General features: G+C 41.8%; 4 protein-coding genes across 5 annotated transcripts; 2 read left to right on the top strand and 2 right to left on the bottom strand.

Annotated features, from left to right (window-relative positions):
- Positions 1–22,384: 22,384 nt before the first annotated feature.
- ITPRIP (inositol 1,4,5-trisphosphate receptor interacting protein) lies at positions 22,385–24,034 on the top strand (the record flags this gene model as incomplete). Its single annotated transcript, XM_082001897.1, has 1 exon — positions 22,385–24,034. One exon carries the CDS (start codon positions 22,385–22,387, stop codon positions 24,032–24,034), a length of 1,650 nt encoding a protein of 549 aa, XP_081858023.1.
- A 14,960-nt stretch (positions 24,035–38,994) lies between these two features.
- Positions 38,995–47,929, bottom strand: LOC309407095 (glutathione S-transferase omega-1-like; the record flags this gene model as incomplete). 2 transcript variants are annotated; one of them, XM_082002534.1, is made up of 6 exons in its annotated part: positions 38,995–39,148; positions 41,291–41,397; positions 43,671–43,772; positions 45,752–45,974; positions 47,639–47,743; positions 47,892–47,929. In XM_082002534.1, 6 exons carry the CDS (start codon positions 47,927–47,929, stop codon positions 38,995–38,997), a joined length of 729 nt encoding a protein of 242 aa, XP_081858660.1. The 2 variants fall into 2 exon arrangements, with proteins under 2 accessions (XP_081858660.1, XP_081858661.1); XM_082002535.1 differs by lacking the exon at positions 43,671–43,772.
- Positions 47,930–50,643: 2,714 nt separating this feature from the next.
- On the top strand, positions 50,644–101,712 carry CFAP43 (cilia and flagella associated protein 43; the record flags this gene model as incomplete). The annotated part of the gene is made up of 39 exons (XM_082002197.1): positions 50,644–50,762; positions 53,898–54,151; positions 54,940–55,036; positions 57,832–57,999; positions 59,404–59,554; positions 64,206–64,356; positions 66,356–66,418; positions 67,541–67,620; positions 68,357–68,488; positions 69,599–69,715; positions 70,840–70,920; positions 71,734–71,882; positions 72,921–73,024; positions 74,073–74,213; positions 76,329–76,498; positions 77,265–77,417; positions 77,855–77,985; positions 78,724–78,889; positions 79,468–79,581; positions 81,174–81,251; positions 82,557–82,682; positions 83,129–83,233; positions 83,980–84,096; positions 84,901–85,101; positions 86,338–86,544; positions 87,321–87,410; positions 88,177–88,254; positions 89,050–89,175; positions 89,694–89,813; positions 89,895–90,002; positions 92,471–92,557; positions 92,857–92,945; positions 93,343–93,550; positions 94,341–94,453; positions 95,258–95,414; positions 96,129–96,293; positions 99,509–99,589; positions 100,668–100,821; positions 101,481–101,712. 39 exons carry the CDS (start codon positions 50,644–50,646, stop codon positions 101,636–101,638), a joined length of 5,109 nt encoding a protein of 1,702 aa, XP_081858323.1. The 3' UTR covers positions 101,639–101,712.
- Positions 101,713–103,800: 2,088 nt separating this feature from the next.
- On the bottom strand, positions 103,801–105,857 carry SFR1 (SWI5 dependent homologous recombination repair protein 1; the record flags this gene model as incomplete). The annotated part of the gene is made up of 3 exons (XM_082002128.1): positions 103,801–103,992; positions 104,222–104,608; positions 105,762–105,857. 3 exons carry the CDS (start codon positions 105,855–105,857, stop codon positions 103,801–103,803), a joined length of 675 nt encoding a protein of 224 aa, XP_081858254.1.
- Between the last annotated feature and the right edge of the window lie 21,579 nt (positions 105,858–127,436).

Below are 127,436 nucleotides of genomic sequence, written 5' to 3'. Positions count from 1 at the left end.
TCTGTGTGGTCCAGGTTGGCAACCGTCTCCTGTGTTCCTTGTGAAGGTGACAGCTAGAAGCTGTGCTAAAACCTGTTTCACTTTTGCCTGCCCATGTCCACTCTATCATTCCCTATTCTCTCTTTGTAGATCTTGCAAGATTTTTTTTTTAATTTTTTATTTACTGCTTGTAATAGCTTAAGGAAATATTGCTAGTTTTGTAATGGATTAGAAATACTAGTGGGAAGAATAAAATAATTCCTCAGTCTTCCAAGATGTCTGAAAGCAGCTGAGAAAGGTACCTATAATTTAACTCTCAGCCCACATCTCGCTCTTGTCCTGCTCCTGCTGATGGGATCTTAGAGTCCATTTTAAAAATAATATGATTACATCTAATTTCTGCTGCAGCAGCAGCCACATGACAGAGCCACAGGCTATGTCCCAGTGTGTGGGGAACTGTAATACTGTTACTCCACTGTTGACAGCTCCAGGTCCTGCCCAACATCTGAGAGAGTTTAGCGGAGCTTGGCTCATTATCAAATAAATTACTACCTTTAGCAAGATAATGATCTTAAGCCTTCTGCAGTGCAGCAATACTCAAACAATGAATCACGTACTGGAGCTGTCAGGATATGTGCTTCTAGCTTTCCCTCCTCTTTCAAACGGCTGAACTGCATCAAAAAAACTAATACAGATCAAATCAATGTGTCTTGGTTTGACTTTTCCATTTACATGTATTGTTATCATAATTTTTATACAATTTTAGGTGGCACAGAAAGTGGATCCTGAATGGGATGGTGGATATGTAATATAATCCGCCGGGCTGTGAGTCTTCCTTTGAAAAATGTTCAGGCCTTTTACCTGTTCATCTCCCTGTATCCCAGAGAGATTTTGCGGATGAATGTAAATCACAGTCACTGTAATCTATAGTGATTCATATTGTCCGTGTGTGTATGTGTGTATATATATATGTACACAGTCAGAATCAGTAATTGCTACCTTGTCAGGCTTTATGCAGACATTTTCCTTTGGCTTAGGAATATCTGTGATCTTGGAGAAGGATCTGTTTTCTCTCCCCCTGCTGCTGTGAAGTTCCCAGGGGAAATAAATAATGCACCAAGGCAGGCTGAGTCCTGCAGCGCAGAAGCTGGGAGATTCCAGTACTGCTCTTGCTGGAGATGATTTCCATAGATTATGGCATAATTAGAAAGGAATGTACTAACAGCACCCAGGTTGCCAATAAACCTGAATAAACTTGATTCAGACACTAAGGAAACAATACCCATACCCACACATTTACGAATGCAAACCCTTTGAATGATACTAAAAGTGTTACTTAATTCAATAAGCACTTCAGGAAATTCAGAGAATGGGCTAACAGTCCCAGTTACCACTTACAAGCTGGACGGCGCCAATGCAAAGCTGCGCCACCACATTTGCCTGGTCCACTCTTGATATCACAAAATTTTAACACAACGTAACATGCAGATTGTCTCCCACCGCAGCACATGTCCACCACCTGAGCTTTAAAAAAAAAAAAAAAAATCAAAGCAGCAGCTGTGGAGAACGTGCAACATGCCATACCAGTGTTAATATAAGACAGTTGTCACAATGCTGTGGAAAGAGGAAGGGTGCAATAAAGGGATCTATAGTTCCCCTAAATCGGATAGATGTTACTATGCTGTTGCTCAAACCTGATGCTCTTAAGCTTCTTTGTGGAAGTGATAGTTGTTGAGCAAACTTATTTCTCTGCTAGATCCATAAGAAGATGCCCTTTAACTGTAGAACGAGGGCAGTGTTGAAAAACATTTTTAAAATCGCTTACAGTGGCCTTTATCACTGGTTAAATTAATCCTGCTGTGCCCCAGCTCCCCCACCCCTACAAGGAAACTAGTGCCACGTCTCTGCCTCGAGAGGACGTTGGGCAGATTCACAAGTTTCTGCTTGTGCCAGCTTTGAGCAGGAAAACGGTTCAGCATCCCTGGGATCCACTTCTTTGCTTTGATAAGACCTACAAGCGAGGTTACGTGTTTCGGCTGCTTTCCTGACTCTCCGGCACGACCACCAGGAGGTCGGCATACATCCGAGAAGCAAAATGAGCGCATTTCCTCCCCGTCCCCGGTGCCCTCAGTACAAAACCATCCGGGAAGCTAATGGGGGAGCCGGGGGCCCGCGCCGAGAGCAAACTGCAGCCCGCCGGGGGACGGCTCGGCTCCTAGGGCTGGCGGGGCTGCTTTGGAGGAGGAGAGAAACAAAGCAAACAAATAAACAAAAAAAAAAACCACCCACCCCAGCCCAAAGAGGAAAGGAAACCCGCTCCGGCCGGGCTGGGCGGACTCGCCCGCACTTCGCCGAGCGGAGCCGCCGGTCTGCGCGGATCTCCCGCGGGGAGCGGCCCCCCCCCTCCGCCCCCCCCGTCCGGTAAGTCTCGTCCGGGAGCTGTGGGCACCCTGAGCGCACGGGGCGGGGGGGCTCGGGGCGTCCCGCTGTCCCGCGCTGCCGCCGTGGGAAGGACTTTGCCGCGGCGGCTTTGGAGAGCGGAGCCGCGGGGCTGGGCGCGGCGGGGCTGGTGCCGGTGCCTGCCCGCAACAGGTCGCGTTGGTGTGGCTTCCCCCGGTTTCTCTTCACGGGGTAAATGTGGCGTTTTGCGCGCTCTCCGTGCGTCAGTGGCTCGTCTCGGTGGGTATTCGGGCATGGGGCCGGATCAGGTCCCTGAGGCAGATTGCTGCGCCCACCAAAGTTTCTACAGATCTTTCGGCTTTCCTCTCCCAGCAGCCCAGGCAGGAGCCAAGCACAAGGAGCAGAAGGCAACCTGCTTTCAGGGGCCCCGGGAGCTGCAGGAGGACTGGCTGCAGCCCCCGTCACTGGAGCGCGTGGGGAACCTCTGTGGGATTGAGTCGTGCTGAATCGAGGCCTTGCAGCCACCTCTTTTTGCTGGTGCTGGCAGCACAGGGGGGTCCTTACACCACTGGTGATCCCAGGCATGTACAGTGCATGCAAAATGCATCATTGAGCTCTGCTGCATGTTCAGTGTTACGCAGCTTGGGCTTAGCTTTTTATAAAACGAAAGTGATGAAGCACTGGCCCAGGTTGCCTAGAGAGGTGGTAGATGCCCCATCCCTGGAAACGTTCAAGGTCAGGTTCGACAGGGCTCTGAGCAACCTGCTCTAGTTGAAGATGTCCCTGCTCATTGCAGGGCGGGTTGGACTAGATGACCTTTAAAAGTCCCTTCCAACCCAAACTATTCTATGATTCTGTGAAAATTTTTTTGCCTTTCTTCTGAGATACAGTATGTCTCTCTAATGAGTGCAGAGAGGAGTGAAGTTTGAAGTTTTTAGTAGAGCTGCTGTTCATGTGTGTGGGCATCCTTTTGAAGATGGCCAGTAGGTATCTGTAGCTCAGATCAGAGTGAGTCAGGACTGGGATACTGGAAGCCATGGGCCGTAAAACTGACATGCAGAACCAGAGCCTTAGTGGCCTTTGCATCTTCAACTTGGAGCAAGGGGAGCAATCTCCCACTGAAGCAGTTCTCTTGTGAACTGCCGTATTAAAATTCTTCGGGAAAACAGGACATGTTGATATTGTTGTTTGTTATATAGTCAGGCAAGGTGAGCACCAGCAGTGTCGCTAAGCTAACACTAGCATTAACATGATTTTAGTAAGTGCTATAGGCCTAAACCATATCCAGCGCATGTCCCTCAAGCATGAGTGTTTGGCCTGAGCTGCCAGGCAAGCAGCACTTGGACAGGACAGCAGCTGTAGTGTAGCATGGTTTGTTTTGTGAGGTTTTTGAGTTTGGTTTGGTGATGATGATAATGCTCTTCTGCAGCTCTGACTGAAGTGATTCTGTCAACCTTCATAGACATTTGCTTTTAAAACCCACTGGTTGCAGTTTTCAGTAATATAAGTGAAAGTCCTTGAAGAAAATCAGAGCACAGAAATTAGGAATGGAAACTTAAAGCCTTCTCTTCAACCTTGTTTCCAGCACAACAGATGCCTCACACTGCTCCCATGTGGGAAATGCCCATAGTAAGTGTGATTGCCACAGATATGGGGAGAGGTGAATTGATTTGCCGAAGGTCAGCGAACCAATGTCAGTGCTGGGATGAGCCCTGAGCGCTGCTTGGCTCCCAGCTGGCAGATGACACTTTTTTTCTTGCATGACTCAGGTGTGCAGAACACAGTGATCTGTGTTTGCACCAGTGATGTCCGCAAGAGAGAAGTAACCTCTTGTACCTCTATCAAGAGCTCAGGCAGTGACCCTTCCCCACCTAACTGTCTTCCTCTTTTTGTTGCTTGGAGCATTACAATATATTAAGAACAGCCTTTTTTTTTTCTTTTTTTCTCTCCACCCCCCCCAGTCAGTCTAAATAGCCCTGGTCAAGGACTGGGGGACTTTGCTTTTCCCGAGTGATTGTTTCTGGCTGTGTGACGACTACGGCCACCAAAGCTGTATGCCCTGCTCCCCTTTTGCTTTTTGTTGGGTCTTTCCATGGCCTTAAGGGCTCCCGTGTGCCTCTGCTGTACAGTGGTTGCAGAGGGATGCCTGTGTGTGATTGTCCTTACGTGCTAATGAGTAGCAGGGAAGGGAATCTGACTCACAGAAACCTAACACTGGTGTTCCACCAGCTGATCTAACTGATTTCTGAGTTTGTTTTTTAAGCAAAAACTGTATGGAGCTTCCCTGCAAATAAATTAATGCAGATGCTGTGATATCAGGAAATGCACTTAGTGGATTGTATTGTGGCATACTTTTTTTTTTTTTGGCGATTAGCTTAAATCAGTTCCCCAAGTGCAATGGGTACACAGCAAAAGGGGTGGTTTATTTTTCTAGTTGTATTGCTTTCTCCTGCCACAACGGCATCCCCTCTAAAACAACTGAAAACAACTGTCTTGGCAAAATTTAACTTGAATTCAGCCTCTGTCAACAAGGTGAACACTAAGAAGAAGTTGTGTTGTGAAGCACTCGTAAAGTACATGAACTCCATGAAGAGTCTGCACGAGTCTCCCTGCTGCTCTGTACTGTCCTGTCCCACATGCTCTGCTCCGCAGAACTGCAATTGCAATCCATAGCAATGGTGCAATGGAGAAGGGAGCTGGAAAAAAAGCTCCTGTCTTGTTCCCCCAGATCCACTTTAAAATGGGCTGTGGAGTGGGCCGGCCTTTCACTCCCAAGTGTTATTATAATCCATTTACACTGGGAAAAAGCAGGTTTGCTGCCAGGCAGCATACTTTCCATCAGCACATGTAATTGCTGGGTGGTGGAGAGAGGTAGAGACTCTGGTTTTCAGGCTGGCGGGAAGAAGCGTGACCACGGTGTGTGCTGGGCAGCATTGTCATGTGCCCAACCATGAATTCCAGGTTTTGCAGGAATGTGGGCTCAGCTGTGTAAGCAAAACCTTCTGCCCATTCACCCCTCAGTGTGGGCAATAGGAAGGGACGTGGGTAGCCAAGCTTGAAGCAGCTCAAGAGACAGAGAGCTGGCCCAGAGGTGCAGCTGCAACAGGGCTCTTTTTTTAGCTTGTTTTGATTTCCACACATACGTGGGCCATGTGAAGTTGGCTGAGCCAACCTTGACCAGAGGTTCAGTAAAAAGCAGGTTTTACTGCCATGACCTGAAGGCCAGACTAGCTGCTGAACTTCACTGGAGTAGGGACGGGTTTGATTTCTGGCATGGAGATGAGGTTCTTGTATAGGGCTGACCCACAACAAACACTGCTGTGCTGCTCGGACTGCCTCCGAGGGAGCGAGAGGAGGTTTGTGCTAGCATGTGAGGATGCAGCGCAGACATATCCACTGCTGAGAGGGACCTTCTTGTAGTGACCTTAGACCATCCCCTGGAAACATTCAAGGTCGGGTTGGACGGGGCTCTGAGCAACCTGATCTAGTTGAAAAAGTCCCTGCTCATTGCATCTTACCATCAGGTTCAGTCAAGGTCTTTCCAACATCTATACACGTATTGTAGAGGGAGACTCTGACTTAAACTCTCTTTTGAGATTTAAAAATTTATTTTAACAAGCGAGAGCGTGTAAGTCTCGTAGCAGCAGTTCTTGCACGGCACTTCATAGCTCCTTTCCTCCAAGCAGAAGCGCCTGCTCTACCTAACTGGCCCTGAGCCACCATGAGACCAGACGTTGCAGGCCCTGAGGGCTAACAAACATCCACTGCGATATTACAGGGCAGATCCAGCCCTTTTGGGATTGGGGTGTCTTGCTCCTGTGCTCAGCAGTCTGTGCTGGTGCTGGTAGTGCTGTGGTGCTGGCTGAGCAGAGGCTCTGGGAGGGCCCCAATTTGGCCTCGCAGCTGAAGACGGAAACGGAGAAGTGAAACTGTACACACGGTCTGGTTGGAGCAGGTACGTGGGAGGACGAGGGAGGGTTGAGCCATCCCCTCCCCAACGGCTGCCAAAGTGAAGGGGTTCAGGAGGGCAAGGACACGTCAACCTAATACCAAGCTCTTAAAGGACCCAGCTCCAAAGCCCAGCTCAGCCCACACTGTTCATGATTTCACCAGGCTTTGGCTCAAGACAGTTGGAGGGTTTGAAGTGATGATCAGGTAACGACGGTGGTGGATTCCTGTTCCCTGGCCCACTTGGGCGCAGCTGGGTAACATCTCCCTTGTCTGCCTGCACCCAGCTTGTCGAGCCCATCCTCTCCTCCTTCTGGCTGGAGGACTTTGCTTTGTTTCCTGTTTCATCTAAAATTTCTTAACTTCTGTCTCCTAAATTATGGTAGTTTATCTTTTGTGGTTCTGTGTTTCACATCTTCCTGTATGCTCTTAGACTTATTTCCTGCCTCTTCTCCTGCATTTTCTGTTTCTCACATGAGCTCACTAAACCCAGCTCCCCGAGCAAGTATTTCTACCTTGCAAGCTGCTTACAGCAGCTAGATGCATTTTCTGAGACAAACCAATCCCAGACAAAACTGTCCCAGCCCTTGCACTTACACAGCTGCTAATTTGGCACTAATCCATTTTAAAAGGAGAGGGCTGGTGGGTGAGGATGGAGTCAGAGGAGGTAGGTCCTCGCTTGCCGGTACGTCTGTAACACCGGCAGACCTGCTGTGTGATTTGCACGCTTTCCCACAGGAGAAGCAGCATTTTAACTCATCTCTGATCACTTCAAAGTTGATTATTTCTGGTCTCTTGAGCTTTTATGATCATTTTATTAGGTAAGGGAGTAAGTTAATCTCTCTTTTAATCAATCCCTGATTTAGATAACTGCATTATGTACCCATCTTCTGCCTGAACTTCCTCATTCGCTCTCTTTGTGTTTTGCAGACTTCCTGGCTGTGCTTCGGTGGTGGGAGACTGAATATAGTCTTCTCTGCATCACGGTGATAGTAGTAATGTGAAGTTTAAAGAGCACCTGCAAAGTCGTGTAGCAGGTAAGTGCTCCGGGGCTCATTCTTCCTTCCAGATTTGATGTGATTTAAATCTGGAGGGAAAAGCTTGAAGGGCTCAAAAACTTCTTGATGGGCTCTCACTATGGGATATTGAGCCTTGCAGCAGAAATGTCGGAAGGAAAGTGGTGTGGCTCGTATTTTAGTAAATGTTCCCAACAGCAAGGGTCAGGCAACACTTGCAAAGCAAAAGTAGCAATATTGTGAAGGTTTAATTTGGAAATGGCTTCACTTTAGAAGATGAATGTTAAAAGCCTCTCTCTTTTGGCATTCAGTATAAAATTACTTTTGTCTGACTGCTTGGTGCAGTTGGGGTCTAGTCAAAGAGTGATGGCAGAAAAGAACCAAAAAGTCCAAGCTTTGCAGACAGCAGCTACTGCTGCATTTGCTGCTATGCAGCACAACTTGCCAGAGGTACCTCACCCAGATTGGGAAAACACTAGATCTCTGCTCTTCCAGGTGTTAGAGAGAGAGCAGAGGCCTGGAAGTGCCTGGACAACCCTCTGATGATCAGGGGTGACAGCAGAGGCAGCTGGATTGAAGTGAAATAGTGGCTTTTACAAGCCAGCAATGTGTAGAGTTTTCACAGTTGTACAAAAAACCCTGAAAAAGCTTCTGAAAGCAGAGCTGATGGGTGAAATCGAGACATCTAGCAGTGCTGCTCTGCGAGTGTGTGACAGGAGACTCTGCAGGTAGCCGTGGTGGGAAGAGAAGAACTGGAGCTTATGGCAGAGGGAGCCACCAGAGCAGCAGTCCTGGTTGCCACAATGTCCTGCTACAGCTCTGAGTACCTGTTACTTCATGTACTCCACGTGATTTTTTTTTTTCCTTTTTTCTTATTTATTCTGGATCTGCATCTGCGTTGGGTGGTGCCTGTCCTGTTCTTCCCATCCCAGTCAATTCAAACGGCTGTTCTGCTCTAGCAAAGCTCAGCTCACAGCATTCCCTGGCATGCACCTCCAGCCAGCCCCGATTAAAGCTGTGAGAGCTGGCTCATTGCCACTCTCCTGTGTAAATGAAGCTCGCTCTTTTTCCTTTTCCCCCACCGTCTTTCATTATTAGCCCTCTTCCAGAGGCAGGTTTTTCTGGCTGATCTAGCACATTGTTTATATCAGTGATATTTGCCTCAAGGCAGAGATGCTTTTTCAGCATTTACAGGGAAAACCTCTGATATACCCCACTGCCATGCATGTGGCTTGGAAAAACCAAGCATGGTGTTGGCAAGGATGAGGACCATTGAAGTCAACTGTTGCAGAATTTAAGCCCTGTTAGGCACAGTCTCAGATTCATATGGTTATTTCAGTTCCCTGGCAAAGGAAAACGTACTGTTCCTTCACTTTCAAAACCAGAGGGAAGAGCACACAGAGAAGGTTTTTGCACCCAAGCAGAAAAGTGACATTAACTATAAGACACCAGCTGAGCCACCTGTGTAACCAACTGCATCTTTCTCTGGGTTGCCTCAAGGGATGGTGCACGGCGTCAATTGAAAAGGTAGAGTTTGTGGCCAAACCCAAATGAAAACAATTAAAATCAGCTTCAGAGTGCCTTGCTTTCAGCTCTTCCAAACTGTAGAGGATTTGATGATGCTTGGTGAGCACCTGAGAAGAAGTGGGAGCAAATAGTTCCCACGCTGCCCACAGGGAGGGAAGTAGCTCCCTAAGACAAGATATCACCTGTATGTGCCAGAATCTCAGCAGGTCTTACAGCCTGCTTTGGAGAAAGCACATGCAGTGATAAGAAGACTTCCCTACAGGTAGAGGTAGTTAAGCAGTAGTCTAGACTGCCTTGGGAGGCAGAGATGGAGATTTGCTGGAAGCTTTTCAGAGTAAAGTAGACAAAGACTTGCCAGAAACCATCCAGGAGCAGTGTAGGCAGAGCCGGGAGACTATTGCTTTTTCAGACTTTTCCTAATTTTTTAAGCTCTTGTAGAATATTAATACATACCAGAGATGGAACTAAGGGACATTCTCAAGCTTAAACTGTGACATTTGACACTCACGGTATAGTGCTTCCCAGGGGAGCTTGTGTGTGTATCTATCTGCTCCCAAAACGATTACATCCTAAGCTAGTTCCTCCTGAATGTTCAGGTACCTGACCACCACTGGTTTCAGATGACAGTTTGATTTCTGAAGACCTCTGGAGTTTTAGCAACCAAATGCCTTGGGACTGTTGGAAATGTGAGAGAAAACACTTGGATTTTGTGCAGCACAGTCATTTCTGCACTGAAGATTGCAACCCTGTCATGATAAATGAAGAAGACCCTTATCTGTTCCTCCAAGGCTAGTAGAAGCAAGGATGAGATGGGTGTCTGTATTTTGGGTAGCTGGAATCCATCGGCTGACCCTCCCCTACTGTGACACACAGGGACATAAGTTACCTGGCACACTAGGTGACTTAAGGACATAGAACTCTACTGCAGTCCTACCTAGCGGTCTGGCTATGCTCAGTCCAAGTATCATGGCCACACTCTTCTGCAGCCAAAGTCAAAAGACGATCTGAAGGTGCTTGGCCGATGTCCATCCCACCTCCCTGTTGAGCCATAGCTGCTTCATGCTTTTGGAACGAGTGCAAGGTTATGATCTCAAGCTCTGAAGGAGTTACAGGAAGAAACGTTGACTGAAAGGGGCATGTTTGTGTTGTAAGTCATCCACAATACGTGCTCTCAGCTCAGCCTTGTATTTGCAGCTAATCTTGGACACTTTCGGTCTCTCATGCGGCACTGGAAGCTGTCTTTGCGCCTTGCTAAGCTAAGCTCCTTGCCTGCTGCAGCAGAGGGGATTTTTTGTGCCTATGAGCCGGGGGCCCCACAGCTATGACTCACAGTTCCCATTACGTTGTAACTTAGCCTTTAAGTGTGCGGAGAGGCTGTCCCTTGGCTTTCAAACAAAGCCTTCCTTTGTTGTGCTTGTGTTATAAAGGAAGCAAGCGTATGTGTTCACCCCGCAGATCCCAAATGAAAACCACGTGGCTTCACAGCCTTAACATGTGCATTTGGTACTTTTGCTACAGCAGGGCATGTTACATCACTCTTATCCCATTGAGCCTTTTCAGAGTTTTTCTTCCCAACATTCAGTTTACACACTCTTCAGGGAAAGGAAGAGCTTAAAGATGTTTTCTTTTGTTGGTAAGCAGAGGGGACTGAGCAAAGAGCCCGTGAAAATGGTTAAATGTGGGTGCATGTGGCAATAGGTTGGTCTCTGAGTCATTCCCTTGGGTGAAAATAGCTCTGAGTTGGTGGCCACGGGTGCTGAAATGACGACCTTCATGTAGATATTGTACAGAAGTAGGGCCGTTTATGTTCTTTTATGTCTTTGCTTTTTTCTTCTGACTTTTATTTATTCAAACTCATTTTGAAAAACAGGGTTATCCAGCAGTACTCTGCAGCCAACATATTTGAGTGCGTGCGTGTCTCTTGGCAGTTTTTAGGTTTATGACTAGCGAGCCAAGACTGGGCTTACTGCTTCCCAAACTTCCCAATTTGTGTTGTTTCTCCTGTTCTTTTCTAGAGCCACCAGGTAATGAAGTAAGAGGGACTGATTCTTCCTGCAGATGCTGGCATGCAATGCAGAGTGCCCCCGCTTAGATCAGGGAGTCATCCTAGTGACAGTCAAGGAAACCAGGCATTGCAGTAAAAGTGCTCTTTCGTGCTCTCCTCCTTCCACACCCTCTACCCATCCCTGCAGGCGTTTTCACGGTCTGGTTTTGGTTGTTGGCTTTTTTTTTTTTTTTTGTTACTTTATTTAAGGAGCTATATTGTGTTTTATAAAAAAGCTGGAATTTCAGGCAATGGAATAAAGCATTGCTTTTCATTTCTGTGGCGACATTTTGGCTACAATAGCCAGCTGTTAAACACTGTTCCTCCACAACTGTTTGAATACAAACAGATGGAACTAATTAGCAAAACAATAGTCCAATATCACACAAACCTCCAATCCCATCCAGTGTTTCTGAGTCCTGTTTAAGCAAATACTTGGGCCTGAAGGTCTCCTGACATAGGAGTGTGACTTTGTCACTGGGTCAAGACTGTGATGGAGTAGAAGATCTCAGAGCAACCAAATTCACAGCCTGTGATGACAATTTCTTTTTGCTGTGTTTTTGTTCAGCGGCTCAGTGTGGAAGTGTCTGGCAACTACTGTGCTTTCTGCTGTCTGTAATATGTAAGTGCTCATTGTTACATGACTGAAATGGGACTTTATAGTTTCACATGTAAAACATAATCATTCTGAGAGTCATGTCTGAGCTGTGCCAATATCCACATGTGCTCCTCTTAGATGTGTTGGAGTGGTGTATCCCTGCTGGGAAATCAACTTTCTAATAATGTTTCCACCAACACTTTTAATACTGAAGCATTTGTTTCAATGGATGTACAATATAGAGTTAAGTTGGATGTGTAGCCATGTAGGGCACATGCTTACCTTAGGGTGAGGAGAGTCAGAGTAACCACTGCCTGATTTAACAACATTGGTGTGATTTTTCTCCACCTTGTTCAGAATTAAGTGGGGAAAAGGAAGGCAGATTTAAACAAACATTTTGGCAGTTGAACTATTTTTGTATTCTTGCCACCTTTCCCTGAGGTGATCCCATTGATAGATCAATAAGGCATGGCTGCCTGAACGTGCAAGGGGAGGTCATGTGGCTGAGAGGGTGACAGGCAGAGTGGGTCCCAGTGTGGGCACCGGCTGGAGGCCAGAGAGCATCTGTGCAGTGACACTGCTCCACACATTGTGGTTGACACTATCAGGCTTTTGGTAAAGCAGCAGGGGCGTTGTGTCTGTCTGTGCTGATGAAAGATTGTGCAAGGGAATGACTAGCTGTTGCCCAGGCTCCCATCACATTGGGCTTGGTAAGCCAATCTTCTTTTTTTTATTTCTTGGTGTGTGTCTTTTTTTTTTTTTCTCCTCCTAAAAAAACACAAACAAACAAACAAAAAAACACCAAAAACCAACACAAAAAGTTCAGTCTACACCAATTGTTTTCTTCACAATTAACAGACAAAATTTATTTGGCTTAAAAAGCCAAGCTGTTCCTGGACAGGATCCTACCACAACAGTTCAGTACGTGGGTGGGAGCCACATGCAGACTTCCTACCTTTTCCCCTCCTGCCTCCCTCACAGCCAGCACTATGTTCCAATTTGTAAAACCCCTTCTAGGCCATAGCAGGGGGAACGCAAGGCACTGCACAGACTGCCCACATGCTGCTTGCTGACAAGAGCTGAGCTGGCTTACATAGTCAAAAAGCAAAAAAACACATTCAGGCAACAGGCAAGATGCTGAGTAACACACTCCTCAATGCTGTTAGCTTTGTCTTCTGGTCTCCATGGGCACCCCCTCTTGGGTCCAGCCTTACAGTGAGTAAACAGTGAGTGCTTTGGGGGCATGACATGGCTCTGCATTTATTTAGCAGCTATTACAGCTGTCCTTGAGAGTGGCTGCTGGCTTCTGGGGCAGGAAGAGGGGGCCAGCATCACGTTCTGGTTAGTGGTGTGGTACCTGTATGCACTGAGAAACAGTGACTTAGAAATAGCCAGATAAATCCCCCACTTGCTGATGCAACTGAAAATCTAACAGGTACCACATCTCTCTGGGTTTTGAGAAAGAGCCCTGGAAGGCAAATAACTCCTTTTGAGCCAGAAAAAAAACTTTGTACTATCTAGACTTTGGGGGAAGGGGGGCATGGGATTTTATGGCAACATCTTACAAATGCATCTGTGTGCAGAGAAAGCTGAGGCAGGAGGGGAAGACCTCTGAACATCTTGAGTGCTACTGCAAGAAAAGAAACAATCTGTCCTACTTTTACCCACAGTGGTCACTGAAAATTTAGGGGTTCAAACTGCAGCAAGGGGCCATTAATAAGGCATGAGAGAAAGCTTCCTGATGGCAAAGGTAGTGAATGACTGGACGACTTGAGAGATACTCCCTGTCCTTCCCAGGGCAAGGCGAGCACTCCTCTGCTTGGAGAGATGCTGACAAAATGACTCCTCGCTTGGACCTGGGGCTGCACGGTAGCGTCTGCCTCCAGAGCGGTGTCAGTGCTGCTCACATGCTTATCCACCCCGAATCTGCCTGTCCGTGGGAAGGGAGGGCTACCTAGTCCTGTACACAGGATGAGCATCAGCATTTCCTTGGAAATACCTGATCTGGTGACCCCAGGAGGAAAATATTGCTTCCGAAAGTCCACAGCAGACCTGTTGGGCAGGATGTCCGACTCAGGCTGTGCGAATGACCCCGTTGGCACTGCAGCAGGCTTGGGACAGGATGTCCACGGATGTTACGAAAGACTAACGTGTTCTCAATCAAACAGCAAAACAATAGTTATCAAGCAAGTGACCTTGTCCAACTGCTGTCCTATGGCCAAGCAGCTCATCTAGGGTGGGGCTTGTTTTGGAGGGCAGTTGTTCTGCCATACTTGTCTTGTGTAGTCCTGAGCACGTCAGCTGGCTTGGTCTGGTTTTAAACATGCTTATGGTACCAGCCTCAACATCCAGACCTCTGTACCTCATGTTGGTGCATTTGATCCTTTCCACTCATGGCTTTGGTAGAGAACCAAAGACAGAGCCTGATTCCACTAGTAGGTGCTGAACCAGCTGTGACTGTGCTGGCAACTGGAATTTGGTACTTTGTCAGTAGCACTAATTTAATGCTCAAGAAGACAAGTCAGAGCATGAATTATAGTTGCCGTGGCTGGAACTGTCCTGTCTTTGTTGGTAGCTCATCACACCAATGTTCTGCACGCAAACTTAATTCATAAGAGGTGAAAGAACAGCACAAGTTGGTGCCACTCAGACTCTGTATTGTGTTTTTGTGGCTCCCAATTTTCCTGGCTAGGCTGTGTGTGCTGCAGCTGACTGCGTGTTCAAGAGATGGGAGAGCAGGAGCCTCTCCTGACTGCCCCGTGCTGCGTGATCTCTGAGTGGTGCTGTCAAAGCTGATGGTTGGGTGGGAAGTGGGGGGATCTTTGTGGCTCTGTGGCCTAGGGACATGCTCTCACTCAGCAGTGGGGGCTTTGTCCTGGAGGGTGGAAACCAGCTGAGGAGCCTTATCTGAGCCTCTGTGGTCTTGCTGCCTGTGCCGGGTGGAAGCCAGGCAGGATCACATGTACTAATGCGTATGCAGTGGGGTGGGAAGTGTAGACTGGTGCAATAAACCCTTAGTCACATTGGGGTGTGTTTCAGTACGTGGGCTCGGAGCGTTTGCCTCGGCTATAAGGGCCCTCCAGCCCCCCTGAGGGTGTAATGCCTCACCAGCCCCAACTGATGCCACAGCCCTACCTTGCTGACTCAAGTGAACATGGAAACTCTTGTTTTGAGATACAGTGCTTTGGCATAATGTCTCCTAGGACGCTGGCTTAGCTGACAGCAGCCATCACACTGGGGTGCTGGATAACCTGCAGGCCCCAACAAATGTGGTGCTGATCTGGGAGGAAACCTCACTCGCTTCTGGTCTGAAATTGTTCACCAAAACATGACTCGTCCCCTGCCCACTCCAGAAAATACTTCTTCGGTAAAAATGGTCTCAAGGACAAGACAGGTTTGGGTGAAGTCCTGCCAAAACCAATTTCTCAAGTCCTGTGAAAACCCAGGTCAAACCTGCAGAGCACACCGTTGACCTGAAAGCAGGGAAGTGATGCGGGCAGGGGCCAGGAAGGAGACCAAAGCTTAGATTACTGTTACTCCCTCCAGAATTTGGAGGAGAGCCTTCAACAGAAGTTTCTGTCATCCCAAGTAAGTTACCAGACTATAAGGACATAGATGCATGCTCTGTTTTTTAAATATGTGCATATAAAAATAAAACTTGAAAATTTTCTCACTCTTTTCAGTGGAAAAGAGGCAAAATTTGAACAACAAATTCCCAGGAACTAATGGCAGAGACCAGTCTAGTATCTTCACCACGGTATTGCTCTCTCAAGTGGTACCTTTGTCTTTTTTCCATGAACATCCATCTGGCATATGTCTACTCCTGAGGTTTCACATGTAGCAGCTGGAAGGAAAAATGCCCTCACCATATGTCCTGAGCCAGCAAAGGCCTTTTGACTGCTCTATAAATGTTGATGGGGAGATGGTGGAAAAACAGCATCACGGTGTGAGATGACTGACTAAATAAACTGCATCCTTCCAAGTTTTTGGCAGGAACAATAATACTGACATGCATCTCTGCAATTCCCATTTCTCTTTCATTGTGCACGTTTCTTAAAATTCAGAGCTTGTAGTCCCCAGTAAGAAGAAATGTGATTTCCTTCTGCTGCAGCGGGTCATACCTCTGAATACCTGCAGAGGTGGCAACGGTATTTGCAAATTGGAGAAGGACATAGTGCGTTACAAAGGGCTTTCAACAAAATTTTTGTGTTGACTGATTCTTCATAAATGCAGAAGAAGCATTTTCAGACTATAGACTCAAAGGCCAGAAGGCAATTTGTTTTCTGTTACAGGAAGGGGAGGAATCATGGAGCTCCCAGAAGCTCAGCTATGAAGGAGTATAGCTCAGGTCCGAAACCCCCGGGCTTGAGATTCACATCTTCCCAGTAAGAAAGTCCCAAGTGCAGGTTAGTGGCTGTTCTGGGCTATTAATCTCTCCAGTCAAAACAAGCAGTGGAGTCCTCCCCAGACCTCAAGGACCTTCCCAAAAAGTCTCAGAAATTTTATTTGTTCCCATGAAAGTTCTGGTTTCAAAAACTTGGCGGCTTTCAATGAAAAAATATCCCAATCAATCAGTTGTAGTTTCTATCATCTCTTCAAATCGCCTCTTTTCTTGCAGCCTACCAAAGCAAAACACAATGTGGCAGCCACCTATTCACTGCCTTTTGTGTCAGCCAAATCACAGGAAGCAATCAAATGTGTCAAAAATGGCGTCTTGGCGTATTCTAGTGCATTACTGAACAGCATTCAGTGGCTTGACTTGGCTTTTTCTAATTTAAGAATCAAAGCTTCAGCTCACTCCTATCTGGTTTATTGCTGAATACCAGCCAGAGCATGTTTTGCTTTTCATGACTCAAAATTTAAGGGAATAAAAAGGTGGAAAAATTAATAGCTGTATATAACTGTATTTATAACTCTTGAGGAAAGAAAGGGACCGTTAATGAAAGAGAAATATTCTCCTGTGTCTTCAGAGAAGATGGAAGGTTATCTGGGCTCAGACCACATGAGCAGCCTATAGAGGCAAGTTGGAAGCTGCTGTTTAAATCTCTTTTCCCTTGCCAGACTGAGCAGGAGGCAAAAGGGTCTGAAGCTGCTGTGGAAAAGGGTGTGAGGAAGTCTTGGGGACATCAGAAGTTGAACACATTTTAGCTGGAAGGGACAGGACATTGATATGGCTTTGAGCATCATCTCTATGAAGGATATTACTGAACATGCACGGAAATCCCCTGTGGCAGGGCGGCTGGTGGGAAGAGGGAGAGCACACACTGCCACAGGGCAGTGGCTGTCCCAGTCAGCCCACACAAACACCAGATGAGCTCTGTGATGCTCCCAGGTGAGGAGGAGGTCTTCAAGGCAGAAGCTGAAGGTAGAACCAAGCTCTGGCCCCATGCCACATAAAACACCACTAAGCAAAACTGCTTGCACTAGCATGCACTGCAAGCGCTATTCATCTTCAGGGGTGACTACAGTCAGGAAACAGTGGCTATTTTTATATTGTCTTGCAATAGTCTCTGCAGATGATTTTCCTTCAAGGCTACTCGAGACCCAGGTAGCACAGGTGATGCAGAGACAGTTATGGCAGAGATGCAGGCACAGCATGTGCTGGTTTGCAGAGCTCAGCACCAGTTTTTCAGCTTATGGGGCTACATTTGTGCTGGTGAGGAGCTGCAGCTCTGCCTTTGCTCCAATGCCAAGGGGCTGAGCATGGCTGGCGAATCAGGTCTCATGTGAGGGACCATTTTCAGAGTCCCAGCCCATTTCCTCTCCAGCCTTTGGCATGGCTGGCACTGCCCAAATGTTGCAGAGAGTCTTCTCCAGTGTCAGTTTTGGGGCAAGCACCTCTGGGCATACTCACCCCTAGGTTTTTATGATGTGTATGCAAGAGGATTTCAGCCAGCTCTCAAAGTCCCCATGCAGATGGTGCTCTCCAGCCATCACTTGACCTTAGGCAAGCTTTACATGCCTGTGAGCTTCATGTGCTGCTTCCCTTTCCTTGCAACACGCTGCCTGTAATTGCACTCCAGGCGAGCGGGTGAACCAAACATTACTGAATTGCGCAGCAAGGGCTTTCAGATCAACTTAACGTGAGCCCTGGCCTCCTGCTGCATGTCGCTTCATGGCACTAACCTGAACTGCATGATAGCAGTGTCATCTTTCCCCTTCCCCTCTTTTGGCTCCCAGCGTTGTCCAGGACCTGTGGTGGGGCTGATCAGGATCCTCCAGCTGGGGAGGCTGCTCCAGGCTTGAAAGGATGAAGCCTAACTCGCCCAGAAGCTGAGGGTGGAGGGCTGCAGGTGCTCTTGGTGAAGCCTTTGAACATACCAAGTGCTGCAGCAGGCAGCTGGCTGGTGTTTCTATTTGTGCAGCAGAGCTACCAGCTGCTTTTATCTCTCAGACCTTGTTCCCCAGCTGGAGAGTGGGACAGTGCCTGCCCCCTCACTTCCCAGCGTTGTTCATCGCTGTAAAATCGGTGAAGCAGCCCGTCACTGAAGCAGTGAGTGCCACAGAAAAGCCCAGAAGGAAACAAATTCTGGTGCCAGAGGCAGGTTTGAACAAGCAGCATCATGTACTGGCCAGTGAGCAGAGATGGAGCTTTGCATGGAGACATTGGGGCTCCGTGTGCCTTCTTGCTCCCGGCCCTCCTCCCTTCCCTGAGAGGCCTTCCTCGGCCCCACTGCTCCTTTCCCCGCTTTGTGCCCGTGGGAGCACAAGACGTGGGGTCCCCGCCCTCTCACCCCAGAGTGCCCAGGCCGGGGAGCAGGGTGCGGGCAGGCTCGGCTGCTCACGGACATGGCCGGCCTGCGACGTGGCGAGGACCGCAGTGCCAGCCCTCAGGGGGGTCTTTGGAGCCCTCAGACGGCTGCCAGAGAAGGTAGTTAGATGTAAGCCTGCTACCAACCCTGGACATTGTGTTTTAAATGGGAAAAAAATGGCAGGGCCAGAAATTTGGAAAAGGTTGAAGATCACTTTGGGAACTTGCTGTTTAAAAACTCATTAATTTTTTTTTCCTTCATGCTTGAAATTTTGCTAAATTGGGTGCATAGATGAAACAATGATGTTTCTCTTTCTTAGTCTTCAGCTTGGAAACATTTGGACTCTCTCTCTCTTCCCCACACAAAAGCTGTCTCAGCCAGAGCAGGCATAAATATTTTTATCAGACTTAAATTGCTTGGGCTGAAGTTAAAAGCAAGGGAAAAGAGTGGCCTTTGTTTTATGGGGAAGGCTGGACCGCCCTAGCAGGCAGTGCTGCTGGTTTCACCTGTATTATTTAGCCTTTCCATATTAGCCAGGAAAGCTGTGTTTGATGAGATGTGGGAATGCTCTGCTACTTCCCCTGCTGCCGTCAAGGCCAGGCTCCACTGACCTTGGTCACTGAGCACGATTAACCTTAAGCCTTAATTGGGGTTAATGTTTGGCTTCATTTTCTGGTGTGAATAGCTACAGTAGCAAAAGGGCAGTTTTGACCAGGAAAACTTCCTCTGTTCAGGCTGAAAACAGACATGCCTCCTGCAAATTCGTGTCACCTGAAGGTGTTGTCGCTTCCAGTTTTCATCCTGACTCTCTTCCAGAGGTTGATGCCTGTAGAGTTTGCTGGGGGAAAATGCTGTGCTTCCTAACCTACTCCTGCAAAATCAGCTGGGGTAGCCTAGACCGTCTGTGTGACAAAATGAATTCAGCTCAGTTGGCCAGTGATGGATTTGGGGATGTCTGGCCTAACCCCTTCTGCTAGCAGAGCTTTGGGGTGGGTAACCTCTGGAAGTGGTGTGCCCATGGGCAGCTGGGCATGGAATAGTCTTGAAGAGTACAAGAAGATCTTAAGGAAGCTGACTTCTTTCAGCCTTATGCATCTAAGAAGTAATCCAGTAACACTAAAACATCCCATCCACAGGGACAGAGGTCTAGCGGAACACAGCAGCAACGTCATGCTGGTCAAGACTGCAATGGAGGCACCTGGCCCTTGGCCATGTTATTTTTAAGCTTGGAAAGCACACGTGGTCCGCAAGAGCGTAGCACTAAGGAAAGGAAATCGCCAACACTTCCTGCCCTGCCCCAGCAAACTGATAAAGCCCTTTGCAATACAGGGCGACCCCAGTTTATTTTTAAAATGTGGCCAGGCATGGAGCTTACAGAATAACTGGAACACCCAGCTTTGGGCATTAATTCAGCTTTAATTCATTGCCTGATGAATTAAAGAGTTAATGTAAATGTGAAAAGGACGAGAAAGGCCAGCAAACTATCATCTCCAGAGCAATGTCTGTGTAAGGGCATGCATCTATGCATATACATGGGATGTAAAAAAAGGGTAGTTAGTAAATGCTATGCAGGGAGGGGTTCTTAGTGTTATCCTGAGTACCGTGTGAATTTTCTTGTTGCTTGGACAATGCATCTCAATCCTGTTCCCTTCCCTTGTTATTCCGGTCCCAGCCCTCTTGTAAGCAAAGATAATTGCATGCCGAAAGATACCATTCCCATGTACAGTAAGTGCTCACATCGGGGAAATCTAGGTTCCTGCAACCAAAAGCCAACAGTTTGTTGTGTAGTAATGATAACATGGCCCACTGGGATGCATCTCTCTTTATTGCATGCCCTGTGGAGGCATAAATGAGATGATTGCCAGAGATGTTCTCCATCTTGCCCCGAGGCTGGGACAGCAGGGTTACTGTGATGCCAAAACATGGTGTGTTCAGGCCAGGAAGGAGCTATTGCAGGGGGAAAAACTTACAGCCCTCAGCTCCCGGTCCACACACAGCGCCTCACCGTCTCTTGGATCTCTGTGACTTATTCCCACAGCAGGATGAATTGGCTTGTTAGGAATAAGATTACTCTTTCTGGTTCAATTGATTAGGTATTTTATGGATAGATATCTTGGTTTAGCTCACCACCAGCCTAAATGCTAGCAGCTGCTCTATCACCCGAAAACCCCCTCCCAGCTGAGAAAGGGAAATTGGGGAAGGAGAGGAAACTTGTGGGTTGAAATAGGTTGAGATAGAAACAGATTTAATAAAACAATAAAACTAATTTTAATACTAAAGCAATATAAAGTACATAGTTATACTCAGCCCATATAGTGGTCATGAGCTGCGTGCTCCCAGCAGCAAATGTTGGTTGGCAAACCCTGCGAGCAGCACAGCTCCAGTGAAGGGATGGTGGGCATCAGAAGCCAGGTGACAGGTGAGACCCTCCAGGGGTGGCAGCCATTGAGAGAGAGAGCTGTTCCCAGCAGAATTCCCAGTTTATGGGACAAAGTGTCTTACCAACTTCGTTCTCAAGTTATCAACCAGTAATGGGTGCTGCAGTCATCTTAGAAATGCAGCTTTCCTGAACAGAAAACTGATTTTATGATTCTGTCCCAGCAAAACCAGGACAATAGACTTTATTTCTGCAACAGAACCCTTTTTCTCTCAAACACACTTTTGAGGTAGTACAGGGCCTGCGTTAAAATGTCCCAGCTGGAAGAATAAAGACCCATGCTTGTCCATCTTGTCCTTCTGATCTGCCTGTGCTAGGACTGAGGGGTAATGTTGCTAGAAAGAGGGACGGGTGAGCTTGCCATGTCTCAGCAGTGGGTGACAACCTCAAATTGTCCTGCCCTGAGCAGGCACTTGGGATCTTGATAGCGATGCTAGCCCTCCAGAAACAGAAATGCCACCTGGGAGGACACAGCCCAGGTTTTAGCCTGAGCACTCTCTGGCCCGGACCTCTGGGAGGCCTCTTCAGGGCCAGGCGGATGTCCCAGCAATAGGACCGTGTCCCAGAAAGCTGGGAATTAAATTATTTCATCACGTGCCCAATGGCATGGAAAGCTTTATGAGGTGTGAGGTCCGAGCAGCAGAGGCAGTAACCACACGAAGCAACTCCAGAACACCATGGCAGTGTTGCTGGCACACGGCTGCCTGCGCCAAGCACAGTGACCGCAAGGCCCGGTGTGTGTTCTCGCAGCCACGCTGAGGTCACTTCAAGCAGGGGTGAGCTGGCTGCAAGCCCAGCTGTTAAGGGGGTGCTTGGGGAAGATGGCTTACATCAAAGCCATGGTGTTTACCATGTTACTTAGTGTCTTCCACAGATTAACAGTGAAGTAAGCACCAAAAATAAACAAGCCGGTGCTTTTGAAACCACTGCGTTGAAGGAAACTCTTTCCAGTTTAGCAATCTTTCTGCCCCTGCCCTTTTTCCAGGGCCCATCGTCATGAGGCGTCCTGGGGGCCGGGAGGGTTTGCCACAGCCTGATCCTGATGGTGCTGAAAGGCAGGAAGAGCTCCGCCCGTAGTGCCTGCTTAGAAGCACAAAACCATGCAGGCTTGCTCCCACCCAGGTGCACATAACCAGCACCAGCAGCGAAGATTGCCCGGATCCAAGCAGGCTGCGTGGGTCCCCAGACGAGCTTAACATGGAAAGTGGCCAGGACAGCTCTGCCTATGCCATCCCCATGTCTGCAACATTAGCCTCATGTTGAGGGAAAGCAGTGGGCATCTCTAGCCCTGCTTTTTTACATCCAGGGAGGTCCTGCCTCCTTCTTTCCCTTTCTGTCCTGAGAATTTTAAAGGAGGGAGGAAGGACATGCCCTCCCACGCTGCCCCAACAGCATCGCAGTAGGTTGACAGAGCAAGCGCCTTCACAGTTCTGTTCAAAGTTAATTTGATAAGAGGACACTTTCATCCTCACTATCTGCTGATAAAACTCTCTGGGAAGCTTGGTTGATAACTTGCAGAAACAGGCATGTGCTTAGGGGCTTCCAGACTCAGTTTTTTCAGGACTAGAGAGGATGCCAAAGCTTTATTCAACTGGGGAGTTTCTTTCCTTTTTCTTCTTGAGGGAATATACTCTGAATTGTGGGTCATTCTGCCTTTCTTTCTCTTCCAAGGAAGGAACTGCCATGCCCGTGGGAATCTTCCGCGTGTGCCTAGTGGTGATTACAGCTATTGTCAACCACCCGCTCCTCTTCCCTAAAGAGAATGGCACTGTCCCTGAGAATGCAGAAGAAATCATCCAGAAGATGAAGGAGCGGGAGGAGAGCCTTCGGCTGGAGCAGTTGCGCTTGGAACAGGAAATTGCAGACCAGGAAGCCACACAGAAGGCTCTGGAAAAGCCTGCAGAGGTAGTGGAGGAAAGCAAAGAGGAAAAGGTCCGATGGGATATGTGGACTGCTCTTTCCATGGTCATCTTCCTGCTGATCGAGCTCTGGAGGCAGGATTTCCAGGAAGGGAATTGGCAGGACACAGGAGGAGAAGAGGATGACATGGCTGTCCTGGGGAAAGCATTTAAAGGAGTGGCCTTCCCTGACAAGGCTGTCTTGGCCAGCTTCTATGAGAAACGCATCCTGGGTACCACCGGAGACATGGCCAGGATGCGCGAGATGGTGGAAGGCTTTGCAGATGACCTGCTGGAGGCCTTGAGGAGTGTTTGTAACCGGGATGCTGACATGGAAGTGGAGGACTGCATGGGTGTGGGGAGCATGTATGAGAATTGGAGAGTGCGTAAACCTTTTGTTTGTGATCTGATAGTGCCTTTTGCCCCTCCAGAGCCATACTGTTTTCGGTCCCAGACCTGGTGTTCTGGCGACTCTTTTCCCCCAGATGAACAAGGTTATGGCACTATCAAGGTATGCAGGGCAGATGAGGATGTGACAGGTTGCATCTGTGACAAGACTAAACTAGGGGAAGATATGCTGTGTCTCCTCCATAGCCAAGACAATACTACCAAGCCCAGCAGTGAGATGGAAGACCTCCTGTGCTTCAAAAATACTCAATATCTGGATGCCGACCAAGTCATGAAGTGGTTCCAGATTGCCGTCACCAAGGCGTGGAACAGAATCTCCCACAAGTACGAATTTGACCTTTCCTTCAGCCTCCTGGACTCACCAGGAGCCCTGAAGATAAAATTTAGGTCAGGGAAATCTATTGCCTTCAACCTCACCCCTGTGGTGCAGTACGAGAACTCTGATGTTTATTTCATCTCTCATTTCCCTCGGAGTGGTCTTGCAGCAGACCTCCCCTCCAGCACTCACTGGTTTCTTACCTTCGCAGTATATGAGAGGAGGTTCATCCAGCTGGTCTCCAAAATGATGCCTGCTAACGCCTGCCATGTCAGCTGCCTTCAGATCCTCTCCTTCCTCCATGGGAAGCAGTGCAGCCTCTCAGGTCCAAGTGGGCTCACCAACTACCACCTGAAGACAGTGATGCTGCATCTCCTGCAGGCACGTCCTAGTCATGACTGGGCCCCAGAGAAGTTGGAGGCCCGTCTACAGGACATGCTGAAATTCCTGGAGAAATGTTTGCATGAGAAGAAGCTCTACCACTTCTTTATTGGCAATGGGAAGGTACCAGCAGAGCTGGGCTTCCCCACCATATTCCAGAGGGCTGAGCCCCTCAATCTTTTCCGTCCCTTTGTGCTACACAGGGACGTTTACAAGAAGACAGTGGACACATTCCATGAGATGCTCAGGAACATGTCTGCACTGATAAATGAGTACACAGTGCACATTCCCCTTGCACACAGCAATGGGATCCATAAGGAATCCCTTTAACCAAAGCCAGCAGGAAAACACTTGTTCCTCTAAGCACAAGTCCAGAGGGCAGCTTTCCGAAGCCTCCTGGAGACAACTGACTTTTTGCCAGTACAGCTTCTTGTCTGCAGCTGAACCAGTCCTGGGCCACGGTTCTGCAGTAAGGGAGAGGGGATAGTGGGAAGATAGGGAGAAACTGGAAGTCGTGGTATAAAAATAAGTTTTACTCCACTGGTGTGCTGGCTGGGTTTTATGCAGCTAAGAATATATTTTTCTATTGTGCCTCAGTCACGCTACAGTGGTGGTGAGCAACAAATATGACTAATTTATTCAGATGCCTGCAATGCAAACAGCGGTGGTGGCCAAATACTTCATTTCCTTTGGAAGGGGGTAATAAGAGAAGGGGGGAGGAATCAGAGAGAGGATTTTGGGATCGCAGGAGCCTGCCTGCTTGCAGACAGCAGGAGCTTTGTGACCGATGGGAAGCACAGCATAAGACTTGGTGCTGATGTGGGGAGGAAGGTCACGCACAAGATCTGGGCTGGATGGAGATCCTTAAATCAACCACAGCTCTTAAATCCAAAGGTAACTGTAGTTATTAAAAAAGCCTTCTTGATAGGACATGCAGCAGTAGTTTAAATGGCTTGTGCTGTCCTTCAAAAACACTCCTGCACCCTGCACATTTCTTCTCCCCGGGGAGGATGTAGCAGAGCAGGCAGCAGGGTCTGTGTCTTCAGACCATTTCATTCAAGTCTCTCATTTTCTTCATGGTAACATGGCTAGTGGGTTATATTCCTGGCTATTTTCCATGGATAAATGGGAAAGGGAAGGCATTTTTCTACTTTAGGTAAAAGAGAGAAACACCGTTATTGGGTTCTGGTGTTTTGGTTTGTTTGTTTATTTTCCTTTCCTCGGGGCAGCAAGGCTGAGAACAGCCAAGAGAGAAAGGACTGCTACAGGTTATGCTTTCATAAAAGAAGCAGTTCTCCAAAATTATCCTGTAATGAAACCAATCTCAGCAGTCTGATAGCAGGAAGGAACGATCACCCTCCAAATGAGAGTGTGACTCTCCCAGCATGGTTTTAATGAGGCCAAGGCCAGCAGGATGGCTCTGAGTTAGGAGGAGTGGATGAGAGGTGCACATGTAGCAGAGCTTGGCAGCACTGTCTCTGCAGCTGCCCTGTGGTCTGTGTCTGCTCCCAGATACCCAGCCAAAAGCTACCTGTTTGCCTCCATATAGAGTCTCCTCAATCCTTTTAAAGACCGCTGCTCTGATGAGCTGCTGCTAAGAGACCATAATTTGCTGAGCTGGGAGTGTGATGGGGAAATGACAGCTTCTGCAGGCTTTCAAGCTAGGGCAGAATCTTGAGGCATGCGCTAAAAAACCCAACGCAGCAGTGGAGGTGCCTGAACTCCCTTGGGGAGCAGCATGTTAGTGCTGTGCCAGTGGGCTGCCCAGCCCCGGCGAGGTGGCTTTGCTGGAGGAGAGAGCTCAGTAGCTACTCAGCCTCCTTCGTGTGCTTTGTGCAGGGTCCCAGCCAGGGCCTTAGTGCAGATCTGCTTTGTGCTGGTCCCGGAGGCCCAGCCTCCAGCACCAAGGGGCCTTTCCTACCATTTTCTTACACTGGGATTTCCTGCAATGTTTTACACTAGGGCTTCTCTGAATCCTGTTTACAAGACGGTAGTCGTTCTGGGTGGTAAGACCCATCAGGTATGATATTACCATGACCCCACAGGTCCCTTTTTATCAATCCTCTCTATTGCATGTATCAGAGAGAAGATTCAATCCTGTATCACTACGAGGGACAGCATACAGCACAAGGCTTATTATCCAGCCTGTTGATAAGCAAACTTTCCATAGAAGTGTTCTCTGCTCCCTTTTCCTGGTAAAAAAACATTTCACCAGCTCTGTGATGTCTGCTCTTGTCTGTGCCTCCACCAGTGAGGGATATTTCATGCACAAAGGCAGAGAAAGCTGTAACTCCCATTTCCACACCTGGTTTATAAGAAAGCACAGGTGGGGTCAGGGAACTCTTTGCTGAAATTGCTGCTCCCCTTGGCTTTTATCATCATGGCTATGGCGTGGTTAAGTAATATTTCTGAGCAGAAAGTAAGGAGTAGAAAGTAAAATGTGAGAGAAGAGGCTGGGGAGTAATGCCGGTAGGAAAAATTCTTGGATCATCTGCGCTTGCTTCAGCACCCTTGGCGATGAGTGCCTGGGAGACTGCCAGGGCTGGCAGAGCAACAGGGCAGGACTAATTACTAACGCTAACGAGTGCTGTAAGCCCCTGGCTTTCATTAGTACAACCAAGCAAGCTTTCCCCAGTAGGAAAGAAGGCAGGAGCAATTTCAGGGGACATGACAAGCAGGTAGTGACAAGCAGAGGTACAGGGAGCGCAGGTGAATACTGGAGCCTGGAGGCTACGTTGGAAGCAGTGTAAGTTGTTTGCAAACCCAAGCAATTTGCCATTTTTACCTGCCCAGGTTTACTGCAAAATGCCTGTAGCAGATCTGGCTTTGCATGGGCTGCTGGCAGGCAGGTCATGCTGAAGCCGTTGTGGTTGGTGTTTCTTCTAAATGTGTTCCCAGCCCAGCCAGAGAGAAATAAAAATTTCTCTGCCATTTCCTGTCAGGAGTCTAAATTTAAACTGTCCAAAGAACAGAAACAAATTTGTGACCCAGGTCTTTCAGGAAATGACATTCAGGGTTGAAAAATAACTTTTATATAAGGTTGAGCAGCAGGAGGATGAGAAGAAAAGGCTGTTGAACAGAATAAGGTAACTCCCCTGTTAAAATGTCAGAACAAAACTTTGTAATGTCAGTCCTAAGGGCTTGTAAACATGCCTAAACTCATCTTTACACAGCTGTGAACACTGCTGCTGAGACTCAAAGGAACCTAAACTGATAAGTGGATTGAATCTTTTGTTCTTCATTTTCTGTATTTGTGTGCCTGTTCTCTCTTAAGCCCAAACTGACCCTGAAGTGTTCCCCTGGGGTTTAGTTAAATGCAAGCTGGAGCTGAACCAAGGAATTTATTAATTTGATTCCCTGAAAGCAAATTGCTTGGCTTAATTTTCCTACATGCAATATGCTCATTTTGCCCTGAGCATCCTTTAAGAGGTCTATCTGTGCATTTAGGCTGTGAGGTAACCCACTCATACCTGTCCAGGGGGAGAAGTGCTCTGTGATTATAAGTTGTGCTCCCATAAGCCTCAGGGCAGACATCTTATTTGTAAGCCATATACCAGAGGTATATACGTGTCCCATCAGAGATGTGGGTACACAGTGTTTCTGTGGATCAGACCTCTGCAGTGGTACAAGGAGGCCATGATGTGAAGCACATCACCCCTTGGACTGCCTTGTGTCTCCTGTATTAAATCTTTGCCCACCAAGCAGGAACCTATCAGTAAAAGGCCAGACTCACATTTCATAAAAAAGGTTTATAAGACAGTTCAGCTCCATCAGTTGTCAGGCAGTAAAAATGTCCTAAGACTTTTTAATGCCACCCACGTTTAGTTCTGCTGGGCATTTACAGGAAGCAGCCTTAAAGGGTGGGGTAGAAGTGGAGTTCTGTGGTTTAAAGTGAATAACGTTCTTTTAAAACCAAACAGCATGTGACACGTGAGTAACAAATACACAACACCTCTTTGGTAATGCCTGTATCTCCATGAGAGATCCTAAGGAAGGGTAAACTGCCTGTCCCAGGCACTTTCCTTGTGTCTCAGTGCTGTTCTTGCTATTTGTTAACCGGGTGAATTTAACAGATGAACTTCAATTGCCTTCTGCTGATTTCCAACCACTCCCTCCAACCTCAAATTGTGGTTTTAATATTTTATTACAGGCTCTGTCAAGGCAATGGAATTAGTGCTGGCTTGATAGCAGCCACTGATCTACAGCATAGCCTCAGGAGCCATTTGCCTTTAGGAAATGTCTTGGTCTAAGGTTATTATTGTTGTTCAGGAGCTGAATGTCTTCTAAGGGGAGCTGTTGGTAGTTCACTCTTTAGTATGTGGCAACCACAGAATATAGCTTCTCTCTCTTTCTGGGTTGCTCTGTATACAGGTCTTATGGGGGTATAAAGGTGTATTTCAGCAGAGATACAAAACTTTATCCAGTATTCAAGCAGCAGGATTTGGTGCTTGTTCACCAGATGTTTTTAATGCGAAGTCTTTGCAATGTTTTCTCCACGGTGAAGAAATGAGACTTACCCACCTGTAACAGCTTAGCTGCTGGTCATTGAGGGGTTAGTTCTCATGGGATCCTAAACAGTAAATAGTTTTATTTATTACTTGGGGTTTTTTTTTTTTTAGGATTGGGGGTGTGTGTGTAATATGTTAGCTCAGAAACAAAACTGTAGTATGAAGATCAATCTTGGCAATACAGCTGAGATGGGCAATAACACCAAAACTCTCCAAACTAAGGTCTTCCTTGATTGACAATGCTGTATTCAAACCACTGCTTTTATAGCAGGTCACTGTTGATTTTGTATAGATCTTCTCATGCAGCTTTATTTATAATAAAGGAAGTCTTGTACAAAATCTAAAGAAGTGTGAAGTCTGTTTTGTTTCTAGTTCCCCCAAAAGTGTTCCTGAGAGAGCAGAAGGATGAAGTGGGGATGTGCCCAGTGCGATCCTAGCACAGGGAGCCCAATAGCAAGAATCCCTGTGATTTCTGACTGCTTGTAGAAATTGTTCCAGAATAAGATGCAACGTGAACATAAAGTGGAATAGCTATTCCCAAATAATGCCAGGGATGTCAGACTTCCTGAGAATATGAATCCACAAGAATTGAAAATAATTACTCTGGATATCAAAAAACACCCTTTTGTGGCAAGCCCTAAATATTGCTGGTAGATGTTGCCCTTATTGGCTGAACCAGAAACCTCCTGAATTTCCAGTTCAGCTAGAGGAATCCTCTTTACCTGCTTGTTTTACAGGTATCCACAGCCAAATTGCAGCAACCACCCATCACCACTTAGCCTCCTGCTTCACCCCTGTCCCTGGTTTAAGGGAATGGCACCTCCTTGTTAATATTCTAATATTCCAATGCTCTGGCTCTGGAAGGAAATCCAAAGCTAGTTATGAATTCATATAATAAAACCACCACTGTTTCCTTGGCGACATGACTTCCAGCCCCACAGAACGCTCTGCACACCTTTAATTAATGACTCTGCCTTCCAGTGATCACTGAATCAGCATTGAAAAGGTCTGAGAAGCAGCTGGATTAAGGGTTGCAGCTCAAGTCTACCTAGCCAGGAGTTAAAATTTCCCAAGGCCAACCACACACTGCAGTAAATGGAGCTTGTGTGTGCTGTGGCCCAGGATCATCAGCAGTCCTCGTTGTTTTCGTGCATCTTTGTTATTTAAAATTAATAAAACCCACAAAATAAACCCATCATGCTTTAAAGTTCAGTCTGACAAGCTCAGCAACAGTTGCTCGATTGCTCTGTTGATTTCCTGGAGCATTTTTTTTTTTCTTTTCCTCATTTACTGCTTCTGTGTTGCTATGTAACAGAAGGGGAAACATCAATACAAAATCTTTTTTCAGAAGGGCATTTTTGGTCTATGGCAAGGTCTAAGGTCTATTGTCTAAGGGCAAATTTTTGGTCTATGCTTTGGCCATTATTACAGTATTATCTGCTATAGAGTAGGCAAATGCAGAGACAGAGAGACCAACCCCAGCCACTAGAGATTGTTTCTGGCCTCCTCTTCTAGTAGTAAAACAGTTTTCCTCTAGGCTCTGATCTGGGTTATTTCTTCAGAGATTCAAATTCTCGTGTTTTCCTTATTTCCAGAGTTTCTTAAGGCCCTGATTCCAGTGTGCTGGCTTTCATCAGAAGTCTAGCAGCCTAGAGTTTCAGCATGCAATTATGGCTACACCGCAGTCCAAAAATGTGCTTCCTGCACCTGTCGACAATATTGCTAGAGATGGACAGAAGCTTCTGAAATAATAACCACCTTGCATGGCTGCCTGTTTATGCTTGGTTGCTGTGTAAAGTCACTGTCCTGGAAAGTCCTTCACTGTTTGAGCAAAGGGACAGATCATACCAAGCTTGGATAATGAGTGAACTTGGACCTCTTGGTTTTGTCCTCTCAGTCTCATCAATATGCAATTGCCTTTCACTTGCAACTGTATTTATAAAAAAAGGAGCTTCCTTTTATTAATGATTGTACCCCACCGGCACAGTACAGGGTTTGTGCACTGAAAGTCCTCTGTCGTGGACCTGGAAATGGTGTGCATACCAGCCATTCCCTCCCACTGCTGCATGGTTAATTGCTCTATGTCATGTTACAGGTCTCTCTCTCCTTCAACATTCAATGTCTTCTAAAATAAAAACTCCCAACAGAAACGTCACAATAAAAAGGATGATTTTTACTTAGGTTTAGAAAGCAGCCCTCCCTATTTCTGCTAGAGGCATCTCTAATCTCGGTTTTTATTACCACTTTAAAATAACCCCTCAGAAGAGAGATGAGTTTGTGGTGGTGTACTTTCACATTTTTTCAGCACATTGAGAATAAAGAGCTGAATATAGGGAAGTTACACAAAGCAAATCAAATCTGTCACATACCAGAAAACTTCCACTAGCTCTTGGCTTCTGATGCTGTCAGGCCTATATGGGAGGGCGAGTGCAAGATTAAAACAACCAGCACATAGCAGAGTGAGTATCTATCTCTGCTGCCCTAGTTTAGTAGATGATCAGACCTTAAAGACCTGGGCATTTTTGCTTTCAATACCTGTATGTTGCTTAAATGTTTTAGATTGCAGAAGCTGACTCAATAATTATGGGGAGAGGTCTTAGGCATTTACAATTTCCCTTTTGGGGCAAGAATACAAGTAATATTTACCTCTTTTTCCTTTATTGTCCAGTAAAACTCATCTTTTCGTCATTAAAATCTTCCTATAAAGTCTCCTTGTAACACTTAAAGACTTTGCTGGTTTACGTCTGTGTCTCTAAGCCATAAACTGAGAAGTCACAGTAACTGCCTATTATTCTGTTTTAGGGCCTCTAGTCTGGCCCCATAAAGCTGCTGTCACATTGGGCATTGACAGCCACTTCATTTGAAAACCGCAAAACAGCATTTTAAATCATGGAAATTTGGAAATAGATCAAACAAAAGAACACAAGAACAGCAAGTACAATGTTAACTGTGAAACTTTTCATTTTAATGAAGGTTTTCAAACCAAGTTCAGCGTTCTTTCAGTTTCCCAAAATTCCCAAAACATCTGAGTTCACTGAAGTCCATCATTAAAAACCCTCTCCAAACCCACTGAAGGGTACACACCTCTCTCAGACAAGTTCCTTCAGACTGGGGTTGTTTCAGCTGCTTAATCTCTGCTAGGAGGTCTCTCAGGTAGACTGTCCTGCCAATAAGCCCACGCTGAGTCACGTCAGTCATGAGCACAGATGTCTGTAGCACATCTCTCCAGCATGATGAGCTGCTGTACTTTCTACAGCCTGGTCCTCCTCTTTCTACACAAGTTTCCCCATGACATGTAAGATTGAAATGTTACCCCTTAAGTGTGGTATCTGACTTTTGGGAGAACTCAGAAAGGTCATGAAAAGCTCATTAATGCAGGTCCAGACTGCATCCCTGGTCCTCTAGCACCCTGACAGACTTCACTGGACAGGTAGTGTTTGCAAATGCAGCAAGCAGCTTTTTCCACAAGCATAAGAAAAAGATCTGCTTTTATGCAGTGCCTGGATATATATCGGGCTGTTCTTATGGATTTGACATGAACCCCCCCTGTATCTCACACCCTTCGTGGTGATCAGATACACGAGCTCCCCATTCTGACGTGTGGCTAATACTAAAGATCTGCAGACCTTAGAAAAATTGTTTATTCCACACAGGAATGCATTTCTGTTTCCCAACTCCGCACAATGTTGTTTTGCCACTATGCAAATCATGGTGATGTTTGTGTTGATACAAATTAGCACCTTTCAAGCATTAAGTCATCCAGAGAGGCAAGCAGGACAGTAAGGCCAGGAGAATAATTCGCAGCTAATAGTTTATCTAATGACTTTTTACGACCCATGGAATATCCACAAACAAGGACAGAATCTCCTTTATTTCAAGTTGACAGAAATGTCTGTGCTATAAAAAAGCAAGAGCAACCTCAGAGGATATGGAGACCTACAGGCATGCTAACATTAATTTGGTCAGGTACCACTAGCAGTAAAGCTGGGAGTGCTGGTCTCAGCACAGGATACTGCTCAGGAGTTGCCCACTTCTTGAGCAGGTTTCATCCTCTCTACTTGATTCTGTGTAAGTGTTCTTTGCTTGCAGGTCTAAATGCTAACTCAGGTCTGTCCCCAGGTGCTGGCACAGTATCAGGTATAAGTCTTGTATTTATCTGGATTGTGTTTGTTTGGAAAGAGGATTTCTCAAGGTGTTGGTTCAGTGGCTCCAACCAAACACGTGAGCCGTTTCACACCTTCCAAATACAATTCCAGGCAGTCCTGCCTTTTTCTAAAATGATGAATTCATTATGGCTACATAAACTAGCTTATTTTTAGCCAGTTTCATATGCAGTCAGTGTGTACATGCATGGAGGGAGGGAGACCTGGGGGGGAAGGACATCTATCCCATCATCTCCTAGCAAGTAACTTTTGAATCCATCAAACAACTTTAACTAAATTTGACAGATCTGTAGAGAGCTCAGAAATATTCAGCTCCAATAAATTTTAGGCAAGCGGGCAGATGGGTAGAGGACAGAGACTCTCATAATGCTGAGAAAGCACACAAGAGATCTTTCAAACGTCCCCAGTGCAGTAAAAGGCTGTTGGTACTCATGCCTTCCCAGACCTGACGAAATAAGCTGTGACAAAGCAGGGTTGTGTTACTTCTGCTACTCTCCGAATGGTCTGCGCAACTTTGTAGCAGAGCCTTGAGAGATGAGGAAGGAGGCAAACAAACAGGTATTACTATCCCATCTATCATTTTGAGATCTATCATCTATCATTTGGGACAAGTTTGGTCCCAAAACAGAAATCTGAATAAGCCCATACTGTGGATCAATTAATGTTACAGTGTTCTTCAAAAGAAACTTCACTTTCTAGTTATGTTACATTCAGGAGTGTTATCTTGGACTCCTCGGCTGCTAAAAGCAAAATCTCTGGCTGTAGAGGCTTGCGGGGCTCTACAGAGCAAAGCTTTTCAGCCATTGTTTGCAGAGGTGCTGCCTTTTAATAAAGGCACCAAGTCTTCAACTACTTATGAATCTGTCTAGCTAAAACCAGAGCTTATCTAAAGTGTTAGAAGAGAGAAAAAAACCAAAAAAGGATCAGCAATTTCTGTCTTAAAGGTGGGTATCTTAGCTTTATTGATCTGCTCTGAGGTGGAAACGCAGGAGGTGCTGAGGTGAAACATTTAAATACAACCCTCACTGTTCAGGCATCTGAGTGCTTGTAAAATGTCTGACTGTGGCACCGTTTTAAAAATTGTGCACCAGAATGAAGATTAAAACCCCAATGAAGTTCTTAAAAGTGTCTTAGGTGCTCTGCAGGCAAACGAGTTGATTTTGGAGGCAAAACAATCTTCAAATCTACCAACAGACCCACAGCCATTAACAGTCTCAACTCAGCAAGGACCAAATCTTCTGTACGGAGCCAAGATTAAATCTCCGTCTGTATTATGCTGCTTTCTAGAAGTGCCACAACACTTATGTCACTGGAAATCCAGTTAGGCACCTTTCTGCAGACAATCTAACATTCAGGATCCCACACAGTGCAATACAGGCCCAGCGGGCAGAGCTAGGCAGAACTGGGATCAGTAAATCACATTGCTCACAGCCTGACTCATCAGTCACTTCACCTTCCCAGGTGCATCAAGGCAGAAATTCATTATATTGCTCCTAACCTTCAGTCGTACTCTCTAGCCCTCTGCTGAGAATCAAACAGCACAGAGGGATTTCTCAAATCCACAGGGAAATAGTACTCAGCTTGCTAACATGTTCCAGGTCTCAACCCTGACAGTTTGCACGAGGCAGGGCAGGGCAGCTCAGGATGGTTCTTGTGCCTGTAAGCCCAAGCGACGCATAGCGGCTCTGCCTGGCCTCCGTCACACAGGTGTTCCCACGGGACAGAGGCGTTCTGCACTGTCAGCACAATATTCCTGCCAGGTCAGTTCACCTTCAGGGTTATCACGTGTCAGTATTATGAAGCTCCTGTGTGCAAAACTAGAGAAAAGCAAGGCTTGTCCACATGCAGGTTTCTACCAACGGCCTCACACTGACTCTCTCCTGCCAGAGCCATACCTGGCACAGCTTTGGAGGTGAAAAGTTTGATCCAGAGCAGATATACACCAGCACAACACAGCCAAGCTATGTGAAAAGGAACTGAGAGGCTCCAAGCCTGTGGGTTTGAAGGCATGGGTTATATCAGAGCTGTCTTCCCACAAGGAGGAACAGTTGATTCATCACCCTGCCTTAGCTATTACAAGTCAGAGGAGACAGACTCTGCTTCCAAGCCTAAACAGGCACAGAGAAGAGCTGTGTCATGAATGTAGAAGGAAAAAAACAGCCACACTCTGACTTGTGGACTGGGCCAGAGTGCATTCCTGTTGAGAGCTCCCTTCTGAGGACGGTTTGCATGACAGGAGGAAAGGCACAAAAGCGTCCTTTGAGGAAATGGGAATGTATGCAGAGAGCTGCGGGAAGGACGGTATTAAGCCATAGAGTCTCACTGTTGGTCCTCATTGATTGTTCAGGTGGTCTGAAGTGGACAGCTTTTTTTCTCCTTTTCCCCTAGCCCTCCTATGTCTTTGCTGTGCAGTCGTGTAGGTGACTCACGCAAGTGGTTTGCAGCTTCCAGGAAACGCTGTCTGCTCCTACTGAGCTTGCGGCTGCTCAGTGCCCCTTTTCTTGACTCTCCCCTAGAGACATGGCTTCTTCCATCATCTTTGCCAAGAGTGGTGGTTCTAAGACGCAAACCTGCAGCACATGCTGTAATTCTCCTGTGCATCAGAAGATGGCTGTGAACAGCACAGAACAGGCTCAGTATATTGGTGCCTTGATGTGAGCTGCATTCTAACTTCCCCATGGACTCAGATACAGCATTACTGCACACTGCTAAACAGCTAACACACTCCATCCCAGACACAGCTGCATCTCACTGACAAGTTTTAAAATTCCCGTTCTAGCAAATTGGCAAAGAGTTTTAGGAGGGAAAAATCCTAACATCACGTGGCATTACTAATTTACTTAGTGAAATCAGCAACTGCCATCCCTGTTGGCTTTGGACCAGCAGTAGAGAAGACTGCTTCCATCTTATAGAAATGGTTTAATAAAATTGCATCTGATCTCATGACTGTAAAGAGACTGCATTTTCATCAGCCATTCCCAAGTGAAACCAATGTCCAAGGAACAGAATGGTGAGATAATTGGGCTACTAGCAGAGGAAGGAGACAGGGTAAGAAACACCCAGTTCTCAAACCTTGATAATGCAGGGGAACATTACAGATGCTATGACAGTGGAAAACTGGGGAGAGCATGCCCAGGAGATGTAACACCGTACCAACATCACATGCCTAGCACATGCACTCACACACAGCCAGGCACCTCTGATGAGCAGGACTGACAGCTGTTAAATGAAACACAGCAAGAAGCCAAGACTAAATGAAACATGGCAAGAAGTTGAGATTTCCTCTTCTCTTCTTTTTTAGTTAATTAGAAAAAGCAACAAAGCCACAGGCATCTGTCTGGAGTTCACACAAGTGTTTCAGGTGTCCCTAGGATGTGGTATTTGAGACTTTTCAAATCAGTATCTTCAGTTACTACCACTTCCAGCACAAGAACCACAGAGCCTTCTAACACCTCCCTGCACAGACTCTTCTCAACAATGTCACCAAGCAAGGATCTTCTACCATAGGCACAGTCCCACCCAATCCATCTTACCCGAAACTCAGCAAAGTTTCCCAGATCTGATAGCCTGGGATCCCCATCCCTCCCTCCATCTTGGTTCCCTTCTACCTTGCTCTTAGCTTCAATATAAAGGATCCTAAAACGATAATGAAGAACAAGAGGCTGGACCATGTCTTACACTATGGTACCAACCACCATCTCAAGGACATCAGTAAAAATATAGGGACATGCTACAAATATAGGATAGAATGAGGCCCAATGCCTTGCTAATCTAAAGTATCCATCATGTTCCTAAACTCATTATTGTTACAAGACATCCTCTGCCCTTTTTTGTCTGACATTGAACCTTTTTTTTTTAACCTGTGCTGAGAGCAGTTATATTTGGTGGCAGGGAACAAAGAAAAAAAAATTCACCGTTGTCTTTGAAAGCAACAGCACCAACAACTTTCAAGGGCAAAACATGGATTAGAAGGTGAGTAAATACAGCACTTGCTGTAAAATCTGGTCTATAGAAGATTTTAAGGAGAGCTCTGGGCGAAGGATAGAGCTGTTTATCTGCTTGATCCTTCTATAATTAATTCACAGCTTTTTCCTCTGTTGACCAAAACCAAGATACGTGTTTTCTTTTCTTGGCCTCTTTAAACTAATACTAACCCTTTACTAACCATGAAAGGAAAGAGCCAATACATTCCACATGACTTTTGCTTTCCTTTGAAGACTAGGCCAAAGTCTTGCATATTCATTACCACATCAAGAATACTTTGCCCGAGGCCTGCATTTCTTGGTGTGCTGTAATGAGTTCAGGACCCCAGCTGTCTGCCTAGGGATTTAGAACACTTATATTTAATACTAAACTATAAGGCAGAATATTTCATTCCACATTTTTTTTTTTGCTGAAGTAGCATATTTATAATGGTACACTCTACAGCCACTAAATAAAGATGGGGAGAGTGCATCTTTCTCTCCGGACAACACAGTCTCCAGGTTACCATGGCCTGGCCCTAGCCAGTTCAGTTTTTGGATGTCAGTCTCTGCTTTTTAACCCATTATTGGATCTCCCCAATGTCACATCTCCCACTAGCATCCAATAATACACTGGAGCAAACTGCAATATATTCCTAGCATGTTTACAGAAGCCAGTGCAGAGCCTACTATACTAACAGCTCTAACAAGCCCTACAAAAAGCAGAGTAGCTAATAAACCTAAAATGTTCTGCAGTTAATCCTTGGAAGTTTGCCACTGAGATGCCACAAACACCATGTCAGGGATAGTGGCTTCATCAGGCTTAAACCCTGCTTTCATCTAACGAAACAGCCTAGATCCACATTCTGACAACACACCTCACAGCTTTATGCTTCCTCTGGGTTCTCTAGTGACAATCTGTGAAACATGTATAGCATCAGATCTGGACTGGGAAATTTTTTAAAGAACATCAGCATTCTGGAAGGAACGGCAGAATAATTAGTATTTCTCTAAGTAGTGCCAGATGTGTTTAAAAGTCACAAAGATAAGGAGGAAGGGAAACCTGCATAGTTTGAATTAAAGCTAGTAAGAGCATGAACAATGCCCTCCAACACCTGCAAGCTGACAGCAAGTTCTTTTTCCTTATCAAATCTGTCTTTCATATCTGCTTTTCTACCTGAAGTTACAAAAGCACGCACCTCCTCAGAGTTATTGTGCTGGAGTAGAGCATGTTAAAGATAAAAAAGGTCAGTCCAGTTTTCCTCCAGAAAACCCCCAAGACACTCAGTGCCTCAGTTACCAGGAAAACCATGAACCACCACCTTCTGTTATGCTACCTTACCTCATTGCAATGTGAGACTGATAGGAAGACTCTTGTGTATATGTCAACCACATTAGCACCACAGGAACCACAGCCCTGTCCTTGAACATACTGTTTTGCTGTATTTCTTTCTGCGTGCTTTTTTCCTGAAAGTATGGCCAGTTTTGGTTGTTCCTGGTCCATCAGAGAAAGACATACACAGCTGAGCAACATCAAAATGGGTCATAGTTCTTTTAGTCCCCTATGTGGGGCTTAAAGGAAAAAGTCTTTCCTGTGACTGTTTTTGATTCACATAATCTTGTCCCCACTTTGCTATATTAGCATATAGGATAGCTTCAAAAGCTATCCTTCAAAAGATATCAAAAGATATCCAACTGCAAAGCTCTGTTCCAGCACACAAAATGGCAGGATCAGAACATACTCATTCCATCACCAGCAGCAAGACACCACCAGTACATAATGCTCTGACCGAACTCCTCCTACTTCAGTTCTCTGATTTCACCTACACCTTGACATGCATAGCAATGCTGTGAGTTCCAGAGCAGAACAGAAAATAAATGTCCTTCTGCTCAGGTTATGGCTTCTGTTGGCTCTATATTCCTTACTCCAGCCTTTAGGATAACTGAGGTTAGGACCTAGAATAAACACAAACCTACTTCAGAAAGGCAGAGGAGGCTTATAACCACATACTCCCCTAGGAAATCTAACCCCAATTGGAAGTCATTACTACATGGTCCCTGCAAATGTGACTTCAGCAGAGATAAGTGGGTAAGGTTGCAAGTTCAGTGGTTTGGCAGTAGTGTGTCTAAAGAGGACAGTTTGTACTAGATAACTGCATCTTAACTCCAGAGACCACACTATGTGTTTTAGCCATTACAGTGCCGTGCTCTGCTCTGCACAACCAGTCCAGTGACTAATAGCTGTCTGGAAAGAGGAAGAAAAAAACCTGTGTTTAAAGACAACTTTGTCTGCTTTTTATTTATTTTCAAGACACCAGTACTACAATTTTAAACCAAGTAACAGGTTCAGTTCAGGGACTCCCCACCAGCAATGTCTGCAAAGAGGCCAGAGATAACAGAACATGACCTCTGAGGAAAGCCAACATTCTCCTTCATGCAATATATATGGCATTCCATCTCCTGCCTGAAGCCAGCACCTTCTACTCCTGACAGGAAGGAGTGGAGTTCAGAGAAGGTTTCTCAGCCTTTTCAGTACAGATTTATTCCCCATTATGAAATGCAGGCCCAGAAGAGTCCACACCAAATTACACTAGATCCCCACAGCACCCACTGAAAAGAAGCACTGACACTTCAGCAAGCATGTGCCTACTGGCACCTCAAAGCCCATAATCACATGCCTCAGGGCTGTTCTTCAAATAGAGCTGGAGGTAATCTTTGAATGTCTGTGGGTCAGTCATTGTAGCCTTGACAGCAGGGTCCTCCTTCATGGCCTCCATCCAGCGTTGGAGCTTTGGGGTGTGACTCAAAGACCTATGGGGAAGGAAAGAGACTGAGTAACACAAATGGAAAACTGGGAGGGCATCAAGGAAGCAAAACAGCTTGAGAGGTTCTGGTTTACTGCTTGTTTTGCTTTTTCTCTCCCAGTATAATGTTCAGCTCAGAGCAGGTGACAGAAATACATATCAGATCATAGAAGACAAACTAGCATTTGGAAAGTGAAAAAGTTCTTATAGTATACAAACACTCTGCAAAGCTGAGCAAAAATACAAATGAGCACTTACTGTGCAAAATATGAGCATGGGTTTTTTTCCTACATTATCCCCGCTGCAAAAGACACAGCTCTTGTTTATCATCTAAACCAAGCTCAGGGCAGAAGCTTGTCCACCACTGCCTCCCTCTGGAATGCTTTGTTTATAATGATTCTTGAAGCAAATGCTGTGTGCCATGGTAGAGTCCTCCTCCAAAACTCATGAACCTCTTTCTCTTCCTCTCTTTTGCATACCAAGACAATCTGTGCAGTTTGTACTACCCTGCAACCCAGCAGCTCAAAACACAGATACAGTCTATTGAGGAAACTGAGGATTCAGCCCAACAAACTAAATCTGTAAATCCACTCAGACACATTTGAAAAACACACCTGTGTAGCAAATTGAAAGCTTAACAGTGCAAAATGTTACTCTCATTCTTTTCTGTCAGATTGACCCAAGTACTTTGCATTACAATTTGAAACTCCCAAGTTTAGTTGATGCATAACTTCTCCAGGTGGCATCTTTTCTTAACATACAATGGCTCAGATCCTCAATAATTCAAATACCTTCATGACTCTAGACCTATGCTCCCATAGTTTGTAATATTTCCCCTTCCAAACAAGGGCCACACAGGAGGCAAAGTAGGTCAGCAACCCATCAGTAAAGCCCTCATTTGACAGTGCCAGAAGCTTCAATGCTAAGGATTCCCTCCATTTTTCTTTTTCAAAAATGCTTCAGGCACCAGGGTGAGTCTAACTGTTCTACGCTCATCTTCCACTTTTATCACCCACTTCCTCATACAGGCTCTTTAGTCTGTTTTAAGCCAGATATAAAATAGTTTTCCTTTGATACCATTTCCCTATATATTAATGCAATACCATGGTAACTGAAGCTCTTTAAGGATGTTAAGCTGCATCCAGCTCTGGAGCCCTCAGCACAAGACAGACATGGACCTGTTGGAGTGGGTCCAGAGGAGGCCACAAAAATGACCAGAGGGGTGGAACACCTCTCCTATGAAGAAAGGCTCCGAGAGTTGGGGTTGTTCAGCCTGGAGAAGAGAAGGCGCCAGGGAGACTTTATTGCAGCCTTCCAGGACTGAAAGGGGGCTTACAAGAAAGATCGGGACAGACTGTTTAGCAGGGCCTGTTGCACTAGGACAAGAAGTAATGATTTTAACCTAAAAGAGGGCAGATTTAGACTAAATATAAGGAAGAAATTTTTCACAATGGGGGTGGTGAAACCCTGGCACAGGTTGCCCAGAGAGGTGGTAGGTGCCCCATGCGCGGAAACATTCAAGGTCAGATTGGACGGGGCTCTGAGCAACCTGATCTAGATGAAGATGTCCCTGCTCATTGCAGGGGTGTTGGACTAAGTGACCTTTAAAGGTCCCTTCCAACCCAAACTATTCTATGAGTCTATGTCACAGACCAAGATATTTATTTACATATGAACAAATGCTATTACAACAGGGGCAAGATCTATTAGCTACAGCAAGGTAGGATACAGTTTACCCATCTCAAAATAAAATCATCCTCCTTTGTCAACCTAGAATTTCCAAAGAAGAACAGAAGACTGCATTTCAAGTCTGAGATTTTGGACCAAGAAATTTGAACCTAGGCCTCCATACCTCTATCCCCTTCAAATGACTGTTTTCATCTATGATGTTAGGGATGGAGAAAAAGTCCTGTACTTTGACCACTTCTTCCGAATCTGTCAGAATTTGGTAGGAAAACAGACCTGGTAAAAGACAGCTTGTTTACAGAAGATCCCTGAACAGCTCATGTCTCTTGAGAAGATGCTTCGCCCAAACTGTAACACAACACAAACTTTCTTCAGCGACTCCCAAGAGTGCTGCAGAGTGTATGCAAAGGATATTTATGCTGAGGCACTTCAGTACACACTAGAAGCTAGGCAAAGTACTCACTCCTTCAGCTGGAATGGTTCTAGACGTTCAAACCACGGCCAGATCATGTAGTCAACCATGGAGATCGAGTCCCCACCATAAAACACAGTGTTACGCTTGGACAGAATCTGTGAGGGGCAAGAGATGACAGCTGCCCTCAGAAGGAAAATTACCACAGCAGGGCATGACAGTAACAAAACATTCCCACCTCACAGTGGAATGTAAGCATACTGAAAGGATCAGACAGCAAATAATGAAACTATAGTACATTTTTCCTGTGCATGCAATATCTGGGGTGTCAGAGCTAGTCAGTAAAGCAGCTGTAGTACCAAGCTTAACTATTTCATACACTGTCACTCCAGCTCTTCTCCTGTGGTTCAAAAACTGTCACAAAATATTAATCACTTGCAAGCTGCAGCTTGTGCACAACCAAAAAGAAAATTAACTCTCAGAATCTGTCAGTTTGTGATTTCTTATTTACCAAAAAGCATTAATGGCACTGACTAATCAAACATACTAATGCACATGCATTTCTTGAGCAATAAGTTTAATAAATTTATAATAAATATGATATAATATGTAATATATAATACAATTTATAACAATATAATATATAATAATATACAATAATAAATACATTTAACAACCAGGTAAACTACAACACCACTTTAGCAGGGACTCTTTTCCCATGGCACTTGAGGCCAAATGGTGTCAGGAAAGCATTTCCAAAACTACATCCAGAACTGGATTTGATTACAGGTGCAAAGGGAACAGGCAGGAAATATAACATACACATACACCAGAAAGAGATCGCCACAGCTCAGCACGGAAAGCAAGGATGCAAAGAATACAGCAAGTTCTCCTGTTACATTTATGTTTCTGATACATTTCAAGTGCCACAGTCATCCAAGTTTAACATGCTTTACAGAACATCCAGAGCTCAGCCTCTTCTTTCATAAGACTAGTCACCCTGATTTTAGGCACTTTGGCATTTTAAACATGGAACTCGAAGAACTTACAAATCTTCATCTTCAAAAAAAACACACAACAAATTTGGACAACACTCCTATGGTATTAACTCCCTGTCCCCTAACCCCCATGCCCTAGCAGAAATTTTAAAGCAGTCCTTCAGGAAGCATCAAGCTGTTTGAATTACCAGGTGTCTGGCCGAATATAACCTGGCAGTTGCACAGTCCCAGACACGGGAACACAGCTCCCTCTGTCGGGTAGCAGCAAACTAAATGGAGCAGCGTTTCACACCACTTCCCTCCTTGAGTATCTCTTGCAATAGGCTGAGTGAGGTTTGCATGGCTCTGTTCCTTCCTCCCATCCTCAGCTGACCTTCAGCTGCTGCTGCAAAATCCTTCAGGGTATAGTAAAACAGAAACACTGAAGGAGCAGCAAGTATTTCACCGCATTAATAAAGCAGGAAGAAGGTTAATTCTTCCTTAATGTTTAATACATCTATATTTCAGGGAAGTGAAACACACATAGCTTCCCCTAAGAACTCATTTGTCATCTGCACTACTCCAGCATCAGCCTGGTCAGACAGACTACTCTGAAAACAATTTCTCTTTGGCAAGTCAAGGGGGTGAGGAAGCAGAATGCACAGGACTGTTAGGAGAATTAGGAAGATACTAGAAAACTATTGGCAGCTTTGCACCAGAAGAGAAACACAATGGAGGAATGCTTCTTGATTGAGCCAGACTAGCAGTAGTCGTGTCTGCTAAAACACAAAAAGGAATTGATTCATGATAATGGCACGTCTGATGGCTGTTCAGATTAGCCAAGAACCACTGCTGACACTAAATCAGTATTGTGAAGTTGCTAATACAGCAAAGCCACCTGACACTTCCTGGAGCTCTGCTGAAGTTGCATTACACCACTGTAGCAGAACATGGCCCAGCACTGGATTTCTGCAATGGACAGATTACATTCTGCTCCCCTCTCTGCACCCCTCCTCCCCCCACAAGTTAAAAATCTTTTTTGTTCAAGAGCTTATTTCATCACCTGCATGTCTGCACTGATTTCAGCAGAGCTACACAGATGCTTTTCGGCAGCTCAGACTCCTGAGTCCTGGCTCTTAGAACATGCTGCAAGGCCTCCTTACATTTAAAGCACAACAACGATCTCTAAGACAACAGCAGTCAGCTAGAATCCAAAAATCTCCATAAGTCCACACAGCCTTCATCATACAGATGAAGTTTAGTTTAGCTACTAGGAATCTACTCTAATGGCACTGTTGTGCATCCTAGGCTGGGGGGAGTAGACTGAAAGATCGCTCATTGCTATAACTACCAACGGAACAAGAAGAGATATAGCTCCAAAGGCCAAAGCATGAAACAAAAAAGGGATCATGCAATGACTGGCAACCCACTCATTTATCATTGAATACTCTTACCTCTTCAAGTTTGCCAAACTTTTCAGCAATCTCTGCTTTCAGTGCCAAGGTGTCCTGTTCATCTTTGACTGCCATAAAATACTTGAAAACTATGGGTGTTATCTATACAAAGGAAAGGACAAAGGTTTTAATGTTCCTATTACAATAATACAAGTCACTCAGAGCTTAAGATGTTAAGATACTAGATGCAAGTTAAATCTTAAATCTTTAAAGAGTTAAATAAAGTTCATTAATAAAAATATTTTCTACTTCAGAAAAGGTAAAGCAAAGGCTTACAAGAAGAATGAATGCAAATACTAATGATTTTTAGTCTTGCAATAAGATAAGAACCATGAAAAGAAGGGCATGTTTCCCATTTGCACAAGTGGCAACGCAGTGACAAGTACAGAGTGGTACTCTTTGCCTAGTTACACATTTCTGAAATCCAAATGCACTTCAATTATTAACATTTAAGATACTTTAAGAAAGAAATATGCAGCCTTCTACAAACCTGTGCATTTTCTAATTTGGTAATTGCTAGAGAAATTAGCATGTAGTACCAGAAAGTTGCCCAGTGGCCAAGCTTAACTAATTTACATTCTAAAAAGCTCACAGACAAACATTTTTCTAAGATCTCATCATTCATACAACCAACATTCAGTGCACATTTCATTTCTTATAACATGCTTCCCCATAACCCTCTTCCCATCATGCCTATTCAGAGGGCTTGATGTAATTGGAGCAGCCCTGCCAAGAGGGACTTGGGGGTACTGGTGGATGAAAAGCTGGACATGAGCCGGCAATGTGCGCTCGCAGCCCGGAGGGCCAACCATATCCTGGGATGCATCAGAAGAAGTGTGGCCAGCAGGTCGAGGGAGGGGATTCTTCCCCTCTCCTCTGCTCTGGTGAGACAATGCCTGCAGTACTACATCCAGCTCTGGAGCCCTCAGCACAAGACAGACATGGACCTGTTGGAGTGGGTCCAGAGGAGGTCACAAAAATGACCAGAGGGGTGGAACACCTCTCCTATGAAGAAAGGCTCCGAGAGTTGGGGTTGTTCAGCCTGGAGAAGAGAAGGCGCCAGGGAGACTTTATTGCAGCCTTCCAGGACTGAAAGGGGGCTTACAAGAAAGATCGGGACAGACTGTTTAGCAGGGCGTGTTGCACTAGGACAAGAAGTAATGATTTTAACCTAAAAGAGGGCAGATTTAGACTAAATATAAGGAAGAAATTTTTCACAATGGGGGTGGTGAAACCCTGGCACAGGTTGCCCAGAGAGGTGGTAGGTGCCCCATGCGCGGAAACATTCAAGGTCAGATTGGACGGGGCTCTGAGCAACCTGATCTAGATGAAGATGTCCCTGCTCATTGCAGGGGTGTTGGACTAAGTGACCTTTAAAGGTCCCTTCCAACCCAAACTATTCTATGATTCTATAAGTATCTCCTCCCTTCTTTGTCCACATCTCTTTGCAGCTTCCATGGCTTCCTCTCCTCTGCTGCCTCATATCCAAGCTGACTTCATTCACCTCCTAGACCCTTCAAAGCACTTGCTTGTATTATCTATGTTTAGGGTACAGAGAGGTTACTTCCAGTCAGCCACAGTGTCCACCTCCAACCCCTGCTGAGACCCAAAACCAGTCTCCTTACACATGTCCCATGTCTACAGCCACCTGCCATCTCTTGTACATGATTGTAAGCTCTCTGTCAGGCACTCTTCACATTCTGCATTCCTGCAGTACTTTGTACAGAAAGGCTTCGATCAAAATTGTCACTGCCTAGGTCTCAAGCATTCAGCTAATTTGGTCTGTTAACTTTTCCTCTATTGCAGGATGCTCAAAATACTGCCTCACTCATATATATTGTCACTAGTTGGCTGTCTTCCTGAATCCATCCCCATACATAAATGCTGGGAGCAACTCAGTTGCACAGCGGTTTGTACACGCCCACAGCAAGAGACCCCAAATAACCCCTTTGGTTATTTAAATGCTTCTTCCAGGCACAAGACCTCTCTCTTAAGGGACAAAAGCAGCATTGGCAACAGAGCTGCAGGTTTTAGCGCTATAATAAAGTAAGAAACACAATCCCACCCAGATCACACAGTACCTTTGAGAAGTGTTCCAAGAGCATCTTCTGAAAGGCTCGCTCATATGGGTCTGAAGGCATCAACTTCTTCCCTGGAAATGCTTCATCCAAATATTCGCAAGCAATTGGCGACTCATAGATCAGCTGGCCCTTGCTGGTCTCCAGAACAGGAACCAGCCCAAAGGGGTTCTTCTCAAAGAACCAGTCAGGTTTGTTCTTCAGATTGATGTTGATTACTTCATGGCTGAAAGAGCAAAAGAAACAAGACCTAAACAGGCTCAGTTCTGCTACAGTCCACTCCATACTATGGTGAAATGCAGTCATTACACCTCAACAACTACAGTACTTGAGAGGCTAAATCCTCATTCCCCTGCTCTCATTAGTCTTCTCTGAAGCTGTTTGCAGAACTAACCATTTGACACATAGAAATACTGCCAGGGAGCACTTCCCTTTGCTGGCGAAAATCGGCTCTGACTTACAGTGAGTTGTTTGTTAAACTACTAAAAGACACATGACCAGTCTGCAAGCACACAGAGGCAGCCCTTATAGTCATGCTAAAAACAAAGGTCAAGCTCAGAATGCAGCACACATCACATGCAGGTTCAGGGACAATCTACAAAAGAAGCACTTGATTGCAAATAAACTACACTGCAATTAAGAAATGCAGTTGAACTTTAATCTGACCTTACACCAAAGAAGAAATCAGGAGAGCATCCTACCTACTTATCTTACGGCCTCACATAGACCAGGTGCGTAGGGTAAAGGCAAAATAGATATTGATTTAAAAAAGACACATGGGAAATATGCCTATGCTATATTATCAAAGCATGTTATATGCTATGTTATATGTGTGACCCCAGAAAATTCCTAGTAAGCCCAAAGGTCTGCTAAACAAAGCTGAACATTCAAAACAACTGAAAGGTTACCAGAAGGCACCTACCACATTTAGGTAGCAATAAAACTGCTCCAAAATAGCTATACTAAAACAAACCTCCCAGCTCCAAAAATCAGTCCAAAGACCCTAAATAAAAACAACATTAAACTGACCTGGAAGTTTTAATGCACCTACTCTGTGGAAAAAAAGACCCAAGAAAAAAACAAAACCAAAAAGACCAACAAAAAACCCAACTCTCATCTTGTTGTCAGAAGAACTGAGTGGTAAGCATTCACCATGCTAACATGGACTCCCAGCCCAACCATTGGCAGGCATGGGACTCAGTGGGAACCAGCAGGTGGAAAACCCTGTTCCTTTGAAGCTGTAAACTGCGGGAAGCATTAGTCTCCATTTAAAAAACACTGAAATGACATGGCTATCTTGAAAAAAGAAACAAACACAAGTACTGAATTTCATTAGCTTACTACAGCACAGGAATGAGAAGACATTATAGCAGCACAGTATATTTCCTCTTTTAAAAAGGCCACTCACTCTTGTGTTTTGCTAAGCGGTAATGTAACAGACACAGTTAATATTCATATTTCCCAGAATTTTCATGGCAGCTTGCATCAAAACCAAACAACATATGTTAAGGCTCTACTCACGTTTACCCAGGAGAAGCTCAAATGCTATTATTGCAAACATTCAGGACGACAGGTGAGATGGGCCTTTACATAATTCTTTTCATACACAGCCTATTTGTTTCCCACATCAGGAAGACACCACTCCCCAAAAACATCTTAAGAAGTCCAAGCTCTACAGCAAAATCACCCACAGAAGCCCATTTCCATTCAGTTCCTTTGGGGATGTTTAATAAGGACCCATTTAGGATGCCCAGATAAGAAGCGAAGCTTGAACCGCCCCCTGCGAGCCCCGATGGGCGGCCACGGGGGCGCGGGGCCGACAGACAGCGGAACCGGGCGGCGGCGGGGAGCGGCACACCGCGCCACACCGGCCCGCCGGCGAGGCCTCACCTGATGCCCTTGGCGCGGAGGACGAGGCGCGTCCTCTGGGCGAAGGGGCAGAACCGCATGCTGTAGAGCCGGATCACCCCCTCGGGCACAGGCCCCGGGGCCGCGCTGCCTGAGGAGAGAGATGAGAACCGTCCCGACCGTTACAGCCGTTACTCGCTTCACACACGGCCGCACGCCCCCCTCCACAGGCCGCCCCGCCGCTGCCGAGGCGATACGGCAGCCTGCCCGCTTCCCTGCCAGCCGGGGCCGCCACTTACCCTTGCCCAGACTGCGAGAGTGATCGCCCGCCATCGTGCCGTACTGTGTCGTGCTATGCCGTGCCTCACCGCGCCGCCGCCGGCCCCGCCCGCGGTGGGCGGCTGTGAGGAGGGCGGGAACCACCGCCCCTCAGTGGGCGGTGAGCTGGGTGTCAGGGCCCGCCTGCCGCCGCGGGGGCCGCCGGCGCCCTGCCTCAGGCGGCTGGCACCCACGGAGCGGGAAAAGCTTGGGTTTGGGTGGGAGGAGCGTCGCGCACCCCGGTGGTCTCTCCTTGAACTGACCGCCCCTCCCCCCCGGGAACGCTGACGCACTCACTGCGACCAGCACGATTAAACTACTCTTAACGCTGTCTTTATAACCACAGCATAACCTACCCCAGCTGGCACTCGCATTTAAATGTGAAACTTACGGCAAAACTCCACCCCATACACCCGTATTTTTTCTCCAAGTGGTGCCTCCAGCAGCTGGTGAGGCAGCAGGCCTCCCTCACTGCCTCCTCCCTAGACAGGGCCTTCTCCAGCTACAGCAGCATCCTGTCACCTATTACCCTTCAAAATCTGATCCAACCCCACCTGGAGAATAACAAGGAGGGCTTCTCTCTCCTGCAGCTATTCTGCTTCACGATGAAAACCCAAGAGGAGACAACAGGTAACCTAACAGATAAGGAAATGCAGCAAATGTTAGATTTGATTTGATTATTACCTTGCAATCATAGAAGGATTCATGCTTGCTTCTGCAAACATGACCTGTGGGAGCATCAGTATGTGCATAGGGCAAAAGAGAAAACCAAAGCATGGACTGAAGTCCTCCCCATCCCTCTGGGGGATGCTCTCTCTGCAGTTAAGGTGAGGGCACCAAGGCCTTCCTTGTACCAGCTTTTCCTGGGGTATAATAGTAGAAATGGAAGAGCTTTCCTCTTAATGCATTTCACAGTGTCCAAGTTGATCTATGGTCCCAGAAGTAAAATGTTTCTGTTCCTTGGGCTCCACACACTTCCACCCAACCTTCGGGTCAGAGCTGTACATTATTAAGAAATGGCACATTTGTACGCACTGGAGGGCTGGGGCAGCCGTAGCCAAAGGGAGGGATAGTCATGGACATGTCTCTGTCTAACCTCCAAGGCTTGGGGGGGGACGGGACACGACAGGACAGGGGAACACAATGACACAGGACTGGAGTTTCTCCAGTCTCCTCAGTGGATCCATGCTTGCACATCAGGGAAGTTTTGCCTGTTGATGACTTTTGGTTTGGTTTTATCACCGGAGTTGGGCCTCAGCCATCATGACACAAAGACCAGTATTTTCTGTGGTGATCTCTCCTGCAGGAAAACACTGAGGTGGCCACTAGTAAAGTGACCATGAACCTGACACCATTATCCGTTTGAATAGAAGAATAATATGATTTGTTAAGTCATTGCTGTTTGATTATGTAATTAATAAGCAGCTCAGCAGTGAAAGGGAGTGGTAATTCATTGCACAAACCTGCCATGCCCTAGGCAAACAGAAGCTGTACATAAGATGTCCTTTGCCAACAAAATAATTTCTCCTACCATTAAAAAAGCCATGTTAGAGGGCGTATTTCTCATTCCTCTGAGCACCTGCCCTTAGGAATGATTCAGTAACATTTCAGGTCCTGAAGAAAGAAAATTAATTTGAAATTTCTTTTAGCAAGAACACCACAGGAAGTCTGCTAACTCACAGCCCGGAGGAGCTCAAAGCAGCATCACAAAATCTGCATGCTACCCTAATACCCCAACAGGCACCACAGAAAAATAAACCCACTTCCTCATCCTCTCTTGGTTTTGCATGGCATCCAGAGCACCTGTGGAGACAAGAGGTAAGGCATAGGCTTGTCCTGTCGCCTCTGGACAGGAGTGCCACTTTCCATCATTGCTCCATGGCGCTGCAGGCACATATCAGTATCAGAAAACCACACATTGCCATTGTACAGATAGTAATAACAAATTAACACAAGTGAGACACTATAAATAACATTTCTCCCTTGAAGAAAGGGAAAATTGTTATTGCTAATTCTGCTTTTAAAATACTTGGAGGTTCTTGCTGTGTTACCATGATAAAAACCATAAGTATTTGTAGAGAGATGATAGTTGTACTTTCTCTTCTTTCCAGTGGCCAACTTCTCCTCAGCTCTCTTGAAGCTTGAGGAGTGCTGCCTTACACTTCCTGAAAAAGTCTCCCCCAAGTGCAGTACTTTATGAGAGGAAGAACAAGAGAAGCAACAGGAAAGCAGGTACAGCTGTCTCACTAAGTGAAAGACCAAGTGCTCATGGAACAGGAGTAGTAAGCAGGGACCCATGGAGCAACCAAGGGAAGGAAGCCATAGTCATGCCCCCAAAGCTGACTCACTTCTACCTACACCTAATAAAGCTACCTGCCTTCTAGACACAGCAGCAATGATTACCAGGTTACAGGTCATAGAGATCAGCAGCTCACAGGCAGAATAACCCCATTAGCCGAGGGCCGGTACCTGTGTGTGAGTGGCTAGAGGTGCTGCTGGGCGCACGCCACACATCTCTTGCACTTACACCCGACCCAGAGATGGAACTCTACCTACTAGGGCTGCTGGTCCTTTAAATACCCGCCCGTGCTCATTGGTTGGTTAGCGCACGGGCGCAGGCCAATCAGCTGTCTGTTTTAAGCCTGGCGGGTGGTACTGTATCAGCTAATAGTAGAAGCTGGTTTTGTTCCTAGGAGACTGCTGTAACTGCTGGTGGTGGTGCGGGGCGGATGGAGGCGGCCGGTGGGGCCCGGGACGCGGGCCCGGTACCGGCCAGTGAGGAGCTTCGCACTGAGGCCCCGGGGGGCTGCCGCTGCTCCTCTGCAGAGGAGGCCGCGCTGGAAGTGAGGTGGGGGCCAGCAGGATGGCCCGCGCCCTTCGGGCCTCCCCACTAAGCCGCGTACTCCTGAGTACCTCGTCCCGGGAGGGGTGCCTTGGTGTCCTGTCCTGTGCTCCCGGGGTCCAGCTCCTCTTACCCCGGATCAGCTCTGTGCAGAGAATAGGGCAGATCTAGCAGGGAAGGGAAGGGAGGCGGTTGTACCATGGGTCTGTGTTAGGGCAGCAGGTAGCTGTGGGGAGAGATGGAAAGAAGTACTTGCACTGCACAGGGACTGAGCCTTTGGTGGATTTAGATGAAACTTTGGTTCTCTGCCCTTATCACAGGGTAACTCTGAAATGGAGAGTAAGCAACCCTGACTAATTTTAAGCTGGAGCTTGATGAGTTGGTAAGAATTGTGGCATGAGTTGTCTTTTCCTGTGTAGAGGTTCTGGCAGCATACAATCCCAATGAACTCTCAGGGCATGCTTTTCTTCTCGGTATCTGGCCTTGTGAACCCATACAGTTCCGTTCTGTGCATGGCAACATCCCTCTTCTGTTTTACTCACACTGTTCAACCTCTAGAATTTCCCTGGTTGTTCTGTACCTCCTAAATTACCTTGTCATCATCTGCCATGGCTCTTAATTTTCTTGGTATTCTAAGTCCTTGCTCCAGCCTTTCTCTCTCAGCATCTTAACCTGAATGTTGGAGACCTTCAGGCTTCCATTTCCTACAAACATTGCCGGTGCCATATATAGAACAACACTTCTCTTCCAGAGCTCTTGGCAGTCCAAGAACTTGCTTTTTGGTTCTGAACAAATAGGAACTGTAGGTGAATTCAGCCCTTCCTGCCCCACTGTGGTTGAGACTTTCACAGCAATCTAGGATGTTTAGACATTTTTTGCTATGTACTGGGACAGATGTTTAAACTTCCTTGTCCATTGTAAGTATTTCAGCTGTTTCATCGATGCTTATGGGACATAGATCCATAATTACAGGTGCAGCATTTTTTAGTGTAAAGAAAATTATTTGTTCTAGTAATAGGAGAAACAGGTTTCTGCCTTAACCGTTCTGATATTTACAGAGTAAAAAAGATACCATCTGAAGCATGTCATTGCTATTCAGAGGAGGTCCCTTGTGCAAACCGGTGTTACCTGGAAGAGCTGTGACCCAGGTTTTCTGCTTTGTGAAAACACTGTTATGAAATTAAAATATTATGCAAAATAAAAAAAAATTAAGCCCTTTTGAATGTGAAGCAAAGCCCATTTCCATAAAATAGAAAAGTTTAAAGTTTGCCTTTCTTATAAATTAATGTTAGCAGTAGTAGTATGCATATCAGTTTTAGAAGAAAGTGACAAAAATAATTTTGTAGTGGGAAATTGGAATGCTGTGGTTTGTTTTCAGAAAACACACCTCTGGCGAAACTCATGGTTTCATATAATCTATTGTATATGAACTAGCATTTTTCAGTGGCAAAATGCTCTGTAAGGAAATTTCCAAGCAACTCTAATTACATTGCCCCATCTATATTTCACTAGCTGGCAAAGTTTATGACTAAAATACTTCTGACACAAAATTTCTATGGAACTGGAGACAGACACGGCATGAAAGCATGTGGGTGAGCCATGGCTAACTACCTGACCCAGTGTGTACTGCACCAGTCATAGCTGACATCACGTGACAGCCTGAATCCTTTAAGCCTTTACTGGTTGTATAAGGATGATAAATTGCACTGTCATCTGATTAATTTATCCACACATACATATCTTCTCAATTTCATTTTACCCCTGTGAACAGAATTTAAAAATACTTAATTTCCACTGATTTATATACAGCGTTGGAGAAAAGCATAGAGCTGGTCCTGTGAGCATGTTCATAAAGGTCTGCTTTACGTGCCATGGCATGTCATACATCTAGTTCTTGTGTAAAAGATCCGGAAAAAACATTCATCAGCTGAAATGCCTCCTCTTTGTTGCTGTGGTATTTGGTTCATCTGCAGGTGTGCATGGTCAGTGTGCTCCTACTCCCCTGTGGCTACTTTTACTCTGGTACATAGCAAAAAAGGCCAAGAGCAGAACCTCTCAGAAAAGATAATGAAAAGTTATTGCTGGACATAAATATTTCAAGACTAGTTATTTAAAAATGTTCCCAAGTACAAGGGTGCTGAGGCTGTAGTACCATCTTCTAGCAAGAGCACAGAGGGTCATCAGCTGAGCTGATCTTATGACTGACTCATGTTCATGAAAGGCATGTAAAAACACTGCTTGCGATTGCAGAGGACAAAGATCTCTTCCAGTCCAATGCTCTTATTTGGAAGAAGAGGTGGAAAGTTTCTGAATAGAAATTAGAAGAGAAGGTGCTAACAGCAGTGTTGTAGCCAGAGGGTATGTGTTACACTGCTGAAACGTTTCTGCCATCGTACTAGCAGGCTAAGCTGTGGCTCAGTCAGACATCTTCACTAATGTAAATCCCTTTCATAAAAGGACCCTGATGTTTATCCACATACTTTCTAAAAGGTAAAAACATCTGCAGGCAGTTATGAGTTTGTTGATATATTGTAAGTCCATAAGCTGACTCCTTTTCAGTAATTTATTGCAGTACTTGTGTAACACATCCTGTTTACGTTGCAAAGCTTTACCATGTTAAAGTACTGGTATCTTTAAAGCAGAACAGTCCTCCTAGTTAGGTTCATATGAACACAAGTCAGGCCTTTGGATTTTTTATTTTACAGGGATGAGATGGACTATGAAAGTGTAAAAAGGTTAAGCAAACACAACTGGGTCCCCAGACTCTACCTGTGTAATTCTTTCAGAGTAAAGGTATGCTCTATTACTATGATATATAAGTACAGAAACAGAGCCTGTGAACTGGCTAACTTTATTTTTAGTGAAAAATGAAAGAAATATAACCATCTGTCCATGTTCTTATGACAGTCCTTTGTGGTCCATCAGGGTAAGATTGACCCTGTCTTTTTGGAAACACTGAACTAGTGATTCATAATACTAGATCTTGAAGGTATTGTGGTTTTACAACGTCTGTATGAGGAGGAGTCTAACATCCCAAGCATCAGTTCAGTGTAACTTAGGTTACAAGGTTCCATTTTTCACAGTATTTTGAGAAATGTGTGTCTCTGATTAATGTTTAACATTCAGTTGCTCTTTCTTAAGTTGGGTTCAGGGATTCTCAAGCAAGAACTTTGGCTTTATCAACAATCAAACTGTGTGCTACCCTTGTGGCAATTACATCCTTTTCCTGGACATTGAAACAAAGACGACGACGGTGCTGCAGTGTCAGACTGGCCAAGTGGGAGCCTTTGCAGCGAATGGGAACAGTCAAGTGCTGGCCTTTTCAGACCGGAAGCTGAATCCCATCATACAGATCTACACTTTTCCAGGACTGAGTAAACTGACAGAATTAAAAGGTAGTTATGTGGTAACCCTCCCTGTCACCATTTTAGTAAAAATGATACTTAAATCATCCAGTTTCTGAAGGATTTTTTTGATAAGACGTGAAATACAGTGTGACAGGAAGCTGTCTTATGACAAGATGCATGGAAAGCAGTGGAAGGAATTTTCCACTGCACTACTTTTAGTTAGGCTCCAGCTAGGAAGGAATATGACAATTAAAAATTTTAAAGAGAAAACAAATGGAATGAAGTGAAATTCATTTGAGGAAAATATAGTCATAATAACAAAAAGAAAAAATCATACTGCAGTAGGCTTCCAAGCAGACTGATGAAAGCCACAATGAGAAATCCGAGATGTGAGAGGAATGAGGGTTCTTGTAGTTAAACTTTGGAGTCTGGGATCTAATGTATATTTTTACCTGCCTCATAACATTTCTCTCCTTAGTTAAGTTGCTTAACCTATCTATGTTTCAGTTTCCTTGCCTTATTTAAATAAGAATCATACTACCTGCTTATTTCATATATATGAATGAAATAATGACTGCAGAGGATTTCAGGGTACTTGGGGAAAAAACACAAATTCAAAGTATTAAAAAAATTAAAAAAATTCCAAGCAATGATACATAGGGAACACTTTTCTGATCAAATCAGAACAATAATCTGGAGTGCAGCAAAGGACTCAGGGGCCTGAAGAATGTCCAAAGAGTTAAAGTGGATACAAAGGAACTGAGTACTCTATCTCTGATAGTATACAGTAAAGTCTGGAGCAATTAAAGACCATGTTCTTTATTTTTACATTTCAGGTAATGCTCAGCTGGACTACACCTTGCTTGCATTTAGTTTCACAGGCCCATATCTAGCCAGTTACTCTTCAGTCCCAGAATTTGTCCTTTCAGTATGGTAAGAGTAAAAAAAAAATTCTCTAATACTGTTTACATTTAATTAATATTTTTGTGTCTCTGCTGTTTTAGCATAAATTAAGTTAACAAATGTGGAAGACACACTGGTTGCCTTAATCTCCTTTTTTTTTTTTCTGATTGATCATTGTCTGCAAACTTTCTGTACCAAATTTGCTGGTTATTTTCTAGCATTAGTAGCCACTAGTCAGAATGACTGTTACTTTGTTACAGTTATTTTCTACGTTCTTCAAAATTTTCTGTTATGGAGTACTTCTAAGGTCTTCAGCATCCTAATTATCTGTTCACCCTTAGAACTTCAGTACCATGCTGTTTGTGAAAGAAAGTTGCCTGCTGAAAAGAGGAAGAGCGTTATAAAGTAAATTTTTGCTTTTTTGTCCCCCTGGATGGTTCAGTGATCCTCTTAATTACTTGTGCTTGATCTTAGTTCTGTCTTATAGTTTTGCTCAGTGATTACACTACTATGGGTCACTGGGTTATATCATCATTTTCCACTCATTGTCATGAAAAGAAATATTATAGAGAAAGTTAGAATATTTAAATTTTTTTAATTGTTCTGTAAAAATATAATCCTGCTCTTGCCTCCATTGCCAGCAAGTTTCCATTGACTGTGAAGTCTGAGCACTTCTTCAGAACAAATGGGGAGGGTGGAGTAGAAGGCAGGCAAGCAAGGACATGTAAGGAATATTCTGTATACTCCTGATTTAGTGATGATCTTTTCATATACAATAAGTAGTGAAGAGGCAGAAACTCCTATAACTTCAGAATTTTAGTAATGATAGTAGATACTATTAGAGATGCCTCTTCTTTATCCCTTATGAAGAAGAATAATGTTTGCTATGAACTCTGATCATACACAGTAGTTCAGGAAGGATGTCTCTGTGTGTATCACAGTAGAAACCAACAAGACAGCCTCACTGGCCTGAAGAGCTTACATGCTTGTCACAGCAGAAATAACACACATGGTCTAATGTGTTTGTGGTGTGCACTTAAACAAAAATCCACCATCTTGAAAGACTTCTCTAGATTATTCTTAAAAATGGAAATATCTAGAAATGCTTTAAAGTAGTAGCAATTTTCAAGGCCAAACAATTTAAACCTATTTAAGTCAGCATGAATACGACTATCAGCAGGTAATTGTCATAAAAGAACCATCCTAGATTCCAGTCAGAAAGAATTTAGTAACAAAATAGAATTACCTTACAATATTAAACAGAATTTATAAAAATTTGAACAGAGGTATGTGAATTTACTGTGAGATCAGGACCTTCATTTTTGCAATTTGATTATGTTGTGCATTCATTGTAGAAATGTGTGTGTACAGATGAAACAAATCTCAATGTTTAGCATTCTTAATGTGTGACTACAATACGATGATTACACAGTTCCTGTATTTGAAGCAGTGGGTTTGGTATCAGCAGTATAAGAGATGTTTTGGAAGTTATGTCAGTCTCAAAATAGAAAAAGCTTGTGGGTAACTAAAAGCTGCCTTTCATCTGAGATATTTTATCCCTAGATCTTTATTCTTTTCTGTTAAAAGGAGAGACTTAATGCCAGATTCTTTTTCAGATACATGTGCCATATAGTTTCAGATCTTAATAAATTATCTACTATAAAAGACTGTCAGCACTATCTGTTAGGTATGCGATGAGAACATGCTGACAGATCTTTAGAGAGAGCGCTACACTGATATCTTTTAAAGTCAGAATCACAGCTTATAACTTTCTGTAATTTTAATGAGAGTTACTGTCTATGCATGAATGCTTCTTATTTTTTGTATATGCTGTCAAAATTAACCATTGTCTTGCATTCTGATCTGTTTCTGTGGGTGAATTTATTACAGGCCAGAACAACAGGATTATACTAAATCCATTTACAGCAGTGTATGCATTTTAGGTTTTTTCCCTCTCAGCAGTAATGACAAATACTAGAGCTATGAATATTATTTAGATTAATAGTCAGATATATTGTCCAAGAAATTAAGAAACATTTTTAACCATATTCTTCAAATTATGTTAATCAGTTCTTGAACAGCACCTAAAAATGCAAATGCAGTAAAGAATTAATCTGGATATGACAACATATGCAAATTAGATGATAAGAACATAAAATAGGTTACACTGGACAAAAGAAAAGTCAGTGGAAAGCAGATTCCCAGGCTTGTGTCAGCTATATGTAACAGCCCCACACAAATTCTCTTCCATTTTGTGTTTGAGTTAGTTAATGCAGCCATAGCTTATATGTCTGCATTCACAACACAATTACTGTATTATCTAAGTAATTCATCCATAGATAATCATGGTCCGACTGTGTTTTATTTCCTAATTATAATACCTTCCAACTGCAAGCCTGCAAGCATTATAATCATTATTTTACAGATTGGAAAAGCAAGGCTGAGGTCTGGGGTGCTGAAGAGTTAATTGTTTGGTCCCATTCAAATAGTCACTGATAGAACTGATGAAAAAAAATCCACGTCTCTTGACTCTCTTGGTCTTTTCACAAAAGGAAGTGCATGATAAGTTTTCTAAAATGTCAGTTTTAAAAATTATTTTAGTATTCAATCTTTTTGTAGCAGTACCAATTTTATGTATGGCTAATTAATGACCTCCTTTTCATTCTGAAGAGGACTTAACTTGTTTGACAGCAGAATTTTTGTCAGTGACAAAGTATTTGTTTTCCAATCCTGATCTTGAATGTCAGTCATAATCACATCCGGATCTTTGGCTTGAATGTTTTTTACATATTTAATTGATTTTTCTTTTACTCTCCTTAATGAAGGAACTGGCAAGAAAATACCCTCCTGTGCAGTGAGTCTCAGCCAGGAGTAACACCAACCTCTTTAAGTTTTAACCCTATGAATTGGCAACAACTGTGTTTTGTTACTGAGAGCTCCATTACTATCTGGCATATTGAAAGGAATAATGACGAGCATCACCTTAAGCAAAAGTAAGTGGAACACCCTTCAGGTTAAGAGAAAAATCTCCAGGTATCTTTTCATAACTAAGATTAGCAATCTATGTCTGTTTGCAAAGAATGTAATTCAATTTAGTTCACCTAGTAATTGCAGTCAGTAATTGCTAAATCACAACCAGTGTGAGTCTATCTAGTCAATCAAGTGAACTGAATTTATGATGTCGTTTCTTAGTACTCCCATGTTCAGATTATGTAATCATTAAGCTAAAACTAATTGGCTGCTTTGGCAGCCTCTCTCAAGGGCTGTGTGACTGAATTAAGGTAGTGCCTGGACTGCTTTCCTGCAGGTGGCTCTGTTGAGCATTGCTTTTGTAGCTGTGAAACCACCAAATTCAGATCAAGTTGCTTTATAGTAAGCATCGTTAAACAATATGTTGTTTTAATCACAAATGTACCAAAAGCAGTATCAGTTTTCTGTGTGATTTCCAGCTTACATGGCCAATTTACAGGTCCAGAGGGGATGGTTCTGTCAGTGCAATTCACTGAGCACGGCAAACAAGAATTTATTTATGCTAAAATGGTTTTTGAGGCTGGTATAAAAGTAGTATAATTCAAGTTGGAGTCCTTGAAGTGTAACACCTATGCTCTTTCAATGGCAGCTACTCTACAGTTCCCGAGTTTAATCCTGTTAACTATGAATATAACCAACATATTGCCACTAACAGTTATACTAGTGAAGTATGGACAAGGCCTTAATTTGAGATCTGAAGAGAATACTGAAGGGTTTTTTCCTTAGAAAGATTATAGAGTACACATGTGAAAATACATATATACTCCTTTTTCCTCACTTTTCATTCAATTCACTAGAGGTTAAACCTCCACTGAGAAATGTTTATTTTACATAATTTTTTTCCAAGTCATAAATCAACATAGTTCGTAAACTATAGAATCCTCAACTCCTGCTTTGTAACAGCCACTCATATGCTTATTACCAGAGTGCAACAGGCATATACTACTACTCATTTTTCATCACCATTAAGCTTTCTTCAAATAAACATTAAGCATGAATCCTCACAGCATATGCAAGTTAGGTGTGTGACTTTATTAATCCTGGCTAATAAGGAAGCAGCAACATAGAATAGTTTTTTATACAAGGCAACAAGAAAAGATGCTGACCTAGAACATGGCAACCCATTTATGCCAGTTAGGAACATTCCTCTTTTGTAGTAGAATTAATGTTACTTTTCAGTGAAATGGTATGTGAAATGTGCCATGTATAATGATTGTCTACAACAGTCTTCTATTACTCTTGCAGAAGTAAAGCCCATTAATTGAGTTGGTGTCTCAAAGTTTGAAAACATGCTTCTCAGTTTTGTATCCGCATTTACTATTCATAATATTTCTTCTCCTCAGACAGTGTCTCTTCCTTTTTCACAGCCCTGTGAAACTCCCTGATGGACAAGGGTCTGTGAGTCCTCATGAGGATTTGTTTTTCCCAGTTTCTCGTAGTGAAGATCCATACCATGGCCCTGATTTGCCAGTTTCAGCTATTGCTGGACTGGTAGGAGATGAAGCAGAAACATTCATGGTAGTTACTGATTTTTTTTCCTTTTTACTATTCCAAGTCATTATGCTTTTTATGCAAATAGGTGTTAATAAATGAATAGTTTTAATGTCTGTTAACCTGGTGAAACCCAGTAAATAGATCTGTTGTCTCAACAATATTTTTGAAATCCATTTTGACTGGAGAGTTACAAGGCATGCTGCTACTGCACAGTGCAGTACAACGTAGAGATTTCTGACACGGGTCCTAGCATAGTAATGTGTCTGTGCAGTGGAGGCACTAATCTGTATCTCAAAAGCAGTATAAGCACATCAGCATTTAACCATGTGTCCAAGCTAATATGACCTGCTGACACCTTGAAACCCTATTCCCATGCTAAACTAGTAGTAACCTTCAGGTTTCCTTACTTCCCTTTGGGATTTGTTTTCTTTTTGACTCTGAAAATGCCTCAAGCTATGGAAACATTGAAGGCTTTATTCCAGACAGCAACCCCTGCTTCTGAAATACATTCACATATCACTGTCAGTGTTGTACCTGCCCATTTGTCTCACTTGTGTTTGATCATTTACTTGAGACGCTTCCTCTGAGAGACTTCAAAAGTGTTCTTATTTTGTTTGAGATTTACTTTCACCTGACTACCAACTAGAAGTATCTGCCAGTGTGAAAACATTTAACTTGCAAATTTGGGGTTCTCTTCTAAGATTAAGACTGTTAATTTCTATTTGGTGGCTTGTGATATATATGAGACACCAAAAACTTCCATGCATAAGATGATACTGGCATTATACAACATCTTTTCAATGGACCAATGAGTTCTGTATTATCAGATTAGTGTACCACAGGCCTGCCATAAACTTTTCTTATAAAGCAGAATAAAAACAAAGCATAGGGAATGATGCTTTCTTGACCTCACCCTCTTTTTCATGGCTTCATGCATTCAGATTTGCAGAGGCTTTTAACTGTGTAACTGCTGATGCCCTTGATTTCCAGGGCAATCGATAACTACAGTCAAACATCCTCTACTGATTCTGATTACACAGATCACTTAAAACATGGAAAATGAAGATAATATATGCTCATCCAGGGCATTGCCTTTTTCTTCTGCCTTACTGCCTCTTATATTATGTGCAGATGATGAACTGCAAAAACCACTTTGTTCTTTAGTCCATAAAGTGATCTATGAGAGGTATTGGGGGAAAAAAACAACTGCCGTATTAGGGCTGTGAGGCTTAATTGAATGTGTGTTATTCCATTCAGGAATGGTAGGTTCTTGAACTTGCAGAACCATGTCATGAACTTTTCCACATGGAAAAGTTGGTGCTTTCAACCATACTAGATATCACTGTAGGGTCTTTGCATTTCTAAATGCCTTCAGAAAAATATGTATTTCTTTTTAGCACCTTCCAGGTGATTATGTTCCCCTTATACGTAGAAATATTCCTGGAGTAAAAGTAGATTGTTCTACTAGTCTTTGACAAAGATTTCCTTTTCTTTCAAATTACATGGTAAATATTTTGATTCTTATTTACTGTCCCAGTTCCGTAGATGTGTGTATTTTGGTTGTGAATATTGTCAAGGTAATGAACATCAGGTTACTTAGAAATTAAACTCTTTTGCAGAAATACAAGCTGTTATTTTGCCTTTTGTTGTTGTGGTGGTATGTTTTTTCCTGTCTACTAAATTGTGAGGTGCTACATGCACAGTTTAGCACTGGGGGGCACTGAATCTATTTCTGGCATGTTTTCACCTTGCTCCAGACTATGATAGCTGAGTGATTTTTTGCAGGACTTGCATTTATTGTGACTTACAGTGCTAATTCTCCCCTCCACGCATGCCTGTGCATATATGCCCCATCTCTAACCTAGCAGAAAAACTGAGCCACTACTAGGTCTTGTAACCTCCCAAACTGGGGGAATTGCACACATATGTCTTGTCAGGTTAAGCACCCCCTTCCATCACCCCAACACGGAATATATGGTTTTGGCAAAGCAATTCCTGCACAAGTTGATCAGAATACACTTGGTGGAGAATATACTTCTTTGAAATATTGTTTTATCAAGACCCTTATGTTGAAAAGTGTGTAATGCAGCAACTTTGAGAGAGATTGAAATGACCAAACTTGCTGAGTTCCTCAGATATCCAGGTATCTTCAGACTACAGTTGCTGTAATGTAATAGAGGTGGTATAACTACCATTCTTCACTGTCTTTATAAATTGACAGGCTGCTGCAGCAGATGTATCAATGGTTACTATCACTGATGATTTGTATACCATTACAAATGTCCATGAGCAGTTACCTGACTCTGGCCTAAAATCTGTGCCTTAACATTTGTAAATACCTTGGAGTTATTTTCCTCTCTACTATCATCAATTCTTTTTTAATTAGTAAGAGAACACCATCTTCTCCTGTGGTGCTTAATGAGGTTTGTTCAGCTGAATGTAGTGGGAATAATATCATGGCCTGGTGAAGCTCTCCCTATCTCTGCAGAATTTGACAGAAGGTTTTTTGTTCTTTATCACTAAATCTGAGCCAGTTGAGAGCAATGTTTTTCAATGTTTCCATACAAAGCGGAGAATCATTTATTTAGACTATTATTTAAAGGAGTTGCCCTCAACCTGTAGTCCTTGGAGGCAGTAATCCACTCCTAAGGAATGTGTGAGAGGCAAAAAAAGTGAGTCCAGTGCCAGTGCACTTGTTTGCTGCTTTGAAATGTGTTAGGGTGCCATACTCTAGCAGAAGATATTGAGGCTGGGTATGTACCAAAGTGTAACCACAACGGGGCAGCAGAGTGAAAAGAATTGAAATATCCTACAGCTTTCAATCCTTTTCTTTCTTGCATTAGGTTCATTTGGTTGCTTCAATATTTCTTACAGTTGGGGCCTGACTTTTCTAAACATGCTTTACCATGACAAGCCCACTTGACTCCACTTCGTCCCCAGTACCAATTTTATTCCATTGTCTTTTTATTAAACTTTTCATGACAAGGATCCATCATGGATTTTTTTCCTTGAAGAGGTGCTACTCAAGAAGGGGAGCAGTTCAAAAAAAGACAGCATGATTATGATGCACCACTGTACCAATGCACAGTTCAAGAAGCAACCTGGTTTGGGATTTACATATCTCATCCTAGGATTAGCATATTTTATCTCATTTATGGGTAAAGACAGTCACGACAGTAGGCACAAAGCAACATTACAGAACTTGTCTTTACACAGGAAGCTTCTGATTCACAGTAGTTCAGTTATAACCTTCCTAAAGATTTGTGATGTTCAAGCCTCATCAAATCAGTGAAAATGCGTATATTAAATGTTTCTCTGGGTGATGTAAAGCCCGTTTGTTGTAGATTTATTACTGTTAGTCCGATTTGATATATAAAGTAGATATTAATATACTTTATATCTGTAACATTTTCCCCCTGAGAAATTCAAAATGCTTTCTAAGCATAAATAGAGTAAGTTACTTACCCAGAATCATATAGCAAGTCCTTGGCGTATTTTACTAATGAAATCTAGGTACCTATGAGTCTCTGTCTGTGTTTTCATCACAAGTCCATCCATATTTCTTCTTTTTGTAGAACCTTTAGTGAGACAGCAGGTGTTTTATAGATTTATAGACTCTTTTTTTCGTCCATCATATTGTTTAGTGTTCCTCACCACTTCTGCTCACATGCATGGTTCTTTGAATCTTCTCTTTTAAATGTTCTCCCAGGGTTATCTTGTGTTTTGTTTCTCTTTTCCCCTCCCTGAATTCTCTTCAATCTGGTTCTTTCTATCATGGTATTTATATGACCCCTATTACTGTTGTATCTGAACAGGTCACTATCTTTAATAATATTTGGTGGAGAAGTTCTGTTCTTCCTGTTTTATGGACGATGGATTTATGAGTTTTACTTTGGCGAAATGAAATTCAAGGCACATGGGAAGTCTGTGGCAGGGATATTTCTAGAACTAATTTGAAGATGACACAGTGCTTGACAAAGCTGTTTTACAGCACAATTTGGATTATATCATAAGATAATCCATTCAAACAAAATGTGTTTTAGTACTGCCAGGTATGCAAGACCACATGTGCAGGTTATGCGTCCAAAGTGTAAGACTATTGTGAAAAGCAGTTTGGAAAGCATTTGTCAGGGTGAAGTCATAGTGGGTAACCACTTCAATTTGGGCTTCCAGTGCTATTCTGATATTAAAAAAAAAAAAAAATTTAGGGGCTCAATGTGTTGTCTTTTATCATAATTTTATCATTAAAAAACTGGGAGACGACCTGGTTGTGGTGGGTCAGTATCTTTGCAAGGATAGGGAAGATACTGGAGGGATTTCCAAACTAGAGGACAAAACTGTAATAGATGCAACTGCTGCAGAATAAATCCAGATAAATTCAAATTTAAAAATATTTAATTTTTCAATGAAAATATAATTCATCATTTAAGCAAGTTTCTAGGGAGAGAGGTGAGCTCTCCATCACTATCTCCAGACATAGACTTTTCTGGAAAATGTTCTTGTTTCTCAAGTTACTAACCTCAGTTGAAGGGATGATTGAATAAAGTAATGCTAATGTTATATAAATAGTCAGACTGTATGAGGTAATGATCTTTGGCTTTGCCTTAAAGTGTAGGTAACTGCTTTACAGATATTTTTCAACTGTGGATTGAATTTGTTTATTTTTGTGCTGAAGCCTAGAAATTGTATGAAGCCTTCAGTGCATCCTACTGCCCACTGCTGGACTGCAACCTCAGAAGTTTACATGGGCTGTAAAGAAGGGTATGTTTTGGCAATTGATGCTGGGACATGCAATGTTTCTGTTCTTCAACAAAAACCTCTACCTGGTAAGAAATAGCTGTGTTATGTGTTTTATTCAAGTAGGGAGAAAAGTGGGTAGGTGAAAGCTTTTTTTACTTTCTTCTGTTCTCCTATTATGTACCTTACAGAAATTGTAAATATTTCATTTATTAGTATGATAAGCATTTGAGAATGTCCTTTGAACTTTTGTGTGGGTTTCTTTAGCACCCAATAACTGGTTTTCATTTTTTTTTTGGCAAAAAAAGAGGTTAGCTCTAAATACATCAAAACTGATAAAATGAACAATAGCTCCAGGAGCCCAGATCTTATTAATCAGCACTACTAGATTAACATTAAACTATTAATATATGATCTGTACACAGTATTTTTACTATTAATTAAGTACCAATAATTTATTTTATTTTCATAAAATATTGGATTGTCCTCATTTGGTATGTTAGATAATGTTAGAATAGATCTTTGAAGACTCATGATAAGTCTTCAAAGAACAAAACTGAATTTCGTGTAATGTTGCTTAACAGAATTCCTTAAGGTCAGCTCTTACACAAACTATTTTCTAAGGAAAACAAGGCTGTAAAGACTATCAGGCTTTCCTGCAGAAAGTATGAAGCACAGAGAGTGAATAGAAGATGTCTTTGGCTTCAAACAAAGAAATCTGCTTTTAATTTATTCTAGAACGGGAGGACTCGGTACATGTCCCTCAGATTGACTGCAACTGGCTGAGGCGATTTGTCTGCCCTATATATATTCACACCTGGCTTTTTTCATGGAGACCTGTGGCAGACTAGTGGCTGACTAAAGTTTTCTGGCAACAGCAGCCCATTCTATGACGCCTTTTTTTTGAAAATCCTGAGGTCTCTCTCTTGCTACTTGCCACATGCTACCCTTCTGTGCCCTTTCAGAAGGCTCCCAAGATGGAGGACAGTGAGACACAGCCAGCATAAAGTGTTGACAATGGCAACCTGTAGCTTATCGTCCTTTGCAGGGGTGGAAGGTGTCAGTCCTACTGCCCATGTGAAGTTCACTGGTTCAGTCAGGTCTAAGAGGAGTACTGCTTATCCCTAGCACTAAAACTCAGTAATATCCTGCTGTAGACCAGCGTAGAACTGTTTCTGTAATAAACACTGAATCAGTGTTAATAGACAGACTGGTAATAATCTTATTTTCTTCTTTTGACATGTAATACATTATTTTTTAAGTTGCAGCAAGTATCCCTGACTTTCTGAAAGTACTGTGTCTCTGATAAATTTTGATACTTAACACAGAAATGGAAAGCTGCTCTTAAAAAAAAAACCCACAAACCAGCATTATTTCTCTGCTTTTTAAATTATCAGAGTGTTAAGTTTACCAAATCAAGAGTTGGAAATCATCAACAAATAGAAAGCTGAGGTGTGACCAGAGATGCTTTTGCCAGTTCGGTAGAAGGCAACAAGAATATTTGCCTTTTGGGCTTTTCCTTGACCTTCATATTCTTCTTTGAGTCCTGTCCTAAAACTGTGTAACAAAATTGTCTGTATTCACATCATGCTGAAGCTTCTGCTTAATTTAAAATCTACTGCAATCTGTATCTGTTTAGGAAAAAGCTTATGTGCATGTCCAGCTTTAAGAACATGCTGAATTCCTGTTACAGTGTTGCAAACAGAATCATAAGCAGCCACAACATTTCACTTGGGCATTTTTTTCAGACTGGCTGAAGTTTCCTTTGTAAATAAATCAAACTAAAAAATCGTGGTTAGAAATAACAGTACCAGAACTTAGCACTAGGAGACAGATAAACCTGCATCTGTACCACCCTCCATGCCAAGTATTGCTGTCTCCCTTTTACAGCTGTAAGCTGAATCACAGAAAGACTGTGCCTGCTCAGTTGTATAAATGACATAAATGGTGGATATTGGGGAATAATGCACATTTTTGACTCAGTATACTGAACCTGGCCTTTTGTTCAGTAGATTGGAATACAACTGACTTATTGTAATATTGACATATAAACAAGGTTGACATTATAAATTGTTTTCTTTTGTGCAGAATACATGCGTAAAATATCGGACATGGTGTCATATGTTCGTAGAGAAGTACAGGAAAAGAAAGGTATTTCCATGTTCAAATTGTGCTAATTGGTTTTTAGGCAGTAGCAGTGATGTCTGGGAATAATAATATGTAAGTACAGCTGGAAGCCACTGGTTAGAAAAACTCAGCTCGCACTGCCCTCTAAGACATATTGATGGCAACCTTTTATGTGTTTACATGATAAATGATTAATAGCTTTTGTGCTAATAGACAGCCAAATGAATAGCCTCAGGAGAAACACTGGCAGTAAAATAATTTCTGTTCATTCTAATATAAATTGGAATAAGTGGTGCTAGAATAGGTTCCCTACTGCTTAATTTTTAGCAACTATTTTTAGAACTGCAATCACTTGTAATTTAGCTGAGTTAGGATTTAAGGGTTTCTTTCAAATACTTTGTTTTAGGCTCCACAGTACAAAAAGCTTTCACATAATGGACAAAGTTCAGCACAGGGCAACAAAGATTGTTGCAGAGTCTGAGTACTTGACATAAAGAGATGGGCTAAGACAACTGTTTGTTCAGCCTAGAGAAAAGGAAATGGGGGATTTTATTATTTCTTCAGCTACTTAATGAAAGGTTACAGAGAAGATGGAACCAGACAGGCAAAGGACACAGTTTGCATCAACGGAAATTCTGGGTAGACATTAGGAAAAAAAATACTTTCACAGTGAAGGGAGTCAGACGTTGGGACAAGTTGCCCAGAGAAGCTATGGAATTTCCATTCTTGTGGATATTCAGAGCTCAGCTGGTATATGGACCTCTGGACAACGTGATCTAACTTTGAAGTTGGTTCTGAGTTTGAAGTTGGCTCTGTGCTGAGCAGGAGGTTGGATCAGAGGACTTCTAGGGACATTTCTAACCTAAATGACTTTAATTCTGTTATTGATGAACTTTAATATGGCTATTTAGCAGCCTTTACAGAATCAAATGATTTCTCAAATTAATTTCAGGTTCATCAGACCACAGTAGCATTGTCACTTCAAATTATGTATACCAGCCTTCTCCTTCATTATCACAGCAAAAAGTCCAAAGAATATATAGCCCATGGAGCCTTTTTACTCACAATAGTACATCATCCCAGATTTGAAGTTGAGACACATTGTTGCAATAAATTAAATTTTCTACGTTGGTTTTGTGCTCTCAGGTGGCAAACCAAAGGATCTGCAAAAAACAGGTTTATTTTCCATGGCATTTTGTAATGAAGGACTGTACGCTGCTGGAAGTGTAAGGCATCCTTTATGCTTTTAACTTACTCTTATTGTGTGAAAATCAAAAAACGTTCAGATGGAGTATATTTGCAGAGTTCATGGCAAAGAGAGACAGGCGTTATAAAAAAGTGGAGGGCTGCAGAACGATAAAGGTCCTCTCTGTGTTGTATATATTTACTTTGTTAAGACTTGACACAAGAAATCAGAAGGGGGCAGGGTGGGAAAAGATTCCATTTTTCTAGTCAAAGCAGCAACAAAAGAGGACAATTTTATTTTTAACAAAAGACAAAGTATTCTAGATGAACAGAAAAGAAGGATAGACAAAAAAATAGGAAAGGACAGAAAATGGCCAAGAGAACTGCCAAATTGTTTTGTGCAAAATCCAACTCAATATTTAACCCAAAATGATGATGCCATTGTACATGACTGCTTGAGAGTAGGACAAATTCTTATACTGTCTGAAAAAAAACAAGATGAAATTTTAAGTATTAACTGATGAGAGTCTGTTGTTATCAAACATGGACTGTTACTAAGACTTGCATTAAGGAACACCTTCATTGTTCAATAGATTTATTATCCAGGATAATAGTCCTCTGGATTAAACATACTTAAAGGCAAATGAAACTGTTAGTGATGGGATACAGTTAAACACTGTTACTTTAGAGATTTTCGGAGTTCTTGCAGTTCATTTTGCCAGAGTGGGCGAGGATAAATGACCTAGACCTGATGTGGATTTGTACTTTTCTGCACAGGAGGGCATTTTATTCTTTTATCACATCAAAGGACTGCAGTACGAGATGAAAACCTGCGCTGATATCTTACAACCCATATCCAGCCTCATATTCTCTCCTGATTACACTGTACTTCTGCTTATTACTGACCAGGTATAGCATTTGAGATAATAGCATTATGTAATGGGACATTCTTGTGATTCTGTATGTGTATGCTGATACTATTAGTATGAAATGTCGGTAATGTTATCACACAAGTCGACAAATTATATCAGAGGTGAACTCAGTCCATCTTGTGTTTTTAATGAAAGATGGGAAAGACTTTTAATGAAGCACAGAACAATTTTCTCCTACAGATGGTGGATTATAAAGTACCTAATGCTGAGATTTCCCAACAGAAATACTTGTGTGTATACAGTGGAGTACATGTTCAGCATCTCCAGTGTATCCAGGTCATGTGGGGCCTACTGAGCATGAGCTCTAGACTTGATGTGTGCCTGCACAGTACGAAAAGTGTAGCTTGGGTACATCAGACCTACTGTGGCTAAGCAGTAGACTTGTTCTGTACATGTACATGAGTTTGGCAACCCAGTCCAAGATCCTTCTTTGACCAGCCTGATGTCCATAAATCTTACACAAAGGTCCCAAATCCTCAAATTACACCCGTTCTTCTAGACCTTTAATCATTTAAATTGGCATTTTTAAAGCTCTTCAGATGTTTTTATAATGTGTGTGTGAGAGGAGGTTCTGGGTTCAGTACAGCAGTGCAATGGTAACTCTGGTCACACTCTCTCTCTGGTTTCATTCTTCTTTTGCAAAATGAGTAGAGAAGTTCTAAAACCCTTGTCAATGAATTGTTTCTAAGAGGCTTTGAGATCTTTAGATAAAAACAACTCTCAGAGCTTAAGATTTATGATTTGTGCTTTTTGTTGTTTTAGAATATTTATTGATTCCTGGAGTAACATGAAATAGGGTGGTTTTAAATTATTTTATTGAAACAATTTTGAGAAACAAAACTTCTTGAAAATGTGACTAGCTGGATCACTCTAAAATGAACTAACCTGATCTTCAGCTAGTGTAAATTAATATAATCCACTAAATTCAGCTGAATTCTGCTGGGCACCTTTTACTTCAGTTTAGAGTAAAATATAATATGTTAAAGAGTGAGGCTCAGAAAGATACTTATTTTTTGTTGAAGTCTTTGAAAGCCTTTACTGAAAAGTTTCATATCCCAGTGATGAATTATTTCTCTTTATTTGTCAGGGGACAGTCTATACTTACAAACCTGCCCACAGTGGAGAAGCTCTCAAACTCTTGGACACTTGCAGCAGTTGTTTTCTGGCAGCTGATTTTCTTACTCCAGGGAACAAGTACTGTGTGGTAAGAAATGGTATTCTTTGTTATATATAATAGTGGCTCTTTTCAGGTAACCAATATGTTGCTAAGGCACAAAATCAAAAGTCTTACAGAGATTGGAACTCTCCTGATATTTGTTACAGTTGTGTAACTTCTCAATAAAGAAGTAAATGGCATTAATTCAGGTATGGGTCTTTAAAAGAGTCAGAATTTGCCCTAGAATGCAAGGTGGATAATTCACAGATTGCTACAATGTCATATTGGTTCTGCTGTTGATGATTCACTATTGTTCAAGTACATAGCTAAGCATAAAGGTGGTTTCAATTCAAAGCATAGACGTTGGAACAAGAAATTCCTACTGATCTTTTCAGCCTTGAGCACAAATTGGAACAGCCTGAGAGATGCCTCTGTCCTGGGTCCAGGGACAAAGAAGGCCTTACTCATGGTTCTGTCCATTCTGAGAAATTCCTTGCTTTCCTCCTATGCCTTTGACTCCTGCAAGACATATATTTTAACAAGCAAGTCTGATTCATCTCCAGGCCATGAATTCTTCAAGTAGCCAGCCTAGCAACCCTGGGGTCTTAGTCAGCTAGTTTTGCTGAATCTGTTTGTTTGTTGTTAGCACGGGAATGGTAAATTTTACCAGACTCTGAATGAGTAATGTGAGGGTTGATTGATCTTTAGCCATACTTTACTGTGGAATTACAAAATTGCCTGCATATAAGAAGAACTCAAGCACCATTATGATATGCATCATTTTTGATGTGAGAAAACAAGACCCCTCCTGAAGGCCTTTTCTATGCAAAGAAAATTATAAGCAGGTTTTTCTATTGCTGGCTGAATGGTGGAAGTGCTCATATTGATCAAGCTTCCATGTTTTGCCCTAGATTGTCCCATTCTGCTTAAAGACCATTGCTGTAGTTGCAGCAATTCACAAAAAAAATTATTAAACATTTTGCTTAGGGAGGTGTACCCTTGCAGCAACTGGACTTAAACCAAAACCAAGATAATTCCAAGCAAAACTATTAATCTTTTATCTGCTACACTCAGACATTAGTTGAATTTGCGTTGTATAGAAGATCACTAGTCATTTCCAGACTGTTTGGTTATTTCACCCTCTTTTGACTATGTTTTTTTCTGTTCAACAGTCTGTAACAATTTCAGGTGAAGTGCAAGTTTGGTTCCTGGAAGATGGGACTTGCCTGAGCAAGCTAAACCTTCATATTGAGGTACACATAACCAGGAGCTTATGTAGTGAATAATAGTTAAAATTTTCTTTAATGTTTTTCAGTTCATAGCATAATATTCTGCTGATTTGGATCAACCAGTGCTGAGGAGAGCTCAGTAGTGTCTTTGAACAACCTATGAAAGAGATGTAAAAAATACTATCTTTCGGAATGTTTCCTTAAACTAATCATGTATTTAACTTGGCCTTAAAGCAGAGGAAACATTTCAGCCTAATGTACTAGTGATGTGTCTTTAGGCATATGTTTGTAAATAAAAATCTAAATTTTTATATTACTTCATTAATTTTTTTTAATGAGTGTCAGAACTGAAAGGAAAGTTTTTGAGTATATAAAAACTAAATGCTTTGACTGATCTGAAAAACAGGTTTTTGGAATTGAGTTGATAAAGGTATTTCAAACTGTTAATGCTTTGTCCTGATTTAAGATGCATTCAAACCCTGAAATCTGGCCTAGTACGAAAAAATCCCTTTCTGTAAAAGCTGTACACATAACAGTGTACTCACTGTTTTATTTACATGGAACCTCTTTCACTTAAAATGTGGATAAGTGGATATAATGTTTTTTTCTGAGGAGTGCAGTATTAGCTTTTGATATGTAGATGCAGAGCACAGGTAAAAATGCCTATGTCTCTAAAATCCTTTCTTTGTTAAAAGAAAAAGTTTTTTAGATAAATCACTTGGGGTTTCTTCTCCAAATTTTAGGGACTTCTAAATAGTAAAAGAAATTGCATACTAACATACAGCATAATACATAAAATCATATGGAACTGTTAACTATCTTTTACTTCTCAACTAGGCAACTGCTATGGCTTGCTGTCCCTCCTCCAGCAGTGTTTCTGTAGGGACCAAAAGTGGTCAAATCTATTTCCTTGATGTTACCAAAGCTGAAGCTCCACGGGTTGTTCACAGAATTTTTCTTTCCAAATTTCCAGTGCTGTCTTTGCAGTAAGTATGTAGTAACAAGGGCAGGAATATTGTCAATTTGTTGCTTGAGTAATGCTGTTAGTTGAACAAAAAATTTGAAGTCTTTATTCAAAAAATAACATATTTTAACAGCTTCTGGTTTTTTCCAACATATTCTGAATTGCTTGCAAGAGGAAGAGTAGCAAGATTTATGAGAGAAATATAATTAATATACATTAATAAAACGTAATGTATTTTAAGAAAGTTTAACCAAGCATTGAAGATAGTGATGTATAAGATCCTTTCTGACGGGTCACCATATGCAGTAATTATGCACAGTTCCATGTATCTGAATTTAGAGGGTTATTTCTCACTGAATAGAAATTGGAGGTTTTGTGAAGTTAAACTTAAGCCTTTTAGTCATCCCTTCTTAGATGGTGGATTTTTATTACCATTGTTAATTATTCATTTGCTTACAATTCCAGAATTTACCAGCCCTCATGAAATTAGCTCTAGTGATCTAGAAGGCTTTTTTTGTTTGATTGCGGTGTTGGATTTTTTTTTTCAATTATTGAAAAGTACTAAGAGTATTTTACTTCTACTTTTTAAAAAATAGAATGGATTTTGAACTGTTAAGCTTTAGTATGAATCTGTCTGTTATTTGGAGACTCAGATGGAATCTCTTTTCACAGTTACCTAAGACAAAACATTAAAAATATATACAGAAAGCATCTTGTTTGAAGTCAAATCAATGCAAAGACATGTCTATTCAAAATAATATCAAAATCTCTTCAGTGGTTTTATTTTTAAAAAAGTGAACTTCAAAGAAAGATTTAATAAAGTTGTTAACATAGACTGCTATGGAGTATCATTAGCTTTAGATTGACCACCCAGTCAATTAGAAATTGCACTCATAGCACTGGGCTTTATATCAGGCCCTAACCCTGTAAACCTAGAAGGTGAAATTTCAGTTGCATTTATGCCCTCAATGAAATAAGCAGAGTTATGGGAGTGGAATTATTTGACCCTTTTTATTGACTGTATTGAACTGTTTTCTACTTGGATTTATATTTCACCTAGTTATGATCAGAGTGGCCAGTTCCTCATTGCTAGAGCTACAGAAGGACATATCTTTATTCTAGATGCCCGACCTTCAAAATTATTCCAAGTTCTTGGATATGAAGGTAATATATGTAACAACATTAATTACATTGTGTTTTCACTATTTACTGTATTTTAGGTACACTTGCTGGTCAGACCGAGCCACTCTCCTTCATTCTACTTATTTTTCAGGGGGACTAAACATATTCTTCCCACTCATTTCCCAACCATATTTTGTCCTGGCCAATCTTTCTTTTTTCCCCTCTGTAATTTTAGTTAGCAAATACATCAGTGTTACTTTTCATCTAGGGCATGTATAAGTCACAGGGATGAGAATGGACCAACTGATCACAACTCCAGCACAAAAGTAATAGTGCTGGCAAAGAACTTAAGACCTTTGTGGCTTGTCGTATGAAAAACTGTAGGTCATGATAGCTGTGTGCCATCCTCCATTACAGATGTCAGCCCCAATCTCCTGTTACAAGTGTCCACCCCAGACATCTTTAACATGCAGACTGCTGGAACTGTTAGCTTTGCTGGTTGATACCGAAGAATAAAAAATGATGGAATTTTACCTCACAAAAAAATTGTTCTGAAATTTGTAAATTGGTTTATGCGGTTTCTCAATTCCAATGACATTATACTTACAGATCACATCTGTGCATATATATCTTCATCATAATTTTAAGTATAAAGGATTTTTTATCATTTTAATTGGTTTGACAGATATAGGATTACATCTTCTTAGATAATTTTCAGAATTTACCTGATCATGTTCTCCTTGTCTGCCTGGCTTCTTAAAGGAGGGCTTTTCTGTGCATTATCTGGTGGTTTTCAGCAGACAGTCTCAAAACTGCTACAATTCAAGCTGGATGTAAACTCAGATTTGAATGTTTAATGTAATAATAGCATTCTCAGCACTTGATGCCTCAAGCTGAAGTTGTGTGCATGCAGCAGTTTCTGAAACCTGGTTGTGGCTTGTCTGACATTTTAATGCAAGTTCAAAACTGTGTGGTTGAGTTGAGATGTATTCTGAACAGGTATCTCATTTTGTTTCACATGATATCTTAGTAAAAACTATGTTACCATAATTCAGTAACAATTTGCATTGGTGTTCCCTACCTGTTTCAGTGTTGGCAGATGAAATGCTGGATCTTTCTGTAGTTTCTGACTTCAAGAATGACTTAGTTGAAGTGATGGTGCTTCTTAATGTAGCAGAGATCCAGCGAGCAAGACTGGAAATATTTTGTCTATCTTCAGCACTCACAACAGGTAAGAACTGTATTATATACTATGTGATATTTTTCTAAGGCAAGAACATATTATTGTCATCCTTTAACGCAAAATACTAACAATCTTAATCTCTTTCTTTATCTCATCTGTACATTCTCCTGGGACACCATTTCTCATACAGCAGTGTGGAGACTTTACAGTCAGCTGAATCATTTTAGCAGAAAGACTGTGGTATTTTGAGGGAAAGCCAAGGAAGGAAGAAGTAATTCACTGGCAGAATCACAAAGCCACCGCTTAACTACTACTACTGGTTGTTACTGTTGTTATTGTTATTATTATTACTACCATGTAGGCAGTGCCAAAAGCCAGCCAGAAAGAGGCCTTGTGCTTGGAATCACCCATATGCAGATTAGCCTATCAGATGTTCAAAGTGGAATGAATCACACCAGCCTCTTCAAGTACTTTTTATAGGTATATAATAGCTCATTAGGAAAAGGTTAAAGGTTGATACATCTCAAAAAATAATTATTTCCTGTGTTTGTTACTGCTTTTCTGTATAAAAGCACTGAGGAAAAAGTCCACTGTATTCAGAAAATATTAAGTTGTATCCCAATAAGGAATCTTACAGAGAAACATTCTTTGAAAAAATCAGCACTATGAAGAAAATGGGAGAATTAAGGAGACTTAAGAATGGCATACCTCCATTCACTTTCTGGAAATCTGGCCTTCGGTATCTGCTGTGTGCAATGTACATACTGGGACATGACAGAAACTCTATTCATAATCTGGAAGTAAAATGAAGGGAACCTTTCACTAAATCGGGTAATACATGTTAAATTCTCAAATACTGTTCATGATTTTTTTATATATGCCATCCTCAACTGTGAAACAACTCAGTAATTTGTGTCATTCAGGACACAGCTATAATATCATAGCATTTTAGAAGTACTATAAGTAAGAAAAAATGGAACTGAGTGCCATGAGTGATCACAGAACTTTTAATTGTGTCTGGAATTCTAATTCTAGGAATATCTAAAACTGGTATTCTAGGAATGCATTGATTTGGGGCACTTTCTGAAATCAGCTGGGCAACTAATTCGGTTGTCGTGAAAGGGCTTAAGTGCATTAACTTAACTAAGGCACAGTGCAGGCTAATGTTGTGCTTGGTGTCCTAATCATTCAGTCAGCACAGGACAGCAGGACAGGCTTGGTTGGCAGTGGCACCATGCACTTGTAGTTTTATGTCTCTTCCACCTAAGAATTGCCAAATCAATATAGTTTGAGGTTTCAGTGATGTCTTCTGTCTATCACAGCAACAGGCATCCTATGTTCATTTTTAACATCACACTATTTTTATATCATTTTACTCACATTATATGCAAACAAATTACTAACAAAGCCTTCTGTGGAGAAAACTTCTGTAAAACTGTTGGTAAGCCTAGTGTCAGATTTTCTAGTTATTTACATATAATTTTTTATTGAGTTTGCGTGGCAAGGTTTTGGTAGCGGGCCTTACAATTTACAAACTTTTTTAAAAACAATTTTCAATGCAGTGAGTGCTTTCTTTAAATATTCACTAATGTTGGTCTGCTTTTTGTGCCCAATTTTAGACATATAAAATGGGGCTTGATTTTCAAAGTTGCTGAAGACCTACAGTTATTTCATCAGTCTTAGTTTCAGGTGTCTCTTTAAAGCTGAAATTAAGCAACCAAAAAGAATAAAATGCCCTTTTGAAGATGTGAACTTAAGTGTTTTAACCAATACCACCCAGGTTGTGTGTACTTCATGGCAGTGATGCCTAAACAAGTTCTAGATGAAAGCAATGATGACCTGAACCTCTATGCAAACTAATTAGCATTGCTTACAGAATACCCAAGAAGCAGGGTAAATTTGTGTATACAAATTGTCACATGACTGTGGCTAAACTCTTTAGAGCCAATAGAGCTATCTTTCTGCTTCACTGCAGTGTGCTAGATCAGCATAACCCACAGTCAGTGTTAAAGCTAGGTATCTTAATTCCCAGTCTCCTCCTTGAAAACTCACATCACGCTCACTCCTTCCTGAGATTGGTTTTCATAATTACTTGATAGGTGAAGCACCTGCTTTAGTGGTAGTGATGCCTCTTCTTTACTTTTTCTTTTTTCAATCTTCTAGATAGTCATAAGTACGTTAATGAACAAGGAATGCTTAATGCTAGTGCCATTAAAAAGAAGCAATATGATCTGGATTACCCTTTGAGCTCAGCAGTCAGATTGAAGGATAACATTGTGTATGGCTACTGTACCTGTGCACCTTTCATCTGTAAATACCATCTCTCTGAAGAGGTAATTCTCTGAAGCTGATTTATTTTGAGTGGTGGTTAAATACCAGCAAACAAAGGCTGTAGATGAAGTGAATATAGCAGGATATTAAAAAAATCCTCTCTGCACTGAAAATATCTACTCCATCCATAAACATCAACTTTCAGTATCCTACCACCTGCTCAGAAACCTGGCAAAAGCAATCTCCTTGTTCCATTTGCAGGAAAGCCTAATACCGGTTCTTTAAACTCATACAGCTTGCAGACACTTCACATGTAGCTCCTCTATTGGAGCTGTGCTTTTGTGCAGTCTGATGAGTAACCTGAATATCCAGCTATTGAAGGAACTGAGCCAATGTGAGCCCATGACTCTAAGACACAACTGCAAACCCAGCCCAGCTCTGCCTTGCAATGAAGTAGTGGGGGCTTCAGGAAGCCACTGTCATCGACTGCTGATGATCTGGAGCTCTCTGCAGCTCATAGGTTTCCCTCAGTTTAAGAGTCAGGTCAAGCAAGAAGGTGAATTCCAAAGGTGAGCATTCCTTCTTGACAAGTCCCATACTTTCTAAGCGAAGAAACTCCAGGCCCAAACATAATGAATACAGACCCTTTTGAAGAGATGAGAAGCAAATCAGCAGCATAGCAATGATACTGCTTCCTGGGATCAGTAATCCAACAACATTTTAAATTGCAACACGTGTAATAACCCACAAAGCTATCATTAGTCTTCCCAAAATGGCATAGATATTTTCATCATCTGAATTGCTGCTAACATTTTGTTTGTTTGGCAGAATATGTTGGAAAATCCATCAGTATTTTTATCAGAAAAGAGGACACCTAGCAATCAGTTTGGATCAGGGTACCTCTGTTTATCACCCAACAGCAGGTGGCTGGCATCAGCAGCAAAGGATGGTGTTTTGTTCATCTATCATACTTTTACTATGGTAGGTAGGCATCCAGGCACAGGCTTTGTTTAGTTTACATGAAAGAGAGGTGTGAAAGCTACTTTCTTTAACTGTAAGCTTTTCTTCACTTAAATATAGGGTGTTCCAGAAAAATTTATGTTGAACGTGAACTGACATGGCATTATACAGTACAATTGTTTTTATAATGAATGTGTATATACTCATACAAACTACTTACTTTCTTCTCCAGTAAATCTTAGATAATTTTACTGCTTTTCTTTATCTCCTGCAAAATCAATATACTAGAAACTTGCCCCATTTGTAGTAAAAAATTATAAAATCATAAATCGTAGTCTTTTATATACTTTGTATTGACATTTTGGATTGACTTTTATCTAAAAATAAAGAAGCATAATTTACAGGCTTATTTCATTAGAAAAACATGTTTGTTGATACTGTTTCTGTGACTTTTCTAGGATATACTTGCTCAAAAGCATTGTCACTCATATCAAGGTGGGGGAATCAGATCTGTGGTATTTTCACTGGATGGCAGATTCATCCTCATTAATGGCGAGAACGATGGTGCCCTGGTGTGTCTGAAATGGAAGTATGTATAATGTGGCAGACCAGTATTGGTGGTGTAAATTCTTGTATCCTGACAGACTAATTTTTGCATCTAATTGTGATTCTAGACTTCCTTTTTATTAGTCTCAAAGTAAGGAGAAGAATTAGATAGAGATAAAATCACTGCTCTCATCTTTAGAGGCTGTCTCCCTAGTTCATGAAAAGTTTCCCACCCACCATTCTTGTGGGGTATGTCTTGTACTTCAGGTGTGGTTGCAATACAAGATATAGGAGTATCTTCTGATAAGTACTAACCGTACTGAGCTTCTTATCACTCTCAAACCGTCTGGAAGAGAATCTCTGGGGATGTAAGGGATGTGATCTTATGAGATACTATTTTAACTCAGCTATTAGGAGACATCACAGCTTTAATGGAAATTCAGCTGTGGCTCTAGACAGCTCTTGGCAGACTTTAGGAGTAAGAGACACTTGAAACTACAACTTTTATGTGTTATAACAAATGTTCAGGTAGATGCATAGATTAAAGAGGACTCTGCCAGAGCAATATTCCTAATCTGGGTAGTCCATCTATCAGAATTTTTAATTCTGTGGAAACTTCACTTAATTATTCAATTCTAGAACTCAAACAATATTGAATTATATATAAAAATATTGAATAGGCATTTTTAAACAACTTAATAATTGTGTTCTAAAGGATATTTAATACTTCATCCTTTCCATAATACACAGAAAATATATCAGCTCCCTTTCTGTTTACTAGGAAGATAAAGAAAATGGAAGTTGAGGAAGCTGCTTTTCACTGGCAATCTCTTCTTGCTATACTCAACCAGACTATTTCGAATGAAAACGTTGCTTTAAAATCTATGACAGAATGGCAGTTTGACCCAGAAGCCACTTTGGGATCACTTCCAGAAGAGAAATTTAAGGTGTTTTCTTTTATTTTTAGGGGGGGGAGAAAGCGTGATCATTATCCTAAGATTACACATGATTAAAACTGTCCTCAAAACAAACTCTGATCCTTTGGTATAAAGTAGAAGAATACCACTCAGGGTAGGCTGAATATGCTTAATTATTAATTTGTGGAATAGTATTATCAAGGCAATGGAATAGTTATGGGAAGACGACATTCACATCTTCAATTTCACTTGGTTTCTTCAGCCACAGAAAACTCTGTGAAAGTCAGTTTCTCCTGATGTGAAGTTATGTGTCATTCCCAGTGTGATGTTGCTCCTACACGTTGTGGTTACTAGTTATATATTTTTCTGTTGAAAACGCAAAGCAGTGATTACAGAAATTAGTACAGTCAGCCTGTTTGAGTCAAAAGGCTTTGCATAATAGCAAGGATTTGCAGGATCAAATCTGGGTACTGGTTAGAGAACAAAATTGTTGTAACACTCTGGAATGTGGTGGTGGTGGTGCTTCTAATGCGAGTCCATTTTTTTTTTTTTCCTGTCTCTCTCTCATTCTAAGTACCTGAGGTGGATGATTATATCCTTAATTTCAGGAGGCACCACTTAAATCTTCCAATGTAGAGGTGACAGAAGAAGATGGAAACGTCACCAGTTTGTATTCAGACAGTACCAACGAAATTACATGGATAGGTCAGAAAATAAGGAAGGTACTTTCATAGAACAAATATTAATCAAAGCCAGAGTTTTCAAGAGTCAGTAGTGATTTGGGGTGCAAAATTATATGCTGTAAAGGAATCTAGTTTGTGAAGCTTTTCTGGCATTTGGACCTCTCTAAGGCATTGCAATCTAGACTTCTAGAAATCCTAGGTCAAGGTTATAAACACATCAGAGTAGGTACCTAGGACAATAGGAGCTCTAAAGACCAAAAGACCATTTCTACACAAGGAGTAAACAAAACAAACTAGAGAAATTGGCTTCCTTTAGAAACTCAGAAAGACTTTTTTCTTCTAAATGTCAAAAAGTTGCACAGAAGATTATTACCAGAAACCGAGCAAGTGCTCTCTTCTTCGCAAGGGCCAGAATAGCAAATTCTACAGCACTGATAAATCAATAGACAACAATATGCCATTAATTAGAAAATCCCTGAGGTTTATTTAAGTTAAGGTTGAGGTGAATATGTTACGTAACCGGAGTTTTTTGTAAGTAAAAGTGCATCAAAGATCTGTCTACTGAGAGGGAATTTAGTACTTTGTGAGCCTGGAAACTGCTGTTAATGTTAGTATAGATTATTTTTTTCCCAGAAATATGAATTATGGATGCTAGCAGGTTCTTTTGGGTGTGAACCAGAGCTGTGTATTCTGTCCAGCTTTTGGGGTTCAATGATGGGACAAAGCAAAATGTCATTGCTTTCTGAGTGATCTCAGGAGTGGCTTTCCAAATTATGATGCAGTTTCACTAGTGGCTCAAGTCAATCTAAGACATACTGCCACTGAAAGTGGTGTCTTCTCCATCCCTCTCCCAGACATGTATTCCTGTTTCTGCTTTGATGCTGGCATTCAGGCTTTGGTGTCTCTATTGGGAATTTTTGGCAAATCCATGTGACTGTGCATACACACTAGGGACAGGTGGTAAGAAGCAAAAATTGAAGGGCAGCAATATGGTCCTAGGTTGTTCTAAGCTGCTCATTAATGTCCTAAGAGACTCTATCTGATTTTTAGAGGATGGAGTCCATTCAATGTCAGAATGATACGCCCCTTCCTTTCAATCAATAGCCATCATCCTATTTGAAGTTGTAAACTTCAGGAAGCAAATTCCAGAGATGCAGACTAATTGCAAAATTTTCCCCAAGATAATTGACAAGGAGGCATAGAAAATTTTCCTGCTTCCAGAACGAGTATCAGATGTTAGTTTACTTGTGTCTTTAAATATCCCACTGGAAATGCTTAGTGACAATGAACAATCTAAGGAATATAAAACACTTCACAAATTCTGGCAGTAGGCTTTACCCAGTTCAAGGTGTCTGTGCTAATTTCATTTGTAATGACTTCTTTCTTTAATATTTTCTTTCTTTTAAGCTGTATTGCCATACAACCAGTTTACAATGTGACTTGGTTGTACAATCTTTTTCTCTTGAGCAATTCTAAGAATCATCCTATTGAATTAGGATTATGTCTGTTTCAGCTATTAATCCCTTTGGAGTTTTGTTTTCTGTACAAATAATGTTCCTTTAGATTATTTCAATCTTTTTTTCTCTTATTGTCTATTTCTGTCTTTCAAAAATATATTTGTTGTATGTCAGGTCATTAGAGAAGAGACTCAGAGGTTTGCTAACCAGAAGAAAGAGCTGCAAATGGGAATTAAAAAGCTGCGTAAATCCGTGAGTTTCTTACAAGGGTAATGGCTCAGCTTACCAGTTTTCGTTTACAAGTACACTTCCTTTATGGCTATCAGCTCTAGCGCTCAGTAGCATTTTTGCCATAAACTCTGAGCAGACAGGTAATAGAGAGACGTGCTTCTTCAGGGACTATATGCTGAACCTGTCAAGAACTACTGTCTGGTTCTCAGTTTCCTTTGCTCCAAATAAATATTTTGTGCCACACTCACACCTTCAGCAATCTATCCCCTCAGCAGGCTGCTTTCTGCCTGTCTAACAACCTTCTGTTATAGAAACTACTGTCCTCTCCTCCTCCTCCTGTTTCTTTCCATAAAAACTGCTATCTGCAAGAGAATAAGGCAGAGGGTCACCTAGGGCAGTCTGCTCAGGCCATGTCCAGGCAGATTTTGATTATCTCCAAGGATGGAGACTCCATGACCTCTTTGGGCAACCTGTTCCAGTACTCAATCACTTTCACAATAAAAAAGTGTTTCCTGATGTTTGGGCAGAACCTCTCGTGTTTCAGTTTGTTCCCATTGCCTCTGGCCCTGTCACTGGGCACCACTGAAAAGAGCACGACCCCACCTTCTTTGCAGCCTCCCTTCAAGTATTTATATACATTGATGAGATTCCCCCCAAGACATTTATTTTTTAGGCTGAACAGTCCCGGTTCTCTCAGCCTTTCCTCATATGAGAGATGCTCCAGCCCCATAATCACCTTCATTGGACTTTCTCCAGTATGTCCATGTCTCTTGCCTCCCTCAACCTGCTAGCAACACTCTCAATACAGCCGAGGATACCGTTACCCTTTTTTGCACTCAGGGCACATTGCTGGTTCATGTTCAGCTTGGTGTCCACCAGCACCCCCAGCTACTTTTCTGCAAAGTTGTTTTCCAGTTGCTCAGCACCATATCCTGGTGCATGGGGCTGTTCCTCCCCACGTACAGGATTTTGCACTTGCCTTTGTTGAACTGTATGAGATAGATAACGTCATAAAGTGATTAACAACTTTATTAAGTTCTCAGAAGCAGAGAATAAAGAATTGTGTACCACAGGTTCTTAGAAAGTATACACAACTTCACATATAACGTCCAAATCAACTTTAAGAGAAAGATGAAATGTATTCACAAAGTACTCTGTCACAAGCTACAGGCAGTATATTCTACCAATTACCACGAAGTGGTTAAAAGTGGAGGCAATTAAAATAATTTTCTCTGATTTCAAGTTCTTTAGTATCAAAAATAGCATTTCCTCTATTCACATTCAAATTACTTCTTGTTCCTTATACTTATTTTTAAAAAAAAACAGATTCAGAAAATGATGCATGAAAATGATCAGGTACCAGATATTGAGAAACTGGAGCAGCAGGAGTTCAACCTGGATATAGAAGAACAGGAAAGAGCACAAGCAGAGGCTGAACAAGAAGTGGCCAGGGTATGATAGAATGGGGGAGAGAACATTTTAAAACTAGCAATGAAAAGGAGAAAGAATGATTGAAGAACAGAGGATAATCTCAAAATTGCTGTTCACTGCTGAGAAGCAGGAAATCTTAAAATATTTAAAGTCACTTTTTGAAGCAGGTGAAGCTGCTGATGCAGACATCACCAACTGGAATATGATCTATGCCAGAAACAATAAATCTGACACTGTGGTCTTGAGCATGTTGCTTAATTTCTATAATGCTTTTCTTCACAGATAAAATGATGGCTTTCAGTAGTATGCAATATAGTTTTTGGAGAAGATAGCTGCAATAGTCTAAGATGATGAAATGTTGGTAATTCACTTCATCTGTTAGGTTTCTTTCAATAACTCAATAAAAATTGCCCATATCTTGTTGTTTTGCACCATATCTTGTTATTTTATTTTCTGTATCTTGAAAGGTGAGGAAGGAGATTGAGAAGGAGAATTTAGCCAACTGCTATTTGCAGGATGTCATCAAACATGAGTGCTGGGATGCTATGTGTGTAAAAGGACGTGCGGTTAAGGTAACCTCTGCTTTCTAACTCATTTTCTGCAGTAGTTTATTGATTCCTTAATGTACAGAGACAAAATAAATAGAAGTAACACCTTTTTTGCATTTCCTTACGGTATGGGAAAAAACTTACTTCTTCCCAGGGTTCATGCAAATCTTTCATTCTATTCATTTTGTCTGAGCCTGGCTGATTTTACCTTCTAAGGTAGATAAGAGTGCTGATAAGCAAATAAGCAATTCTTTAATTCCTTGATCTCAGAGAATATCCTTATGCAGTGTTGCTAAAAGGAGAGTTAAATACTATTTTTCTGTGTGCAGTCAGTATGACTTCTGCTACACAGAGCATAAAGGTAAAATTTAACCCTGATTTTGCCTATTTTAAACAGAGGGAAATTAGTCAAACTGATCATACTGGGTTATCTCAAGGGTGGTGAAAGACCAAGTCATCTTACCAAAAATTAGTTCTGGCTGAATTCTTTGGATAAAGAAGCCATATCCATAGATGATTTAAAAAAAAAAAAGGAAGAAAAAAGTAAATTTAAACCCAACCATTTTCACTACCAACAAGGCAAATGGTTTTAGTCTTATCTCTGTATTTTTACTATATTGTCTATATTAATTCATCATCGATTTTATTCCTGATTTTAAGAAGTCTTTATAACAGTTTAGCATTCAGGTATTGAACAAATTCATTGATAGATGCATTCTGAAGATATTTTTACTTTAGGTTTTGGGTTTTGTTTGTTTTAATTTGAACAGTGCTTCCATATGGCTTGTGAAGTGAAGAATTATCCACTGAAGGAACATAGTGAAGAAGAGCTGGAAACTTTGGAGAAAGTTCTCCGGTTAAAGAAGATTGAGACAGCTGATCTTAAGGTACAATCTCTTTGCAGTACTGCACAAACGCGTTTCAGATCAGGATGTTCCGAGTTAGTATCTTAACACTTCTTTACATAGATACATTTCTAAGGTCCATTTTCTTGCAGTAGAAATTGTCAAAAAAAATTTTAAAATTATAAATAAAGATGAAATGTGTTTTTACTCAGGACAAATGTATTAGTATTAAAGAATCACAGAATAGCTGAAGTTAGAAGAGCCCTTTGGAAGTCATCTAGTCCAACCCTCCTAGAGCAATTTATTTAGGGCTGTTGTCCAATCAGGTTTGGAATATCTCCAAGGATGGAAGTTTCCATAACCTCTATGGGATACTTCTTCCCAAGTTTGCCAAACCTCACAGGAAAAGTGTGGGGGTTTTTTTGAGTTGGATGTCCTATATTTGGATGTATACCCATTTCCTCTCAATCTGTCACTGAGCACCACTGGGAATAGTCTAGCTCTGTTGTCCTTATTCCCCACCATCAGGTTTTTATATGCATTACTAAGATCACCCAAGCCTTCTCCTTGAGGCTAAACAATTTCAGCTCTCAGCCTGTCCTTGCATCTTAGATGCTTCAAACCCTTAATTGTATTAGTAGCCTATCACTGGACTTGCTCCAGTATGCCCATGTCTTTCTTGTACTGGAAAACTACAAATGGACCCTATATTCCTGATACAATCATTTCAACTTGTATTCTTTTGATCACTAAGCTTAATTGCAGAATATAACCTCTACAGTTTTTTCATACATGTGCCACTGGATCATGTACAAAATTAACAGTTACCATGTTTTTGGTATTCAGGTTCAGAAGAAAAATCTTGAGTCTGAGATTATATTATCTAAGGAAGGAGAGAAGGCAGAAGAAGTAATGGCTGATGATTGTGCATCTTATTGCCTGATTGGAAGTCTGAGTTCTCAGTATGGTGGAGACACATCTATCCTATACCACCAATGGGACTTGCACACCAGGGAGCAGAAGGTCAACCAGATAGTGTTATTGAAGGTGATGTCTTCTTACATTTGTATTACTGCAGTGACACTGTCATATCTATTGGTTCTCACAGCAGCCACAGCCACTGCTAGATTTTGGGCATACTGGCACTATACAATGGAGAGTTACACAGGTCTCAGTTACTGAGCTGAAAGCTGATAAATGCACATAGTGCAGTAGAGTACCATGTGGGTTTGCCAGCTCAGTTCTGGAAGAAAAACGTTTTTATGTAATTGGTTACCCAATTTGAGGGTATCTGTATTTGCCCACTGGTGCTTCTGTTTAAGAGTCTGTATAGTCAAAGCTAGCTTGCGCATCTCAGCATGCCCTGTGAAAACATGGCCTCTTTCCATAGTATTTGCTGCTGAATGAAAGATCAGCTGGATCCTCACACCATTTCCTTTCTCTCCAGTCTTACCATCCCTTCATTTGGAGTCTTCAATGTGTCTGTTACTATTCATTACTATCAGACTCTCTTACTTCTCTTACCCTGGCCAGTTTAAGTGGTAAACGTGCTACAGACTAGGCTTCTTATGAAGATGCTCTATAAGGGTAGAAGAGGTGGACAAAACATCGCCTCCTCAGAGCTCTTTAAGGCTACTTTTCTTTGATGAGATCAATTATTTAGGCTAGAGGAAGAATTTATCCACTAAGAATATATGCTTTATAAAATCATTATAAGGTCTCAGGTGTTTTAAAAAAATTAGTTTCCAATGTTTGTTTATTTAATGGGCACATTTTACTTACATGTCAGACAGAAAATCACATGAAAGCATATTGAAACTGCAGATTACATCACTTAAAAGTCAGGTATGTCCTTAACTGTGCTTCCCTGCACTTGTGCTTTATAGTCCCTAGATTTAGAGGTCATGTGTTTTTTTCTTTGAAGCCCCTTCTTCTTTCAGCTGAAGAGTGCAAAAAACCAGCAAATAGAAGGCAGCCTAATTTTTTATCTAGGTTTGGCAGTTGTATGTTTCTTTCAGAATCTTTGTCAAATGGCAAATATATAGAGGAAAAGGAATAAAAATTTCTAGGGAAAAAAAAAGAAAAAAATGGTAATTTGCTCACCTCCATTTAACAAAGCTTGAACTTTGCCCTTATGATTTTCACAAAAAGGGCTTTACTAGTTTATCTCCCTGTCACACATACAAATACACACATATATGATTCTCATGGCTTGAGAGTTGTAGTTAATCATGGATGGATGTGACCTGTGCACTATTGCTGTTTCCTTTTTTGTTTTTTCAGGACATAATTTACAAAGTGAAAACTGCTTTTAATAAGGAATTTGACATAGTTGCACGACAAAAGGAGCAGGAGATAGCACGAGTGAAAGAACAAAACCTGAGGATCCGAGAAATCTTGGCACAACTTGACCTCCAAATGGAAGTGTGGGAGCCAGCTCTTACAGATGACGAGATACCAGAGCAAGCGCTCACTGTTCAGGATTCAGAGGTGTCTGAAAAATAAATCTTTCTCTTTCACCCACTCAAACACAATTCTCTAATTCTTCTAATTTCCAGACATTGTTTCAGTACTGAAAACTTTAAAACAGATGTGTCTGTGTACTTAAAATCGTACTTTTTACTCTTTTGCTTCACTTCCCTTTCTAGGGAGAAAGGTCCTAGTAAGTCAGTCTGAAATGAATAAAATGCATACAATCTTAATTTATTGCTATTAAAAGTTTTTAATTGCCCATAAATTATGTAGAAATTACCCCTGTTCCTGACTACAAGATTCAAACCCGGCTTGCATGGATTACTTCCATAGATAAACGTTTCTCTGTTTTCTCTGAGCACCATTTTGAAACTAAGTAGTTTCAAACTAAGTATCCAGGTACTAAAGCATACTTAGTACTGTACTTATAAATTCAATTGATAATTTATAGAGAAACACCATATTTCTTATACAATGTATTCCACTGATCTCATGTGCTCTTTTGGTCAGTCTGTTCCCGCTTCTCTGCTCTCTCACAAGTCCATGTTATTCCACTGTCAGAAAAAGTATCCACAAAACACAAAATGATGGTAGTTTGTATTTTAACATTTTTAAATACAGCTTTTGGAGCTGTTCAAAAGAACAGTTTTTCTTCTTGAGGAATATTATCATAGAGCAGAGATACAAAAAGCACTGAGAATTAATTTTACACCATCTTTCCAAATGTTCTTACTCCACATGTGATCACGTTTAGAGAAAAGAACCCTTATATGAACCTCATTTTCTTCCTTCAGATTAAAGTTGAAAAATACTTGACTCAACAAGAGAGAGAGAAGGCAGAAATGCTGGCTAAGCTTGAAATGGAAAGATGCCTTGCTGCTATGGTACTTAAAGTAGTATTCTTTTTATTGAATAGGTCTTTGTCTCTAGTTAGGCTTATTTAGTTAATGCTGCACTGGAATATTCCAGTAATGTAGCATGGGAGAAAAAATTTAAAATGGTAGGTAATGATGATATGTGCCTTTTCCCTCTTATTATTGTTTCTAATCAGAACTACATAGACCAGCTGGGGAAAGAAAAGATTTAGTGTTAGGCTCACAATTTTTAAAAATATGCTTAGTGGCAATTAAAAATATCAGGTGACTGGAGACTAGATATGTTACTAAATGCGTGCTACTACTCAATTGAGAGCTTTGTGCTTGATATGTGTTTGTTGACTGAGTGACCTCTGTTCTTCAGAGATCAGACTAGAATATCATAATGCTTTCCTCTGATTTTAAAATGCATCTGTGAAAAGCTTAAGATGGTTCTGGCCCCAAAAGACATGCACAATAAGACCGTGACACTAAAACTTCCTTCATCCTAGCCCTGCCAACTGGCCAGCAGTAGTCTATGCTTCTGTATTCTTCCCAAAACTGCCAGAATGGCAGTTTTAGTAAGTTATTTAGTGTATGAACATCTGTCCATCAGAAGAAACTCTGAGGCTTTTAGCATATTTCACATGCATCACTGAAGAGCATTAATCTACTAGTTAAACATGGTATAATCGTATGGGTGATCTAAAGGTGAACTGCTTTATTATCATTCCCAAAACTTCCAATTACTACACTTCATTTTATACCCTAAAATATTTTTTGTGGTCGTTCCCAGGACAATGAAAGACTGCGTGCTCTTAATGACATGATGGGTGGAGTGCTAGAAGTCAAAAAGGAAGACATCTTGAAAATGGTGAGCTGCATTTCTGCCGTATCATTTAGGTAGCTTGTGGGCTCTTAAGGAAATGTGAAATTCAACTAGCAAATATTTCCAACCTAAGTGATAGAAGAAAGTTGGAGAATTGTAGAATTGCATTATGCCTAGATAGACTCCATAAGAGACCATACACTGCATTTAAAAGAGACCACAAGATTCTAGTGCCTGCATATGATTTACCCATCAACACTTGTCCCTATCATATACTATAGGAACATAATCTGGTATTACCATTACAACAACTGTATTGCTGGGGGAAGGGTCTGGACCCATGGGTGTGATCTTACAGAGGAATACTGTGTTCCATTTAACTCAGCAAATATAGATAGTAAAGTAGTAGAGGAAGGGAAGAATGTGAAGGAGGTCACAGAAAAAGGGCAGACCCAAGCACTCTCCCTGAATTTGATCTGTTTTGGAAAATTAGGACTCCACTTAGAAGTATACATTAGCATGGTGTTAGATTTGGGGTCCTGAAACAGAAAATGTGATATATCTTGTACTGACAAAAGTATGTTGGAATACAAAATACTTGTATTTTACAAGATTCCTGTAAGCAAGTGAGAGAGAATAGCACAATATATATACACCGAAACTACTGATGCAAGCAACAGACGGGAGAAACAGAATGTATTTGTTACTTAGACTTAAGGCTTGTGCCTTCCTTACCACTAAGAAATACCTTTCATTAAATTTGATGCATGCTATAGTTTGTTAGTGTGTTGATGGAGACTTAGATTCCTTTTGAAGCATATTTGTCTTTAATACATCCAGGACATTCCTCCACCTCCTTTTGTATCCAAGCCTGAGCATGTTTGGAGTGATGAAGAAAAGAATATATTTAGAGAACATGAGAAAAAAGTCAAGGAGCTGAATGAAGAAAAAGAAAAGTATAGAAGGGTAAACTAAAATGAGAAAAGGAGTGGTTTTGTTAACAGTGCTCATGACTAAAGCTTTTGATCTTTCTCAGGAGCTACTTCTAAAAAGGAATACTAATAAATAGAATAAACAAAGAATAAATGAAAAAGAAAGATCATGTGGCATATTAAATAAGTCCTAGCTTAGAGAGTAAAATAAGGCAATCTCTACTTATACCAATTAATACATGCCAAAACTTGTGATATCTGACAAAAGCTAATTTTCCTTCACAAATCTACCAGTATTCCTAAAATGTTTTTTTCATGTTCCATTCCCAGAGTTGCTGATGCCATACACAAATAATAGAATTATATTTATCCTTCAAAGTGGTATTTGGACAACATAATTTGGTAGCCTGGCAGCAGTCTACTTCCAAACAAATAGTTTCTGGGACCTTTTGGCTGAAGGATACGGTTCCATATTGTGCATTCTCCAGCATCTGCTATACTATATCAGAGCTTCTTTGTTCCTCCAGATGTAATATTCCTTCCCTTCCCCAGGCACTGGAAAATGAACTGAAGAAACTTGAAGCTTCCATCCAGGAAACAACACAAAATTTTGATGAGAGTGTGTGCAAACTCTCTGAAAGGAAAGTGAAGTTAGAGATGGTCATCTATCAGGTATCACAGAGAACGTTAATTTTTCATCTTTGCCTCCATGCAGCAGGAATGTTAACATTTTTTATTACAATCTTTTCACAGGAAGAACTCAAAATAGTAAATCTTGTTTATGCTTTACTGTTGGATGAAGAGTTGAGCACTAGAGAAGCTGGACTTCATAATTTCCTTATGAAAAAGGAGAAAGAAAAAGTAAGTTATCATTTGGAATGCTGTTCTTAGGGAAAGTGCAATATTTACAATATAGTTTCATGTGAAAACTGCTCTTTCAAAATCAAAATTTTGCCATAAATGACCTTCTGACAATTTCATAGAATCATAGAATAGTTTGGGTTGGAAGGGACCTTTAAAGGTCATTTAGTCCAACACCCCTGCAATGAGCAGGGACATCTTCAACTAGAGCACGTTGCTCAGAGCCCCATCCAACCTGACCTTGAATGTTTCCATGCATGGGGCACCTACCACCTCTCTGGGCAACCTGTGCCGGGGTTTCACCACCCTCATTGTGAAAAATTTCTTCCTTACATTTAGTCTAAATCTACCCTCTTTTAGGTTAAAACCATTACCCCTTGTCCTAGCGCAACAGGCCCTGCTAAATAGTCTGTCCCCATCTTTCTTGTAAGCCCCCTTTCAGTTCTGGAAGGCTGCAATAAGGTCTCCCTGGCGCCTTCTCTTCTCCAGGCTGAACAACCCCAACTCTCGGAGCCTTTCTTCATAGGAGAGGTGTTCCACCCCTCTGGTCATTTTTGTGGCCTCCTCTGGACCCACTCCAACAGGTCCATGTCTGTCTTGTGCTGAGGGCTCCAGAGCTGGATGTAGTACTGCAGGCGTTGTCTCACCAGAGCAGAGGAGAGGGGAAGAATCCCCTCCCTCGACCTGCTGGCCACGCTTCTTCTGATGCGTCCCAGGATATGGTTGGCCCTCTGGGCTGCGAGCGCACATTGCTGGCTCATGTCTAGCTTTTCATCCACCGGTACCCCCAAGTTCCTCTCAGCAGGGCTGCTCTCAGTCCCTTCATCCCCCAGTCTGTACTGATACAGGGAATTGCCCCAACCCAAGTGCAGGACCCTGTACTTGGCCTTGCTGAATTTACAGGGTCACTGATTTTTTTTTCAAGTTGTACAGGTGACATACATTATAAATACATATGATTTTTAATAGATACTCGTCTTGGTTCATCTGGAGTTCTTTGGTAAAACTCCGTACATTCAGAAGGGCATGCTGCTATTTGTTTGTTATATATAATAATTTTTAATTTCCAGTATCAAGCTGGAAGCACCAATTATGATGCTTTTGTGACAGATGGATGCACAAAAGAATGTGTAATGTCATCACATTTTTTCACTGAGGTGTCTAATGTAGGCCAGGGCCATGCTGACTTGTGTTTGCCAGTTCAAAGCATAGACTGAGGTGGCATGTGAGTATCTGACCATGGAAGTAGAACATTCCACAAGTGCAAAGTGTTTGTAGTCTCATCAACCAATTTAATCTCCTGAAGAGTTTACCCATCCCTGTCAAACCATATACAAGTTAACAAAAGACTGCAGAGCACAAGTTGTAGTCTCATCAACCAATTTAATCTCCTGAAGAGTTTACCCATCCCTGTCAAACCATATACAAGTTAACAAAAGACTGCAGAGCACAAGTAGTAGATCTGGATTTCAGTATAAGTGCTTACTGCCCAGAGTAATAATTTTGAGTGACAGCTCTGATTCCTGTGTCCTGCCAATACCTGACTCAGGTGATCTAAGTGGTGGTAGTCTGCAGGTTTGTTCTGGCTCTTGGCACAATATTATCCTATTTGCCCACTTTGTCTTCGTGGAGCTGTTCCTGAGTCCACAGAGAATATATTGATACCTCCCTGTGTCAGATCTCCTGCTCGACCTGTATAGACCTCTGCGTTTTTGTAGCTGCAAGCAGCTATTTGTATGAGAGCTACAGGGAGAGGTTCCAAAGTAGGCATTTAGCCCCTACCACTGAATAGGCTGAACTAGTTTTAAGATTTTTTGAGGCCAAGTGTGCACCAGCTTACATTTTTCAAAATACATCTTTTTTTTTTTTCATTTTCTAAATGTTTCCATTATTGTATCTTTTGGTCCATGCGAACTGACAAATACAACAAAACAATCTCCCTGGCAGAGTGTAAGTATTTAAGAGCCTTGATAAAACAGTTGAGACTAGTATCCTGACATGTAGCAGAACTATGTCATGACAACAAGGAAACTGCACTCTAAAATGAAGAATCCTCCACTGAACAGCATTTGAGAATTTTCAGCTGGTCTTACCTGTGATGACATGAAAAGAAAAGGAAATCTTTATGCAAGTGAAAAAAGTATCAACATAGGCCCTTACATTCAAAGTTTTTTCTTCAAACAGAAGACTTGTAAGCATTTGTGTAAGATATTTCTTACACAGATTTCTTAGTTTCTTAAGCAGAGGACTAGCTTAATTTTGCACATTCTCACCTTTTAGCAGTATATACAAGTAACCCCCTGAAGAAGGCATTATATTGTTAGTAAAAATAGCTCCCAAGGTTTTCTCTAGAAATAAGAAAGTAAGTGTCAGCTTCATCAGTGTATATGAATGTATATGAATCAGTGTATATATCAGTGCTTCTGCTGGCTGAGTTTCATTCCTGAAATCTTTTGGTTTTGCTGTAGGTCAAGACTGCAAGAACAATCCAAACTACAAAAAATAAAATTGAAGATTACATAGTCACCTATGAAAATGCAATAGCTGAAGAGAAGGTGAGACTCTCGACAAACACAAGGAGATTAAGAAATTAAAAAGTCAATGCTGTGTCTTGATAATGAGAAGAAGTTTCACTGTACATATGGGGATGAGTTTTGGTTAACTTCCTGATCATTGAAATTAAGCAGTAAAGGAGAGTATGTGCATAGAAGAATTTATTAAATAGTCCAGAGTCCCGTGGTGCTTGGGAGTGCTTGGAAGAGCACCATATTCTATATTTCTAAGATATGGGCAGATTGACGCTTTTTTTAAAATAACATTGTGGTAACAAGGAGGCTTTCTGTTTTCCTCCTAGAATCTGGAATGTAGTTTTACAAAGGAGTTTGCTGATGTACCTGCCAATCTCCTTGATGAACTTTTCCAACTTTACAAACATCGACCAAAGTAAGATCCCCCCTGATTCCATCTGTTTAAATACTAGTATTTCTTGTGTGTCAAGAATGAGAATGCTATTTATTTCAATAGTCTAAATTATTTTGATAATCAGTAGACTGCCTGCTTTTTATTGGATAGTTAACAATGGTTGATTTCCTATCATATGAAGAATTGCTATTTTGAGTACTTAAATTTCCTTATTCACCCCACACAATCAATTTTAAATACAATCTAAATAATGATGAGTTCTCAAAAACATATATTCTTAGTTTGTGTAAGATGCAATCTTACCTATTTGCTCTTTGCAAGAGATTGAGAGTATGAAATGTTCTGAGTTGTTTGTGAGCTTCTTTTGTGCAAGAGAAAATAAAAAGTAAATACTGTATGTACTGTGTATGTGCACTAGGACCCCAATGACAGAAAAGTGCCTTGACACCGCCAACCCGTATGGGGAGCGTTTAGGCTCAGCTGAGGGTTACAAAGATGCACTTACCCTTTTAATGAAAGCGATGGATGAACTGGATAGTCCTGAGCACATGCCTTATGGCTTAGACCCATCTATGTGGGAACGTTTTTGCCTATCTAGACGAAATAAAATGGAGAGTGAGGAGCTGGTATGTAAAATTCTTTATTTTGCCAGTATATTTCTTGATATTTTCAGGTCTTAAACTTCTGTGAACTTTAAGCGTAGGGTCAAAGTAGTGGTGAAATGACAATGCAGCATACATAAGCTGTGTTTGCATTTGAAAGTTGCTTCTGGCCACATTAAATTCAGAATAATAGAAGTGTCATCAAGGGAAACCAGCTTTAGTTCTCCTTCAGAGGAAAAATTAGCATATTAATGTGTGTGGGTTTGATCAGAATGATTGTGACCTTGATATGGTTTCATTAAAGAAATAAGATCATTTTCCTTTTCTCTATCCATACCAAAAAACTATTAAGGTATTTGATTTCCATCATCTGTTGGAGTCATTCCATCCCATTAGCATTCTACATTTACACCAGTGCATTCCCATATTTTTCTAGAACAGCAAGAGCAATTCTTAACAAAGGGTGTTGCTGGAAAGTTCTAGCAAGCTATTTGTTCAGTTTAAAACCATGAAGGTGTAAATCTGAATTATCCAGAGAGAGAGATACATGACCTTTGACCAAGAGAGAGGAAATGTCATTTCCCTTCCTGTGAATAAACTATGCATAAATTAATAAATTATTTTCTGAGCAGAGTGTAAGGATTGTAACCTTTATGTCTCATGTGCTCTACTGGGATTCTCAAAATACTAGGCTGCATATTTATAACACACACATGTTTTCTTAAGAACTTGTCTTCTCTGTTCTTGAAGAGGCTTGCCCTGACATACTGACAAAGTTGAAAAAGTTCAGAATGTCATGATATTGCTTGCTTAGGTGAAATGGAAGGCCCTAACACTTGCAGAGATGCAGGCCTTTCTCCAGAGAAGAATGGATGACAATGAGGAGATTGAGTCAGAAATAGAAGACATTTTCCAAGAACTCACTTGGTAATTTTCTTTTCCTATGTTCAGCTACTTTTTAATAGTCCACCAACACAGAACCAAAAGTTATATACAGAGTTACACAGCTGTGTTCTCCAACACTCTTTTATCTAGGATTCATCTGAGACACCTACGATATTTCTGAAAAGAGGTGTTATTGCAGCACATGTGAGCAGGCCAAACCAGTCTTAATCTACCATCTTAAGTAACAACATCAGTAAGGATGGCAGCATGGTCTTCAATGCAAACTGACTGCCCCAAAAGCTACAGTGAATCCCCCAAAGGCCATATTTGCGCCAGCTAGTTCAGTTAAAATTTTGCTCACGTAGGCCTAAAATACAGTGATCCACGCTTAAATGCAATCTGCTGCTCAGTTACGTGACACCTGATTTCACTGAGCTGCTTGGATGTGCAATATTTCATTTTTTATGTACATGACATAATTTTCACGTTCATTGTCATTCAGGAACAAACCCCAGGATAAATTGTACAAGAAAATGGGTGCTGGCTGGGAGTCTCCTCCATTTCCTTTTCAATTGCTGTTAAGATTTCTGTTCAGTAAGAACACTTCCTCTCAGAACATCTGCTAGAGTATGTTAAACTGAATCCAGTGGTTGAAAACTTTATGTATGGAAATAAATTGCAAATTCTGTTGTCACTTTGTGAGCAAATAGAAAACAGGCTGTCAAAGAGTAACACCTACATGAACAAATCAATTACCAGTAATAAATATAAACATTTTGAGAATCATGGGAGGATTTATATAATCCTGTTGAAATCACTAAACATTGTTTTTTTCTGCCATTTTAGGCTGCAGGAGGAGAAGATGAAACTTCAATTGAATTTGACTGTCCAGTTTTTGCTAAAACAAGGACAGGTGGAATTGGAAAGTACTGAGATCCCAGACTACACTGATGCCATTCTCATTAATAAGAGTGTTATTGAAGAACTGAATTGCTCTATCATGGTAATTGACATTATCTGAACGAAATTTAAGCTTTTTAAACGAATGTATTGTCCTTCAGGGGCTCTGCTTTTTCGCCAGTTTGACATCTAGTTTCAATTCATTGCTACACACCAATAGGCTCCATTGTAATCTAGAGGCTATTAAGAAGTCTGTAATGTCTCTTATCACGCTATAAAATTGCAGTACAGATTGCTTTCTTGATGTTTGATCAATACAATTCAGATCAGTGAAATGGCAACAGTTTTTAGACACACCATCACTTACACATACTCTGTAAATAGAAAATACTAATATCCAGGGCACCAGTCCGAAAATCCCCTCAAGACAAACTTACAGTCATGTTAAGAAGCACTTGAACAGTAGCTTACGTTAAGATTTAAAAAATTAATACACTTTTTTTATGTAAGGTGAAATTGGTGATCATACTTTTGTAGAGTTAAAATGCCTTTGCATTCTTATAAAAGATATAAAGGTGGAGAGAGAGGTTAGTTGTAATTTTCTCCATCTCCTTCTATGATCCAAGGCTGTGGCACAGAGCATAAAAGCGAACAAAATTCCACAAAAGATAACCATCTGGAGCAAAGTCTGGAAAGAGACTGCAGTGTATCATGTTTTCCCTACTAAACTTGTAACTTTGGAAGCTTGCCCGTCTTGTTGCAAATAATTATCCCATAATCTGTAAAGTCTGTTAATTAAGATGAATCTATTTTTCAGGCTCAAGGAGAAAAAAAAATTGCTAGCATGGTGGAATGTAAAGACTTCTCTAAAGGGATATTTCAGCTGGAATGGGAACACAAGAAAATGCGAATGCAGATAGAAGATCTGCAACAGAAGGCTCGGGATATTGTAACACTACCTATTTCAAAAGATTGCCAGCTAGTGAGTTGCTTTCTGTAATTCATATTTTGACTGCAGAAGATTTTGCTGCCTATAATACCTCTTAAGTCTCTTACTATTACAGAGAAACCTGATACCTAATAGGTCAACAATTCAGCTTTCAAAGGGAAGTTTTACTCTTGAGATTGATCAGTGATGAAGTTCTTTGGGATGTTCAGGTGTAAACAAAGGCAAAATTAGCCCTAACTCTTAGTGTTTCAAAATTGGCACTGAGAGTAGGGAGTCAGGATTTTGCAGCCACAAGGAAGACATCTTTTAAATCAAGCACCATAACTTCCTTTTAAGAGAAAGGTCTGAGGTGCCCCCATCTGGTATCTCACAGAAATACTGTAACTTTTGCTCAGTATACAAAGATTGAGCATTCCTACAGGAGTCTCACTGAGCCCCACTCACTGAGATTTGTTGGCCCAGCAGCAGAATGACAGGGAATTGTTTTGCCATGCCTGTCAGGCAAGAGGCAGCAGCTGGCCAGCAAGTCAGCACCCAGATAGCTTTGAACAAGCCCAGCTGGCAGGCCAGAAACCATAGGTAAAGGTTGTGGGAGAAGAGACGAGGAGGAAGAGAAGTTGTAGGGAAAGCCCTAGGGTATTGCAGTATGGGATGTAGAGGACTGCAAGGAAAGCTGATGGTTTTGTAATGGTGAGGTGGGGGGCATGGAGTAAGGTTTGGAGTAAGGGATGTTGGAGGATGGATAGGCTGGAGATATTGCAGTGGGGAGAGCTGTAAAGCACAGAGAAAATGAAGCATGTTGGAGAGCAGGTAAGGATATTGCAATTCAATCAAAAGATTAAAAGAAAATACAAAACGTGTTTTTTCTCAGGCTTGTTTTGCTGCTCTCCAAACTGCTTGTTCACTTCTGAATCACAGCCAAGGGACTTCCAAAACCAACACCAACAAAGCAGCTTTCCAAAGAGGTGATGTGACAACAAACAGAAAAGTTATTGTAGCAAATTTATCACCAGAGTGTTGCCGTTGTCTCAAACTTCATTTAAAGTGATGAGCAGAACTATTGCTCTTCAGAGAGAGTTAGAGTTGGCCATAGCAAAGGCATATACCAGTTTAATCAGAATTTGAATGCTCTGAGGGGCTTAACTTCACTTTTTGAGTAGAAATATGGGGTTAGTAGGAAAGACAAGGCAACAAAGACCCCAACAATAAGAACAGAAAGAAAGATGTCTTAGATAAATGCGTGCTGGGAAGGACCTGAGAACACCTGGAACGAGGGCTATGTGTGAAGCAGTGAGTGAAAGCAGTTTGGTGCTGTAGGCAGGGAGCCTGCTGGGTCTTTCCTGTTTCTCCTCTTCTAACTAGAGCAGTCCACAAAATTTTACCTGTCACTGGTGGAACAGTACTCAGGACAACCAAGGGATCAGGCCCAGCCAGCATGGGTTCATGAAAGGCAGGTCCTGCTTGACCAACCTGATCTCCTTCTATGACCAGGTGACCCGCCTAGTGGATGAGGGAAAGGCTGTGGACGTTGTCTACCTGGACTTTAGTAAAGCCTTTGACAGCGTCTCCCACAGCATTCTCCTGGAGAAACTGGCGGCTCGAGGCTTAGACGGGTTTACTCTTTGCTGGGTGAGGAACTGGCTGGATGGCCGAGCCCAGAGACTTGTGGTGAATGGCGTTAAATCCGGCTGGCAGCCGGTCACGAGTGGTGTTCCCCAGGGCTCGGTTCTGGGACCAGTCTTGTTCAATATCTTTATAGATGATCTGGATGAGGGAATTGAGTGCTCCCTCAGTAAGTTTGCAGATGACACCAAGCTGAGTGGGAGTGTTGATCTGCTGGAGGGTAGGAGGGCTCTGCAGAGAGATCTGGACAGGCTGGATCAATGGGCAGAGATCAACTGTATGAGGTTTAATAAGGCCAAGTGCCGGGTCCTGCACTTCGGCCACAACAACCCCATGCAATGCTACAGGCTTGGGGAGGAGTGGCTGGAGAGCTGCCCGGCGGAAAGGGACCTGGAGGTCCTGGTTGACAGCCAGCTGAATAGGAGCCGGCAGTGTGCTCAGGTGGCCAAGAAGGCCAACAGTGTCCTGGCCTGTATCAGCAATAGTGTGGCCAGCAGGAGTAGGGAAATGATCGTGCCCCTGTACTCGGCACTGGTGAGGCCGCACTTTGAATCCTGTGTTCAGTTTTGGGCCCCTCACTACAAGAAGGATGCTGAGGTGCTTGAGCGTGTCCAAAGAAGGGCAGCGAAGCTGGTGAGGGGTCTGGAGCACAAGTCTTATGAGGAGCGGCTGAGGGAACTGGGGTTGTTTAGTCTGGAGAAGAGGAGGCTGAGGGGAGACCTCATCATTCCCTACAGCTACCTGAAAGGGGGTTGTGGTGATGAGGGTGTTGGTCTCTTCTCCCAAGTAACTAGTGATAGGACAAGAGGAAATGGCCTCAAGTTGCGCCAGGGGAGGTTTAGATTGGATATTAGGAAAAATTTCTTCACCGAGAGGGTGGTCAAGCATTGGAACAGGCTTCCCAGGGAGGTGGTGGAGTCACCATCTCTGGAAGTGTTCAAAAAACATGTGGATGTGGCACTTCAGGACATGGTTTAGGGGACATGGTGGCACTGGACTAATGGTTGGAATTGATGATCTTGAAGGTCCTTTACAACCTTAGTGATTCTGTGATTCTGTGATACATCTACAGAAACTTGTCAACTGCCCATTATGGGTCATACAGTTTTACCATTTGTCGTTTGATAAAGAGATATTTTAGTGGCAGTGTGCCCAAGAAAAAATCTTTAATAAATTCTCTGAAATCTGAATTACTATGCGGATATAAGAACAATAAAAGGAGTAAGAATTGCTAGGAAGAGACTTGACAGAAAATAATCACTTTTTTCTCTGACCTAAAGACAGACTGTATAGCACTTTGGCCTCCAGCTGTGTTAGCTTAGGCTACCTTAGAAGCAAAAGTATAGCTTGGGTTTTTTGACAACATCAACAACTTTGCTTGGGCTTTGTTTCCATTAACGCATAATAGATAAAATTCCTTTTAACAGCTGTTAAATTGTGAATACAATCTAGTATTCACACAGCATCCAAGAACATCTTTACCGTGCCCATTTATGATGACTAGTAAGCCTTACCACTGTGCACAATTCTAGTTTTTTGAGTGTCACATGAGTGTCTTTACAGAAGTGTGAAATTGTTGAGAACAGTCTTAATAAGATGGATTCTTTCTGTTTCTAATTCTTCAGTTCCTAACTATGCTGAACTACGACAGCCGCATCGCCCACCACATTTCAGTGATGGAGCAGACTCTTGGCATCTTGGATAAGGTAAAACCTAAGTGAACCACCACATTTGAGAGACAGATCCTTAGTTTAAATGCAACTCCTCTCCTTCATTAGCAAGAGGTGTTTATAAGGAATAACTGCAATTGATGTAGGCATACCAACTCTTCAGCTAACTCAAGGACTGTGGGAGCATAGCCATAATAGCACACATGGATGAAGATATATATATATCTCCATGTATTTATTCACCTGGCTTTCAATAGTTTCTTCAACCTGCACTGAGCTGTCTACAGCAGCAGTTCTCTAAAGTCTTCAAAAGCAGTCATCATACATTGATTGATGCATAGATCAGCCATATGGAGAGAAATCTACTTGCTCTGTTACTGGAATTAAATGCCTTTCTTCCTGAACATCTGAATGCAGATCTGCTTATCACTTCTTACACAGCATTGCCTATAAAAGTCACTCCTCCATTTCTAATGAAGCATTCTTCCAGTGTTCAATGCTTAATGTTTCTCTCCAGGAGCGCCAGCCTGTTCATAATATCACTTCTCCCTCTATATTCAAAATAACACAGACACAACAATCTGATTTGCTCGCTTCTTCATCTATTTTGGCATTCAAATTATGATTATCCTTGTTTTTAAGTGATTCCACTGGATTTTCTCCAAGTTGCTCTAGCTGGCATCAGCCTCTTCTTCCTCTTCAAGCTTTAGTATTTATCTTGTCCCTTTACAGCCCATCTGACAGCTTCAGCACAATGCTTTCTTCAGCAGCCCCTAGCAGCCAAGAGAGTATTCTCAATTCACTGATTCCACTGACTTCCTTTCCTCCCTTTGCTTTTCAAGCTTTATCTTTAATACAGCTCTCTCTCTGACCCATATCTCTTTGTTCCTTGTCTGCTACTTACATTAGAACTCCGTAAAGTGTACTGGAATGCAGTGTGTGTGAAAGACACTATACAAAGTAAAGCTAGAACGTGCTAATAATTAAATCAAAATACATGAAAGTTTATTGAGTTACAGTGCAGTACTTAAGACTATAGGTTTCCATCAAAAGTTTGTCTGAACAGCTTTTGTGTAAGCTCATATATTTGCTTTATTCATTTGGAAATGGACAGCTGCACAAGAAGAATGTGAAGAACCGTCAGAAAAGAATTAAAGAGTTGGAGAAGTGCATCAGTTTAAAAGAGCAAGCAAACTACAAGCTCAGCCTGGAGCTGAAAGAAATGCTTGTCTCAGTTTCAGAAAGGAGGCATATCTTTGAGGCAGCCGGTGAGTCACAGTAATGCACTTTAAGTCACAAGCCAAAAACATTCAGAAAATATCTCCAAGGCCAGACGGTCCTGTTCTCCATCAGCATCAGCTAAGGGGCAAGGAGCGCCTGTTTGTTACTGTGTGTGCATGATTAGCAGTGCCCTTTCTACCACAACAATTTAACTTCGTTTACTTAAGAACATACCTAGAGATTGTTGCTCTTGTAACCAAAGTTAATTGACTAAATTGCTGAAACAATTTAAATAAAAATATTATAGTCATGAATACCTTCATTAGACAACCTGCTTTCATTCTTCCTCAGGACTGTTCAACCCCCTTCTTTCCACCCATTCAAGGGAACAGAGGAAGTGATGTGAAGCTGAGAAGGGTATTCACTGTTAGGAAAATTGTAGAGATCTTTCCACTAGTAAAACAGTTACAGATTTTCCAAACAGTGGGTACTTCCTAGAAACTAAAGGAAGCATGCCCAGTGCCTTTTTGAAATTTTTTGCTTTATTCAGTACTATAAAGACTCTTATGCCCAACTGTGAGCCTTTTTTAAAATGCTTGCCTATTTTATACTGAACTTGAAATAACCCCAGGGACAGGTCCAATATAAATATAGACTATGCATCTCCTATAAGAACAGGTTAACCCTTATATTTTGTTTTATGCAGACACACGGCATGTTTCTGAAAAGATCGCAAAGCAGCATTACCGAGAGCTTTTGAAGCAGAAACACCTATGGGGTCTTGTAAAGGAACAGGAGGAACAGTTGGAAATTCTTCAGGCAGAAGTTGAAAGAGTGAGATCAAGAACATTCCCTATTCTTTAAAAATCAGAGTCCAGGTGGATGTATAATACTACGGTCTTGTCTGAGAAAAAGAGCTTGAACCATCTACCTTTTATCCCTGAACTTTTCTTTCCACAAATGATTTCCTCTGCAATTTCTTTAAAAATAACTTGTTTTAAAGATGCATGTTTGTCTGCTTGGTACAGTTTATACCTGGACTTGTCCCCATTATATTTCAGTTCACAAGATGTATTTCTGCAGTTTTGATAATATAAACCATATAGCTCATTACATAAAGAGTACAAGAAAGTGTAGACTAAAAGAACAGGTGTATTGTGTATCCTGTCTGCAATATGCAACTGTAGAACATTCTGAAGGTGAATTACTGCAAGAAATCCATGCATTTGCATCTGCTAAAATTCATGTCTGTGGCTTTGACTTCATTTTGCTTTTTTAAAATATATTTACACCTGTGATAGCACAGGTGTAGGTGGCTGAGAAGATGAAGGTATGCTTCGGTATGACTGTATGTGTGCTGCTTGGCCCAGTCCTGAAAGCTGCTGCTGCTGATAGTATAATTACCTACAGCCACTAGTAGCTGTGGCTGCTGCCACTGGCAGAATCACAGGAAAACCAGGTTTGGAAGCATCTGGCCTCCTGAAATAGTCACTGCTATCTCCCCCCGCCTTTGCTTTGATATGCAGTCTATTCTCCTGCCAGATCTCTCCAAGATAGCTAAGAAAGATAAAGAACCCTTGATAAAATTAATTACATCTAATTCTAATTACATCTCCATTCTTCTTGCAAGATTTTTTCTTTCTGCTGAAGGTCCCCTAGAGCAGAGTTCCAAATTTGCCAAGGATCTCAGGGAAGAGAACTGCCCCCTTCACCAGGCCCCATCATCATTTTTTATTAACCTAAACAGGCAGAAGAATTATTGTCTTAATACTCAAAATATGATTAGTAATAAAGGTTGTTCTTCATTGATTCTCTGCAAACAGCAACATCAAGTATTCTTAGGAGCAAGTTGTGGGTACAGATTTAAGTCTAATAAGCCCTATCAATCTTAAAAGGGTCTGTACTATGATTTTCTTTCCCTTGAGATATGTAAGAAATGACTCCCTTATTAACAAAACAGGAAATGGCACCTGTAAACAAAGCAGTTAAGGTACAACCAATAAGGAATGTGATCACATCTAAGACAATATTCATAGCAGGGAGAGTTACAGAGTTGTTAGGATTTATGTACTGGTGCACTTGATGAGCGATGATTTTAAGGACAATAAAAGCAGACAGAAGGCGCCACACTATATGCATAGGCCATGAGAAAATAAGCAATTTCAAGTTCAGATTAAAAAAACATTTTAAAGAGACAATATTTATTGGAGGATAAATGAAATGCTGAAGTTTTATTCAGCTTTATGATGCTGTATTTGAAGCACTGCCATTAGACAAGGCCTCATCTGTCTTATTTATTTGAAGAGAGAAAACACGTTGGTTCTCACATGAAGTAGCAGAGTAGACAGATGTTGGCGGCAATTTTCTTGCCTTCCCTTCTATTAGCTCAGGCTGTGGCAGAATGCTTAAGAGACAGCTTCCCTAAAGACAAGAGTCTGGACCAGTATCTGAAAATGAGTGCATTGTGGCACATTTCCTTCAGCAGTAATTAAAGCTATTGCGAACATCTCATTGCAGCTTCAGAATATTAACAACATGAACATTAGTTATCTTTATGTAACTTGCAAAACGCTGTCGTTAACTGACTGGCAGCAGGAAGACATATTCTAAATGGGGATGTATCTATGAACAAAGAACTGAACTCTTCCCCATCTGCACATCAACAGAAATGACAATTAATTTGAGTTCATTATTCAAAACAAGTAACCATGCAAAGACAAATCAAAGAATGGACTGCCTTCTACCTGTTAAAGTATGACTTGATTTAATTTTATTTTTATTAAATAACTATTCAGTGATCAAGTTATCAAGCCAGGTTTTCCAAAACAGCACGAGTTCAATCTTTTCCATTAAGTAATGCCTTTTACATGACTACTGTATCTAAGTACACAGCTTTACAAGTATCTCCTGAGAAAACCCCCAACCTCAAAGCATAAAGTCTGCTGTCAGAGCAACACGTCTTATGTGATCAGAATTCATTCAGCCTTCTCTGCTTTTGCATGTAATTGAAAGCTTCGCATTGTAGATTACACATCTACAAAATCTTCTTCTGTTCTGCTGTAGTGCAATAACTGGTCTTCTAATCCAAAAGTATCTATCAGCTGAGTGAGACTCACTTTCTTGCCATCTGCAGAAAAAGCTGACTGTAGTTCATATAGCATCAGCTGGGTACTACTTCTCCATTTCACTATCAAAGCCTGCAGTTCAGACAGGTTATTCTGAAATTGGGACCAAAAAAACACAAAGTTTTGTCATTTGCTGAAATGTGGTGTTTTTGATACCCTGCAGATCTATTTTTATAAAATGCCTTAAACTGAGACAATACACAAGCACCACACACACACAAAAGTGAGTAAATATTGTTGCTTAAATCAATAAATAAGAAATACACTATGAATTCCACTTCAAAGAATGACTTAAAAGTGCTTTTTCAGAAGTTTTCCTCACCTTAGATCGGTACATCTTAACCAGTTTGAGCCTTCGAAGTAGTTCCTCCTTCTCTTGCACCTGTTTCATGAGCCTTACTTTTTCTTCCAGGGACTGTTGCTGGCTAAGATCAGCCTGTAGCATGTGAAAATTCTCTGCCGATCCACAGAGATGACTCTCCTGTAAGGGACTTTTGAAACACATATGCCCAGTGCCATTTTGTTCCAGGTTTTTAGAACCATCTTGTAATCTGGAACAATCTGTACTCGTCTCTGGCAGGCACCCTTTTTCAGGATCAGCACAGTCTTTTTCTTCAGTGTCTATTTTGAGCCGCTTTGCCACTGTAAAATTAGCGTTAAATGAACGTCTTGTTTTCCTTAATCGCTCCCTCAAAGCTGCACTCATTGGCTAAAAAAAAAAAAAAAAAAAAGGAAAACCACCCTGAAGGATCAGAATAATCTAATCTTTTGATCAAATTTAAAAGAACTGTTTACTCTGGTTATACATAGAATATGTATGTAAAGATCATTGTAAAGCCAGACTTCCTAATTCTCACTACAGCTTTCACAAATGTAATAAAGTTAACTTCTTCCTTTCACATGTGTTTGCACACACAGAGATATGGCAAGATGTACCTCTGCATTTTCTAGTAGCAAATCCTGTATTCCATTGAGGCAAACCAACTCATCTAGTCTTTGTGCAGAAGATACATGCATATTTCAACTTGGCTATTTTTATTCCATCAAGTTCAGTTTCCCCTCTAGTTTAATGCTGGTAAGGGTTTGTTTTTTTGCTGTTCCATTCCACCACACATACACTCAAGTAGAATACAGATGTTTTATACTAGTGCTAATGCAGAAAGTGTATATTAGAAACAATGTGTATAATTTTGACTTGTCCATGCTTTGAGATCCTTTGCTGATAAGCATCTAAAAGGTGATGCTTTTTCTTAAAAAGAAGTTAACAATTTGATTTTTTTTTTTTTTAATAATCTGTGTCTAACATTTTTACCTGTGAAAATACACTAAAATACGGGAGAGAGGGATTAGCTAAGGAACACTTGCAAAGTAGCCCTATCCAGCATAGGTCTGGATGCTGAGCCTAACAGCATCACCGTAACACCTGCTAGGATGAACACCAAAGCAGAGCTCAGCATTATGGAAAATATACAAACTGAAAGCAGTGTACTTTGTACAAATGCAAGTAGAATTCACAGAAAGTCATTCTGTATACACAGCAACCCAGAAAATTAGGATTTGAGTAAACTGAAATGACAGATTAAAAATAAACAACAACAAAACCCACCATAAACCCTAAACAGTTTTAAAATTTATTAGTGTGGCATTTGGGGTATATTACTCCATCACTTTGTATTCACAGCAAACATCTGCACATTCAAAGCAAGGTATACCAAGCACGTTCCTTTCCTGGACAACCCTGTAGCTATAAGCTGCCAACTGCCAACGAACAGTATCTCAGTGACTTCCGACTACTTAATGATTTCACAAGTGTTTTTGTTGCTATAAGGAGTCACATTACTGGAAAAACAAAGTTTTCATACCTGTTTCCCTGAACTAGTCCCCTGTGTAGCTGCTGTCCCAGAATCCTTTGGGGTACTGCACAAAGAGGTCAGTTTATCAAGCACTGGTTCTTCCATCTTGAGATGGATAGCAGTTTCTGTTAAAAGATAGAATGAATTACATATGGTGCCATTTTCACCTGATTATAATGAGCCATGTGGCTGTACAAGTGAGTAAAAAGCTCTAATAAGAAATACTAAGGCTTATTTTCTATTTAAGTTAAAAAAAGACATCTGCATAAGTTACACAACCGTTTCATGTGCTAAGTAGCACTTTGCTTTGTGAATGGCTTTTCCTTAAGAGGATGAATGACACAACTAACTGATAGAAAGTACCTTACTATGAATTTTGTATATTATTTTTCCCTCTTAAAGCTGTATGGATTTTTTTCTTAAAAAGATGGAAAATATTATAATAAGTTTTACAGATATTCTCCATTATATTTTTTTTTCTATTGGATATCTGCTTTCAAGTGTTGAAAAGGAGCAAGACAACTTATGAAACAATCAAATGCATTATAGTATGCCTGTAAATCCAAGGTCAGTTCCTCCATCATCGAACTCGTCAAGAAAAGCTCACTCCAAACAAACCGTATTCTCTTAACATGAATGACCCTTACTGCTTGTCTAACTCACAAGAATAATCCTTACTATGCCAAGTTGTGAAGAACCAGTCCTTTCATTTACCTGCATCCCAAGTAGTGATAAAAGGATTGTTGGGAGTCACAAGATTTTTATTGTCCACATGTATAAACAATTCATCTTTTCTATAAAACAAAATAATTAGGTACCCAGGTCTGTGAAAATAATCCACTGTCTCATTTGATCCTTCTGGGGATGCTGCTTAAAAAAGTAATTACTCACACACAACTAGAATTTTAGATTAAAAGTAGGCATCCCCAGTTCACTCAGAAAAGTACCTTAATTAAAACAATAAGTCATACCCTCCCAGCATGTACCAACTTCAAATTGATTTAGCAATGTTTAACTTAGTTTAGCACTTGTGAACCACCTGTTAATGACCAAAAGGCATCTGGAAAAATCATCAGCTACACCTTTGTTTACATGCAAATTGCAATTAGGAGTTTCAAGAGAGAAGCCTCCTAAAAATACCCTGCAAACAAGTCACTAGGCAACACAAGCCTGGCACAAGGGGCTTCCTCTTTGGAGAGGAAGCATACCAAAGCTTCAATACGCCAAAGCCTTACTAAGCCAGCAACCCTGGTTTTCCTGTCTCTATACCAAAGGATGCAGGTCCTCATTTATCTTGTAAGTCAGCATTCCCCCCAGTTGTTCAAAATTCAACATACAGTATTCTATTAAAAAAAAACAACAACACAGGCTTCAGTAAAGAAAGTCTAGTCAATTGGGTATTTTAGCAACCTATCAATTAAACAGGAAGCCCACAGCACCCATCAAACATAATGCAAATGTAAGAAAGAGCTACATCATGCCTACTTATACAGTATGTCACAAGTACGTAATAAATCTTACTAAGAAATTTCAAGCCGAAGAGCTACCTTCAAGCGACTTGTTCAACTCTCAAAATAAATACTGTCACTCTCTGCCTTTACATTCTAATGCAGATTGTCTTCAAATGACTACGTTACAAAGAATACTTTTTCCCCACAGTTCACTAATGCTGTTATTTTAAGTCTCCGTTTGGCAGCACGTTCTTATAAACCTCCTGCACTATTAACATCCTTCCCCAAGATCTCAGCCTAAAAATATTTTTACATTTTCAAGCAGCGATGTGATTTATCACACAGAAAAATAATTCTGTCCAGCAAGCAAGGAAAACTTGGGCTAGACGGGGAAAAGATAATTTTTCACTTCAGTATTTGATTTTGCACTTTGAGTAAGTCCCTGATGCTACCTACCTCAGTTTTCCTGCTTATAGCTACATTACACCTTTTACCTGCTCTCACCAACCGAAGGCTCTGTTAACACTCGGAAACAATTTTCCCCCTCACTACTTTTCCACCCTACAGAGAAGCAGAAAGAAGGCTGGGCAGCCTGTAAGCAGAGACACAGATCCAAGGAGCTCTTTCTGAGGTGATGCACCTGGAGTGCCAACAGGCACCCCAGAAACGGGGCACAGCAGAGATCCGCGGCGCAATCACAGCCAGAGCCAGAGGCTGCTCACACACCATGGAGCGAGGGGAGGCCCCTCACGGAGCACAAAGTCCCCCATCCCAGCGAGGCCTAGCCCGCTCCTAGGAGCTGGCCGGTCCGGGGTCAAGGAAAGGGACAGCCCTGAGGGAACACTCTCCCCTCCCGCCGCCGATATCACAAAGCCGCGGGGAGCAGAACGCACTCCCCTCAGGCACCGGGGAAAGTAACCGAGGAAAGAACACCATCCCGGGGATCACCAGCCCCTCACCGGCCGCACCGCTTCAATCTCCCGCTTCCAGGGGAAAGGGGCGGGACGAGGGGGGAGTCGCCAGTGCGCCTGCGCGCGGCGTTGTGACGAGCTGGCGTAAGCTGCTTTGCGCCTGCGCGCAATGGAAGGCGGTGTGGGACTGTGGTGCGGGCGGGCTCGCGAAGCGCGTTCCTGCGGGCGGGCGTGCGGTAAATGCGGTGGTGGGCGCCGCTGCCGCAAAGGTGCCGGGCAGGGCGGAGCCTGTGGTGAACCTGGGAACCTCGTACACGCTTCTGTTGCAGCTGGGCATGCAAGGTCGGCCTGCTGTGTCCCTGAGGCCGGTATGGGCCAGCCACCCCATGGTTGGGGTCCTGCCCAAGGCCAGGTGCAAGTGCCCCTGTGCCAGGGAGGGGGGCTCCGGCATCAGCTGGGGGCGCTCCGCAGGGCAGGGGCAGGCCCAGGCCCAGCCTTTTGGCATTGCCAAGGAGCCTCGACTCCCCCCCATCTGGAGCCACCCGTCGTCTCTACCTCAGGCACTGTCTTCTCACAGAAGGGGAAAACCCGTACCCAAGAAATGTACCGGGAGAAGTGCAGTCTGAACAGTCTTGGTTCTGAGGGAAAGCGAAAGAAGTGCCAATGAAGAAACCTGGCTGGAAAAACTGGCAGGTAGATTGTGATTGTGACAAGGGGCAGCCCCAGCTGTAGTTGCAGTCATGCAGTTTAGAGCAGGATTAGAGAGTGCCCTGAGACTCAAAGGCACTGTTGAAGCACATGTGATTTTCCTGTCTTTCTTGGCAACCTTCCCTTCCATGCTGCAGACCTGTTTTTCACCACATGGATTTATGTTTCTCAAAACTGATGTGTATGAAATGTTTTCCCAGTATAACTGTCAGGACTGAGAAAATGAGCTGTGGAAGCCATAACAGTGATAGCTCCCAGCCTGCTGTCTGTAGATGGTATCAGTGGTTCCCCCAGCACTGTCCACAGCCGAACTGCTCCATGCTGTGCATCAAGGTTTCACACAGCTGTGCTGAGTGTTGCACACGGAATATACGCACCCGCATGCTCTTGCTAGATCACGCCCTTCATTTGTGTAGCACAAATGCACTCATTTCCTGCCTGGTTCCTCCTCACAATCGATGAGGGCGCGTAGTTTTCTCTTCGCCTTGTGTAACTCCCATCTGTATTGACACAAGATACACTCTTGCACTGAGAGGTGAGTAAGCACTGAGTGTAGGTGTGATAGTATGTTAGCAGTTGCTGTGCTTTTTTACCATAAGTATACATAAATTCACTCACTTCAAATAGAACTTCACAGGGATGACAGCAACCTTTTTTTGTCCTGCAGTAAAAATTATCTAAGCATTCAAAGCCCATCTAGAACAAGTCACTTTGAGAAATCTGAGAACTTGGGGCCTTTAGATTACTCCTTGTATAGGAGTTGACTATCTATGGGTGAAACAGATTTAGAAATAATATTTTCAATAGCAAATGTGGGAAGCTAGATTATGTGACTGAAGTTCTATGATCTTTTATAACCATCTAGCAAAAAACTTGCACGGTACCTCAACTGTTGAGGCAGTTTGGAGGCATTTTTTAAAACTTGCCCTTTTTTTGTTGGTGTTTTTTTTTTTAATATCTGCAGCTAATTTAATGTCATAAATATTTTAATTTTTTAGTGTGTTAAAAATGGATTCCTGAGTGCAACAGTAAAAGTGCTAATAGAACTTCTGCTGCAAATTTATCAAGTGGGTTGGATCCCAAATACACTGGAGCTTTGAGATGGCATGTCTCCAAGTTCACAACACATTTCCTTCTGTCTCGAGGATGATCCCAGCTTTAAATTACTCATGCTCTGTTGTACAGACATGTTAACAGCTGAGTTGCACAAGAACAACAGAAAGTTTGAGATTTTATATCATTTGCCAGCAGAGATTCCAGTGAGATTTTACAGGAACATAACACACGAAAAAGTCATCCTGTGCATTATCTTTGTTACTTTATTAGAGCAACGCCCACATGCCCCACCCCAGGTGAGGATTACATTCTGCTTGAGACTGTGAATATAGAAAGACGGTTCCACACGTTGGGTTTATGAGTTTAATGGTTTAATGTACTACACGTAGAGCAGAGAAAAGGAAATATTATCATCAGTATTCGCTGATGGGTTATCACTCTAGGAAGAGATCCTGTTTCAAGTTGGTATTAAGTGTTTGGCTCTGTTTACCACATTTACCTATGGGTTTACTTGGTGTTCACAGGTAGTACTGCAAAAAGATGTCTTGTCCCAGATCTGGCACGGAGCTGGGAACCAGAGTGTCATCAGTCACTATCCAGTGACTATCCAGTACTTTTATTGCAGAAACCCAGTAGTGATGGATATTATGTTACCCACAACTTAATGATGGCAAACACGAGTCAGACTAAAAACCTTCCTCTGAAAAAGTGCACATCTGTTTCCCTTGAGGAAAAGAGATTATCCATGTGCTATGGATACTGGCATGTTTATGGCACACTGTAGATTGTTTCTCATACTGTTCAGTTAAGCTCACTGGTACGTGCACACAGCTAGCAAGTTCATTGCAATACAGTCTTTATTAAGCACTATAATGCTATTGTGTGCAGGTTTTTTTAATTCCTTTTGTACTCAGAATAGATTGGGGTAAGCAAAATAAAAGAAAAAATTGCATAGGAAATTGTGCACTGGGTAATAAAATTATTGAGCTCTGTTTGCCGAACATATTGCTCCCATTCAGAGAAACTTATTTCCCTAAGGAACCAGAAAGAAAACATGCTTCCTGGTTTTATTTTCTTTGGTGTTTCTCTGATGGCATTTTAGTGATTGGATTTTTTTTTTTGGTTTACACCAGTTTGTCTGCACAATTGAAAGATATTCAGTATGTATCATCCTTCATTAATCTTATGTTACCAGGAGAGCACTAGGACTCACATTTCAGTACTGAGAGGACAAGACATGTTATATTCCCCTATGGGCATCATCTGGAGTTGCAAAGCCAAAGTGGAGAGTAATGGTAAAGGATACTGACTTTGGCTTTAGAGACTCCAATTTGACTTTTATGGGTTCTTCTCTTCCAGAGTCCCAGGAGCATCACAAAACTTCCATTTAACAGCTTGCTGGGCGCAATGGGCCAGGCCTTTTCTCTCTAAGCATTGCCAATGAGTAACTGAGATGTTAGTCAACATACTAAGTCTTAAGGCACATACGCATTACCCCTTCTCTTCTTTTTCTGAAATCTGTTGATCTTGTTTAAAGCCAAATGATGTGTCCTGACGCATGAAGTACACTCTGCACTGTCTGCATATTCTCTGTTGCCTGAGGCAGGAGGGTGGAGTGTCTTTATGTGCCTAACCACTAACTGCTGCAGAAATTTTTTAAATCCTACCCACTTCAGTATGGGCCTAGGGCTGTGTTTTTGCTGGCTGCAATTCAGTTCTCAGAAAAATGTTCTAACTTGCTTATAGCCATGTAAATACATCAAGGGAAGGGCTCTATAGACCAGATTCCTGGAGTAAAACCTGTTTACGACAACAAAACCTGTCCTTGGGAGATAGATTCTGCTCTCATAATGGTGCAAATGTCCAGTAATTACAGTGAAGTCACTAGAATGACATCAGCATGAAGATAAAGCAAACATAAGAGTTAATTGCCTTTTCTGCTTTACATCTGGGACTTGCTCAGGCTATCCCTTATTTTTTACTTCAATTTTCAAGGGACCTGTCTTGAAAAGAAAAACTGACATAACATGCTGTAGCTGAGAGGCATTGCAATTTGCCATTACAGAAGATAATGTACGAGCAAGCTGAGATGGGCTTCCTAGTCCTTGCTGCTGCCTGTGCGAATAACCAAGTGGGTGAGGCACAGTGCTAATAAAAGGGAATGGCATGAGACTGTCTTTTATTTTTGTGTCTGCTTGTGGGATTTTCTCTGACATAGTCATGCCAAAAATTACAGTTTGAAGTCTTTACGAGACTCTAGCAGACAAAGGAAACAAACAATAAACAGACCATCAGTGTTCTTGTCTTTGCTGGAGAACTGATTGATCATTATTTAAAGAAAATTCAAGCCTTTTAAATCTAAGCCCTTGCCCGTACTAGTCCCTGGTACAGCTTTTGTCATCTGTGATGGTTGGAGCATATTTTTGGTAAAGGTATTTGAATTGTAGTGGAGCTTGAAGACTCATTTCATTTTCTAACATACTTAACACAAAAGCTCATTTCATGCTGTGAATGCACGTATCTCTTAGGTTGCTCGCATTTATCTGTGCTGCTGAAATTGGTGAAGCTGAAAAAGTCGACATCGTTTATTTGCAGACGAGCTAGTTTGAGGGCAGTTACCCATAGTCTGTAGGCCTTGGGTGGACACAGTGGATTAAACAGGGGTACCAAACAAGTCATCCAGTGAGCAGGTAAGCACAGATGGAGACGCACACCTTACCTTCTTCCTGGACTCCTGGGGGTTTCACTCTTGCTCAGAGTGTAGATATGAGTGAGTAGTGTCCATCATCACTTCAGCAGCATTACTGGTTATTGTTTTGTTTTAGAACAAATAACCATTCTACCGAGCACACCTCGTTCCCTACTGAAGTGCAGCATCATCAGGCAGGATTTAAAAATACACTTCCTCCCTGTTACTAAGAGATAAATTAGGTCATTTTCCTGAGGCTAGAGAAAGCTGTATAAAGTAAAAATTTAGAGGTCTTTTCCTAAGGATGAAATATGAATGTGGTGTTCGTGGGAGTTTTCCATTTCTGGATACTGCTGACAATAAAGTCACATCTAGAGGGCTGAGATTTAAATGTGGCAATGTTGTCAGGCACTGACCACGCTTATGTCGCAAACCAGGCTCACAGGTTAATATACTCATATGAGAGCTGTCTTAAAACTCTCTCCTGTTTTCCTGCTCGTACAATTAGTAACTTACATAACATTTTAAGTGTGCATAATTGTTGTGATATGGGGGATATGTCTGTGTATTTTTTGTGCAAAGTCACATGTGTAAGGACAGCTGCCTCAGGATTGTGAGGCAGCAAATTCGCCAAGAATTGTGAACTGGTATGAAGCTCTCACTTTTTAATATAGAGGTTGAAGCAAATTCCTTAAAAGTCAAAAGACGTAAGGTAGTCATGGATAATGGGAACTCAGTAAATACTTGCTTATCACCCTTCCTCTCAAAACGCTCAGCTATAGGGAAGGCAACAAGAATGTCTTCTGTGCCATTTCCTCTAGCAAGTAAAATGTGCAGTGAAGCACATTTTTGACATCATTTCTTGAGTAAAATAGGCTGTTTGTGCCAGTTATGGCTCATTTTGGAATAGATATTTCAGTGTTTGTGGGCTGTATTGCTTTTGTTCCAATTATTTCCAAAGTAATTTCAGTGCAAATTTTCTATTCACGTTCATATCTGAAATAACTGTATTTTGAGTCCCTTTGTCAACATAGGCATACAGAAAGAGCTTTACTGATGAGTGTGTAATATTTTCTTACAACCTCAGTGGGTTGAAGTGGTTATTCTTACGTTATTTTTACCATTGTTGTGTTGCTTAGCACTTGTGACATTTGAAGGCATTGAGAAAGTTCCTCCTGAAATGAAGGGAAGCAGAACTATCCTATCCTGATGGAAGTTAGCAGAAATGTGGCATATGGAGTGAGCTAATGATATGATTTCCTGTGGTGCCGAGATACTGAAATTGCAGCTGACTGTATTAGCATAAGTGTTTCACACTGTGTTTAACGTGTGAGAAGGCAACCAGTCTCCCTCTCAACACATTAAGGAAACTGTATTTTGTTTGAAGAACATTTATCTTACATGGAGTCCAGGAATGCTGAACTGATGCTAAGTGAAGAAAGAAAATTCTTTCATGAACCAGGTTAGCAATGTCCCCGACTTTAACTGGGGATGTTTTCCCATTAGTAGCCCACATAGCTTTGAGGTTGTGTCCTGGCATCAGTGACTGCCATCACACATATTGATAGTCACTGAACAAGCTCTCTTTCATCATCAACCTCTTTGATGACAGCCATGCCATACCATTTCAAGTATCAAGTATTCAAGGACTCTGTTTACAAACAGAGAAGGACTGGTGAGAGATGTGGTGGTCGGAGGCCATCTTGGGCTTAGCGACCATGACATGATAGAATTCTCAGTTGTGAGTGAAGTAAGGAGACGACTCAGCAAAACTGCTATCATGGACTTCTGGAGGGCAGACTTTGGCCTGTTCAGGTCACTGGTTGAGAGAGTCCCTTGGGAGACAGTCCTGAAGGACAAAGGGGTCCAGGAAGGCTGGACAGTCTTCAAGAAGGAAATCTTAAAGGCGCAGGAGCAGGCGGTCCCCATGTGCTGTAAGAAGAGCTGGCGGGGAAGGCGACCGGCCTGGCTGAACAGGGAGATTTTGCTGGGACTCAGGGAAAAGAGGAGAGTTTATCACCTCTGGAAGAAGGGGAAGGCAACTCATGAAGAGTACAAAGATCTCGTTAGGTCAAGCAGGGACAAAATTAGAAAGGCAAAAGCCCAGCTAGAGCTCAGTCTGGCCACAGTCGTAAAGGATAATAAAAAATGTTTTTACAAATATATTAACAACAAAAAGAGAGGCAAGGAGAATCTCCATCCCCTACTGGATATGGCGGGGAACATTGTCTCCAAGGACGAGGACAAGGCTGAGGTACTTAATGCCTTCTTCGCCTCAGTCTTTAATAGCCACTCCAGGTATCCACAGGATATTCAGTCCCCTGAGCTGGAAGACGGGGATGGAGAGCACAATGTACTCCTCATAATCCAGGAGGAAGCAGTCAAGGACATGCTAAGCCACCTGGACACCCACAAGTCTATGGGGCCTGATGGGATCCACCCGAGAGTACTGAGAGAGCTGGCGGAGGAGCTTGCCAAGCCACTCTCCATCGTTTATCAGCAGTCCTGGTTAACAGGGGAGGTCCCAGAAGACTGGAGGCTTCCCAATGTGACGCCCATCTACAAGAAAGGCCGGAAGGAGGATCCTGGGAACTACAGGCCTGTCAGCCTGACCTCTGTTCCAGGGAAGATTATGGAGCGGTTGGTTTTGAGAGTGCTCACAGGGCATCTGCAGAACAGCCAAAGGATCAGGCCCAGCCAGCATGGGTTCATGAAAGGCAGGTCCTGCTTGACCAACCTGATCTCCTTCTATGACCAGGTGACCCGCCTAGTGGATGAGGGAAAGGCTGTGGACGTTGTCTACCTGGACTTTAGTAAAGCCTTTGACAGCGTCTCCCACAGCATTCTCCTGGAGAAACTGGCGGCTCGAGGCTTAGACGGGTTTACTCTTTGCTGGGTGAGGAACTGGCTGGATGGCCGAGCCCAGAGACTTGTGGTGAATGGCGTTAAATCCGGCTGGCGGCCGGTCACGAGTGGTGTTCCCCAGGGCTCGGTTCTGGGACCAGTCTTGTTCAATATCTTTATAGATGATCTGGATGAGGGAATTGAGTGCTCCCTCAGTAAGTTTGCAGATGACACCAAGCTGAGTGGGAGTGTTGATCTGCTGGAGGGTAGGAGGGCTCTGCAGAGGGATCTGGACAGGCTGGATCGATGGGCAGAGGCCAACTGTATGAGGTTTAATAAGGCCAAGTGCAGGGTCCTGCACTTTGGCCACAACAACCCCATGCAATGCTACAGGCTTGGGGAGGAGCGGCTGGAGAGCAGCCCGGCGGAAAGGGACCTGGGGGTGCTGGTTGACACCCGGCTGAATATGAGCCGGCAGTGTGCTCAGGTGGCCAAGAAGGCCAACAGCGTCCTGGCCTGTATCAGGAATAGTGTGGCCAGCAGGAGTAGGGAAGTGATCGTGCCCCTGTACTCGGCACTGGTGAGGCCGCACCTTGAATACTGTGTTCAGTTTTGGGCCCCTCACTACAAGAAGGATGTTGAGGTGCTGGAGCGTGTCCAGAGAAGGGCAACGAAGCTGGTGAGGGGTCTGGAGCACATGTCTTATGAGGAGCGGCTGAGGGAACTGGGGTTGTTTAGTCTGGAGAAGAGGAGGCTGAGGGGAGACCTTATCGCTCTCTACAACTACCTGAAAGGGGGTTGTGGCGATGAGGGTGTTGGTCTCTTCTCCCAAGTAACTAGTGATAGGACAAGAGGAAATGGCCTCAAGTTGCGCCAGGGGAGGTTTAGATTGGATATTAGGAAAAATTTCTTCACTGATAGAGTGGTCAGGCATTGGAACAGGCTGCCCAGGGAGGTGGTGGAGTCGCCATCCCTGGAAGTGTTCAAAAAACGTTTGGATGTGGCACTTCAGGACATGGTTTAGGGGACATGGTGGTTCTGGATTAATGGTTGGACTTGATGATCTTAAAGGTCCTTTCCAACCTAGTGATTCTGTGATTCTGTGATCACTCCAACTGGAAATCTCCCAGTACATTCACAGCTGAAAGAAGAGTTATTCTGTTTTTGATGTTTTAAAGTTTAGTACATTTTTTCTTTGAGTTAATTACAAGCATTTTATGGGTAACATATGCCAGAATAAGCTATTTCATCATTTCTAAATGCTTGGTGATAACTCAACACATGGGTATGCATTGACAAGTTTTCTCTTGAAAGACTCCACAAGAGTTAGATCAGCCGATAGATCACCCTGGAATTTTAGCTAGCATATACCCTGCCTCTTCTTGAGTCTGTGAAACTGGGCATGACTAACCTTAAAACTGTCCACATTGGTGTCTGAATAGGAAGTCTTATGTGGGATTCATTTTTCTAAGATAACAGTACAAGTATAGGTGCACCCTACTTAATACTTGGATACAAAGAGTAATCAAGAATATCATCATCTACTCCATGCTGTCTATTTTGTTTGGTGACATCTTTCTTTTCCATTTCAGTGAGGAATTCTGGGTCAGAATTTTTTTTTCCTTAAAGTAGGATTCTCACTTTCTAAAATCAAGCCTAGAAGCTGTTAAACTACCTAACATTTCCTTGTCGTAAGCTTTTCTCTCAAACCTGAAGATAAATGCTTTCTCACAAATAGTGCTATAATGCAGGAACTACTACTACTACTTTGCATTACCAGTTAGTGTACCTAGCTGTAACTGCTGATTTTCTAAAGAGGTTGGGTTTTTTTTTAAAAAAAAAAAGAAGGACAATAAGCATAGGTTGGAAATGGCAAAGAGGAGGATCTCTTCTCCAGACAGAAAGTTTGTGCCGCTACCTGTTACTGGAAGGTCTTGTTGTTTTGCTGTTGCCTTCTCAAGGAGTTTCAGGTTCCACTTAGAACAAATAAATAACTCTCCTCACTGACCTCCAGATTCTCAGTTACACCATGGGTACATCTTGCAGGTGAGAAGTACAAATATGTCTCCACAGCCAACACTGGTGAGATGCTGAAAGTTGATCCTGGCGTGCAGCATCAGAGTCACTGCATAGCACTGCTGGGAAAACTGCAAATTAAGATGCTGCCTTTTCTGCTCAGTGCTACAGGCAGTGTCCCTAAGTTCTGCCAGTCTCATGTAGTATGGACTTTTAGCGGTCAAGCCTGCAGTCTAGACACCAGACAACCAACATGAGGTACAGCTCTCTGGAGAGTCCATCAGGCAGTGGAGAAGTTGAGAGGACCTCAAGAAGCTAAAGAATTCATATGTTTTCCTTTTATCATGAACCTGAGTCCACCAAAGATACATGGCCATGCATATTGCCAAATTTAAAAAGCAGGCCAGAGTGGTAAAGTCATTCTGTGATTCACTCTTAAGACTTGGGTATGTCACCAGGAGCACAGAAGCAATACCACTGAGGAAGAACAAAATAGTAAGGAAGTTGCTCATGTATATATTTTACACATATATATTTACTTTTCCTTTTCTAAGTAAACCTATGTGTAAGAACCATCCTCACAGATATGATGGAGAACTTGCAATGACTCATCATCCAAAATGTGGATGATCAAACCCCACACCCTGAAGTCACTGTGATAAACTCTATTGCTGCTCTTAATTATTGCTGCACTTATTTTTGAAATGACAAAACCTCATGGACCAATTTAATCTTTAGCATAGATGATTTAATGGGAACTGATTATTTTATATCAACAACTAATTTCATTTGATTAATTTGTAATCATTTTTTTCACCTGCATAATTTGGGTAGAAGAAGGGTAGGAAAAGTGGTATAAGATTAAATGATCCTCAAGTGCTTTCTTTGTGGGAAGAAGCTAAGTGAGCCTTCTTCAGTGTTTTGGCCCATTAAAGCCATTACTCAAACAAATGAAATTGCAGTCTAAGATTTCCTTTACATTTATGCCCCACAGATGCAGCCATGTTCAAGCTGATGTTATAAGTGATTAAACTGTGACTTAATTTTCATCATTTCAGGTGGAGGAATCCCAAGAGGTGGTCACCAAATAAGGAAGCACTTTTATGAAGAGATGGGTATGTGTTCAAATCAGATCATCTTTAGTATATTCCACAGATGAACGTTGACTGTGTTTTCCCACTGATGTTTAAAAAATGCAGATCCTAGGCAAAGTATTAAAAAATGCATTGAAGGGAAACTCAGCATATTCTTTATAATTCTTTAAAATACTGCTCACAGTTATCCCTAACAGTAACTGAATACTTGACACAGAAATATTCTGTGAATATTTCACATGCACACAAGTACACAACAAACAATTCTCTTGTGTTTGATCACATGCTTGTTTATTGCTGAGTTGTTTATATGTTGGGAGCTCTACATGCCAATTTTTTATAGTACACTTACTTGTTTTGCTTCTAGATGCTGGTCTTTTTTCACTGGTTTGTTATTGTTCAGTTGTGCAGACACCGTGCATTTGCTTTAGGAAAAGCTGAAGGATTCCACTGACACTGCAAATAGCTACAGCAAACAGAAGAGAAGTAGGAGCATGTAATTCCAATAGCCCCTTTAACACCAACCCAACCACAGTTCACTGCCCTCCCTCCTGTGAGCTGATTGCTCTTGACTCTGGCAATTTCTTAGTCTCTGTTTCTAGTCTGTCTTCTTCCCACTTGGTCTCTGTCTTCCTAAGTTTTCATTATATTTTATGTGCATATATTGGCTTGTTGTTTTCTTTGTTTTGCTTGACTGCATACACGTGGTGTGTGTTAGCTGCCACAGACGCTGTTCTGTCTTCCACTTTTTGTGTATTCAGATGGAGGGGATCAAACATCTTTATTGATAAAGATGGGGATGTATGTGTGTATCAATGTCTCAGTAAGCATTAAGTATTGGACCTGGCTGTTTATTGGCAAAAGAATTTGCTTCTAGACATATTAAGAACACCAGTTTCCAAAATACACTGCTCATGCCTGCACTGTTAAGGAAATACCTTATGAAGCTGTAAGTTAAACACTGGTCAGGTAGATGAGGTTCACAACAATTTGGCACCGGTTGTCCTTCACCAGCAAAATGTCGTAGTTTTTTCCTGCAGTTACAAGTTTAAAGACATTTGCAAAACTGCCAGATTGTTATTATCAAAACAGTAATTAACTGAAGTGTCATGCAATTAACTAGACCAGCATGTGTTTGACAGCCTTGGGCAATGCTAGGAATGAAGTCCTCAATTCAGCACAGTACTTAAATATGCATGTAGCTTTAAGCATGTGGGTAATACCCATGAAGGCTAGTGGTAGGTTTCAGTGATCAGAAGAAAGCTGCAAGAACAGGAAAAGCTTAGTCTGCTGTTGAAAACCATAATAACATGTATGACAATAGCATTCAAATACATAAAAGGTGGTGGCAAGAAAGGAGATAGGTTACACTGTGAATGGAAGAGGGGAAGTGATCCTCAGATGAAGCAGGAGATACTTGTTCTGGAACTTCAAGACATTTTCTAACAGCAAGTATGGTGAGATGTGGACCAGATCACCTCAGGAAGGTCTAAAACCTCATGGAAATTTTTAAAAGTCTTTTAAAGAAAAATCTGTGAAGAATAGTTAAGGTGGAGCTGGATCTTGGGACAGAGAGATGGACAAGATACCTACTTGAAGGCGTTTTCAGCCTTATTTTCTACAGTTGTGTAATTTTATATGCTTAAAATTACACATGTCCATCAAAATAAATGTCTAAAGACTCTCACAGAGTTTGTCCTTATAGGCTTAGGCAAATGTTTTTCTGTCAGAAGGGGGAGCAGTGGATCAGTGTTCTTACTGGGCTCTCTGTCGCTACCTCATCTTTACAAAAGAAACTGGATTCAGTGAACTCAATATACGGAACTCCAAAAATACACACTCTTGCTAGTGAGGGTTCTTCACTTCAGATCACCACCTGTACTGTGTTTTATCCATTATTTTTATCTTGCCATTATACCTAACAGAACTATGTTTTTCGCACAGATTTTTAATATTTGGGGGTGGTGGTAAATATTTTATTCTGAACTTTTTAATTTATGCTGGAAACTAAAAACATCTTTAGCTATTGTGGTTACAAAACCTTCAGCTGTCAACTTTAATCATGGATGTTATTAAAGTAGAATACAAAGAGCACTTCCTTTGCAGGCACTGGCTAAGGCAGGCAACCACCATAACATGCATCTGGCAACCCTGTGATAACAACAAATATACCCAGAAAGATCCATTCGAGCAGGAACATCTGAAATACATAACATACAGAGATGAATCCAGGGTGCCTTGATTTTGATAAGAGAGGGCTGTGTGTTATCACAGGTCTCACAAGCTGAACTTCTGATGGAAGCTAATTAATGAGAATCTGAATCGCTCTGACATGAAAAGTTTGAATAACAACTAAGTTTCCAGCCAGTCATCGTGCTGAGAAGAAGTGATACACAACAGACCTGGCTTTTGGGAAAAGCTTTTGTACTTTGGATAAGAAACAGGGTTTTTCAAGCAGAGACATGAAAATAGAGATGGGCACAGTCAGAAGGTTCAGAGCCAAGTCAGAAAAACTGCCAGAAGCTGGAAGAAGAGGCTACTTAAATAGCTTGGATCCAAGTTTTGAGTGTTCACTTGCAAATGTCTGACTCAGAACTGTTTAAAATATGATATGCTAGTCTGAAGTCAGTGTTCAAGCCCTGCTACAAGCAAAGCACTGCAAATAAAAGCTTCCTTTTTCCCCAGGGTTCTGCCCTACCAGCTGAGCAGCTGGAACACAGTGTGCCTGCCATCATGCTACCATTTCTCCTTTTACTTTTGATTTTAAATACTTCTGGGCACTGGAGAAAAGCTGGTTTGTAAAATGACATCCTCTTGCAGGCAACATTATGTGAAGGAATGATAAAATCACTGATGGCCATTACTGGTGAGAGCAAGGAGTAAAAGTAACTCTGGGCCTAGGAGCCAGATTATGTAGAGGCTTTTCCAGTAAAGCCAGCTACTGCTCATTGTCTTTCTCTGAATATTCCTTGTTTATATCTCTGTTGCTTTACCCACTGCAGCTGAAATTGTAATACTCACCTTTTGCAAAAATGGTGAGCTAATCCAGGAGAAACCCCATTCTGCAAGGCAGCATGACCCCAGCCACCTTAGGATCATCTTTTCCTTTGTAACCATCAGGAGAAATGTGTGAAAGAAGTCAGCAGTTAAAATGAAGAAGCATTCCTGCCTAGCTCCACAGAAACACAAGTACTGCTGAAAATAGTAGCTTCCCAGTCAGCTCTGGCATACTGGAGAGCTGGCCTTACAGTTGTCACCTTAACAATGTCGTTTTGACTGTAACAATGAGTTACAGGTCAATTAGATGAATTGTGGTAGGTGCAGCAACTTGGGACATCTGGATTCTAACTGGGGATGAATTAACTGTAAGACTGTGATATGCATGGAAGAGCTGCATGATTTCTATAGAAATTATTGTTAGTACTACTACTTTTACGACTACAGTACCAATAAAGATGGGTAGATATTCCACAGACTGCCTTGTACCTTTGTGTTCTTATGAAGCAGAAATATCAAAGGGCCACAGACAGGCACTGATCTATTCTCTTCTCTGCTGGGTCACAAATCTTCTCTTTGTTTATCCTTCAACAAACAGGTTTTGGTTGGAATTAGCATATCACTTGTGGTTTTGTATGGCAAAGGTGTGTCTGGCTAGAGATTTGCTTGCAGAAGCATAATCTCTAATAAAAAGTGAGGAACTTGGAGAGGTGTGAAGCAATGGGAGCATAAAGAAAATAACCATGAATGGTACTGAATACGGCTTTTAACCCACATAAGAAGAAAGCTGCAAACTAAAAGATGTTCTAGATTAAAGAACAGTGATGGATCATAAAACAGATAGAAAAACACTTGTTAATGAGCTGCCAGCTATAACTTTTGACTTCTATAATATTGCTCAAATATTTACTCTCATTCTGACTATTGATAAATGGCGTGTCTCTAACTACTCTGTAACTCCAGCCACAGTTTCCAGCTTTTACATATGTCTGTTCATGATTAACTCAGAGTCAAGGCAAAACAGAATGTGCAGGGACTGGCTTATTTTAACCCTTGTAACTGTTTTTTCTAAATGGTTTCTGAAGAGAAGTGTTAAGCCTATGTTGTGACTGTTGCCTGTGGGAATGTTTTCACGGTCATGAAGTCTGTGCCAGGGTGTCAGATGTAGATGTGAAACTTGATCAAGATTACTGAAGTTCTGGCATATCAAAATAGAAGGAAGTCCACAAATGCTATCATTAATTTTGACACACCAAGATACAGCAGAAAGGCACTGTGAAAGAGATAAATAACGAGTATTTATAAAAATCTACATATAACAACAGAATTTGAGAAAGATAGACCTTGTACCATTTGGCCAAGATCTTAAAAAAAAATCCCAGTGTGGAACAAAGCTGGATTCCAATTTCAGTCTGTGCCAGCTTCCTCATGAACAGAGCAAAGATCTGTATTCCTTCCAGGATAATCGCCACGGAGTGGGCAGCACACACTGTAGACACTTCACTCTCTCCAAACCTTTTCAATGACCAGGTTAAACAAAGACCACTATGCTTTCTGCAACGCTGATATAGAGGTGCTTTTTTGTAAACAACCATTTCACCTTGAAAGTCAGGATAAAAATATGTTCTAGACAGAGACACCTATAACTTCCCTATTGAAAGAGATTTTCGCAGACTCTGACTCAGCTTCAGATCTGCTGAACAGTATGACTCCTTTAATGCCTGTTTTTGATGTGTTCTTGTGGAGTCAAGCGCTGCTTATCATGCCCTCCTATGGCATTTGTGCCATGACAGACAGTTTAAAACTTTTTGACTTTGGTTGTTCTATACAGTGCATGTATCATTATCTTTATTGAAGGGTTGAAAGTCTGCCATGTAATCATTCAGTCCATCCACCTTATTCCATTTCCTAAGAAATTAGTTGATGAATTTGAAATGGCTTAAGATTTTCATCATATGGATTAAAGACACATCATTAGGAGGAGAAAGATACTGTACTGGTATGCAAGTGATTAGAACCTGTGACCAAATCTGTCACAGCCTAATTTGATGTCTTCCACTGTGTCTTCCACCCATCCCTCTGTTGAGAACAAAAGCATTTGCCGTGCTTTCAGATGTGTAGAACAAAGCTTCTGTGGATGCAGGATTGTAATTGGGATATGAGCTTCTGTGTTGTCTCGCTTTAAAGAACTACTACAGACTTCTCTCTTTGTTCAAGGTGCAATAAAAATGAAGTATTTTTCTTACCCTCTAACATATTGTCCCTGCACCCTTGCCATAGGCTCTGTGTGCAGTACAGCATATAACAGCCTTGGCCTTTATAGCATCTTCGCTTACCGAAAACAGCATGTAAAAAAATGTTTCTAAATTACTTTAGAAGTGTTGCATCAGTCTTTTATTCTGGACCCAGCTTTTTATTGATGCTATAAACTGCATATTTCTTATTTGCAATAATGCAATTCTTCATTTTATCAGTATTTACTGAGTTGAAGAGATTGGGGCAGTGGCGGGGGGGGGAGGGTTGAGTTCGAAAAGGTGTACATAGTAGCCTACAAAACACATACTTAAATTGATACTGTAACCAGAGTCTCTCTGTGTAATATCTGACATTTCTGGATAAATGAGTATTACTTCTATCATGAATAAATGCTCATCAAAACAGGTATTATGCACAACTTACCCCCTCAGTATAGATCTGATGGTGCATTTACTTGCGTCAAGGGAGTGGATGTCCTTCCAGCAGAATTCAGTAAGGATAGTGATTTTTTTTTTTTTTTTTGAATAGTCAGGAAAGCTAAAAATCTTAGCACTTGTAAATTAAAGCTTTGGGTATTGAATCAAGGAGTAGGAACAATGCACTGTAAGTTAAATGAGTAGTTCCATTTTGTAAACGAAGAGTAGCTCGAGACACAGTCGAAGTGAATAGACCAGGGAAAGGCACTAAATTTAAAAAACTTCAATACAACAGCTCACACAACTCTGCTGCCAGTCACGTGTGAAATAACACCTTTCCTCCTATGACCACAAAACTTAGGAATTAATAAAGTTCCATAGCTCCGTGCTAAAAAGAGGAGACGAGAAAAAATTGTGAAAGGAGTAGAGAGAGGACAGTTAATATCTATGTCTTGAAGAGGATACTTAGCAGTTCTTCAAGAAGGGAAGAGAGAAAAGTGATGGAGACATAATTTTGGTAACATAAGAGAATGTTTCCAAAGAAGAGTCAACTCCAGAGCTCTGCATGAGATTAACTCATTCTTTACTTTAGTAATTTTTACAGTGTGAGAGAGAATGGTCTCCAAGCCAGTCTCCAGCCTCAGTACTGAGAACATGTACAAAGCTTCCAGCTGCCATGTGAGGTGCGTTCTGGAGAGCAATTTTACAAAGAGTCTCATGTCCCATCTTGTGCTTGCAGTCCTGCAAGAGATCAGCAGTCTTCTAGCCATGTGTATTGGATAATAATATTTTATGCCTCTGGAATGTATCTTCTAATAAAGGAGTGCCATTTAAATTGGGGCTTTGCAAGTCTGCACATGACAGGTGAGGCTGTGTGCCCCGGGAAAAGCAGGTGCAGCAAGGGACAGCAGCCAGGAAGAAGGATTCAAGCCTTTCTGAGGACCAGTTCAGCAAATAAATAGAAGTAGAAATAGGAATAAAAACAGTTTCACACACCTTCTTGCCATGAGCAGTTAGAGCAAGTGGTATGATGTTGACTTCAGAACCAAAATAAGATCCAGATTGTTCCATTGTAGTGCGTGGTGTTAATCCAGATCTAAATAAATGCAACAGAAACAAGCACAGTCCAGCTTTACGCTAATGGAAACCAGTGTCTTGATTTAAAACTCTTCTGCAATAAAATTGAAAACTCTTTTGCAATAAACATGTGTTTGGACATTGATTTACGGTTATGAAGCACCCAGGAGAACAAAAAGCTGTTGTGAGTTGAAATGCCCATCCCTGATAATAACACTAATCTTTACTGTGATAAATGCCAACCCATGATAAATCCCTAATGATCAGTGGCAATAAACAGTGCTCACAACAGAGCATGTTCCCTCAGAGAGAAAGTCTTAGTAGCCCAGCAGGGACTTTTCATTCTGTTGTTTACTTTGGCAATGAAAAGTGGGCACCGCCCCGAAGTGCTTGGGAGCCTAATCACAGGAAGTATCTTCGTAGCAAAGAAGGAGGATCATGTTGCTGTGTAAGTTGACAGGGACCATCTTTGGAACAGAAATCTTGTAGAACTCTCTAGTCTTCCATTCAAAGCCTGACGCGGGAGATTTGCTGAACGGCTTCAGTCTTCATCATGCATGCGCCCTGAGGATAGTCAGAACTTCCCAGGATATACAGAGCACAGCTGTTCTAACATGTTTGTACAAAACCACTTTTTTCCCCCTCCGAAACATTGCTACCTAAACTTGACAATTACCCCAGAAATCTTACTATTTTAAAAGAAACATTTTCTCAAAGCCCTTTCAGCCCAGGACAGATTGTCTGATCACAGGGTTAGAGAGAACAATGTGAAAAACACAGGTTTAAATCACTGTTCAGGTGTTTGCATATTGCAAATGATTATATTCACCACTGGGCTGGCCTTCTCTTGCTTCTCCAAAAAAAAATCATAATTTTTGATTCAGTTTGATTCAGCCTTGATTTCAGTTTGATGCAGGTTCCAAACTACGGGGAGACTGTTACCCCATTAGTGTTAATGTAGTGCCAGACAATATCTCCTACATCATTTGGTCTCAGGAGAGTTTGAACATGAAGATGGAAACTGAGAGATGCAAGTTACTACTCTAGAATCTTACCTACGTATTTTCATTTGAAATTATAAAAATCAAAAAGAAATGTTGAAAAATGTTCTAAAAAGCTTTTAAATTTTTTAAAAATTATTTACTTTGGGAAAACGTATATTCCAAATGATTCCCCTTACTGCCCTGGAAAAAAAAGAAGAAAGGAACAAAAAGAAATTTTCCACTTTTTTTGTTTTCAAACTCTGTTGGAAACAAAAATATTTTTTTTCCTGTAAACTTTTCTATAAAAGTGGTGTGAAAAAAAAAATTGATGGAGACTTTTCATCCAGCTAATGATTTTGGTCCGTCATTTATTTCCTCTATTGTAAAGGATGGAGAGATTATCTTGGTTCTGGATCTGTCTTTTCACCTTCTCCTAATTGTCATGTACTCTTGAGGAAAAACTCATCCCTCTTTAAGCCACACAAAACCTGCAATAACGTTGCTGGAGTACAAAACTGTGTTTGGCCCATTGTATTCAATGTCCTTTTGTTTTCTAATTCAAACTTACAACAAAGGCAGTTTCATGATCAACATACACATGTGCACAGACATGCCAACAAATACCAAGGTGCCATCCAGGGATTACAAAACCCTGTTGTGTGGAAACATAAAAACCGAAAAGCTCAAAAACTTGACTTGGCTATTTTTTTTTTAAATGCTTTTATGTTTCCTAAAGTGGCAGACTGGCATGCCATATAGATGGGGCACAGTAAAAGCCTGTGTTAATAAAATAGACTGAGTTTGAATCATCTTTTACTTTATACCCTGAATCCAAAATAGCTTTCCACATGCTAGGAAAGATCCCTGCAGAAGGGATCAAACCATACATAGTATACTTGTTGTGCTGCATGTTCTGGCTTTTTAGCATGTTTACTCTGATCTGATACAAGAGTTTCCAGCCTTTTTCAACTTGCAGACTTCTAAAGATTTTCAAAGGGAGAGGAAAATCCTTCCATTGCAGACTAAAACCATTTGGCAATATGCTTCTTTAACTTACCACAGGTTCCTCAGAAAATCTGTGGTTGAAAATGGTGGGTGAAATGTACTTCATCCACAATGGGCCTCAAATTGTCAGGTTACAAAACAGAAAAATGAACATATTGAATACACATTTAAAATCTACTTA

This window comes from Phaethon aethereus, assembly GCF_964289735.1.
Source record: "Phaethon aethereus genome assembly, chromosome: 7".
In the NCBI taxonomy this organism is placed as follows: Eukaryota; Metazoa; Chordata; class Aves; order Phaethontiformes; family Phaethontidae; genus Phaethon; species Phaethon aethereus.
This window is presented reverse-complemented; position numbering and strand designations above follow the sequence as displayed.